Raw genomic sequence first — 144,179 nt, forward strand, 5'->3', positions numbered from 1 at the left:
GGTCATGAGATTTCCGCGTGTTTCTTTCATTTTCAGCAGTGTACGAAGGTTTTGGAACAAGGTTTTGTTTGATATGGGGTTTAATACGAGTACCAGATTGGCTTGAGTAGTTACTGTAATCAGGATAGTGCTGCGAGCATGTGAGTTATGTAGTACGTTATGTGATTATATCTGGGGTTATAGTTATGGCTTCATACAGCTTGTTCAAACTCATACAGTGAGTAAAAGTAAGATTCGTGTCTTGAAAAGAAATTCTGAAGGTTGGGAATTTAATTCCAAGGTTTATGGGCTAAGGTTAAATTAATAACTTTCAATTATGTTGTGTTGTCAGGCCTATATAGAATAGGGTGACGTGGGATCACCCCAGGTATGTGCGTGGTAAGATGGAATAGTAATGTGGTGGCTTGGAAACAACTCTTGGCACGTTCGAGGACGAACGTATGTTTAAGTGGGGGAGGATTAACGATCCGGCCGGTCATTTCGAGTATTACAGCCCCGTTCCCCTATTTACTGCTCGCTTTATGTTTTACCATTGTTGTATGACTTTCCGGGGTAATTAGTTCGGGTCCGGAAGGATTTCGGAGTGAAATGAGACACTTAGTCTCATAATTGAAAACTTAAGTTGGAAAAGTTGATCGGATATTGACTTATGTGTAAACGACCTCGGATTTGAATTCTGATGATTCTAATAGCTCCGTTGGATAATTTTGGACTTAGGAGTGTAGTTCGAACTGTGATTCGGAGGTCCGTGGTTGATTTTTTATTGAAATGACGAAAGTTGAATTTTTAAAAAGTTTGACCGGGGGGTTGACTTTTGATATCGGGGTCGAAATCCAATTCTGGAAATTGGAATAGGTCCATAATGTGAAATGTGACGTGTGTGCAAAATATGAGGTCAATCGGACGTAATTTGATAAGTTTCGGCATCGGTTGTGAAAGTTGAAGTTTCAAAGTTCATTGATTTTGAATTTAGGTGTGATTTGTCGTTTCAATATTATTAGTTGTGATTTGAGGCCTTGAGTAGGTCCGTATTATGTTATGGGAATTGTTGGTATATTTGGTTGAGGTCCCGCGGGCCTCGGGTGAGATTCGGACGAGGTTCGAATCAATTTCGTTACATATTGCATTGTTAAAGGCTGCTGGTTCTAGTGTTTCCGCAGCTACGGAAATGAGCTCGCAGGTGCGACAAAGGCGTCGCAGATGCGAGATGAGAGCTGAATGAGGAGGCCCCCAAAAGCAGAAGCCAGGGCGCATATGCAAGATTTTTCAGAAGTGATCAAGGCTGGCCAAGCTGTTCTCACAGAAGCGAGATTTTTCCCGCAGATGCGACCTCTTGTCCGCATGTGCGGATTGACTGGACAAAACCCTTTAAGTTTGAGGGTTCGCGATTTTTCACTATTTTCGGATTTTGGAGCACGGTTTAGGCGAATATTGGAGCAATTTTTATCATAAGAATTGGGGGTAAGTGTTTTAGACTTGGTTTTGATCTTATTCCATGAATCTACCTTCATTTTTGATGATTGGATTGTGAATTGTAAAGAAAAAATTGGGGGGTTTTGGCCTAAAGTTTCATAATATGAATTTCTGAGTTTTGGACATCGAATTGAAGTCGGATTTGAGTAAAACTAGCATGGTTGGACTCGTAATTGAATGGATAGTCGGATTTTGTGAGTTTTATTGGATTTCGAGGCGCGGGCCCGGCTGCGATTTTTTGCCGATTTTGGGTTTTGATTAAGGATTCGATCTTTATTATTTGAAATTGTTTCCTTGGTCTTTATTTGATGTATTTAAATTGCTTTTGGCTAGTTTTGAGCCGTTCGGAGGTCGCTACGCGCGTGATAGCATCTTTGGAGCACCGCTTGGCTTGCTCGGCATTGGTATTGGTTTGTTCGAGGTAAGTAACTCTTCTAATCTTGGAGTTGATGATATGAAACCCCAAAATACGTGTTATGTGATTTGTGTTGAGGTGACGCACATGCTAGGTGACAGGCGTGCACCATGTAAATTAGGACTTTATTGTTTCTATGGCACTGTATAGTGGTCCTACTTTATTAATGTCTGTATTTTCACCATGTGATAAAGTAATTGAGCTGTCAATCATACTAGATACCATGTTTAGGATTTATGACGATACTGCTAGGACCCATAGTGGTCGTTTCTTGCTGTTATTTCACTGATTTCATTGATATTTCGTACTCAGCCATATTCATGCATTCATATCATATCTCAGTCTCAGTTATTTATTGATACATCATATCATTATTGTCGGGTTAGTTTCATGACATTGTGAGCCCGTGAGTGAGACTGGAGAGATTGATGACTGTGGGATGCCGGGGCCTGTTTGTGAGGAGGTTGACACTATATCATGTGAGTTTTCCGTGTAGCATGTGAGTTGTCCGTGCGATTTCAGATGTTGATATTATAGCACGTGAGTTGTCCGTGTAGCACGTGAGTTATCCGTGCGATTCTTGATATTAATATTATGGCACGTGAGTTGTTCGTACGGATATAGCACTTAGGCTGAAAGGATCCCCTCTAGATTCTGCACATCCCCAGTGAGTGCAGTCGACTATAAATATGGATCGGGCTGTACGCCGCAACGGGTATTGTACAACGCTGAGTGATTGAGTGTGTTGAGCATAGTGAGAGAGAATGTGAGACAGTGAGATTGAGTACTCTGAGAGTGTGAGTACACGAGCTCATCATCGAGATGCATTGCATTTGACATGCATACTTGAGATACATGCATAGAGGTGTATTTCCTTCTGCTACCGAGTTTTGGGGACATTTATGATTTTACCTGTATCTTGACATGTAGGCATAGAGAAGTACTTTCCTCATGCTATCTGAAAATGAACCATCTTACTATTTGTTGAAAGGAGTTTTGGAAAAAAACCACAGTTTTCAAACTTACTCGTATTTTGGCTTTTTCGGTAAAAGATTTGGGTTTTCACTGAGATACTTGAAAAGAAATGCCTATTTTTTTTTCTGGAACTGTGAACGAACTGAGCCTTTTATTTTTTAGATACTCTTTTGTTATTGTATTATGCTGTTATGAACTGTTGTGGAATATTTGTGTCGGACCCGTCCTTTTTGTTAGCTCGTCACTACTTTCAACCTAAGGTTAGGTTTGTTACTTATTGAGTATATGGGATTGGTTGTACTCATACTACACTTCTGCACCTTGCGTACAAATGTTGGCTGCTGATATTGCTGTGTTCGATGGGAGCTGGATTTGAAGATGTACCTGCGTCCCGGTGGTAGCTGCCTCTTGTTCATGGTAGCCTTAGATCTATAAAACTATATATATATATACTTTTCAAATAGACAATGTATTTACTTCATTTCAGCTTTGTAAACTCTATTCTTAGAAGCTCATGGTTTGTACTATCAGTTCTTGAGTAATGTATCAGATTCAGATAATTTCTTTACTTAATTGCTTTATTGATTGTTATTGAAATTGGTTAGTGGTTAACTGGCTTACCTAACGGGTTGGATTAGGTGCCATCACGACTAGTTGGATTTCGGGTCGGGACAGGTTGAGTTCTATGCCAACTTTCAGTTTGATGACAAAGTGGTGAAGAGCTCTATGACAGACTTTGAGTTGAAGTTTGATGCTGAAGAACTTGGGCTGTTGCTGAACATCCCCTCCGTGAGATTTGAGAATTATTTGAAGAAAAAATGGCCAGCAATTAACAATAACGTGAGTAGAAGGAGAGTCCGGAACCAAAATGTGATTCTTTTGGATTCAAAGAACCAAAATCTGTGGAAAAATAAACTGGTGAACATAATATATATATATATAACACCCTTTTAAAAGGCATTATACCTTAACGACCGTTTGCCTATATATATATATATATAGGCATTTTATATATATATATATATATATATATATATATATATATATATATATATATATATAACGCCCTAACTTACCGCGCTATATATATTATGTGGGCCCACCAGTAATTCTTCTGGGCTTAACTGACATAACAATAATTCAATTGAGTATAACGCCCATTTTTAAGGCGCTATACCTCAAATAATTGTACCCCAGAACTGGTTTTTACCTTATTTAAAGAGGTTAAGGATTTTGTAAAAATTCATTCATAAATATTTTCAAGTCTTCTGAAATATTTCTTCGTTTAGAGGGACGGGTAAATTAAAAGTATCTTACTTAATAAGGTACTTGGTGCCCTTAATTTTCTCCCTAGTAATAGAGGGAATTATGGATGATTTTAAGCTCCATGTTAATAGCTCTGCATTACAACTAAATGCTTACTCATTTGGAGATAACAAGATGACCTCTACGCTTAAAATTAATCTCATTTTTTCTCCAGGTAGTCTTTTAGTACTGTTCATTATGCATCACGTTGAAAAGTCTAGGGTTTCAATATCATCAATCACTAACATAATTTGTTCTATTTTTCCAATCTTTGGACAACCATACGTACTACTACAAGAAGTGGTCATCCTTGAACTTGTTTTCTAGAACATTTTCATTTATGTAACTCATATTCTAGACATTGATATAATTGTATTAAAAAGTCAAATTCAATTGAAATTACAAGATAATCATTACGTTGTTTTCAAGAATGTGAGATGCTTGAGTCCGTGTCAAAAGGTGATCTTGTGCACGTAATATATATACACTTAGCGATTTACATCTAAATCTACATACCAAATTTAATGGATATCGAAAGCTACAGTAGGGAGCAGGGAAGAATGAATAAACATCGTAATTTTTTATTTAACAACTTCATAATATTCTTACTTGATTAATAATTTTCTGTAATCATAGGAGTATGTTTTTCTTCTTTAATTTGATAGTGTAAATAATGCATATAGTAACGACAACTTAATAACATATAGTATAAATCATACAGGAATGTTGCATGGAATGGCCAATTAGTTATTTTTTATTTATTTAATTGTATTATTTTTGTAGTATCAATTTTTGATTTTCTAGAAGCATGGAAAGCAAAGCTATTGGAAGGATGCAACAACAAACCAGATGGTTGGAACTAAGTGTGAGGTACTCGCACAAAGGACGAGGCATATGGGAGAAGTCTGAGTACCCCATGAGCTGCTAGTGCTTCGGCCTTTGGCCTACTATGGAGTTTCTTTTACCCTCTTATTAGTATGGTGTGCATTGGTGACAATGCACAATTTTAAGCGTGGGGTGAGGAGATTGTTTGGGTGTCTTTTTATGCTATTTTAGCTGTATTAGTTTAATTGAATAATACTTTTTTAGAAAAATAGAAAAAGATTGGACTTTTCCCGATGATGGATATCCTAGACAATTTTCTTGAGGGTTTAAAGTCTAACCAAAAACATAATTTTTTTTAAGAGAAAATAGAAAAATCCAAAAATATGTCTTTTTATTCTTTTAGGTAGTAATAATCCCTCGTGGTTTTTTTTGTGCCTCGATTCTTTTTCACGGAATGTAGTTGAACCGGGTAGTAGTCTTTTTTTTTTTAATCTTTAGAGTAGAGTAGGATTTAGGAAATAAAAGGATGGGAAGAATGAGATTTGCTAGGCGCATTTGACTAGTTTGATAGTAGCATATTTAAGCTCTAGCATGTGTATTACCTTCCCTATGGTTTGAAGTTGCTTATGATGCCTTGTTGAGTTAGATAGCATGTCTATTGACGCCTATGTTTCGTTTTTTTGGCTCGTGTTCATTTTGTGCTTGATGCTTAATATTTTGTGGCTCTGTGAATACTTGCAATTGTTTGAGAATCGGAATGGAACCGTCCTTAGTAAAACATGTGCCATGTGTGGTGAGATCTTCTTGTGTAGTCCATGTCATTGTAACTGAGTCTAGAACTTGCCCGGCATGTGAGTTGAAGCGAAATCCTAGGCGTGCTTGGTTTGAAAAATGATTTTAGGCTTTCTTTGAACTTTTTGAACTTAATGTCTACCACAAATAAAATCTATCCCTAGTAAATCCTTTTGAGCCTATAGACTTTTATTTGACACTCACATTATGAGCCTATACCCTTTTGTTCTTATTTGATATTATTTTGATCCTTTTACCTCTTAACACACTTTAATTATGAAATGAGCTCTAGAAGAAGTAAGGACTAAGTGTGGGATGACTTTTGAGTGGAACCAATGAAAGAAAGAAGGGTGCACTTATTTTTTAAAATAATACACCACTAACGAAAACTGAAAAAGGAAAATAATAGTCAAAAAAAGAGAAGAAAAGAAGAAAAAATATAGATGAATAAATTATTGTCTTGTTCTTGCTAGTGGGGTATAAAGTAAAATAGTGCTTAATGAAAGAGGAAATATTTTTGGGGTTATCTTGTCTGTGAAATTGAAGGGAATTGAGAAAGTTGCACTTAAAGTTAATTTTGTGATGTGTTAAAGTGTTAGGAGGGTTAGCCACTATTCTAAAAATATATCCTACCCGTCCTGTAACCCACATTACAACCATGAAAAAGTCCTAATTTATTTTAGATTGAGCAAGCCTACATTAGTGAAGGTTTACATAATGGGCAAGCCTATGGTACTTTGTGCATGCATGTGACGTCTTTGTGAGAGTAAGGAATTTCTTTGATATATGTGAGTCCTTAAAATATATTTGAGCATTTGATTCGAATGTATGGATTCAATTTACTCTCTTGTTCTTGTGGTGAGGGCACATGGTTTCGCAAGGGATAAGTAACGTTATTAGATGTCTCTATGATGTTAAGTGTTCAAGCTACGAATGCATTGTGATATTGAATCGGTTTATGAGGCTAGGTTTGTTATAAGCATGTTGTCTTATTGTTAAATAATTTTTTAAATTATGGCATAGAGTAAAGGTGTTATCTAGAGTTTTAATAGAACCTTTTGTAGGATAAATTCTTGTTATGTTTTTATATAATTGAGCCGTTGGATTTCACTACTTGTTCAACTACGTATTTATTATTGTTGATTGAATGGCCATCATTTAATTATGCCTATTTAGTGTGTATATTGATCGAGAGAGAGTAAGCATTAGGTAGTTGTTGAACAACATCACTCCTAACGTATGTGAGAGATCAATACAGATGGTTTAAAGGTGGGATTAGAGATAACAAAATCTTGGTGCGATCGTAGTGAGCAGTGAATTAGTGCCAGCTAGTGTAGTTCAAGAGAATACATCTAGTAAATTATGATAGTTGCTCGAGAGAGAATTATGACACCTGAAGTACTCACGATCGGTAGAGAATACTTAGGCGAAATTACAGAAGACGTAGCGAGAAGAATTCCGACAATTGGGGAAATCATAACTCTAGACCTTCTTAGGCTTGTCTCCAATTTCATCCTTGTTCGTTGACAATTTTACTGCTTTATAATATTTGTTAGTTAATTAGTAGAAATAAAAAATCAAATCTTTATTACTAGAAAATTATTTGGACTTGTGTTTCTTAGCAATATTGAGCAACTATAGCTAAGCCTTAATTGTAACGACCACTTAGTCCTTTTTATAAGGCATAGTTGGGCATGATTAGTAGTCCAATCTATTTTGTTGGAAAAGCCATAATAGCTGAAGCGTTGGCAATAAGAAAAGCAATTCAACTGGCGGTGAAGTATGGATGGAAGAATATACATATCTTGTTTGATTCCTTAACAATAGTTCAAATGCTTAATGGAAGCATAGGTCCTTCATGAGAGGTTAATACTATTTGCGAAGATATTTGAGCACTTCAGCAACATCTGATTGATGTATCCGTTAAGTATCTAAGTAGAGGTTTTAATACTTGTAGCCATAAGTTAGCGAAATTTTCTCTCTCTACTTAGTAAAGTCTCTTGGTATGACAACTTTCCTGTTTGGATTGGCAACGAGGCTTCATCTTGTTTCGTACCATTGACTGTTGGGTTTGATTAATATATACTTTGTTTCCCCAGAAAAAAGAAAAAAAAATCTTTCGTTGTTTTCGAGTGTGGGAGGGTGGGGGGTGGGTGGGGGGGGGGGGTTCTACTATCAGTTCAACGAATAGGACCTATTCATCTATATATGGACAAGAGTAAAAGAACAAAAGTCGGAAGAAAAAAAAATTAAGTTACTATATGAATCGACATGTAAAATTTTTGCATTACCAATGAATTTTATTTATCCCTTTTTCAGATTACCTGTTCCAGCTTATTTTAATTATCTGTAGTTTAAGTTAGTTTACTTTTCAAACCACCCAACCAGGTTATGTTCCTTATTCGGTGGGGGGTTTTGCAGGACCCCTACCTTGTTTATTGATAAAAATGAGGGGGACGTAAAACCAAAACCTCTAGAGGACACCAAGAGGACCGGATACATTATGATTACAGTATTGCATAAGACAATGCTATAACTAATATCAGGTCGGGGGAAGGGGAAGATTGTCTTCAAAGATTAGACCTCCCCTCGAGTGTTGTTTAAGGAGGATCATAGTGCTATCCTGAGTGCTTGCCCTTTTTGAATCTGAAGGAGGCCAACTATAATTTATCCATTCGCAGGGGCCTTCTTGAGTCCTCTGGTAAGTCCTCCTCTGTGAGAAAGATTCTCTCATTGCCCGATGTTATAGCCAACTTTGCAAGAGAGTTGGCTACCGCATTAGCTTCCCTATAACAATGTTTTATGTGGAAGCGTCTTTCAAGCATCTTCTTTTGCACCTCCTCCACAGCTCCTCGAAGCTTCCATGGTGGTTTAACCAGTCCTTGGATCATCTTCATAGCCACTTGTGAATCCATCTCTAGCGTGAGTTGTGGAGGTTGTTGTTGGTAGCACCAATTAATTTCATAGATAGCGGCATGCAGTTCACAAAGAGTGTTAGTTGAGAATTGCACTGATTTGGCAAAGGCCATAATCAAGTCCCCATTTCCCTTACTAACAATCCCCCCTATTCCTACTTGCCCGCTAGTGGCTACAAAACTTCCATCGGTGTTAATCTTCCATGTATCCCCTTGAGGCATTTTCCGGCACACCAGAACACTAGTTATCCTGGGTTTATAAGTTTTTGCTAAGTAACAGATATTTTGCCAGCTCCAGTTGTAGTCTACTCTGCTATAGTATTTAGAAATATTAACCTGCACATTAAAGAGAACATGATTAGCAATCCTAAATAATGTAGTGGACTTGTTACTTTATTTCTTCGCACATCGTGCTTTCCAGAGTTCCCACATGATGTAACAAGGGGTGATATTGAGTAATAATTTATGAAGTGCATTCTTTGGTATCGATTGCCACCAACAGTCCAAGACCCCTTTAATTGTAGTCCCTTCGTGCAGATGCCTAGAGGGCCCGCAAGATGATTCCAAACTTTGGAGGCCATGTAGTTAGTAGAGAAGACATGGTCCACTATTTCAGGATATGCATTTCTGCAGCATGTACAACTTGAAGTCGTTTGAATGCCGAACTTCAGAATAATGTCATCCAGAGGTAACTTCTTCATGAAAAGTTTCCACATGAAGAAGGAGACCTTGAAAGGGATACCTTTCCCCCAAATATGAGCAGCCATTGGATCCTTAGTTTGTTTTTCCTTAAGCTTGTCAAAGGCGGAAGAGCATGAGAAATTGCCAGTATTCTCCAGTATCCTTATACCCATGTCCGCATTTTCATTGTCACCAATTTCTATTTGTGGAATATCTTGAACTATCGTGTTAGATAGAAAGGTGCTGAGATTGGGGATATCCCACTGCCTGTCGAGAATATTGTCTTTAACCATGATACTCCCTGGTTTTATGGAGAGTTGTAACCTTTGAGCAATGGGGACTTGACTAGGCCAATTGTCCCACCAAAAGAAAATATTACCAGCATTTATTTCCCATTTGTTGTACTGCTCCACGCGAGGTTTGATTTGAAGTAAGCTTATCCATATATTGGAGTTGTTGGAAGCAATGACTTTAACCACCATATTGGTTCTCGGGCTATATTTATCTTTGATGAACTTAGACCACAAGTTGTCGATGGTTCTAAGTCTCCACCATCGCTTGGTTGTGATGGTATTGCAGATATCTTTGAGTCTTTTGAAACCTAGGCCCCCTTCCTCAGTTGGATAACACATTTTCCTCCATGAGCACCAGTGGTATTTACTCTTCCCCTCGTTCATTCCCCAGAAAAAGTTGGAGAAGTACTTCTCTATCTGTAATAGGATGGACATAGGAGGTTCCATGGCTGCGAAGAGATGAAGAGTCTGCGACTGGAGAATGTGCTTAATGATCGGAGCTTTGCCTTTAGCTGTGAGCATCTTGCTTTGCCAAGCATCTGCTTTAGAAACTACTTTAGTAGCCAGATCAGTAAAAAGATTGATCATTTTCCTGCCTGTGTAGATAGGACAGTCCAGGTAGGTGAAAGGAAAGTTAGATTGCTCATAGCCAGTCCATTTCTTAATCTTTCTGTTAATCCTTGGGTCGAGATCATGGTGTGTGACGAAACACCTTTTTTCCTTATTCACTTCCTGCCCAGAACCCTGTTGGTAGCTTTTAATCTTCTTCATTATTAGCATGATGGACTGTCTTCTGATGGAGGAGAATAAGACCACATCATCAGCATAACAGAAGTGATTGATTTGTGGACCATTAGCATTCATGTTGAAACCTTTGAAATTGTTGTTGGAATGGAGATGATTCGGAGACTTTGAGTCTTTTTCTCTGCCCAAGGACCATCTATCAGAGTATGCATTCTCTTAAGTTGCCTCCAGAGTCTTTTTCTTCTGCTAGCATTGGAATTTGCGTAAACAACAGTAAACCAAAAGTAGTTTGAATCACCAACTTGGTTAACCATGAAGGTCATTTGTTGTTTGTGTTGAGATATGAGGGTGCAGTTGAGAGTGTGATTCCAAAAACACCAAATTTTTCTATTGTTGTTTGCCATAGCATTGTTGAAACCAAGTTGTTCTCTAAATTCCTTAATCTGAGAAGGTGCCAGGAAACGGTCTTGTAATGCGATGAAGTTCACTTTGTGGAGTCTGACAAGTTTCAATAGTCTATTAAAAGCTCCTTTGGATCTCATACCCCTAATATTCCAAATGATGGCTTTAAACATTTGATTTAAGGGGTGGTGTAGTTTTATCTTGATGTTTAGTGTGTAGAAGACCTCCTTGACTGATATGCCCGGCTTGTCTTCCTTTCTTTTTCTTTTTCAGTTTTGTTCCCCTTGGGGATAGGCCCTGTTTAGCAGTTATGTTGTCTAGCTCCTCTGTAATAGGGTCTGGAGGTTCTGATAAAGCTGAAACTGCTCCATCTTGCTTACCAATATCCCCCTCTTCAGAAGATACATCTTTTACATTGTTGATTTCCACCAAAGTTCCCTGAGTGTCTGAAGAGTTTGTGTGTACCAGTTTGATAGGGATTTGAAACTTTGAACTTCTACAATCGATGCCGAAACCTATCAAATCACGTCCGATTGACCTTAGATTTTTCACACAAGTCATAATTGACATTACAAACCTACTCCAACTTCCGGAATCGGAATCCGACCCCGATATCAAAAAGTCCACTCCCCGTCAAACTTTCCCAAAAACCTTCAAATTCCCAGATTTAGCCAAATGACCCCAAAATGACCTACGGACCTCCAAATCCACTTCCGGACGCGCTCCTATGGCCAGAGTCATCATAAATACAACTGTAGGTTCATCTAATCTTACAAAGGTAAAAAGAGTTCGAGGTAGGAACAACGGCAAAGAAGTGGCATCACTTGAAGTCGGACAAAAGCTGAAAGTAACCTTTTACAATAATCGAACGATTGGAACAAATAGCAAACTATTTTCAAGGCACTTGGGCAGAATAGTTTGTGACCGCAATATGTGTCCGTCGGGAGTATCATCGTGGAATGCTATTAAGTAAGAAAAGTTGAATCACATATGGGCAGCTATTGAGGTAACAAATGTAGATAAGAGTATGCATGTGCATTTTGAGTCGCACATATAATTGTGCTATTTGCGCTGTGGCGAGGAAGACCAAAGGTGTAGTTAGGTGTGGTTGCAAACTTTTTATTCATATAGTGTACTTTTCTTATTAGAACCTGATCAATATTTTGCTGGTGTCTGGTGCTTAATATAGCGCTTAATTAATTAAGCTTCCCATATACATGCAGTCTGCAAAAAAACTATATCTGAATTTCATATGATATATATTACTGTTAAATTTTTCAAAAAAAACTGCATAGATGTTTTTGCCGATGACTGTATACAGATTTTTTAATTGTGATTTCAGTTTCTATCAATGGAGTACTTTTCTTTTCTTTTCTGAAATGCCTCCAACTCTGAATCAACAGCAACTAATTCTTGTCCAGCATTTGCAACATGTCCTACTACTGCTACTACTGCATGATTAGTAGTTGTTGCTCGATCAGCTCCAACACCTGATGCACCAGTAGAACCCTTTGTACCTCTAGGAGCTTTAGATGGTCCTCCACCCTTAGTTTTCTCAAGTTGCTGCCCCTCAAGATCCTTCTGCCCAACACCTGCTACAATAGCAATTGCAGCAGTAGGATTTTCTACTGTATCAACTGGAACACAACTATTTTTTCCAGTTTTTGTGACTTGTTCTACCACCGGTATTACTTGTGACTTACCCCCATTAGCTGCTCTTTTTAAAACTTTCTCCTGTAAATACATTACCATGTCGCTTTTGGCCAGCCTTGGCTACAACTAAGTCTCCTTTAACCTTGCCATTGACAGTAGAAATTTGCTGACCTTCACCACATTGTAATATTAACACCTGCTGCTGCCCAATGTTTCTGTCAAACAAGCTGCCCAGCTCTTTTTGCATTGAAATTTCCCAATTTTGATCTCCTTTTTGGTTTAAACTACCTAGGTATCTGCTTCCATCTATAAATACCAAAATAAAGGAATGGAGACCAACTTTGAGCATGGATAGAGTTGCTGGCAGATGTTACTTGTATTTCTTATTCAGCCAATGTTATTTATTTTTCTACACAATACTTGAAACTTCATTCAAAATTTAGACTGCTACACATTTCTGTTTTTTTAAACTCTTTACATTAAGTGATTGCAGGGCTCAACATTGTCATTATAGTTGCTTGCATATTAGTTAACAGTGCATTGTTTTTCCACACCAGAAAAGTTCTATGATATCGTGATTATATTTTAACAGTGCATTATTTTCTTGTGATGCATTAACTCAACCAATATTTTGATTATTGTAGGATAAATTTGAGAGTGTTGACATGAATGTTCATCGTGATCATATCTTGGGATGGATGAAAGAGTTATGGAACAAATGGAGAGGACACTTGCATGCAAAATATGTGAAGGATAAGCCAATCCAACAGGCTCTTTAGGAATATTCCAAAGGGAGTAGACAAGAAAGAATGGGAGTGATTAGTAAAGGAACATTTTTCTTCAGAAAGTTTTCAGGTATGCCTAACAATTTAATAGTCTGTTTCTCCAAAGCTGTAGTCTGATTCCCTTTCCTAGTACCAGATATCTTTTTTCCGCAATATATGGAATCAAACCTAAGTATACTATTTAATTTTATTACAATAATTATAATTAAGCTTATTGTTTCACAAAGGCGAGAAGCAACAGTGTCACGACCCAATTTCCCCTCCGTTGGGTATCGTGATGGCACCTAGTCTTAGGGACTAGATAAGCCTAACATTAATTGAAACAACAATATTATTTAAATAACATCTAACAATTTAAAATAGAAATCTCTTAAAATTTACAATTCCCAAAACCGGTAGTACAAGTCATAAGCTCTACAGAGTGTTTGCTAGAAAACTTCTAAATATAACTATCCATAAATAAGAATAAACAGTGTAAAACGAAAACTTGAAGGTGACTCTGAAGCCTGCGAACACAGCAGCAGGTTTACTTTGAGTCTCCACAGCAACGACCCGCACAGCTGCTAACGAACAAAAACCTAGATCTGCACAAAAATATGCAGAAGTGTAGAATGAGCACACCACATCGGTGCCCAGTAAGTATCAAGACTAACCTCGGTGGAGTAGTGACGAGGAACAGTCAATACACTCACTAGTCTAATAATTTGAACAAGTATAAGTATATGAACAGCAGAAATATGATATCTACATAAAGACTATGCAATATGGCTCACAATACAGTAATGGCAATAAAAAAGGAAACAACAAGTATCAGCGGAATACCATAAAAATAACACAGAAAAGTGAATGGAACACAACCTAAATTCGGAATCACAAATACAGCAAAGACAAGTAATAACTCAGCAACTACAACCGCTTTTACACTAGGTTTTAGTCATCAAACTCCACGAGGTACCGAACCTCGGACAAATCACAACTCACGGCCCAACTCACGGGTCTCAATACCTAAACCCTAACACTTGGCATCCTGTGCCGTCATTACACTTCATAACCGCACTGACGACTCACGTGCCAATATAGCCATTCTCACATAGAAGGCAAGTAAACAAGGTTGAGCATTTATGCTCAACAATATCAAGAAAACCTCTTATCCGATAAGAGTGCTTAATTACGTGTATGCTTGTGCAAGTGTCCTAACATAGTCCATACCAGCAAATAAGCATAAGGAAAAAGAACAGACAACACGCAGAATATTTCCTCACAACTTTCACAAGATAAAGCTATAGGTAAGTGTACCACTACACAAATATCAACAACAGAATGCCCCTAGGCCATCACAAATCAACACAAATCAATCCGTGACACAACCCACCTTGTCTCTCCATGTGTGCAATAGTAAAGTAAATGCCCGCCTTGTCTCGCCACACGTGCATAATAATATTCCCACCTTGTCTCGCCACATGCGCAACCCACACACACATATATATATATATATCCCGCCTTGTCACGCCGCAGGTGCAAATATCAATAGCAACAATAGCACGGCAGAAATCTCGTGCATCACAATAACCACAACCGCACGGCAGAAACCTCGTGCATCACCACAATAAGTACAACAACAACAATGATAATAATACAAGGATACGATAAATACGTCAACTCAGAAAAATCAGAACTCAAGGAAACGGAGGAACTAATTCACAAGGGGTAGCCACGATAGAGAACGCTAGTTATAATAAGAACAGCTCAACAAGAAAGGAAATATTATGTAACAATGGTCCACAATGTACAGTTCGATAACGAGGGAGCTAACACAGACGAATAATTCCAAATAAGGACAAGCCAACAAAAATATGGGATATCTAGCTTCTTTTAAGGTTGGGCCATTAAGAGAGAGATACAACAACTTCAATTAAGGATAAGCAGTATAAGGATAGGACAACACGGCAATAGAAGAGATAACAATTTCAGTTAAGGCACATATGAATCAAATGAACAACAAGAGTGGATCATGAGGCAATTAATTCCAATTAAAGCAGGTAGAAGTGAAACTGAAAATTAAGAAACGTAATCGTAACGAGAACAACTGCATATTCAATGAGTATAAGGACCTAAGAATCCCTAAAAGGCTAATTTTTCACAATTAAGTCCGGGCACGTACTCGTCACCTCGCGTACACGGACTACAATTAGCATAGAAGACTCAAATCCTAAGGGGTAGTTCCCCCACATGAAGTTAGGCAAGATACTTACCTCAAAGAAGACAGACCGATACTCAAAAAAGAACTTCTCGGATGAAATGACCTCCGGACGGCTCAAATCTAATCAAAATAACTTCAACGCACAAATAAAACCCATAAGAGACTATTCCGGATCATAAAGCCTCAATCTTTAACAAAATCTAAAAATTGGTCCAAAAGTCGACCCCCGAGCCCGCACCTCGGAACCCGACAAATTTCACAAAACCCGAACACCCATTCCGATATGAGTTCAATCATACTAAAATTATCAAATTCCGATACCAATTCATCTCTCAAATCATGATTTTTTTCATTTTGAATTTTTTTTTCAAAAACCTCATTTTTCCCCAACTCAAAGCACAAATTAAATGATAAAAATAAAGATAAAAATACGGAATATAATAAATTCTAGGTGAAGAACACTTACCCAATCGATTTGCTTGAAAAACCCACAAGGAATCGCTAAAAAACCAAGCTCTATAAGTCAAGATATGATCAAAATGGCCTAACCCTCGATTTGAAAATCTTATATTCTGCCCAGGTCTTTAAGCATCGCGAACGCGGAAGCACAATCGCGTTCGCGAAGAAGAAAAACAAAAGCTGCCCAGTTGTGCTTCGCGAATGCGACAACACGTTCGCGAACGCGGAGAGGAAAAATCTGATGGCCCAACGACTTCTCTTCGCGAACGCGTGAAGTGGTACGCGAACGCGAAGAAGAAATAGCCAACAGCCCCCAGCTCCCAATTTCTACTACGCGAACGTGAGGGAACAGATGCGAAGGCGAAGAAGGAGAAAGCAGACTTTTGCGATCGCGAATGTCAACGCGAAGAACAATGAATTCCTCCTCCATAATTACTCTTCGCGAACGTGAAGGAAGGGACACGAACGCGATTAAGGAAACCAGATGACAGAAAAGAACAGTTCAAAAATAGAAGGAAATGGACCGTAGCCCATCCGAAACACACCCGAGGCCCCCGGGACCCTGTCTAAACACACAAACAAGTTCCATAACCTAACACGGACTCGCTCGAGGTCTCAAATTACATCAAATAATGTCAAAAATACAAATCGCACCACGAATCGAACTTATGAACTTTCAAAACTTCCAACTTCAAAAACTCATACCGAAACCAATCAAACCAACCCGGAATGACGTCAAATTTTGCAGGCAAGTCCCAAATAACATAATGGAGCTATTACAACTCTCGGAATCACATTCCGACCCCGATATCATAAGGTCCACTTCTGGTCCAAATCTCCAAAAATTCGACTTTTGCCATTTCAAGCCTAAATGAGCTACCGACCTCCGAAACATAATCCGAACACGCCCCTAAGTCCAAAATCACCCAACGGAGCTAACGGAACTCCATTCCGGAGTCGTCTTCATACAGTTCTGATTACAGTCAAAATTCTAAGACTTAAGTTTCCGTTTTAGGGACTAAGTGTCCCAAATCACTCTGAATCATCCGGTAACTGAATTCAACCACGCACGCAAGTCAATACACATAATACGAATCCGCTCAGGGCCTTATGCCACCGAACGAGACTTAAATTCTCAAAACGACCGGTCGGGTCGTTACAAATAGGAATGCAGCAAACCGAGCTAAGTTGAAGATGCTGCATCATATTAGTAGTAAGACTATTCGAGAGATAATTTATCAAAAGTATTATTATTATAAAATCTCTATTTTTCTAACGGAAATATTTACGAGGTGTTTCTGGACATAGTTTCCTTAGATGTAAAGGGCGGAAAAGATGGCAATCCACCAGATTTGGCAACAAGTTTCTTTGAGACTCATAAGATAAATAACAAGCTTATTGAACCTGAAGCAATTGAAAAATATGTATGTTTGGTAAATTGAATATGTAAATTACTTGAAATTATTATTGGTTCAGATATAAAATATTTTTTCATATGTTTTGTAGGCTCAGATTGAATAAATAGTTCAATCGGATCCATCTCTACCTAGCATAGAGATAGTAGAAAAACGTTATGGACCTCAAACCCGTAGCCATGTATTTGACGTTGGGAATGGAGTAAAGGCGAAAGACTTGAAAGGTGGTACTTCTTCAAAGGCTGAATTATTGTTTGCGCTATGTTCAACTAGAGAGGAAAATAAATCTTTGAATGAGGAAAACAAATCCTTACAGGATCACTTTTCTACCTTAGAAGATGAGATGAAAGAAATGAGGAAAATAAAGGAATTCTTCGCTATTCAGCAATCACGTGTCTCTCATTCGACATCGTTCGTTTCAACTGAATGACCACTATTTTTGTCTAATGAACAAGTTAGTAACAATATACCCTACCTTTTAATTTTTTTTGTTGATTTTTATATAGTCATTTCTATCTTATTGCTACCTCTGTTGCATTCACGCTTTTATATTCCTTCAAATTAAACACTATGGGCAGACGAATCCTTGTCAGTTATACTGGAAGGTCCTTATGTTTTTATCTTCAAGTTATAATTCAAGTGTTTTTCGTTTCATCTTCATTCCCATCTTAGCTATAAGATTGCTATACAAAGCTCTTAGTTTGATAATACACTGATAACTCAGTGTTGTAGGTGGTCGAAAATACATTACAATATTTGTGTTTAATCTAATAAACCTTTCTGGTGTTCAACTAATTAAGCATCTTAATCTTTTAGCCAAATACATTCTTTCCTATCTGATAGAAGATAAAAAAGAAGATATCCTTAATTTTCCATCACTCTAAAAATGATGTATTCTTATTTGATCAACCAATTGGAGCTGCAAATGCGGACAATAATTCATCACCTCTTTTTTATAAATTAGAATATTCTCTGTAAACTTGAATGAAGGAAATCTAACAACTCTTTTCTTATGGGTGGTGTTTCATAATTGCCTTCTATCTTCATAAGTCTACACCCTTTGGCCCTTTAAGCAAGTACATCGTTACTTGGATGTTGTTTTTCTTTATAGTGAATTATTCGTCTTATCTGATTTCCCAGTTACCTTGTTGCTGCTGTTGGCTTGCAGAGCTTATGGAGTTAAAATATGTCACATGGGCTAATCCTGAATTTACTTCCTTTGTTTCTTAGGATGACCATAACTTTTAAGGGATCTTGGCATACTCTTTTGAATGGTAAATCCCGAGTTACCGTACCGGGATTTATCGAATCGAGGTTTGATTTATCGTTAGACAATTATATAAATTGTATTGTACCATTGTTGTTGACAAGGTTGAGGTGTTTGAACTGAGAATATGAGTTATCGGCAAAAACTCGTTGGAAAGAAGATTGAGGTTTGATTTCTGCATTTAGATAACAAAAATATTTCTTTTGTTGCTTTTTCCTACTCTCTTTTTGAACTTTCTGGAAGCTCTTTGTTATGAATATGGAAATGGCTACTGTGAGACAAGTATCTATAGTGAGCTTAACTGCCAGCTTCAAACTTTCCTTGTTCTATATTTAAAGATTCACTTTGATTCTCCGATTCTTCTTTCCCTTTTGCACATTGCTTTTTACTGTGCAATTTGAAATCCAAGTCTCCAGAACTTTTCTAATTAATTTTCTTATATTCCTGTAGCCTTGTTGATATTGTTGGATAACGCCTGATGAATTTAGACTGCTTTTGGGGTAAGCGGTTTAACTATTGCTAGTGTAAATTTACATATATATTGGACACGTTGGCCAACTTAGGTTCGTCCACGGAAATGAAAGGAGATGATTCTGGTGCAGTTGTTCAGCTGTTGCATTCAATCCTAGATGTGGATGTTTACCGTAAAGTTAACTCAACTAACCTAATTTTGAGTTGGAGAAACAAGTTTATAGAATATTTACGGCATGAAAAACTGCCTGATGATTCTAAAGCGTCCCGGGCATTACGAACAAATGTTGTCCGTTGTTGTCTTGCTGATGGACAATTATACCGAAGGTCTTTCCAGGGTTCGTTGGCTCGGTGTCTAGGACCATTAGAAGATGATTATGTGATGAGGGAAGTTGTGAAGAAGTTTGTGAAAATCACTCCGGTGCGGATTCATTGGTGCTCAAATTAACGAGGACTAGTTATTATTGACCCTGGATGGAGCAAGATGTAAAGGTGTTTGTACAAAAATGTGATAAGTGCCAACATCATGGTCAATTGGTGCATCAGCCGACGGAGCTCTTGCATTCAATGGTGTCACTATGGACATTCATGAAATGGGGGATGAATATAGTCGGTCATTTGCTTCAAGGGCCCAGGCAGGTAAAATTTCTTTTAGTTTTGAATGATTATTTCACTAAGTGGGTTGAAGCAAGTGCTTTCAAGAAGATTGGAGAATGAGAAGTGATTGATTTCATTTGGTCTCATATCATTTGCCGATTTGAAGTACCAAAATAAATTGCTTGTGACAATGGGCCACAATTTGTAGGTTCCAAGATTATAAAATTCCTAAAAGGATTGAATATCAAAAGGACCACGTCCTCCCCATACAACCAAGTGATAACGGTCAAGCGGAATCAACTAATAAGGTGATAATTCAGAGCCTCAAAAAGAAATTAGAGGGTGCGAAAGGCAGATGGCCAGAAGAGTTGTCAGGAGTATTGTAGGCGTATCGAACAACGGCAAAGTCGAGCACAAGAAAATGTTATTTTCCCTTGTGTACGTTACAGAAGCTTTGATTCCCGTGGAGATTGGTGAACTGACCATGAGGTATTCCCGAGAAAACAAGCAGGAAAATGACAAAGCAATGTTGATTAAGTTGGACTTACTTGAGGAGTACCAAAACTTAGCTTTTGTAAGAATGGTTGCACAAAAGCAAAGGATGGAAAGGTATTACAACCGCAGAGCAAATCTTTGCTATTTCAAAATCGGAGATTTGGTTTTATGAAAGGCAATGCTGGGAAGTTGGGACCAACCTGGAAAGGACCTTACCCGATTTCAGCTATAACTGGTAAAGGTTCATATCAACTGAAAAATCAAGATGGAGTAAAATTACCAAGCAACTGGAACGTGACTCACCTCAATAGGTATTACTATTGAAGATACTTGATGATACTGAAAGTATGCGCTGCATTCTTTTTTCTTTCGTCCAATTTTTATCCCAAACGGGTTTTTCTAGCAAGGTTTTTAATAAGGATGCAACGTAAAGCATACTCCGAAGAATATCGTCGATAGCAACAAGAATTCCAGTATGCATATTCTCATACTTTGCACTCGAACACTGGGGGAAGCTATTGTATAATATAGCACTAAAAATATGGGACTGCTAGAATGGGGAACTATCTCTTGAAGTTAAAAAGTTCAGTTACTATGAAAGACCTTAAATCAGGATCGGGGATTGTGCGACCAAGTCCGTAGAAATAAGTTGTACAAGTTATCCACATGTATTGGCAGCTTTATTTACTTAAGTGAATGTATAGTTTTTTTGGCTTATGTAAATGTACTTTTGAAATAAAAGGAATAAATAAGAGACCTTTTGTTTTTATCTTATTTCTTGTATAAATGATATGACTTGGTATTTTTTCATTTGAATGTTACTTAAAACTTCAAATGCAAGTGTCAGAATGAACAGGAGACGTTCCTTCAAGAGCATCATAAACATAAGGGCCCACTCTTATGAAATCCTCAAATTAATGGGTAAAATCGAAAGTATGAATGCATGGTACTAAAGTTAACCGTATGAGAAAAGTTTTCGAACTTTACCTATTGAAAAACAAAAAGATATCTTTTGCACAGAAGTTAAGTTAAAAGAGTATCTTTTATTTCGAAAAATCACGGGCCCACTAGAGACTCTAGGGTAATTACAAAAAAAAAACATTAGTCTGATTTATCAGCTGAGTCTGAAAAGTGAAAAGTCTATGTTGCATCTTTTGAAGATGAAGGTTGCTCAGCATCCAGTTCAGCATCATCATTCTTATCTTCTTCTGCAGTTTTCGAGGATTCAAAGTAAGTCCTCGAGGAGCTTGAAACAGTGGGCCAGGCAAGAATGTTCTCAAAGGCAGTTGTCTCCAAATTAAGGGCTTTAGCGATATAGTTATCTATATTTAAAATATTTTCTTTGGCATCCGCCAAAGTTTTTCTTCTCATATATGTGAGCACGTGATTTTTGCCCAACTAAAATTACTCCTACAAAGTTCAAAAATAGATTTTTCTAAATTATTTTAATTTTTATTGAATTCTTTAGGATTTTCTGGTTAATTTTATTTGCATTTAGTTGCATATTGAATATTTAAAATTATGAAAAAATATCAAAAATGTCTAAAATATTCATTGCATATAATCTTAGATTTAATTGCAATTAGGATTTAAAATCAAAAAAAAAAGAGAAAGAAAGAGAGAAGGGATTTTGGGCAAACAATGTCTAAGCCCAAAATTGCCCTCAAAACCCAACTCGCCCCAAGCCTAGTCCGTTTCAGCCCTCACTTAACCAAAAACGGCGTCGTTTTAGTAATGGCGATCTTAGCCGTTGATTTCATTTGATCGAACGGCCCAGAACCCCACACCACATCCCCATATAAGTGTCTGAATCCCCCCCCCCCCCCCCAAACCCCCAAACCTCTCACAAACCCCCAAATCTCACCTCTCGCATCCCTCTCCCACCACCCACCGTCTCTGCCGTCGGAAATTGCCCCACGACGGCGGCACCACACCAAACAGCCCCAAATCTTCACCCTACAATCCCCACACTTTCCTAATCCCAAATCCCTTACCAATTTACCCAAATAATCATCCAAACTCCCCGAATTCAAAATTTAAGAAGTCAAGAAAACCTAGTTTGCTGTTCTTTTTCGGTTCTTTCCAAATTCGAGCTTGTTTTTCGTTATTACCTGCCTCAATCGACTACCTTCCCTTTTTTTCTTCGTTCAAAACCTCAATGGCTCAGAGAAGTAGCCCCCTTAGCTTTGAGGTATCACTTGATTTTCGACTCTTCGGCCAAGCTATGGTCGTTATCATTACAGGCAGCCATTGTTTCTGTCTTTCGAGCATGAACCAGTGCTCGTATGACGATATTGACTCATGCTCGGATTATTTGAAGCTAGCAGTAATGTCGTTAATGGGTAATATTTTCTTCCGTTCTTTCATGGTCATTTGGCTTAATTATATGATTTACTGACAGACTGGTGTTTTGTTGTTTCACATGATATAGCTTAGTTTTAGGTTAATTATAGCATGTTTTAGCTTAGCTTCAATTGTACTTAGTTGATTTTGCTAAAATTATCATTTGAAATGCATGCTTAATGATGCATCAGTAATGGACTATTAGATCGCATAACAATTAATAATTTTCAAGAATTGGGGGACTAAAAGGTATACTAAAATCAAAGAATCTTAGGTGTTTGGTCAAGAAGTTTATATACGGGACTTAAGTGCAATAAAACAAAAGAACTAGGGATAGTTTCAGAATTAAAAGATGCTAAAAAAAGAAAAGGGGACATCTGTTAAAAGAAAATATCTGAAAAGGGACAGCTGTCCAATTTAGTTGTAAAAGATGCTTTTTTTCCCTAAAATTTAGGGACTGCATTCTGAGAATTATTTCCTTATCTTAGGAGCACATGACGGATTTTTCACTCTATAAAAAGGACCTCACTCACACATTTTCGAGGATCTGATATTCATACATAGGAAGACACACACAAAATTCACTCTTTATTTTTTATTTTTCTACTCTCATCCCATACTGATTTTGAGTAAGTTCTGGATTTCTGGGTTTGAGTTTGAAGCTTTTGTGTTGATTGGTTTTCTACTGCTATTCTTCCCAGTTATCAGAGATTTATTTTCTTCTTTTGCTTTGCCGCTTCAAGGTACTGATTTCAATCTCTGTTGATGTATCATTTATTTAAATGTCACAATGTCAAGGAATCTGCAATCATGGGTTACTTATGTGTTTGATAAATGCTCCTTGTAGCAATTAATCACTTATGTTTGAACTAATGCTCTTTTCTGTTTGAGTTTATGGATGAAGTTTATGTTAATCATGTTGAATTCGTATCTGAATTTATTAAATCTAATTTGAATGATTCTCATATCGTTGGTTGTTTTATTCCTGATAAACATTTTTACTAGTATGCCTTCTGTTAAGTGTTCAACTCGTCAGTTACTTGGCGATTAGCATCAAAATGAGTCAAACTCTATTGTGCCTTCTTGCAAGCTGATTAGAAACTGATTTAAAATCATGTGGGTATTTGTATTAAGAATTATGTTTTGCAGACTAGGTCGTAGCTCGAGCAGTTCTCTTCATTTAGAGAATCGCTATTTTTCAAAGTCTAAAGGATTTGTTGGAGAAGTTTGTGATAGTTCGACTTGAAATCGGAGCTTAGAATCAGAAGTTTGTAAACATGCAGCACTGTATTACTCATTAGTTTCAGTTTTGTTTTAATATGGAGTTTGTCACAAGTTGAGTTTCATGCTGATAAAAATATTTGAAATAGAAAACGGTGACTGATAGTGTAGCTAATATTCGAATAAGGTTTTGACGTAATGGGTTTATTATGTAAATCTGGGTCTACTTGCGTTAATGATAGAGACCCAATATGGCTATTTCTGATTTGTTTCCTTATTGAGTTTGAAATCCTGAAGTGTCGACAGATGCATGAGCCTTCTATATGAGATTGGAATCAATGTTTATTATGTTTAAGCATGGTGTTAGGCTAGATGAGTAATAACAATCATATGTGTCTAGACTTGGCTATCTTGAATTGCCTCACTTTGTTTTTTTTTTCTGGACCGTATGTTAAATTGGTCCATTTTGAAAAGCCTGCTGTAGAATCAAAGGCATCAGGTCTCAATTGTTGAGGGCTTAAATAGACCTGGTGGAGAATAGGTCTTATTGGGCCTATCATATTGTGGCTCATGTCTCGAAAAGCCATAAAGCAAAACTCCACACAGTATTTATAAATTGTTTATAGTCCAAACGTTGGTTGAAAACATATAGTCATTCAATTAGAATGTTTCTAGTGTAATCCTACACCCCTCTCATTAAGCTTAAACCCAACTGCCCTGTTAATCAATTTCATATGGTTAAGTTATTTTAAGCCATTTGATGTCACGCCAACAAGAGTGGTGCATGATTTGATAGCAGATGTTTGTTAGAATCTAAATGAAAGAGATCGTTGGTTTAATTATACCAAAGTTACAAATCTTCGTAGATTGCTTTAAGCGCGATTAATAAATTATTGTGGCCATGGGTACGGTTTCCGTGGCGTGGTCACGATACGTAAATCCCATTCGGGTATGCATTTTATGTGACTCGACCATAACTTCAAATAATAATAAAAATAAACATATCATAAATCATGGGTGCATTTCATGTGGCGCGGTTTGCAAAGTGTATTAAAAAGACAAGTGTACGACATCGTGACTTGTTCCAGAAATAATTTCATAGATAATTAAAAGCGGTTAAAACGTAAAAATGCACCATAGGCTTTAAATATGTTGCAAATCAAATAATTAGGCCAAATATTAATTGTTAAGCTACCGTGCTAAAACCACGGAACTCGGGAGTGCCTCACACCTTCTCCCGGGTTAACATAATTCCTTACCCGGTCTTCTGTGTTCGCGGACCATAAAAATTGAGTCAATTTCCTCGATTTGGGATTTTAAAATAAACCTGTGACTTGGGACACCATAAATTATTTCAAGTGACGACTCTGAATTAAATAAATAATCCCATTTCGATTAATGTCACTTAAATTGGAAAAACTCCTTATCCCCTCAGAAAAAAGGAGGTGTGACAGCTCTGACGACTCTGCTGGGGAACCAAACCCAGAATCTCTGGTTCAGGGTTCAGAATTCGAGTTTAGAATAACTGTTATACTTGGCTTTTGTCTATTATCTGATTTTTACGTGTTTGAACCTAATGTGCTAAATATCGCTTTTTACTGCTTTGATATTATGTGAACTGTATATAAACTGCTATGAAACCCCTTTTTCTCTCTAAGTCTTCTAAATCTCCTGGGGAGCGTGCGCTTCGTGTGGCTTCTTTTCTGTATTCCCGGTACACTCCCCCCCCCCTCGAGTAAGCCAGGTCTAGAATAATATACCCAGGATTTAAACTTAGAAAAACACAGCCTCATGCCGGATCCGTAGTAGGTACGTTTGCTTGCATAACGTGCATTTGACTTAGGGGACTCAACACAGGGGTTGGGTCCGTCTAGGACGGGTGTATCCAAAATTAAAGGACCATCCTGATGCATTCTTTACATGCTACTTGTGCATTAATTTTTTTGGCTTGTATGTTGACCGGCTTCTTGAGTAAGAAAAAAAATCATAAAAAAGAGAAAAACAAAGAGTGAGGTAGGATAGAAAAATGCCCGATTTTGATAATCCCGATATTCAAAAATATCTCGTTACTCTGTCAAAATTTCAAAAACACAGAGAGAATTATTTCAAAACAAATCATATTTTCCTGTGTATCAAAATTGACCGAACTACGCGGGTTTGATTCTCACCGGACGTGAGATACGTAGGCAACCCTCATCGGGTTCGGCCCCTTTTTGCAAAAATAACCAAAAATATGAAAATGCGTCATTTTGTCATAAATAAATTTAGGGGATGCCATTTTCTGTCCAAATGGCCAGAAACGTCCCGACGGGACGCCGGAAGGCTGTTTTGCAAGAATAGCCACCTATGGCTCTTTTTCTAATTTTGGCCACTTAGCAAGCACAGCTTTAAAATCTTCATTTCTGAAGAGCTGAAGGGTCGTATTTGCAAAGGTGGCTTTGAGTTGTTTGAGTATTATTTTGCAAAAATAATCTTTCTTTTGGGGTCAAATTAAAAAAAAAATCAAGAAATCACTTGTTTTTAACCAGTAGCCTTAAATAAAAATGTGCAGGATGAGCACTGTTGAAAATATACCTTTTCGAGTCGTAGACAAGATTCCACTAGGACTCCACATGTGGTGGAACGACCTAGGGGAGGTCGGCAAGCGTTCTGTGACAAAGGCTTTAGGTGGGCTCACTGGTCTTCTGGAGATTAAACCAAGGGTTGATATAATCGAAGCTTTGATACCGTTTTGGGACCCGACACACAATGTTTTCCACTTCTCTGATTTCGAGTTGACCTCTACACTAGAGGAGATAGCAGGTTATGATGGTTTAGAAGGGAAGCTAAGGCATCAATATCCAGTAGCACCAAGAACTGTAACCTCTCATAGATTTTTGGACCTTCTGAGTATTAGCCGACAAGTTAAAGATGAAAATTTGACCGGAGGATTCTGCACATTCCGTTTCTTATACAGCCGGTATGGGGACCCCCACGGATTTGAGGCTCCGGACACTGGTTTGAATCAACAAGGAAATAAAGACAAATGGGAAGCACGCAGGGGTTTGGCCTTTGTGGTGGCATTTTTAGGCACTTTAATATGCCCAAGGAGTGATAGACATATAGAATTGGGGCTCGCAGGAATGGCCGACTTTATGGTCAAAAAGGCCAATAGCACTATCATACCGATGATTATCGCAGAAATTTACCAAGATTTAACCGCTTGTCGAGCTGGGACAAAGTTGTTTTAGGGTTGCAACTTGCTTTTACAGATGTGGTTGGTAGAACATCTTTGCCATCGCCTAGGTTACATGAACTACGGTCTGACCGGACTTAATTGAATTGAAGAATATAAAAACCGGGAAAACGGTCATGAGTTGCCAGAAGGTACTGAGGCATGGTTCTCGTATTTGGGTTCTTTAAACGCAAATCGAATTGAGTGGACTTTCGGTTGGCTCCCGGTCAACGAAGTTATTTATATGTCCGCCGGAGTGTGCTTTCTTTTATTAATGGGTCTTCGGAGTATTCAGCCATATGTCCCGCATCGGGTCCTATGCCAATTTGGCAGATACCAAACAGTCCCTTATGACGAAGATTTGAATCCACAGGTTATTGAACTATGCCCAAAAGCCACATTCCCAGAAGAAAGGCTTCGCCAGATTTGGCATCAATGTAGGTTCCTGGAGCCACAGACTCAAGTACGGGATTTGTCCACGGGTTAAGTAGGATCCAACTATGCCACATGGTATGGTAAAAGAATTCGGGTCGATCAAGAACCAGAACAGCCCGCCAAAAGGCCCCATGTCCAACAATTCACCGATGGAGCGCGAGAGCAATGGATTTGGTTAGCTAAAGAAAAGGAATACCGGACTACTATAAGCAAACTAGAAGAACAAATTGAAAAAATCAAATTTGATAGTAGTTTGCAGGCAGCTGAAGATGAAGGGGAAAATAGGAGGTTGGCTAGGGAAAATGAAGCCCTTCGAGCCCAAATCCATAGAATGAAAATAGTCACCGAGACACCGGTAAGAAGTGAGAGAGATGAGAAAATTATAACCAATCTAAGGTGGAAAGTGCATGATTATGGTTTTGACTTGACAAAGGCCGAAAGAGACTTGTTAAATACTCAAGAAAAGTTGGCCAAAAGTGCGGAAGATCAGGCTAGATTAGCCCACCAGTTGAAGCAGAAATATGACAAAGAAATAGCAATTTTACAAAAAAAGTTGGCTGCCCTGGAGAATGAAATGGTCAAGCAAACAAAGGATTTCAAGGCAGAAAGAGAGCATTGCTACGCATTGATTTACCAACTACAAGAAAGCATGCAACAGTTACAAGACCAAAACAACACAGATACATAAGTGTTGGAGGCTCGGGCCCAGCAGATTGGATGTTTGCTTCAAGAAAAGGGTGTCATCAGAATGAGGATTAAAGAGATAGCTGATTATGTTGTAATTAAATGCCATGAATATGAAGACATGGCCATGTCTATGTTTTTTGCTTCTGTGATGACATTCGTTCGCCAGGTGATGGTTGACCTAGACCACCTTTAATAACATATTGACTATAGGCCCATGCGGAGACCGGCTGATGTCCCGCAAGCCCCCGGAGTACCGGTGGAGGCTCTTATGTATTTTTGATTTTTCAGTTTTTAAGTTTTGTTCGTCTTTGTCAAGGCTGTTTATTGCTTTATTTCGAGTCTTTAGATTTTCCTTTGTAGTCATCACTACTTTTAAGTCCTTGTAATAGAAAATCCAAAAAGATGTCTTTCATTAATGAAGTATTAAAAACCCAAAAAAAAAAAATCTTTTCATTCATTTCGCATTTATATCCCTGAACTACGTAATGATCTGATTCATGCGGCGTCATGATACGTAGGTAATCCCCATAGGATTCGATCACAGTCTTAAAAGAGCGAAATGAGAGAATGAGAATTAAAAAGGTAAAACACAGCAAAAGGAGAGAGGAAAAGAAAATCAGGATTTGAAATTTGAGAAAGGAGTTGGGATGAAACACATAAGCCGTCGCAAAGCATTTAGAAACATTTAACTGCTCAGATGCATTGCATCCCCAATATGCGATTCCCTATCTGTCAAATGCTTCAAAACTGACCAAGTTATTGTATGTGCATTAAGACAGGTTTTGTTTAGGTGGTTAGTTTGTTGGCATCCTGGCAAGTCACCCCTATAACACCAGATCAAAGCGCAAGGCAGTCATGACTAGAAAAGAATCGGACACGGGTGATGTTGACCCGCCGAGGGAGATTGTAGAATCGGAGTCTGAATTGAAAGAGGAGGTCCACAAGATGAAGCATCAAATGGCAGAAATGTATCAAGCCTGGATCAGGGGGCATCCTCCACCTTTATTCCCCGCTAACTACACAGAAAATCCCGCTTTCATCCCACCACTGGCACAAGCCCAGGATCCCACTACCGTTGATCTTTCCCCTCAGCATGCACCAGGTTTTATCCCTTACCACCACTACCCCGGCACCTCATCCCAAACTTTCCATGCCCCACCAGCCAAAACAACTGCATACCCTGCTCTGACATCTGCTCCTCTTTTTGTAGCCCCTCCGCGAGCTACCCTCCACCGATCTTCTAGTGAACCTGCATTCCAAGCTCTAGATACCCAATATTATGCTCCAAAACTAACTTTCAAAGTCACGGATCCTTATTCCTACACCCCTCACTTTGAACCTCCTGTTGAAACTGAGAAACCATCCCGGAACGTGGAGCAGGATGAGATATTCAGAAAAGTGAAGAGTTTAGAGCAATCTTTGAAGAACATGCAAGTGATAGGAAGCCAAGTAAGTGTTGCTTACAAGGATTTATGCTTATTCCCTGATGTCCAATTGCCCGCTGGGTTCAAGGTGCCCAAGTTTGACCTATACGATGGACATAGAGATCCCGTGGCCCATTTGAGAGGCTTTTGCAGCAAGATGAGAGGCGCCGATGGGAAAGACGAATTATTAATGGCGTATTTCAGTCAGAGTCTGAGTGGGGCGGCTTTGGAATGGTACACCCGCCAAGACGCTAGCAGGTGGTACACATGGGACGACTTGGCTCACGCCTTTGCTTGGCACTTTTACTACAATATAGACATTGTCCGGATCGCCTATCTTTGACCAAGGTAGAAAAGAAGCCCAATGAGAGCTTTAGGGAATATGGTTTCAGATGGAGAGAACAAGCTGCACAGGTCAATCCTCCAATGGAAGAAGATGAGATGGTAGAGTACTTTCTTCAAGCCCTAGAGCCTACTTACTTTGGCCATTTGATCTAAGCCATAGGTAAGTCCTTCAACGATGTGGTAAAGATGGGAGGAATGGTGGAAGAGGGACTCAAGTCAAGCAAGATCATGAGCTACTCCGCCATAAAATCAACCACACAGGCAATTCAAAGTGGTACCGGAAGCCTGTTAGGCAAAAAGAAGAAAGATGATGTCGCTATGTTTGTCTCTAAATCACGGCGTGGCCCTAGGGGTTCGCCTCACCAGTACATCCAACCTCGACCCCAACCTCAAGCCTACACCCAAGCTCCACATAATCCATCCCAACATTATTTCCCACCACAAGACCCTCAATATTCAGTCAGATCACCCTAATACCATGTTCACCACGCACAGTCATATGCGTAACCCCCTCCTTACTTGCAATGGCGTGCTCCAACTCCACAAAATCCTTATCCACCCCCATAACCATACCGAAACCCTACTAGTCCAAGCTTTCGACCAAGGAGTGGAAAGAAACCTTCACCCCTCTTGGAGAGTCATATACTAGTTTGTTTCAAAGGTTAAGGCAGTTGGATGTTTTGAGGCCAATTGAGTCAAAGATACCAAATCTACCCCCAAGGAATCTTGGTTATTCCCTTAGATGTGCATATTGTTCTGATGCCCTAGGGCACGACACAGAGAAGTGTTGGAATTTGAAGAGGGCAATCCAAAAGCTTATTGATACAAATCAAATTGTGGTCCAGAGCCCGGAGGCGCCAAACATCAACCAAAATCCTTTGTCGGCCCATGTAGAGACACATATGATTGAGATAGTTCATAAGGATGGGGAGCCCAAAAATTCTTCAAAGTCTATCATGATGATCCGTGCTAGCGAAAGTAATTCAGTTAAAGCTCTAGATTCGGCAAAAGCAATGGCCTTGACAGTTGAAGGGATGACGGAGAAGCTAAGCACGCTCAACGTGAAGCCATCTGTATTGGTTGTGAAAGGGCCTCCGATTGATGTTGGAGCGAACCAGGAAAAGCAAAAAGTGGTTGTGCCAGGATTCCCGGACAAGCCTGTCATAATTGTGGAGGGGGCTCGTATTACCGCCGTTATTATTAAGTCAGTGACCCAGTTACTAATAGTTGACACAAAGGTCGTCCCGTGGAATTACAAACAGGTGATAGTGACATATAAAGGGAAAGAAGTAGAGGAAGAAGTCAATGAAACCGGAGGACTGACTCGTTTTGGGAGATGTTTTACCCCAGAGAAACTGAGGAAAGCCAAGCCATTCAAGGATGGCCACATCCCAATAAAGAAGCTGGTCACTGAAGAAGAGGCTGAAGAGTTCCTGAAAAAGATGAAAATGCAAGACTATTCCATTATAGGACAGTTAAGGAAAACACCAGCTCAGATCTTTATTTTGTCTTTGCTGATACATTCAGATGAACACCGCAAACCCGTGATAAAGATTTTGAATGAGGCCCATGTTCCTGATAAGATCACGGTGAACCATTTGGAGAAGATTGCTAATAATATTTTCGAAGTAAACGGGATCACTTTCTCAGATGATGAACTTCCTATGGAGGGTACATAGCACAACTGAGCTCTTTATCTCACAGTGAAGTGCGAGGATTCTGCTATCTCAAGGGTACTGGTTGATAACGGTTCTAGTGCAAATATTTGCCCTCTGTCCACTTTGCAAAAGTTGAAGATCGGCACTGAAAGGATCCACATGAATAATGTATATGTTCGAGGCTTTCATGGAGGAGGGAAAAATTTTGTCGGTGATATAATGCTCGAATTGTCAATAGGGCTAGTTGAGTTCACTATGGAGTTCCAAGTGCTAGATGTGTCTGTCTCCTACAACTTGTTGTTGGGCAGGCTCGGGATACATGCTGCCAAGGCAATCCCGTCTTCTCTGCATCAAATGGTAAAGTTCGAATGGGACAGGCAGGAAATAGTTGTGCACGGTGATGAGAACTTATCTGCTTACAATGACACAACTATTCCATTTATTGAAGCTGAAGATGATAAAGGGCCTTGGGTCTACCAAACTTTCAAAACAGTGTCTGTCGAGAAGATTCCTGAGGGAGAATGCATTCCAGGTCCGAAGCTACCCTCCACGTCCGTCATGGTAGCAAATGATATGTTGAAGAATGGTTTTGTGCCGGGCAAAGGTCTGGGTTCATCTCTACAGGGTATTGCGCATCCGGTGTGTCTACGTGAAAGTTTCGGTACATTTGGTTTGGGATTCAGACTCACAGGGAAGGACGTGAAAAGGGCTAAAATTTTGAAAAGAAAGGCATGGTCACTTCCTAAGCCTGTTCCACACATCTCCAAGTCTTTTGTCAAGCCAGGGGGTCGCAAAAAGCCCAATATCAGCGATCCCAAAACCTATAGTCGACTTTGATGAAGAGTTGATCAAGAGGTTCCAGAGTCTATTTGATGAGGTTAATATGGTAGAAATCGGGGAAGGTTCCAGTAATGCCGATGTGCAGTTTGTTGGGCCAAATATAAAGCTTAGCAATTGGAAAGCTACTCTTCTCCCCACCCGGAAGGAGTTTTGTTAGTCTGCTTTGTTTTCCTTTATGTCATCTGGGTTATTCCAGGGTTGTAATCCAGATTTTTATTTTTGCTTATTTTGATGTACAAACCCTTCTATCCTTTTATTTTCAATGAAATACAATTTCTCGTTTTCCATTATTCCTGATAGCGTTTCATTTTTGTTTTTTATTTTTTTTCTGTATAGTTCTTTTTATGCTGGTTTCAATGACATGACATGCATGAGGAATTTTCAGCCAAATCTTAAAAGCCAATCTAATTATGAAATAACAATCCAAGAAGTAGAGTGTGATGATAAAACAGAATATAATGAAGAAGTAGCATTTGAGGAAATCAGTATAGAACTAAAATACTTTGAAGGAAAACCCAAGCCTAATTTGAATGAAACTTAAGAAATCAATTTAGGAGATCAAGATAATGTTAGGTAAACCAAGATAAGTGTGCTTTTGGGACCACAAATCAAGGAAGAAATAATCAAAGCACTGTTTGAATATAAAGATGTTTTTGCATGGTCGTATGACGACATGCCGATTTTGAGCACTGATTTTGTAGTTCAGAAATTGCCAACTGATCCAACATTCCCTCCGGTCAAGCAAAAGTTAAGAAAGTTCAAGATTGACATGAGTGTGAAAATCAAAGAAGAAATCACAAAGCACTTTGATGCAAAGGTCATTCGGGTCACTCGATATCCCACTTAGTTAGCTAATATTGTGCCAGTACCAAAGAAGGACGGTAAGACCAAGGTATATGTTGATTATCATGATCTCAACAAGGCAAGTCCAAAGGATAACTTTCCATTATCGAACATCCACATTCTAATTGATAATTGTGCCAAGCATGAGATCGGGTCTTTTATGGACTGCTACGCGGGATATCACCAGATCCTGATGGATGAGGAAGATGCAGAAAAGATAGCGTTCATCATGCCATGGGGGACATATTGCTACCGGGTAATGCCATTTGGTTTGAAGAATGCTGGGGCAACTTACATGAGGGCAATGACTACCATATTTCATGACATGATACACAAGGAGATTGAGGTTTATGTAGATGACATGATCATAAAGTCAAAGAAGCAGACCGACCATGTCGGGGATTTGAGAAAGTTTTTCCAAAGGCTCTTCAGTCCTGGATAATTCTTTTGGTTGCGTACTGGGTCAACACGACATCACAGGCAAGAAAGAGCAAGCCATTTATTAGCTCAGCAAAAAGTTCACTCCTTATGAGGTTAAGTATACTCTTCTTGAAAGGACATGTTGCGCCCTGACTTGGGTACCACAAAAGTTGAAGCATTATCTGTCGTCCTACACTACTTACCTCATTTTTCGCATAGATGCTCTAAAGTATATCTTTTAGAAGCCTATGCCCACAAGAAGACTTGCAAAGTGGCAAATTTTACTCACAAAATTTGACATCATCTATGTGACCCGGACCGCGATGAAAGCCCAAGCCTTGGCCGATCACTTGGCCGAGAATCCGGTGGATGAAGAGTATGAACCATTGAAGACATATTTTCCTAATGAAGAGGTAATGTGTGTTGACGAGGTTGACCATGAGGAAAAGCCAGGTTGGAAACTCTTCTTTGATGGAGTTGCTAACATGAAAGGCGTCGGAATAGGGGCTGCCCTCATTTCTGAAATAGGGCATCACTACACTGTAACAGCCCAGCTTCGATTTAAATGCACTAACAACATGGCCGAGTAAGAAGCATGCATTCTGGGTTTGAGGTTAGCTGTAGATATGGGAGTCCAGGAGATACTAGTTCTGGGAGACTCGGATTTGCTAGTTTACCAGATTCAGGGAGAATGGGAGACCCGGGATTTGAAGCTTATACCGTATCGACAATGTCTACATGATCTTTGTCAACGATTCAGGTCAGTAGAATTTAGGCATATCCCCAGGATTCATAATAAGATTGTCGACGCCTTGGCTACTTTGGCGTCAATGTTACACCATCCGGATAAGGCTTACGTCGACCCTCTGCATATTCGAGTCCGTGATCAGAATGCCTATTGCAATGTGATTGAAGAGGAACTTGATGGTGAGCCTTGGTTCCATGATGTCAAGGAGTACATCAAGTCGGGGATATATCTGGTACATGCCACAGGTGATCAAAAGAGAACCATTCGACGTCTGGCTAGAGGATTTTTCTTAAGTGGGGGAATCTTATACAAGAGGACTCCAGATCTAGGACTACTAAGGTGCATAGGTGCTAAACAAGCTTCGACTATCATGGTCGGAGTGCATTCAGGAGTTTGCGGACCGCATATGAGTGGGTATGTCTTGGCAAAGAAGATTCTTCGAGCAGCTTATTATTGGCTCACCATGGAACGAGATTGCATCAGCTTTGTTCACAAATGTCATCAATGCCAGGTGCACGGTGATTTGATTCATTCCCTGCCATCTGAGTTGCACACAATATCTGTACCTTGGCCCTTTGTTGCTTGGGGCATGGATGTCATTGGGCCAATTGAACCGGCAGTATCAAATGGGCATAGGTTTATTTTGGTGGCCATTGATTACTTCACCAAGTGGGTCGAAGCTGTAACTTTCAAGTCTGTGACCAAAAAGGCGGTGGTACATTTTGTTCATTCAAATATCATTTTCCGGTTTAGAATTCCCAAGGTAATCATCACAGACAATGTTGCTAACCTCAATAGTCATTTGATGAAAGAGGTATGTCAACAGTTCAAGATTATGCATCAAAACTCCACTCCGTATCGTCCTAAGGCAAACGGAACTGTTGAGGCTGCTAACAATAACGTAAAGAAGATACTTCGTAAGATGGTGCAAGGTTCTAGGCAATGGCATGAAAAGTTACCTTTTGCTTTACTGGGTTATCGCACTATTGTTTGCACTTCAGTAGGTGCAACTCCTTATTTGCTGGTATATGGAACTGAGGCAGTTTTACCTACGGAAGCTGAGATCCCATCCCTCCGGATCATTGCTGAAGCTGAAATTGATGATGATGAATGGGTCAAAACTCGGCTAGAGCAGTTGAGTTTGATTGATGAAAAAAGATTGGCAGCAGTATGTCATGGTCAATTGTATCAGAAAAGAATGGCAAGAGCATACCACAAGAAGGTGCGTCCCCGAAAATTTGAAGTGGGCCAGTTGGTATTGAAACGCATCCTTCCACATCAGGCTGAAGCTAAAGGCAAGTTTGCCCCAAACTGGCAGGGGCCGTTCATTATGACAAAGGTGTTGCCCAACGGTGCTTTGTATTTAACAGACATAGAAGGTAAATATGTGGATATGGCTATCAATTCTGATGCAGTCAAGAGATATTATATATTATTTCTTTGCTTATCTTCAATCGCATTTTGTACTAGGCATGTTCAAAGTTGGAATGATGAAGGCATTTTATTCTGCTACCCCAAACACTTTTATGATTTGTTACCCCTTTTTGAGCCTTATTTATTTTCTTTCATACCCCTCTTTTGGAATCATAAGTAGAGTTAGAAATAGAAAAGAAAAAGAAAAGACAAAAAAAGGAAAAAAAGAAATAGAAGGGAAAAGCAAAAGAAAGAAAAGAGAAAATAAAGGAGAAAATGAAAAAGGAAAGCAAAGTAACAAAAATAAAACAACTTTAACTAGTTTGAACTATGTTCAACCTGATTCCTTTTAAGGATACGTAGGCAACCTTACGCGGTTCGGTCCCATCAAAATAAAAATCCAAAATTTCCCAGATTCGAAGAAACTGGGGCAGAAGTTTTAGTTTTGCAAAGGATCTGATTCCAAAAGTTATAAATTTGAACCCCTTTCATTTTTAAATTATTTTGAGCCTTCATGCCACCTTTTCTTTCTAACCTTGTCCAAAAGCCTACATTACAGTCCAAAGAAAGACCTTCCGATCAATCTTTGAGAATGCCAAGTCAAGTAAGATAGAGGTGTCAGGGGAAGCATTTTAATCATGGACACGAGGAAAATGGATAAAATGAGAGAGTTTTATCACTGAAAACCCTCACGGGCACCATAAGGCGATTGTGAGTTGAGAAAAATTTAAAATGAGAGAGTCTTATTGGTGAAAACCCTCGTGGACACCGTAAGGCGATGGTAAGTTGAGAGATGAACAAATGAGAGAGGTTTGCTGGTGAAAACCCTTCGGGGCACCACGAGCCTAATGAGGTTCGTGATTTTACAGAGGAATTGGATTATGGAAATCCTAATTTTGAGGTATGGAGACGTGGCATGAGCTGAAATATGATTGGTTGGATGGATTAGGCTGATCAATTCGAAATGCATGCCATGATCATTGGAGCCAGCTGCTTCACTCAGATAAGTCTCTTCTCCACTCTTCTCCAAATAGTCATCTTTGTTCAAAATTTTCGTCTTTATTCCTAATTCACGAAGTCACTTCGCTTCGTTTCTTTTGGGCCTATTCTTCTAAGTCTCTGTCAAGTGAGTCTTTGTTAAGCAAGCAAGAAAGGACTTCAAAGCCTATTACCAGCTTCTAATTGCATAAGGCAAAGTTCGGCCAAAGCACATCACAACTAACATGATTTAGAATGAGCAATAAGGTGATAACTGAAGTTCAGGTGACAGGGTGATTCGTAAATTCAAGGAAATGCAGAGGTTCAACAATTGTCTGAATAAAGAGGCCATATAACAAGTTGAGTGAAAGGGATTCAGATTCAGAGGGTTTCTGTGGTCGAGGTTGGATCAAAACGTCAAACAATTCTTTGTTAGCCAAAGCAGCTAATCAGAATGAAGCGTGGTAGCGGCAGAAGCAGATACCTTCAACAAGGATGCCACAAACTAACCACCACATTTTTAAACTGACGAAATTTTCTTTGAGTGAAACAAGGGCAAGAAATTCTGCTTGCTGTTTAGGGATACTCCATGAGGAAAGCATGTTCCAGATAAGTTCAGTTTTAGATTTTCAGGACCCTCCTGGATAATAGGATTTAATTTCAAGTTTTCAGGACCCTCCTGGATAATGGGATCTATTTTTAAATTTTCAGGACCCTCCTAGATAATGGGATTCAACTAACACTCAAGAATGTTCCTGGCATAAACTGGGGCAGAAAATTTTCTCTGTTTTGTCTGTGTTGTCATGATTGCAGGCGCTGACCTGGAGAATGAGGGAACTTATTTCAAGTTTTAAGTCAGCATCAGGCGCCCACCTGGAAAACGAGGGAATTTATTTTAAGTTTTAAGTCATCAGGCGCCCACCTGGAAAACGAGGGAATTCATTTCCTGTTTTGAGTCATCAGGCGCCCACCTGGAGAACGAGGGAATTTATTTAAAGTTTTAAGCCGAGTGTCAGGCGCCTACCTGGAGAACGAGGGAATTCATTTCAAGTTTTAAGTCAACATCAGGCGCCCACCTGAATAACGAGGGAACTTATTTCAAGTTTTAAGTCAGTATCAGGCGCCCACCTGGAAAACGAGGGAATTTATTTCAAGTTTTAAGTCATCAGGCGCCCACCTGAAAAATGAGGGAATTCATTTCCTATTTTGAGTCATCATGCGCCCACCTAGAGAATACGGGAATTTATTTAAAGTTTTAAGCCATCATCAGGCACCCACCTGGAGAGCGAGGAAATTCATTTTAAGTTTTAAGTCAACATCATGCGCCCACTTGAAGAACGAGGGAATTCATTTCAAATTTTAAGTCAGCATCAGGCGCCCACCTGGAGAATGAGGGAATTCATTTCAAGTTTAAGTCATCAGGCACCCACCTGGAGAACGAGGGAATTCATTTCAAGTTAAATCAGCATTAGACGCCTACCTGGAGAACGAGGGAATTCATTTCAAGTTTTAAGTCATCAAGCGCCCACCTGGAGAATGAGGGAATATATTTCAAAGTTTCAAGGCATTAGCAGGCGCCCACCTGGAGAATGAGGGAATTTATTTCAAGTTTCAAGTTATTGGAAGGCACCCACCTGGAGAATGAGGGAATTCATTTCAGGTTTCAAGGCATTAGCAGGCGCTCACCTAGAGAATGAGGAAATTTATTTCAAGTTTCAAGTCATTGGCAGGCACCCACCTGGAGAACGGGGGAATTCATTTCAAGTTTAAGTCATCAGGCACCCACCTGGAGAACGAGAAAATTCATTTCAAGTTAAATCAGCATCAGCCGCCCATATGGAGAACGAGGGTATTCATTTCAAGTTTTAAGTCATCGGGCGCCTACCTGGAGAATGAGGGAATTCATTCCAAGTTTTAAGTCATCAGGCGCCCACCTGGAGAATGAGGGAATTTATTTCAAGTTTCAAGGGTAGGCACCCACCTGGAGAACGAGGGAATTCATTTCAAGTTTCAAGTCATTAGCAGACGCCCACCTGGAGAATGAGGGAATTTATTTCAAGTTTCAAGTCATTGGCAGGCACCCACCTGGAGAACGAGGGAATTCATTTCAAGTTTAAATCATCAAGCACCCACCTGGAGAGCGAGGGAATTTATTTCAAGTTAAATCAGCATCAGGCGCCCACCTGAAGAACGAGGGAATTCATTTTAAGTTAAATCAATAACAGGCGCCCACCTGGAAAATGAAGGAATTCATTTCAAGTTTTAAGTCAACATTAGGTACCCACCTGGAAAACGAGGGAATTCATTTCAAGTTTTAAGTCAGCATGCGCCCACCTGGAGAATGGGGGAATTCATTTCAAGTTTTAAGTTAACATCAGGCACCCACCTGGAAAACGAAGGAATTCATTTCAAGTTTTAAGTCAGCAGGCGCACCTGGAGAATGAGGGAATTTATTTCAAAGTTTTAAGTCAGCATGCACCCACATAGAGAATGAGGGAATTTATTTCAAGTTTTAAGTCAGCAGGCGCCCACCTGGAGGATGAGGGAATTCATTTTCAAGTTTTAAGTCAGCATCAGGCACCCACCTGGAAAACGAGGGAATTTATTTCAAGTTCAAGTTAGAGGTAACAGAAGCTCGCCTCAAGAATGCGAGTCGTTAGTTCGAGATGCACAACAGAATTGTAGAAGATTCAAGATCAAGTTCCCGAAGACCTATAAATAGGAATCTTGTAACTCATAGCTGATAGACTTGCTTAGTTTCTTTTCTTTTTGATTTTGGTGTAATAAGGAGTTCAGCAAGTAGTGGCAGCAGCAACAGCAGTAAAATCACAGCTTCTCGGTAGGCCCAGCTACCGAAACTTCCAGAACTACACTGACCTGATTCCTTTATAGCCAAGGATATATAGGCGACCTCCGAAGCAAGGTTCGGTCAAACTTTTTCAAAACGCTTCCCATGGAGTATCCAAACGGGCAAAAATTGCTCATATTTGCTCACTTTATCTTTGCCCGAAAACTCTTCGTGTTTCCGAGCAAAGAGGGGCAGCTGTGAGTACGTGATTTTTGCCCGACTAAAAATACTCCTACAAAGTTCAAAAATAGATTTTTCTAAATTATTTTAATTTTTATAGAATTTTTTAGGATTTTCTGGTTAATTTATTTTGTATTTAGTTGCATATTTAATATTTAAAATTATGAAAAAATATCAAAAATGTCTAAAATATTCATTGCATATAATCTTAGATTTAATTGCAATTAGGATTTAAAATCAAAAAAAAAAGAGAAAGAAAGAGAGAAGGGATTTTGTTTGGTTCCGGATTTGGGCCAAACAGTGTCTAAGCCCAAAATTCCACTCAAAACCTAACTTGCCCCAAGCCCAGTCCGTTCCAACCCTCACTTAACCAAAAACGACGTCGTTTTAGTAACGGCGATCTTAGCCGTTGATTTCCTTTGGTCGAATAGCCCAGAACCCCACACCACATCCCCATATGTGTCTGAATCCCCCCCCTCCCCCTCCAATCCCCAAATCTCTCACAGACCCTCTTTTTCTCACCTCTCTCATCCCTCTCTCACCACCCACTGTCTTCGCCGCCAGAAATCGCCCCACGGCAGCGGCACCACACCAAACAGCCCCAAATCTTTACCCTATAATCCCCCACACTTCTCTAATCCCAAATCCCTTGCCAATTTCCCTAAATAATCATCCAAACTCCCCGAATTCCAAATCTAAGAAGTCAAGAAAACCTAGTTTGTTGTTCTTTTTCGGTTCTTTCCAAATTCGAGCTTGTTTTTCATTATTACCTGCCTCAATCGACTACCTTCCTTTTTTCTTCGTTCAAAACCTCAATGGCTCAGAGCAGTAGCCCCCTTAGCTTTGAGGTATCGCTTGGTTTTCGACTCTTCGGCTAAGCTATGGTCGTTATCATTACAGGCAACCATTATTTCTGTCTTTCGAGCATGAACCAGTGCTCGTGTGACGATATCGACCCATGCTCGGATTGTTTGAAGCTAGCAGTGATGTCGTTAATGGGTAATATTTCCTTCTGTTCTTTCATGGTCATTTGGCTTAATTGTATGATTTACTGACAGACTGGTGTTTTGTTGTTTTACATGATATAGCTTAGATTTAGGTTTAGCTTAGATTCAATTGTACTTAGATGATTTTGCTAAAACTATTATTTGAAATGTTTGCTTAATGATGCATCAGTAATGGACTATTAGGTCGCATAACAATTAGTAATTTGCAAGAATTGGGGGACTAAAAGGTATACTAAAATATAAGAATCTTAGGTGTTTGGTCAAGAAGTTTATATAAAGGACTTAAGTGCAATAAAATAAAAGAACTAGGGATAGTTTTAGAATTAAAAGATGCTAAAAACAGAAAAGGGGACAGCTGTTAAAAGAAAATATCTGAAAAGGGACAGCTGTCCAATTCAGTTGTAAAAGATGCTTTTTCCCTGAAATTTAGGGACTGCATTCTGAGAATTATTCCCTTATCCTTAGGAGCACATGACAGATTTTTCACTCTATAAAAAGGACCTCACTCACACATTTTTGAGGATCTGATATTCATACACAGGAAGATACACGCAGAATTCACTCTTTATTTTCCATTTTTCTACTCTCATCCCATACTGATTTTGAGTAAGTTCTGGATTTCTGGTTTGAGTTTGAAGCTTTTGTGTTGATTGGTTTTCTGCTGCTGTTCTCTTACTGTTGTTTCTTCCCAGTTATCAGAGATTTATTTTCTTCTTTTGCTTTGCCGCTTCAAGGTACTGATTTCAATCTCTGATGATGTATCAGTTATTTAAATGTCACAATGTCAAGGAATCTACAATCATGGGTTACTTATGTGTTTGATAAATGCTCCTTATAGCAATTAATCACTTATGTTTGAACTAATGCTCTTTTCTGTTTGAGTTTATGGATGAAGTTTGTGTTAATCATGTTGAATTCGTATCTGAATTTATTAGATCTAATTTGAATGATTCTCATATCGTTGGTTGTTTTACTCCTGATAAACATTTTTACTAGTATGCCTTCTGTTAAGTGTTCAACTCGTCAGTTACTTGGCGATTAGCATCAAAGTGAGTCAAACTCTATTGTGCCTTCTTGCAAGCTGATTAGAAACTGATTTAAAATCATGTGGGTATTTGTATTAAGAATTGTTTTTGCAGACTAGGTTGTAGCTCGAGCAGTTCTCTTCATTTAGAGAATCGCTATTTTTCAAGGTCTAAAGGATTTGTTGGAGAAGTTTGTGATAGTTCGACTTGAAATCATAGCTTAAAATCAGAAGTTTGTAAACATGAAGCACTATATTACTCATTAGTTTCAGTTTTGTTTTAATATGGAGTTTGTCACAAGTTAAGTTTCATGCTGGTAAAAATATTTGAAATAGAAAACGGTGACTGATAGTGTAGCTGATTTTCGAATAAGGTTTTGACGTAATGGGTTTATTATGTAAATATGGGTCTACTTGCGTTAATGATAGAGACCCAATATGGCTATTTCTGATTTGTTTCCTTATTGAGTTTGAAATCCTGAAGTGTCGACAGATGCATAAGCCTTCTATATGATATTGGAATCAATGTTTATTATGTTTAAGCATGGTGTTAGGCTAGATGAGTAATAACAATCATATGTGTCTAGACTTGGCTATCTTGAATTGCCTCACTTTGTTTTTTTTTCTGGACTGTATGTTAAATTGGTCCATTTTGAAAAGCCTGCTGTAGAATCAAAGGCATCAGGTCTCAATTGTTGAGGGCTTAAAGAGACCTGGTGGAGAATAGGTCTTATTGGGCCTATCATATTGTGGCTCATGTCTCGAAAAGCCATAAAGCAAAACTCCACACAGTATTTGTAAATTGTTTATAGTCCAAACGTTGGTTGAAAACATATAGTCATTCAATTAGAATTTTTCTAGTGTAATCCTGCACCCCTCTCATTAAGCTTAAACCCAATTGCCTTGTTAATCAATTTCATATGATTAAATTATTTTAAGCCATTTGTTGTCACGCCAACAAGAGTGGTGCATGATTTGATAGCACATGTTTGTTAGAATCTAAATGAAAGAGATCGTTGGTTTAATTAGACCAAAGTTACAAATCTTCATAGATTGCTTTAGGCGCAATTAATAAATCATTGTGTCCATGGGTACGGTTCTCGTGGCGTGATCACGAAACGTAAATCTCATTCGGGTGTGCATTTCATGTGATCCGACCATAATTCTGAATAATAATAAAAATAAACATGTCGTAAATTGGGGGTGTATTTCATGTGGCGCGGTTTGCAACGTGTATCAAAACGACAAGTGTACGACATCGTGACTTTTTCCAGAAATAATTTTATAAATAATTAAAAGCGGTTAAAACGTAAAAATGCACCATAGGCTTTAAATATGTAGCAAATCAGATAATTAGGCCAAATATTAATTGTTAAGCGACCGTGCTAAAACTACGGAACTCGAGAGTGCCTCACACCTTCTCCCTGGTTAACATAATTTCTTACCTAGTCTTCTGTGTTCGCGGACCATAAAAATAGAGTCAATTTTCTCGATTTGGGATTTTAAAATAAACCGGTGACTTGGGACATTATAAATTATTCCAAGTGGCGACTCTAAATTAAATAAATAATTCCATTTTGATTAATGTCACTTAAATTGGAAAAACTCCATATCCCCTCGGGAAAAAGGAGGTGTGACAATATGAAAAACTACATGTGTTTACTCAAGCAAGAAAGAATCTTCTTTATCTCGGAGTTTAGCTTGGAATCTTTGGATATTCGACTACAACCGGTCATTATCAACCTCAAAGATGTCATAAGTCCGAGAAATGTCAGTATTGGTCCTCGCATGTTCGCGATTTTGCTCCATGGACCTTTTGAGCCTTTCCTCCATTCTTGCTCTCTTCTCCCCGACCGCAGTAACTTTCTCGATTTTGGAACGTAAGTTTTCTTCCAGCTAGTTGATCTTTTCTATGGAAGCAGACTCGTGTTAGCCTGCCAAAATCAGATCATCCTGTAGCTCAGCCTACTTGGCCTTCAACTCAGCAAGTTCAACATGCAACTGAGTGGCCTCCTGGCTATGGGCCCTTTTTTCTTGCTCTGTTTGCTCCAACCAGGGCTTCGAGTTCGCCCATATGAGCAAACCTTGCATCTAAATCCAAAAGGCATTCGATAAGTTGATCCCGTTCAAAAACGATTTGATCTTGTTCAGTAGCAAGTGCCTCTTTATCTTGGATCAACCTCTGTAATCCCTCGGAGGCAATGAGGTTAAACTTATAAAGTCGAAGATTAGAGTTGCCAAAGGTGTAGGTTCGCAAGCAAAAAGGAAAAAACCGATGAGATGGTACCTGAGCAGGTGCATGTTGTTTTGATTAAACATTTCACGGAGAGACCGTCCATTTTTCTCCGGGAGAGACAACAACAAACCTCTCCATCAAATCACGACCGTTGTTGTCAATCCCGGTGACGATGGCATGGTGACCACGTTTGCTAAGTTTGATCACGCCTCCATAAAAAATCTTAGGGGTATAGAGGTTGATCATATAAGCAAGAGTAAGAGTTTTCTGAGCCCGGGAATACAGGAATCGAAGGCAAGACACCATGTGACATATTACCAGTCCTACTTGAGCCAGACAAACACGGTAGTTTCGGCAAAACTCCAAGATTATTGGATCTTTTTCCTTTCCAAGTCTTGAAGTGAAAGGGTACATGTGAACGTACATGTACCCTGGTTTACTGAATGTAATATATTTGTTGATGGATTCTTAATGACTATCTCTTGTGTTATGTAATATACCTCTATATGAAATTTATCTACTAAATGCACCTATTGTTTGTTACCACAATTGCCTTTGCTTCAATTAAATTTTCAATGGCTTTCTTTAATGTCCAACAATTTTCGGTACTATGACCTTGGGTGATAGAGTGATACTCACATCTTGCATTGGAGTCAAAACCTTTTGAATTTGGATTCACATAACACGGCATGATAGGTTCAATCAACTTCAACTGCATCAACTTTCGATATAGGCTTGTATACGATTCCCTAATTGGGGTGAACTCTTTCTTTGGCTCCTGTTCTCTTACATATTCCTGTCAGGAACGAGGATTATATGGTGCCTGAAAATTTAGCCGGAGTTGACGGGAACCTTGTGGAATCGGTGCCCGCCATTGCTGGTGATTGGGAGGCCTAGCATAAGCCTGAGCATTAAACACCGTGTATTGTTGTGGCGGAACTGAGTACCGGGGACCCTGAGGTGGATAGTAATGTTGAGGAGAATTGGATTGTCCTTGTTGGAATTGCACATACAATGTATCGTACTTTGGCTATTTTTTTATAACTAAATATCTGTTGAATGATACTTTGGCTATTTTTTATAACTAAATATTTGTTGAATGAAATGTAAAACTCTATTTTGAAGCACTCATATTAAACCTTACTTCTAAGGACAATATATAAGTTATAATAAATAAGAGATTGCTTAATTTGTAGAGAATTTCTTTCATATACCCAATACTTGGCCATATTTTCCTTCTTTCTTCTTTAGACCGACCATATTGTCGAACACATAAAGAACATGGATGATTTCTTTCGCCTTTGCATATTAATAAGAGTAGCTACCTGATATTCAACAAACTGTGCAGAAACTAATGCTGGCAAAAATTCCAACGAAACAGTTCGTAGGGACTGACGAAATTCTAAAAATTAAATAAAAGAAACTACCGAGATAATTATAAAACAACAGTAAAAAAAATCATAGAGACATCATCAAAAGGCAATGAAGATACCATTGAGTGCATTTGAATTCAGAGGTCGTTTTCCTGAGTCAAAGTTACTGGAGCATCAAGGGCACATACTAAAGACATCCACCTGCAAAAGTGATAGAAATCTAATATGAACAAATCATATTCAGCAAGTCAAAGGCTAAAACCCCAAATTTTTATCTTCAAGTTCCAATAGAATACCAAGACCCTCTTTCAAGATAATCCATTACAATTTGCAACGTAAATATTCTTAACAAAAGCTATGAACATCAACAAAGAAAGAAAAAAGACTCAACTTTAAGAGAAGAACTACCCAAATCTATATATAAAATTATAAATATAGAATAGATAGATGGATACTATGATCCAAAAAATATTGGGTGATATGGAAGTATGAAAAACAGAAGTAGAAAAGTAAAATGGCTTTTGAAAGAACTCTTCCATGTAAAGGGATCCGTAACCGAAGTTACAAGAAGAAGGAAAGGTCAAAACGTATATGAATTAATAAAGACGTTTCAGTTTATTTTTTTAAGGAGCAGATAAATGGAATAAATCTGGTAACAAAAGCCATTTATAATTAGAAAAAGGCAAAAAAAAGGAAAAAAAATTAATAAATTTTTTGACTAAAGAGAAGTGTCAAGTCACCTTACATATTCCCTCTTTTATTTACTATATAAATATATAGATATATAGATTGATCCCTGAGGTGCTGACCAATTAGGGGAGCCAATGAAGCCAGACTAGGCAACCTACTCTTATTGATCATCTCCCTCCCCACTCCCATTTAGATTTACCTCACCCCAAATAAATACACATTTGAATTTTTTCTTACAAAACTATGGCTTTAGTTAGTAGTTTATTTATTAGTTGTAGATAATCGAACACTTTATTCCTTGTTTTGCTTACTCTAGTAGCTTTTTTATCGCTAGTGAAATTTTCCGCGCTTCGTGCGGTTATAAGAAATATCACTAAATTAAAAAAAAAATGACATATAGTGGATGAGAGAGATAATTTTTTAAAATTAATAAGGACATAAAAGATAATTCTACATATTGATAAATCATATACTTAGCATTTTAATTAGAATTAGATTTTAGGTAACTGCATTTTTTCCTGATTTTCTTTTTAAAAGGAAATAAAAGAGAAAGGATTTTTAAGAAAAAAATTTCACTTACATATATTATAATTAATGAGGAGGAAGTAACAATTATATGTTAGAGGCATGTAAATAGATAATTTTTTCATTAGATAGTAAAACATCGGCTTTGCTAAAATTTCTCCTATTTGAAATATGAAATAAAATTAAAGAAACTAATAACGAAAAAAAACAAAACAAAACAAAAGAAATATGTGGAAATTGCGGCGTATTCTTTTTTCTATTCCTTCTCGTTATGCCCTTTTTAGCCTTCATCTTTGTCTTTTCTTTTCTATTCATTAGTTTTCCTCTCATATTCTCCATTCCAAGGAGAACATAGTACTTCACTTCAGAATATTTGCTCAATTATTTGTATCCTATCAGCTAAAAAAAAAGTTGTCTTACAAATAATAAGCAATTCAAAGAAGAAAATCAAAACATAACTTTCAAAAAGAAAGATAATTATCACAATACTTCAAAAAGAATCAAAAGTTACAAAGTAAACCAAATACTTTATTTTATTTTGTCGTACATATAATACATGATTCAATCATACGAATAAAATGAAAGACAATTTACTACTTACTTTATAAAAATCACAAGTAGAATAGAAAATAATTTCTATTTTTCAAGAAACAAACATGTCGATGGCTCAGCAAAGAAGAACCTGCCCCTGCTCTGTGACTTTTAGCTCTAACACTTTTTACTGACTAAAAGAAATAAAAAGTGTTGCCAAAATATCCAATGAAGGGCGTATTTGAATGTTTAAAATTTATCCCTTTTACACAATGGGTTGTTATTGGTTAGTAGTTAGCAGACTTCCAATAAAGTTTAACTCATAAGTAATTAATTTGCGTCTAAACGAAAATATAAACTTACGACAAATAAAAGTTCATAGAAAATAAAGCGAAAGAGAGCACACAAGAAAGTAAATAGAGAATAAAAAGATATAACTTGAGACCTTAATCTTAAGAAAATAGAAGAAAATAGAAATGCAAAATCAGTGTATAATTTTTTGAGTTCTTGTCAACACCCCCTCCCGCAATATCGATCATTATTCAAGAGCCTTCTTCCTCAAACCAAACTAAAACATAAATCGAATGCTGCAGTAAATATGACAACATTACTATTTCAGGTAAAGAATAGAAAGGGTAGTCTTAGATAGGGGTCTCATGAAACAAAGTTATGAATTTATATAGGAAAAAATAGATGAATACCATAAGGTATTTTAATTTTTAAATTACATATTTGGGAGTTATGGATATCATTAAGAGTAGAAGTTAAGGTAGTATGATTATGAAAATGAAATTTTAAATTTTAAAGTAAATAAAGGACAACAAAAATAAATGAAAATGATATTCAAGTGCTAAATGTACGTGAGTTTTGTTCTAGAAAACTTCTGCATGGGTTCTTTATTACTCATTTACTCCATTGTGTTAAATAGATTAAATGAGAGAAATGAAGGGGAAGATTAAAAAAATGAGATAAATTATCATAAACTTACACATTAAATATTTGGAGGTTATGAATATGAAAGGAATTGGAGTTATTGAGACTATTAAAAGTATAGGTTACGAAGATAAAGAGTTGTGAGCTATAAAAATAATTTTTTTTATTTTTATTATAAAATAAATTGAAAGAATGAAGAAAAATCCCCAAAAAAGGAGAAAAAAGAAAAATATATTTTTTGGCCTAAGAGAGGTGCCACCTCACTTTCTTATTGCCCACTTATCTCTCTCTCTCTCTCTCTCTCTCTCTCTATATATATATATATATATATATATATATATATATATATATATATATATATATATAGATTGTTTTAATTTGGTTTTGACGTGGTTTAGTTCTTCTTTTTTGTTTTCTTAATTTTGAATTGAGAATTTTTATGAAAGTTTAAGCATTTTTTGCTTGATACTAGTTGTGTCTGTTAATATTTTTGAACTGTATTTATATTTTTGTGTAACGACCCAACCGGTCATTTTATTTTCTAGAATCATGTTCCCCTAAATAAGATTTCTTGTATGTGCTTTACTGTTATATGACTTGCGGGGATGGTTAGTTCGAGATTTGGAAGGGTTCGGGTTGGAATCGGAACACTTGGTTCCTTGGTTAGGCTTTATAAGGCTAAGTTTGACTTTGGTCAATATTTAGAGTAAACGACCTCGGAACCAAGATTTTACAGTTCCAATAGGTTCGTATGATGATTTTGGACTTAGGCGTATATTCGGATCAGGTTTTGGATGACTCGTGAGCGTTTCAGTGCTTAATATTTGAAGTTGGCATATTGAAGGTTTTAAGGTTCTTTAAATTTGGTTTGAAGTAGGATTTAGTGTTATCGAGGTCCAATTGGGATTCTGAGCCTAGAAATAGTTCTGTATGGTGATTTAAGACTTGCACGCAAAATTTGGAGTCATTCCGAGTAGTTTAAGTATGATTCGGCGCGTTCGGAATAAGTTGGAAGAACTTGAAGTTCATAAGTTGATTCTGTTGGTTTTGGCATATGATTCTTAGTTTTGGTATTGTTCTTAGCGTTCCAGGGTTCGAGCAAGTCCGTCTCATAATTTCAAATTTGTTGGTATGTTTGGGCGGGGCCACGGATGCCATTCAGACGATACGCGAAAGTCATTTGGCTTTGGTTGAATAGCTGAAGTACCCAGCTTCTGGTGCAATCGCACCTGCGGAGGGCCAGCCACAGGTGCGAGCTCGCAGAAGCGAGCCAGAAGCCGCAGATACGTCCCAGCGTAGGCAGCCTAGAAACCGCAGATGCGGTCAAGGCGACACAGATGCACGACCGCATAAGAGGTCAAGGAACCGCAGAAGCATGGGCGTGCGCAGGTGCGGCTCATCTGCCGTAGGAGCGGCAGCGCAGAAGCGAGCCCTCATTCCGCAAATGCGAATTTAGGACGGCTAAGGGAGGACCGCATCTGTGATGAATTTTTCACAGATGCGGCCAAGGAACCGCAGAAGCGAAAAATCTGCTAGGCAGAACCTTCATTTAAGTCGGAACTTAAATATTTTGGGATCATTTATTGTATTCCTTGGGAAACTTTTGGAGCTCTTAGCGAGGGGTTTTCACTAGCTATTTGAAGGTAAGTAATTTCTATCCAATGTGAGTTAAATACATAGATTATAGGTAGATTTTAATATGTATATTTATGGAAATCATGGGTTTAGATGAAAAACCTAGATTTTTATAAAAATGAGATTTAACCATGAAAATGGTTGTGGGTTTGAGTGAAAATTATATATTTGAGTTCGTGACATTATGGGTAACATTTATCTTCGAATATTTTCGGAATCCGGGCACGTGAGCCCGTGGTGAATTTAGGAATCTTTCAATTTGGATTGGGTAATTACTCTAATAGTTAAATTATGAACTTTTGAACATGTATTGATTAAATTATATAACATTTGACTAGTTCCGAGTCGTTTGGCACTGATTTAAGGCTTTAGAACGAATTTGAGAATCGGAAATGAGCTTAAGAACGAGGTAAGTCTCTTGCCTAACCTTGTAAGAGGGAACTCATCCCCTTAGGTGTATTTCATTGTAAATTATTTGTGTGGGGATCTACACACGCACTAGGTGGCGAGAGCCCATGCGTAGCTATATTACATGTGATGTCCAGGTAGTCTTAGGTTTACATCATGCCTTATTTGGACTGTTATGTGGTTATGCTTGTTAATTTTCTTACATGGAACCGAGATTAAGGATTTTTATATTTAAAATCCCCAATTTGGATTTCTTATGTTTGGGAAGAATTGAACAATTTTATAATAACTTTGAGAAATCTATGTTCACTCGCGTGGCAAGTATTTTTGCGAGTGAGTCAAATTCCTCTACTCTCATGAGAGTGGGCCGTTCGCCTTGACAAGTTAATAGATGCATCTATGGTTCATGTCGTTCGACCATCGGCAGTGCACACAGTATATTTCTGGATCGGGCCATACGACCTCGGCATAAATCGTGCATGATAATACTCGGAGCCTAATTTTCATATTAATTTATGGCTTGGGCGGTTATAATTATTTAAATGACAGGAATCGACTCAAAATTTATTATTAGTGAAAGAATTATTATTCACTACTTGTTGTTGAGTTGTATTAATTGTTTACATAACCCATGCTTATTTATAATTCCTGCATTTTATTGTTAGCACATAGTAAGTGTCGATGTTGACCCCTCGTCACTACTTCTTCGAGGTTAGACTAGATACTTACTGGGTACATGTTGTTTATGTACTCACGCTACACTTCTGCACTAACTGTGTAGGTTCTGAGGTAGGTGCATCTGGTATTTACCCCAGCGCACACCCCTGATACTCCGAGGCTGAGCGGTGAGCTGCCTTCCGAGCCGTTCTGCAACATCTGAAGTCTTCCTTTAGTGTTTTGCTTTCTGTCTACTTTATTTCGGACAATAGCTTAGTGTTTTATATATTCTACTAGTAGCTCATACACTTGTGACATCAGGTCTTGGCACACACACTAATAGACTTTATGGTTTTGGTATTATTACTATTGTTATGATTGCACTTAGCTGCTTTCGTCTTATTTATTTAAATTTATTGTTTTGTAACCTTTTAATGAATGGAATTTAATTACTTGAAAACTTATTAAAAGGAGTAATCATGTGGTTAGTTCACTGTTGGCTTGCCTAGCGACGGAGCTGGGTGCCATCACGGCCTATAGGAGAATTGGGTCGTAATAACATGGTATCAGAGTACTAGGTTCATGTATGTCTCACAAGTTATTAGCAGGCCTAATTGAGTCTTGCGGATCGGTGCAGAGACGTCTGTACTTATCTTCGAGAGGCTATAGGGTGTTAGGAAACTACTCTTTCTTCATCTCCTATTGTGAAGTTGGTGTGGTGCTAAATAACTTTCTCTTATTCTCTCACAAATGGTGAGAACGCGCGCAGCAGATGTACCCGATCATGGAGGAGTTCCTCCCTCTTTTGCTAGAGGCCGAGGCAGAGGCCGAGGGAGGGCTCCAGCTCATAGTAGAGGATGAGGAAGTCCTAGAGTTACTCCAATTATGCGACCAGTGGATCCAGTAGAGGATCCTATTATTGAGGAGCAGGGCGAGGTGCCTGCAGCAGAGCCAGCCCCGGTGGATTTCATGTTCGCACCGGGATTCCAGGAGGTCACGGGTCGTATGCTGCGGTTCATGGATTCTATGACTCAGGCTGGTTTATTTCCAGCAGACCCAACCACATCTTAGGCAGGAGGGGGAGCATAGACCCCTACCGCTCAGGCTCCAGGGTATGTAGTTGTTGAGTATTAGACCCCGGGTGCACTACCCGTGGGCGGAGCTCAGCCAGTTGCAGTAGCTATACCTGAGCCCAGACTAGCTACGGCCGGCGATCCGCAGAGGCTATTGGACAGATGGACCATGCTATAACCTCTTGTCTTCGGAGGTGAGCAACATGAGGACCCCCAAGACTTAATTGATCGGTGCAGGAACAGACTGCACAACATGAGGATATTGGAGTTCCATGGCGTGGATTTTACTACTTTCCAGCTGGAGGGCAGGGCCCGTAGGTGGTGGCAGTCATATATTCTCGGCAGACTAGTAGGCTCTCCTCCCATGACTTGGGATCAATTCGCACGCCTCTTCTTGGACAGATATATTCCACACTCTCATAGGGAAGAGTTACAATTTCAGTTCGAGCAGCTCAAGCAAGGCCAGATGTCGGTGACCGACTATGAGGCGAGATTCTCTGAGTTGTCTTGCCATGAACTTATGATACTTCCGACCGATGCAGAGAAAGTGCAGAGGTTTGTTGGAGGTTTTCACTCTTCTAGCCAAGACACTATGGCCCAAGAGGTCGAGATGGGGACTTATTATGAGCTAGTTATGGAGATAGCTCGGAGGATCGAGGGTGTTCGTCAGCGGATCCGAGAGCAAGCGACGAGGGATAAGCGATTTTGATATTCCGGAGAGTTCAGTGGAGCTCCGGCTGGGGGCAGTGGTCAGTTTAGCAGGCCCACATATCCAGCACCGCCGCCTCCTCGGGGTGCCCCAGTGCGGCCCTATTTTAGCACCATGCCAGAAAGTTCCTACCGGCCACCAGCTATTCAGGGTTCCTCTAGTGGGTGTTCAGGCCATCAGGGTCAGACTTTCGGTCAGAAGTCCGCCGTTCCGAGAGGTTGTTAAGAGTGCGGGGATCCTGGCGACATGAAGAGGTTTTGTCCCAGACTTCGGGGCAAGGAGGTACAGAAGAGTCATCAGCCTATGATTACAGCACCAGTTGTCGCACCAGTCATCCGGTCACCCAAAGACGGAGGGCGGGTGGGTAGGGGTCATCCTAGAGGTGGAGGTTAGACATGTGGAGGCAAGGTGGCGCTCCAGCTAGATTCTATGCTTTTCCGGCCAGACCAGATGCAGTGGCCTCAGATGCCGTGATCACAGGTATTATTTCTGTCTGCGGTAGGGATGCTTCGGTACTATTTGATCCAGGGTATACATATTCGTATGTTTCATCTCTGTTTGCTCATTTCATAGGTGTTACTCGTGAGTCCTTGGGTACTACTATTTATGTGTCCACATCAGTGGGCGATTCTGTTGTTGTGGATCGGATCTACCAGTCCTACATTGTTACTTTTTGTGGTTATGAGGCCTGAGCGGATCTTCTGTTGCTCGATATGACCGATTTTGAGGTTATCCTAGGCATGGATTGGTTGTCTCCATATCACGCCATCCTTGATTGTCATGCCAAGACTATTACCTTGGCGATGCCAGAGTTGCCTAGATTGGAGTGGAAGGGTTCGTTTGTCAGTACATCTAGTCGGCTTATCTCCTTTTTGAAGGCTCGACACATGATCGAGAAGGGGTGTTTGGCTTATCTAGCTTATGTTCGGGATACTACTACAGAGACTCCGGCGATTGATTTAGTGCTCGTGGTCCGGGAGTTCTCCGATGTCTTTCCTTCTGATCTTCCAAGCATGCCACCAGATCATGATATTGATTTCTATATTGATTTGGCACCAGGTACCCAGCCTATATCTATTCCACCGTACCGCATGGCTCCGAACGAGTTGAAGGAATAAAAGGAACAGCTTGAAAATTTGCTAGCAAAGGGGTTCGTCAGACCGAAAGTGTCGCCTTGGGGTGCATCAGTGTTATTTGTGATGAAGAAAGATGGTACTAGCGGATGTGCATTGATTACTGCCAGTTGAACAAAGTTACCATTAAGAACAAGTACCTATTGTCATGTATTGATGATTTGTTTGACCAGTTGCAGGGTGCTAAGGTGTTCTCTAAGATCGACTTGAGATCGGGGTACCATCAGTTGAAGATTCGGGATTCAAATGTTCCGAAGATGGCTTTTTGGACTAAATATGGCCATTATGAGTTCCTAGTGATGTCCTTTGATTTGACTAACGCCCCGGTGGCGTTTATGGATTTGATGAACCGGGTGTTCAAGCCATATATTGATTGGTTTGTCATTGTCTTCATTGATGATATTTTGATCTACTCGCGTAGCATGGAGGAGCGCGAGCAGCATTTGAGAGTGGTGCTTCAGACCTTGCGGGAACAGAAGCTATATGCTAAGTTCTCCAAGTGTAAGTTCTGGTTAGATTCTGTGGAATTCTTGGGACATGTCCTATCAGGCGAGGGTATTAAGGTTGTTCCCAAGAAGATCGAGGTAGTTCAGAGTTGGCCTCGTCCTACCACAGCGACCGAGATCAGGAGCTTCTTGGGGTTAACAGGTTATTATCGCCAGTTTGTGGAGGGATTCTCATCTATTGTAGCACCTTTGACTAGATTGAACCTGAAGGGTGCTCCGTTCTGATGGTCCGATGATTGTGAGGCGAGCTTTTAGAAGCTCAAGACCGCCTTGACTTCAGCACCGGTGTTAGTGCTGCCTTCCAGTTTGGGGATGTATACTATTTATTACGACGCTTCACGCGTTGGCTTGGGTTGTGTATTGATGCAGGAGAGTCGAGTTATTGCATATGCTTCACGTCAGCTGAAGCCACACGAGAAGAATTACCCTGTACATGATTTGGAGTTGGACGCGATTGTTCATGCTCTTAAGATCTTGAGGAATTATCTTTATGGGGTGTCCTGTGAGGTTTACACCGATCATCACAACTTGCATCATTTGTTCAAGCAGAAGGATCTCAATTTGAGGCAGCGCAGGTGGCTTAAGTTACTAAAAGATTATGATATTACCATCCTTTATCATCCGGGCAAGGCTAATGTAGTTGCGGATGCCTTGAGCAGAAAGGCGGAGAGTATGGGTAGTTTAGCATTCATTTCAACAGAGGATAGGCCACTAGCCTTGGACATTCAGTCCTTGGCTAACAGACTTGTGAGGCTGGATATTTTAGAGCCCAACCGAGTTCTCGCATGCATTGTCACCTAGTCATCACTATTCGAGCAAATCAAGGCTCGCCCATTTGATGATCCACACCTGTTGGTTCTCAGAGAGATGGTACTGCAGGGTGGTGCCAAGGATGTTACTATCGGGTAGGATGGTGTTCTGCGACTCAAGGGTCGCCTATGTGTTCCTAACATTGATGGCTTGAGGGAGAAGATCCTAGAGGAGGCACACAGTTCTCGATATTCTATTCATCTAGGTGCTACGAAGATGTATTGCGACCTGAGGCAGCATTATTGGTGGCGGTGGATGAAGAAGAACATAGTTGAGCATGTAGCGAGGTGCCTAAATTGCCAGCAGGCCAAGTATGAGCATCAGAGGCCAGGTGGCCTACTCCAGTAGATGACTATACCTGATTGGAAATGGGAGTGCATCATTATGAACTTCGTAGTTGGGTTGCCGCAGACATGGCAGAAATTTGATGCAGTTTGGGTCATTGTCGATAGGTTGACCAAGTCGGCACACTTCATTCCGGTTGTCACCACGTATTCTTCACAGAGGTTGGCTCAGATTTACATTCAGGAGATTGTTCGGTTGCACGGTGTGCCTGTCTCCATTATATCAAATAGAGGCCCTCAGTTTACTTCGCATTTCTGGAGGGCAGTACATAGTGAGTTGGGGACCCGGGTAGAGCTCAGCATAGCCTTTCATCCGCAGACCGACGGGCAGTCAGAGCGGACAGTTCAGATCTTGGAGAATATGATCAGAGCATGTGTGATTGACTTCGGAGGGCAGTGGGATCGATTCTTGCCTTTGGCTAAGTTTGCTTACAACAACAATTATCAGTCCGGCATCAAGATGGCTCCATTTGAGGCTTTATATGGTTGGTGATGCCGTTCGCCCATCGGATGGTTTGAGCCCGGCGAGGCTAAGTTATATGGTACTGATTTGGTAAAGGATGCCTTGGAAAAGGTAAAGTTGATTCAGGAGCGACTTCGCACAACACAGTCCAGGAAAAAGAGTTACGCGGATCAGAAGGCGCATGATTTATTATTTATGGTGGGTGAAAAATTTCTCCTGAAGGTCTCGTCGATGAAGGGAACCATGAGGTTCGGTAAGAAGGGCAAGTTGAGCCCAAGGTTTATAGGCTCATTTGAGGTGTTGAGGAGAGTTGGGGAGGTTGTTTATGAGCTTGCTTTGCCTCCCAGTCTATCGGGAGTTCATCCAGTTTTTCACGTGTCTATGCTCCGGAAGTATCATGCCTACATGTAGCATGTGTTAGACTTTAGCACGATTCAGTTAGATGAGAGCCTAGGATATGAGGAGGAGCTAGTTGCCATTGTTGATAGACAGGTTCGCCAGTTGAGGTCCAAGAAGATTTCTGCGGTAAAAGTTCAGTGGAGGGGCCAGCCAGTCGAGGAGGCGACTTGGGAGGCCAAGGAGGACATGCGGAGCAGATATCCACACTTATTCAGCACTCCAAGTATGATTCTAGACCCGTTCGAGGACGAACGTATGTTTAAGACGTCGAGAATGTAACGACACAACCAGTCGTTTTGCTTTCTAGATCCCCATTCCCCCTAAATAAGACTCCCCGTAGTGATTTTACTATTTTATGACTTGCGAGGATGGTTAGTCCGAGATTTGGACGGGTCCGAGTTGGAATCGGAACACTTGGTTCCATGGTTTGGCTTTAAAAGGCTAAGTTTGACTTTGCTCAATATTTCGAGTAAACGACCTCGGAACCGGGATTTGATGGTTCTGATAGGTTCATATGATAATTTTGGACTTAGGCGTATATTCGAATCAGGTTTTGAATGACCCGGGAGCATTTCGGTGCATAATATTTGAAGTTGGCACATTGAAGGTTTTAAAGTTATTTAAATTTGGTTTGAAGTAGGATTTGGTGTTATCGAGGTCCAATTGGGGTTCCGATCCTCGGAATAGTTCCGTATGGTGATTTAACACTTGCACGCAAAATTTGGAGTTATTCCGAGTAGTTTAAGTATGATTCGGCGCGTTCGGAGTAAGTCAGAAGAACTTGAAGTTCATAAGTTGATTCTATTGGTTTTTGGCATATGATTCTTAGTTTTGGTGTTGCTCTTAGCGTTCTGAGGGTTCAATCAAGTCCGTCTCATGATTTCAAACTTGTTGGTATGTTTGGGCGGGGCCTCGGGGGCCCCGGATGCCATTCAGACGATGCGCGGAAGTCATTTGGCCTTGGTTGAATAGCTGAAGCACCTAGCTTCTGGTGCAATTGCACCTGAGGAGAGCCAGCCACAGGTGCGAGCTCGCAGAAGCGAGCCAGCAGCCACAAATGCGTCCCAGCATAGGCAGCCCATAAACCGCAGATGCGGACAAGGCAACCGCAAATGTGCGACCGCAGAAGCGTGGGCGTGCGTAGGTGCGGCTCATCTGCCGCAGGAGCGGCAGCGCAGAAGCGAGCCCTCATTCCGCAAATGCAGATTTAGGCCGGCTAAGGGAGGACTGCATCTGCGATGCATTTTCTGCAGATGCGGCCAAGGAACTACAGAAGCGAAAAACCTGTTGGGCAGAACCTTCATTTAAGTCGGGACTTAAACATTTTGGGCTCATTTATTGCATTCCTTGGGCGATATTTGGAGCTCTTAGCGAGGGGTTTTCGCTAGCTATTTGGAGGTAAGTAATTTCTATCCAATGTGAGTTAAATACATAGATTATGGGTAGATCTTAACATGTAAAGTTGTTAAAATCATGGGTTTAGATGAAAAATCAAGGTTTTTATAAAAATGTTATTTAACCACGAAAATGGTTGTGGGTTTGAGTGAAAATTATATATTTGAGTTCGTGAGGTTATGGGTAACATTTATCTTTGAAAAGTTTTGGAATCCGGGCACGTGGGCCCAGGGGTGAATTTAGGGATCTTTCAATTTGGGTTGGGTAATTACTCTAATAGTTAAATTATGAACTTTTGAATATGTATTGACTAAATTATATAACATTTGACTAGTTCCGAGTCGTTCGGCACCAAGTTGAGGTTTTAGAACGAATTTGAGGATCGAAAGTGAGCTTGAGCACGAGAAAAGTCTCTTGCCTAACCTTGTAACAGGGAACTCATCCCATTAGGTGTATTTTGTTGTAAATTATTTATGTGGGGAGCTACGCATGCACTAGGTGACGAGAGCCCGTACGTAGCTATATTACATGTGATGTCAGGGTAGTCTTAGGTTTACACCATGCCTTGTTTGTATTGTTATGTGGTTATGCTTGTTAATTTTCTTACATGGAACCGAGATTAAGGATTTTTAGATTTAAAATCCCCAGTTTGGATTTCTTATGTTTGGGAAGAATTGAACAAATTTATAATAACTTTGAGAAATTTATGTTCACTCGCGTCGCAAGTATTTTCGCTAGCGAGGTAAATTCCTCTACTCTCATGGGAGCCGGTCATTCACCTCGGTAGGTTAATAGATGTATATATGGTTCGTATCGTTCGACCCTCGGCAGTGCACATAATTTATTTCTGGATCGGGTTGTACAGCCTCGGCATAAATCGTGCATGATAATACTCGGAGCCTAATTATACTTGATATTAATTTATGGCTTGAGCGGTTATAATTATTTAAATGACAGGAATCGACTTGAAATTTATTATTAGTGAAAGAATTATTATTCACTACTTGTTGCTGAGTTGTATTAATTGTTTACATAACCCATGCTTATTTATAATTCCTGCATTTTATTGTTAGCCCATAGTAAGTGTCGATGTCGACCCCTCGTCACTACTTCTTTGAGGTTAGACTTGATACTTACTGGGTACATGTTGTTTATATACTCACACTACACTTCTGCACTAACCGTGCAGGTTCTGAGGCAGGTGCATTTGGTAGTTACCCTGGCGCACACCCCTGATACTCTGAGGTTGAGCGGTGAGCTGCCTTCCGAGCCGTTCTGAAGCACCCGAAGTCTTCTTTTTGTGTTTGTCTTTATGTCTACTTTATTTCGGACAATAGCTTAGTATTTTGTATATTCTACTACTAGCTCATACACTGGTGACACCAGGTCTTGGCACACACAGTAGTAGATTTTATGGTTTTGGGATTATTACTATTGTTCTGATTGCACTTAGCTACTTTCGTCTTATTTATTTAAATTTGTTGTTTCGTAACCTTTTGATGAATGGAATTTAATTACTTGGAAACTTTTTAAAAGGAGTAATCATGTGGTTAGTTCACTGTTGACCTGCCTAACGGCGGAGTTGGGCGCCATCACAACCTATAGGAGAATTGGGTCGTAACATTTTGCTTCAACTTTTTTATTCTTGATTTCTTTATTTCAATCATTTACTTCTAGTTCATGGACTTTAATGCATTGTGAGTAGATATATTTGATGATTACTTTTTTGAAATTATTGTTTTACTTAATTTAAGGTAAATGGGGGAGGGGAAGTGGTGATACATAAGAGGAGGTTCAATTAGTTGTGAAGTATTACTTTTTTATTTTAATATGCATAAATTAAGGTTCAAAAAAGATCTCTTAGTGAAAATGGTTAATATTAGCCAAATTATTTTATTAGGGAAAAAGTAAATATTTCGCAAACTTGAAGGACAATTTTGGACCTTTTTCATATTTATTTTTTATTTTTTAATAGCCCCGTTAGTAAAGAAAAAGGGAAAAAGTGAACCTTTCGCAAATCACAGGGACAAATATGTGCCAGTTTCATAACGACAGATAGTGTAGGGCCAATTTTGGCTTTTTTATGATAACCAGTATCTATGAACGTGCGTTGCACGTTAATAATGACACATGATGGTTTAACCATTTAAATCATCTGAAAGCCGAGAAATTTATTACATTAGCATAATATGTGAATTCAAAATATTAGGACATCAGCACAACTTGCACAAATGATCAATTTAGTCATGTTAGTTAGATAATTACGAATTATAATTTAAAAATATTTAATTTGATAGTATCTTACCGAATACTTCTTTGTAGATGAATGTTTTGTATATGATTCCTTCTAATGCTTTGGTTGCTCTGCCATAACCAGAACTCTTGTTGTCGATATTGATACTCCTCTTAAAAGTGCAACATATAATTGTTCGTGTAAGAAAATATATTGCGATAAATATAGTCCAATATTTAGGATGTTTATCTCTGTGCTTTATTTATTATAATTGCAAAACATAAACATACCGAAAAGTATTTTCACACAAATTTAAAAGGATATTCTTTAGTTTCGAAAGACGAAAGATAAATTCGGGGATAAAAATATACTTAGAAGCACATTGACTAGTATCATAATTTTTGCATGTATCACGTTATTGTCAAAACTTCTATATACCATCTATGTGCTATTACATAAACTATTATCTAAGTTTTTCAGTAGCATGACGTGCATAGTTTTCTTCAAAATCAATCTATATGCAATAGAAGATCAATGTTAACTTAGTCTATTACATATATGGTGACACTGACATACATAAGAAAAAATAAACTTGACAACAAACATGTGTGGTAGAAGGCCATTTGGTATTAAAGTATTTAAGTATTCTTCTTAGTAGTAATTGTTGGGATCATATTCCTCTGAGTCAAAAATTGAAAAATATCTTATTTTTACCATAAAATTTCGCAATCAACCTTTTATTTAGTTGATCAACATATTTATTCTGCTAGCTAAGATGGATTTTTAATTTCTATCATGCAATTTGCATAATTTGCGTTTTAATCTATTAAATGCACTACTATTACAATTGGGATTGATAACCAAGTGTTATGGAAGAACCAAATCATCTTTATTAGATGCTCTTTTTCGTTTCTGACACGAAGCAAGAAGTTACTGAATACTGGATATGTTCTTACTTTATATTTCTTGTGAGTTGAATCTTTTTTATTTGAGACTACAAGTATAATTGTGGCAAGCTAGTTTTTACATTATCTGCATTCGTCGATTTTGTAACTATTGATAGTACTTGACAGAAATCATCTTCTAAGTCATTAGTTTTTCACCAAATGGTTCACTGGTATTCAATATATCTCCAGGGGCAATTGTTTCGATCATTTAACACTTGGCCATAAGCGCTTCATCCCATATTATCAAGTTTGCTTTCCTTATGAATTTAGCACTGTTGCTCTGCTTTGATATATTTATGGTGGTTATTTTAGTTGTTTGAAGAGACATATCAAATCTAAAGAGAGTGGCCTCATAATAAAATCATTGCCGGTATACCATTTTTTATTATTGCTAACAATATCATGCCTCTTGATTTGACATTTACAAGTAATGCATGACATGAAAATATTATTTCGATTCCGCTAGAGGCATCTACAAAGGATAACCCCGCTATAAGAGTTGACTCTTTATAATATAGTCTTGAAAGCTTGTTCGTATTAAGGATTTAGCTTTGATTGTGCTTCAACATACACTTGTGTGGCTGTTTGATTCGTAATACTATAAGGGCAAAAGTCCAAATATGCCCTTGTACTATAGGAAATTGAGCACATTTGCCCTTCGTTAATACTTTAGCTCAAATATGCCCTTACCGTTACATAGTTGGTCCATATATGCCCTTAGAGTTACACGGTTGGCCCATATATGCCCTTTTCGAAACGGAATACATCCAAACTAATTAGCTCTTTCGTTAATTGTATTAAAGTGTATTACAAACAATATTTCCTTTGTATTAGTACCTTTTTTTTCTTTATCTTTCTCTTTTCTTTCATCTTTTTTCTTTTCTTCTCTTTTTTTTCCTTTTTCTTTCTCCCTTATCTGTTTCCTCCATTACTGATGTCTTCTCCATTTTCGTCACCAATTTCACTTGACAAAACTCATGAATTCCAATTACTAAGAAAATTCTCCCATAAGGTAATCAAGTTCCAATTTCACTGACTCTCTAAATAAATAAAATTAAATTATTCCAAAAATTATGGTTTAAACTTTAAAATAATATTAAAAAATCTCAACCTTTAACAATACCCAAAAGACCAAAATATTTAAATTGTTTCCTGGAAGATAATTTAATGATTAAAAGCCTAGAGTTCAAGTTGTAGTGTTATAAATTTGAGTTGTTAGTCTTTTTTCAGCGGGACATTTTCTATTTTTTTTAATTAACTATGTAAATTAGGGGTGTACATGGAACGGGTTGGTTCGATTTATATCAAAATCAAACCAAACCAATTATATCGGTTTGGATTGTTCAGTTTTGTTGGATTTTCAGATTTTTTGTTATATAAATATTATTTCAATCTTACTTTGTTAAATTTTTTAGAACTAAATATATGTTCGGTAAAAATTAAAAAATTAAAAAATATATGATCTATAAAAATATTCTTATGGGAGAATTTTCTTAGTAATTGGAATTTATGAGTTTTGTCAAGTGAAATTGGTGATGAAAATGGAGAAGACATCAGTAATGGAGGAAATCGAATAAGGGAGAAAGAAAAAGGAAAATAAAAAAGAGAAGAAAATAAAAAAGAAGAAAGAAAAGAGAAAGATAAAGAAAAAAAGTACTAATAAAAAGAAAATAATATTTGTAATACACTTTAATACAATTAACGAAAGAGTTAATTAATTTGGGTGGATTCCGTTTCGAAAAGGGCATATATGGGTCAACTGTGTAACTCTAAGGGCATATATGGACCAACTATGTGACGGTAAGGGCATATTTGAGCTAAAGTATTAATGAAGGGAAAATGTGATCAATATCGTATAGTATAAGGGCATATTTGGACCTTTTCCGATACTATAATAATATCTTTTACTTTGTGTTCTAATTTTTTTAATCTCTAACACTCTTTTTATGGAATAAATTTATGTACCCTAAGATTTTTCTTAACTTGAAAAATAATTTCACTCATATGATAAATTTAAAAAATAATTGAATTGGATTCTCTTGCTAAATAATTAATTGAAAGACTTAATATTGGTCTTAACACAAAAAATAATTTATTTTATGCTGATCCATATTCTTAATATTAGTTCATCTCTTGTTTTGAATATTTAATCTTAATTATAATTTTATCCACCATAAATTTCCTTTTCAAATAGTAAAATGATTGATTTGACATTCCAATTTTAGATCTTTATGTTTGCAGAATCATTAGTGGTATTGACTCTTACCAACCATTTTTCTTTCTATTTCTCACACATTTATATTTTTAAATATTTTCTTAGTTGTTGTTTAATAATTGGGTATATTTTTCAATATTACACAAAAAATTAATTAAAAAATATATTATTTGAGTAGGAAAACAGTTCAAATATAATATAAAAATATATTTATAATGACCCGGCCGGTCGTTTTGAGAGTAATAGCCCTGATTCCCTATTTACTATTTCCCCCATATCTTTTTCTGCTTATATGACTTGTCGGGAGGTTTTGTTTTTGGTTTTGGAGCGTTTTAGGACACTTAGTCCCTAAAACGGAAGCTTAAGTCTTATGATTTTTGACCGTAGTCGGAATTGTGTAAAGCCGACTCCGGAATGGAGTTCCGTCGGTTTCATTATTTCCGTTGGGTGATTTTGGACTTAGGAGCGTATCCGGACTGTGAATTTAAGGTCTGTAGCTGATTTAGGCTTGAATTGGCGAAAGTCGAATGTTTGGCGATTTTGACCGGTAGTGGACGTTTTTGATATCGGGGTCGCATTCCGATTCCGGAAGTTGGAGTAGGTCTGTAATGTTGAATACGACTTGTGTGCAAAATTTGGGGTCAATCGGACGTGGTTTGATAGGTTTCGGCATCGGTTGTGGAAATTTGAAGTTTCAAGTTCATTAAGTTTGAATTGGAGGGTGATTCGTGATTTTAGCGTTGTTTGATGTGATTTGAGGGCTCGACTAAGTTCGTATGGAGATTTAGGACTGGTTGGTATGTTTGGTTGAGGTCCCGGGGGCCTCGGGTGTGTTTCGGATGCCTAGCGGATCGATTTTTGGACTTAGGAGGTTGCTGAAGTTTTCTGGTGTCTGAGTTCTGGTTTCCTTATACACGATCGCGTGGGGTGATCCGCGATCGCGTAAGCTAGCTGGGCGAGAGGATGGAATTGTTCTTCGCATTCGCAGATAGGGGCATGCGAACGCGTAGTGAAGTGAGGTGGTGCTTCGCGAACGCAGAGACAAGGTCGCGTTCGCGTAGGGCTAAGTGGACCAAAGCTGGGCCATGCGCTTTGCTAATCGCGAACGCGTGAGGACGTTCACGATCGCATGAGTCTGAGAGCCAAAGCATCGCGTTCGCGTAGAGTTAATTTCTAGGGCAGCAAAGTTGTTCTTCGTGATAGCGAGGCTATTTCCGCGATCGCGATTAAGGAATCACTGGGCAGACTTATATCTTTTCGAAAAATGGAGGTTTTGCCATTTTATCAAAACTTGGGTTGGGGGCTCGGATTTGAATAAGATTTTGAGGGAGTTTCAGAGATATCGATTGGGTAATGATTCTATACTCCATTTTGGTTATATTCTACTAATCTATCATTTATTTCCTCTTTAATTTCGGATTTTTGGGGTTGAAATTGGAAAAAATTGGAAGAAACTTCTTCAACAAAGATTTCGAGTTTAGAAAGGGGATTTGTGGTCGGATTTCAGTAATTTTTATATGGTTGGACTCGTGAGTGAATGGGTGTTCATATTTTGTGACTTTTACCCGATTCCAAGACGTGGGCCCGAGTCGACGTTTTAGGGCGAATTTCAAAATTTTTGTTAAAAGTATTGATTTCATTAATTAGATGAGTTTATTATGGTTATATTTATGATATGTAATTGTTGTTGGCTAGATTTGGGCCATTCGGAGCCGGATATTCATGGGAAAGGCATTGTGACCGATTGATTGAGCTTGGTTCGAGGTAAGTGGCTTTCCTAACCTTGTGTGGGAGGAAACTCCCCTTCGGATTTGGTACTGTTTTGATGTGTGGGCGTCATGTACGTGAGGTGACGAGTACGTACACGGGCTATTTGTTGTAAAACTCCATTCTTCACTAGGTAATAACATGTTTCTCCTAATTTGAGCTACACTAGCATATGTAACTATCATGTTTAGTTTATGATAGCATGCCTATGTGTCTTAACTGCCTATCCGGACTCTGTGCAGCAGTTTTAGTGAAATTTTCTATTTTTCCTTGACTTGAACTTAGTCTCAATTGTTGGTTTTCTTGCTGTAACTATTATTTTCGTTGGTTGAGCTGCATATTTACTTTGGGACTACGGAACTGTATTCTGGGAGATCCCCATATACTGCATATTTACTTTGGGACTAAGGAATGGTATTCCGGGAGATCCCCCTGTACTGCATATTTACTTTGGTACTACAGAACGGTATTCCGGGAGATCCCCATGTACTGCACATTTACGTTTGGGACTACGAGACGGTATCTCGGGAGAACCCCTGTTGTATTTCTATGTATTGCGTTGTTACCTTCTATGAATTCTTTCTTGTTAAATTTCAGTCTTTATTTTACTGCGATATTTCATTCTTGCCTCGCTTTATTATTATTTATACCAGTAGGGTCTTGACCTGACCTCGTCACTACTCGACCGAGGTTAGGTTTGGCACTTACTAGGTACCAATTGTGGTGTACTCATGCTACTCTCTGCACATGCTTTTCGTGTGCAGATCCATGTGCTCCTTATTAGCCGCATTATCAGTGAGTCGGGACAGCTTTGGAGACTTCAAGGTATATCTTCCGCGTCCGCAGACCTCTGAGTCCCCTTCTACTCTTTCCCATGTCCATTATCTTCTATATTTTCCTTTTATTAGACTCTGATGTATAGAAACACTAGACTTTACTTCTGTAGTTTGTGATTCACGATGTTTTGGGTTTTAGGATTACTGTGTATTTTTGAATAGTTGGTTATTGTACATGTCAGGCGGCATGGTACCCAGTTATATTGTTACCGCTACAGTTAGTTGTTAAATTTATGTTTTCATTTTATTATTCCGCAAATGCTAGGCTTACATGGTCGTAGATACTAGGTGTCATCACGGCGTCATATGGAGAGGAAATTGGGTCGTGACAAGTTGGTATCAGAGCTCTAGGTTCATAGGGTCGTGAGTCACAAGCCGGTTTATTAGAGTCTCACGGATCGGTACGGAGATGCTTGTACTTATCTTCAGGACGCTATGGAACTGTTAGGAAAAATTATGCTTCTTTAACTCCTTGTCGTGCGAAATTTGTTGGCATCAAAAATTCTAAACTTCTGTAATTCATTCTTTCTCACAGATGGTGAGGACCCGTACTGGAGGATTTGATGACCAGACACCCGCGCCCTCTGCTAGAGCCGCCAGAGGCTGGGGCCGGGGTGGAGGACGACTATGAGGTGCAGTTAGAGCACCTGTGCGAGCTGCGACAGAGGAGCCCCTAGTAGCTCCAGCTGGAGGGCAAGCACCGAAGGTTCCTATTGCTGCACCAGCCCTCCAGGAGACTCTAGCCCAGTTTCTGAGCATGTTCAGCACCTTAGCTCAGGCTGGATTGATTCCACTTCCTCCTGCCACATCTCAGGCCGGGGGAGGAGCACAGACTCCCGTCGCCGGTACTCTAGAGCAGCGGGTTCAGGTCGACCAGGTTCCAGAGATTGTACCAATGCAGTCGGTAGCTCCAGCTCAGCTCGAGGTTAGGGCAGTAGCTTCTGAGGTAGAGCAGCTCAGACTTTAGAGGTACAAGAAGTACCACCCACCTACCTTTAGTGAATTGGCTACAGATGATGCTCAGGGTTTTCTGGAGAAGTGTCATCGTATTCTCCGTACTATGGGAGCAACAGAGACGAGTGGGGTTTCTTTCACTACATTCCAGCTTAGAGGAGTAGCCTATCAGTGGTGGCGTGCTTATGAGTTGAGTAGTCCGGCTAAGGCAGTTTCACTTACATGGACTCAGTTCTCGGACATGTTTTTGAGAGAGTATGTCCCTCAGAGCCTCAGGGACTCATGGCACATGGAGTTTGAGCAGCTGCACCAGGGTGCTATGACTGTGTCAGAGTATGTAGTTTGCTTCAGTGATTTTGCCCTACATGCACCAGCCTTGGTTAACACAGTTCGAGAGAGGGTTCGACGGTTTATTGAGGGACTCCACCCCAGTATTCAGATTAGTATGGCCAGGGAGTTGGAGATAGATATTTCTTATCATCAAGTTGTGAGTATTGCCAGGAGATTGGAGGGCATTGTTGCCCGGGATAGAGAGGAGAGGGAGGCCAAGAGGTCTCGAGAGACTGGTTCTTATTCTGGTGCTCATGCCCCAGCAGCTCGCCATGTTAGGGGTTATGTGAGATGCCCCGTCTATTCAGCTCTTCTAGCTGCCAGCGGTGTTCCAGCCCCTTCTAGGCCCCAGGAACCTTATTATGCACCGCCAGTATCTAGTGTGCCTCTTGTACGGGGTGTTCCTAGCGGCCAGTCCAGCAGATCTGGCCCGAGCCAGCCACAGCAGCCACGCCCTCCCAGATCTTGTTTTGAGTGTGGCGGCACTCTCCATATGGTGAGGGATTGCCCCAGATTTAGGAGGGGTGCACCTCCACAGACTTCTCAAGCACAGCATGCTCTACCGAGTCCTCAAGTTATGATTACAGCACCAATTGCCACCCCACCTGCTCAGCCAGCTCGAGGTGGAGGTCGGGGGGTTAGAGGTCACCCTAGAGGGGGAGGCCAGGCCAGATATTATGCCCTTCCTGCTCCTACAGAGGCAGTCACTTCTGATTCTGTCATTATAGGTATTGTTCTAGTTTGTCATAGAGATGCGTCGGTATTATTTGACCCAGGCTCTACATATTTCTATATGTCCTCTTATTTTGCCCCGTATTTGGTATATCTCGGCATTCTTTGAGTTCCCATATTTATGTGTCTACTCCTGTGGGAGATTCTCTTGTTGTGGGTCAAGTGTATCGGTCGTGTTTGATTGCTCTTAGTGGTTTTGAGACCAGAGCCAGTTTATTATTGCTCAACATGGTGGACTTTGATATTATTGTGGGCATGGACTGGTTGTCGCCCCATTATGCTATTCTTGATTATCACGCTAAGACAGTGACGCTGGCTATGCCAGGATTACCGCGATTAGAGTGGAGAGGTACCTTAGAGTATACTCCCAGCAGAGTTATTTCATTTCTTAAAGCTCAATGAATAGTTGAGAAGGGGTGTGACGTGTATCTAGCTTATGTGAAAGATGTCAGTATTGATACCCCTACAGTTGAGTCAGTTTCAGTAGTGAGGGGCTTTCCGGATGTGTTTCCAACTGATCTTCGGGGCATGCCGCCCGACAGAGATATTGATTTTGGCATTGATTTGTTGTCGGGCACTCAGCCCATCTCTATTCCTCCATATCGTATGGCTCCTCCTGAATTGAAGGAGTTGAAGGAGTAGTTACAGGAGTTGCTTGATAAGGGCTTCATTCGGCCCAGTATGTCACCTTGGGGTGCTCCGGTCTTGTTTGTAAAGAATAAGGATGGTTCTATGTGTATGTGTATTGATTATCGCCAGCTGAACAAAGTTACAGTGAAGAACATGTATCCATTGTCTCTTACTGATGACTTATTTGATCAGTTACAGGGTGCCAAAGTATTCTCCAAGATTTACTTACGTTCAGACTATCATCAGTTAAAGATTCGGGAGCCAGATATCCCGAAGACTGCTTTCAGGACCCGATATGGTCACTATGAGTTTTTTGTCATGTCTTTCGAGCAGACCAATGCCCCAGAAGCCTTTATGCATTTGATGCACAGTGTGTTCCGTCCCTATCTTGACTCCTTCGTTATTGTGTTCATTGATGACATCCTAGTGTATTCCCGGACTCGGGAGGATCATTAGCAGCACCTGAGGACTGTGCTTCAGACCTTGAGAGAAAAGAAGTTATATGCAAAAAAATTTAAGTGTGAGTTTTGGCTAGACTCAGTGGCATTCTTGGGCCATGTAGTATCGAGTGATGGGATCAAGGTGGAAGCAGTGCAGAGTTGTCCTAGACTGTCATCGACTACGGAGATCTGTAGTTTTCTTGGGTTGGCGGGGTATTACCGTCGCTTTGTTTAGGGATTCTCATCTATTGCAGCACCTATGACCAGGCTTACCCAGAAGGGTGCTCTGTTCAGGTGGACAGAGGAGTGTGAGGAGATCTTTCAGAAGCTTAAGACAACTTTGACTATAGCCTCAGTTTTGGTATTGCCTACAGGCTCGGGGTCTTACACTGTATATTATGATGCATCGCGGATTGGTCTTGGCGTTGTGTTGATGCAGGACGGTAGGGTGATTGCCTACGCGTCTAGAAACCTGAAGGTGCATGAGAAGAACTATCATGTCCACGACCTTGAGTTAGCAGCTATTGTTCATGCCCTGAAGATTTGACGCCACTATTTGTACGGAGTCCCTTGTGAGATTTACACCGATCATCAGAGTTTGCAATATATGTTCAAGCAACAGGATCTTAATTTGCGTCAGCGGAGGTGGTTGGAGCTACTTAAGGATTATGATATCACCATTTTGTACCAATCGAGGAAGGCCAATGTGGTGGCCGATGCTTTGAGTCGCCGGGCGGAGAGTTTGGGGAGTTTAGCATATCTTCCAGTAGTAGAGAGACCCTTAGCATTGGATGTTCAGGCCTTAGCCAGCCAGTTTTTGAGATTGGATATTGTTTAGCCGAGTCGAGTGTTGGCTTGTGTGGTCTCTCGGTCTTCTCTTTATGATCGCATCAGGGAGCGTTAGTATGATGACCCCCACCTGCTTGTCCTTAAAGACACGGTTCAACACGGTGATGCTAAGGAGGTCACTATTGGGGATGATGGCGTATTAAGGATGCAGGGCAGGCTATGTGTGCCTAATGTAGATGGTTTGCGTGAGTTGATTCTTCCGGAGGCTCATAGCTCGCGGTACTCTATTCATCCGGGTGCCACGAAGATGTATCAGGACTTGAGGCAGCATTACTGGTGGAGGAGGATGAAGAAGGACATAGTGGAGTATGTGGCTCGGTGCCTAAATTGACAGCAGGTGAAGTATGAGCATCAGCGGCCGGGTGGGTTGCTTCAGAAGTTAGATATTCCGGAGTGGAAATGGGAGCGGATCACTATGGATTTTGTTGTTGGACTCCCACGGACTCAGCGGAGGTTTGATGCAGTTTGGGTGATTCTGGATAGGCTGACCAAGTCAGCTCATTTTATTCTTGTGATGACTACTTATTCTTCCGAGCAGCTGGCTCGAATTTACATCCGCGAGATCGTTAGGCTTTATGGCGTACCAGTATCTATCATCTCTGACCGGGGTATGTAGTTTACATCATGGTTCTGGAGGGCTGTACAGCAGGAGTTGGGTACTCGGGTTGAGTTGAGCATAACATTTCACCCTCAGACGGACGGACAGTCCGAGCACACTATTCAGATACTGGAGGATATGCTCCGCGCTTGTGTGATAGATTTTGGGGGTGCTTGGGACCAGTTCTTGCCACTTGCGGAGTTTGCTTACAACAATAGTTATCAGTCCAACATTCAGATGGCACCGTATAAGGCTCTGTATGGTAGGTGGTATCGGTCTCCAGTGGAATGGTTTGAGTCGGGCGAGGCTAGATTATTGGGTACAGACTTGGTTCAGGATGCCTTGGAGAAGGTTACGGTGATTCAAGATCCACTACGTACAGCCCAGTCCAAACAGAAGAGTTATGCGGATCAGAAGGTTCGCGAGGTTGCATTCATGGTTGGAGAGTGGGTCTTGCTCCGGGTTTCGCCCATGAAGGGCGTTTTGAGGTTTGGAAAGAAGGGCAAGCTGAGCCCAAGATTCATTGGTCCTTTTGAGGTGTTGAGGCGTGTTAGGGAGGTTTCTTATGATCTTTCCTTACCTCCCAGCCTAGCAGGAGTGCATCCGGTATTTCATGTTTCGATCCTCCGGAAGTATCATGGCGATCTGTCTCATGTGTTGGATTTCAGCTCAGTCCAATTGGACATGGATCTATCTTATGTTGAGGAGCCAGTGGCTATTTTAGACAGGCAGGTCAGAAAGTTAAGGTCAAATAACATTGCTTCCGTGAAGGTTCAATGGAGGGGACAACCGGTCGAGGAAGCGACTTGGGAGACCGAGTAGGATATGCACAGCTATTATCCTCATCTTTTTCACCACTTCAAGTATGTCTCTATACTTGTTCGAGGACGAACGACTGTTTTAAGAGGGGGAGGATGTAACGACTCGACCGGTCGTTTTGAGAATAATAGTCCTGATTCCCTATTTACTGCTTCCCCGTATCTTTTTCTGCTTATGTGACTTCTCGGGAGGTTTTGTTTTTGGTTTCAGGGCGTTTTGGAACACTTAGTCCTTAAAATGGAAGCTTAACTCTTAGGATTTTGACCATAGTCGGAACTGTGTGAAGCCGACTCTAGAATGGAGTTCTGTCGGTTCCATTAGCTCCATTGGGTGATTTTGGACTTAGGAGCGTATCCAGACTGTGAATTTGAGGTCGGTAGCTGATTTAGGCTTGAATTGGCGAAAGTCGAATGTTTGGCGATTTTGACCCGTAGTGGACTTTTTTGATATCGGGGTCATATTCCGAATCCGGAAGTTGGAGTAGGTCCATAATGTTGAATATGACTTGTATGCAAAATTTGGGGTCAATCGGACGTGGTTTGATAGGTTTCGGCAACGGTTGTGGAAATTTGAAGTTTCAAGTTCATTAAGTTTGAATTGGAGGGTGATTTGTGATTGTAGCATTGTTTGATGTGATTTGAGGGCTCGACTAAGTTTGTATGGTGATTTAGGACTGGTTGGTATGTTTGGTTGAGGTCCCAGGGGCCTCGAGTGTGTTTCGGATGCCCAGGGGATCGATTTTTGGACTTAGGAGGTTGCTGAAGTTTTCTGGTGTCTGAGTTCTGGTTTCCTTATACGCGATCGCATGGGATGATCCGCGATCATGTAAGCTAGCTAGGGCGAGAGGATGGAATTTTTTTTCGCGTTCGTGGACAGGGGCATGCGAACGCGTAGTGAAGTGAGGTGGTCCTTCACGAACGTAGAGACAAGGTCGCGTTCGCATAGGGTTAAGTAGACCAAAGCTAGGCCACGCACTTTGCTCATCGCAAATGCGTGAGGACATTCACGATCGCGTGAGTCTGAGAGCTAGAGCATCGCGTTCGTGTGGTGTTTTACGCATTCGTGTAGAGTTAATTTCTGACGCAGCAAAGTTGTTCTTCACGATCGCGATCGCGAGGCTATTTCCGCGATCGCGATTAGGGAATCACTAGGCAGACTTATATCTTTTCCAAAAACGGGGGTTTTGCCATTTTATCAAAACTTGGGTTGGGAGCTCGGATTTGAACGAGATTTTGAGGGCGTTTCAGATATATCGATTGGATAATAATTCTACACTCCATTTTGGTTATATTCCACTAATCTATCATTTATTTCCTCTTTAATTTTGGATTTTTGTGGTTGAAATTGGGAAACATTGGAAGAAACTTCTTTAACAAAGATTTTGAGTTTTGAAAGGGGATTTGTTGTCGGACTTGAGTAATTTTTATATGGTTGGACTCGTGAGTGAATGGGTATTCAACTTTTGTGACTTTTACCCGATTCTGAGACGTGGGCCCGAGTCGACATTTTAGGGCGAATTTCGAAATTTTTGTTAAAGTATTGATTTCATTAATTAGATGAGTTTATTATGGTTGTATTTATGATATGTAATTGCTTTTGGCTAGATTTGGGCCATTCGGAGCCGGATATTCGTGAGAAAGGTATTGTGACCGATTGATTGAGCTTGGTTCGAGGTAAGTGGCTTACCTAACCTTGTGTGGGGAAACTTCCCTTAGGATTTGGTACTGTTTTGATATGTGAGCGTCGTGTACATGAGGTGACGAATATGTACACTGGCTATTTGTTGTAAAACGTTGTTCTTCACTAGGTAATAACATGTTTCTCCTTATTTGAGCTACACTAGCTTATGTAACTATCCTGTTTAGTTTAGGATATCTTGCCTATGTGTCTTAACTGCATATCTGAACTCTGTGCAGCATATTTTAGTGAAATTTCCTATTTTTTCTTGACTTGAACTTAGTCTCAATTGTAGGTTTTCTTGCTGTAACTGTTATTTCTGTTGGTTGAGCTGCATATTTACTTTGGGACTACGGAACGGTATTCCGGGAGATCCCCCTGTACTGCATATTTACTTTGGGACTACGAAACGGTATTTCGGGAGATCCCCCTGTACTGCATATTTACTTTGGGACTATGGAACAGTATTCCGGGAGATCCCCCTGTATTGCATATTTACTTTGGGACTACGGAACGGTATTTTGGGAGATCTCCCTGTACTGCACATTTACGTTTGGGACTACGAGACGGTATCTTGGGAGATCCCATGTTGTATTTCTATGTACTGCGCTGTTATCTTCTATGAATTCTTTTTTGTTAAATTTCAGTCTTTATTTTACTGCGATATTTCATTCTTTCCTTGCCCTATTATTATTTATACTAGTAAGGTCCTGACCTGACTTCGTCACTACTCGATCGAGGTTAGGCTTGACACTTACTTGGTACCGATCGTGGTGTACTCATGCTACTCTCTACACATGTTTTTCGTGTGCAGATCCAGGTGCTCCTTATTAGCCGCACTATCAGTGAGTCGGGACAGCTTTGGAGACTTCAAGGTATATCTGCCACATTCGTAGACCTCGGAGTCCCCTTCTACTCTTTCCCATGTCCATTATCTTCTGTATTTTCCTTTTGTTAGACTCTGATGTATAGAGACACTAGACTTTCCTTCTATAGTGTGTGATTCACGATGTTTCGGGTTTTGGGATTACTGTGTATTTTTGAATAGTTGGTTATTGTACATGCTAGGCGGCATGGTACCCAGTTATGTTGTTACTGCTACAGTTAGTTGTTAAATTTATATTTTCATTTTATTATTTCGCAAATGTTAGGCTTACCTAGTCATAGAGATTAGGTGCCGTCACGACGTCATACTGAGGGAAAATTGGGTCGTGACAATATTATGGGGATAAGTTTTCTCAATTTCAATGCTTTATGCAGCCCATTTAATACTACTTTTACTTTCTCTTAGTATTGGATATTATAGAGTGGTAATGTACTGTCAATATGGAGGATTCTTATGAAATTGACTTTATTAAACCTTTTTACATATTTTTAATAAGAATTTAATAGACTACATGTATTAATTTTAAAATATTAAATATTAAAAAATTAACATAGAAGGTCTTGTAGTCCAAAAAATATGTTATTTTAGTTATGTTCTTTCCCTGTGAGTTCTTCTATTTAATATTTTAGGACTATTTTGGTATATCAATATTGTATTCGTGCTTTTATAATAATATAGGCTCTCCTTTTTCTAAATGAATTTGGACAATATAATACATTCTCAAATTAAATTAGTAATAGCACATTATAATACGTTTTCAATTTAAATTAGTAATAGAAAATTTTAAGAAGTATATCCTAAAAGTAATAGGATTACATGACTACACATATGTCTGTATCCCAAAGTAATTATACTAATAGAAAACCTAACGTGTTCCTAAATATATTAGGTTTACATGCTAATATGTAGTATTATATGTCTATGCCCGAAATTAATTATACTAATAGTATTCCTAAAGGTAATTGATAAGTGAAAATTTTAACTACTTATTAGCACCTTTTTACTTTCGTTTTAGTCCGAAAGCATTTAATTGTATTCCCGAAAACTGATAAAATATGCTTAATTGCAGGAGTAATTGGAAAATAAGCCACTAAGATGAAATCCAACTCAAGAAGAAGTGATCTGAACTCAAGGACAAAACCAGGCACAAAAGCTCAAAGTGCGGACCGCAGATTTTCATCTGCGGCCACAGATTGCGAAGGAAAGTTTATCATAGTCAAAATGCAAAGTGCGGTCCGCACATAAAATGTGCAGCCGCAGAAGTTAAGCAAGATCAGAAGTACAGAGAGTTCTCATTCCAAGCTAAAAGGAAGTGCGGACCGCACAATTATGGTGCGGCCGCGAAGTCAGCTACGCGGTCGCATTCAGAAATGTGTAGTCCGTAGAAGAGGCATATGCAGCCGCACTCAGAAATGTGCGGTCCACAGAAGAACCCTGTGCAGCCGCACCTAGAAAAGTACGGACCGCAGAATATGAGAGATGCGGCCGCGGTTCAGAATTGTGCGGTCGCAGATTTAAATCCTATCAAGACTGAAGAAGAGTGCGGACCGCACATGGTATTTTGCGGCCGCAGAACCTCCGAGAAGGGCAATTTTATCCGAAAATTCCAGCACTGTATAAATAGAACAGTTTCACTTTTTAGGTCAACTTATGTACCTTTTGACATCAGCAGCCGTTTACTTTGCTTCTTTTGATTATTTTTGCCATTTTGATCTTTTTGAATAATAGTTTTATCATTTCAATCTTTAATATGGGTTTGATTATCACTTCTTCTTCTTCATCTCCTAATTTAAGCATGAGTAGCTAGATTTTACTAGGGTTGTGACCCAACCCTAGGGTGTGAACTTAATGGGTGTTTGATTTATTGTTTGTTTATGGTTGGGTGTTGATTATCTAGCCTAGTTCTTGCTTTTATTTGAAGATTTAATGGTTGCAAACATTATCTCATGCCTAATTGACTTGGTCTCTACTTGAGAAAGAGAGACTTAGTCTAGGAAAACTTGGCTAGCAAGAAATTGGGTCAATCGAGAGATTGATAAACCTAATTAAAGGGTTGAACCTAGAGATAGTACAACCCGACTTGAGCTTATTATCAACTGCTTTTTCAATTCCCATTTGGACTTGAGAAAGCCAAATTGGGCAAAATTACTCTCTGACCGAGAAGTATTGAGTGGATACTTGAGTGTTGATAGTTATAATATACCCCGACTAAGAAAATAAGCTTTAAGGCTTACAACCCATTAAGGGAACACCTAGGTGAAGGACATAGCCCTAGGCCTTTTTACCATTTGGAAAACAAACAACTATAATTTGCTAGTTTTAATTCTTAGTTGTCATTCTTAGTTTAAAATAGATTTAAAAACAAACCAACTTTTGCGGAAGTGTAATCTGAGATAATTCAAGCTCATTCACTCGAATATATACTCCTAAGTCCCATTCATAGCTCCCTGTAGAAAATCGACCCCGACTCCTTGTTGGGTACTATTATTGCTCCGACCATTTCACAACCCCAAATAGAGGTATGGCTTGGACGAGATTAATTTTTGGCGCCGTTGTCGGGGAGATAATAACGGATTTAGCTATATATTTGGTTTTGTGTGAGAATTGTCTCATTTTCCTTCCTTGTTACTAACGTGTGAGTATTGTAGGTGCATTGATGGCAAACAACGAGTTCGGAAACATAATCGTGGGTGATGTGGAAGTTGATGATGATGCAATGGATGAGGTCCCTCTTGAACCTTAATCCAATAGACGAGGCCGACCGCCTCAAGACAATGTGCCCGTTGCACCCCCACCTCCACCACGAGCGGCTCCATACCGGGTGTTGCCGAATGAAGGGTATGCAAGTGTTATAGTCCACCCCGTATTAGGGCGAGCAACTTTCAAATAACAATGTGATGCTCACTTTGCTCGAGCAACAAGGGTTCTTCACCGGTGCACCGTGTCAAAATGCATATAAACATTTGAAGGGGTTCGGTGATACGTGTTGGGGAAGCAAACAAACAAATGTCTCTGAGGATGATTTGAGGCTAAGGCTTTTTCCCTTCTCTCTACGGGAGAAAGCTTTAGATGGTCGGAACGTTTGCCAAATCATTCCATTCGTACGTGGTATGAACTTGCGGAGAAATTTATTTCAAAGTACTTCTCTCCCGGGCAGATGGCTATTCTTCGGGATGAAATTCTAGCATTCAAGCAAGAGCCTAATGAACTACTACACGAGATATGGGAAAGATATAGGACAATGGTGAAAAAGTTCCCCAACAATGATATGACGAAAAATATGATTCAACAAACTTTCTATCGGGGGATCAATACCACCAACCAATGTGTAGTGAATCAACTTGCCGGTGGGAACTTCATGACTACGCCTTATACGGAGGCATGTGAGGTTTTGGATGAAATGGCTGATACTTCATCGGCGTGGAAATCTAGAGTCAATGTCCCACAAGGTGATCCAAATGGGATTCTTCTTCATAAAGAGTTACATGACCATGGGCAAGAAATAGCCGAGTTGACAACCACCATGAACCAATTGGCAAAGGCTCAACTTCAACAAGTGCAAAACCTGAGGCAAGTCAATGCTATGGAGGGAGTCAATATGATGGTAAACAAAAAAAGACCAAGAAGTCCACAAGTGCAACAAAGAATGGACAATTTTGTGCAAGATGGTAGTGGGTTTGATCAAGGCGATTCTTACAATGATCAAGATGAAGAGGTCCAATATGTGAACAACTTTCAAGGGCAAAGAAACAACCACCAAGTCCCTAGTCAACAACAATGGAGACCTTCGAATAATCAAGGCAATTGGAATTCTAGCAATCAAGGCAATTGGAATAGTGGAAACAATCAAGGCAATTGGAGTGGAAGCAATAACCAAGGGAATTGGAAAAACAATAATAATCAGGGAAATTGGGGAGGCAACAACCAAGGCGGGTGAAACTACAACCAAGGAAATCGGGGGTCGGGTTTTCAAAGTCCCCCGATGTAGCAACAACCGAGAAACCCACCTCCTTATCCTTCTCGTGGTCCTAATTCCTCCAATAATGAAATGGGTCGTATTGAGAACATGTCTAGGAAAATGATGGAGAAGAATGTCGATTCCGATGCCTAACTTGCTTCACACAACACATCAATCCGTAACTTACAAGTGCAAATGGGTCAAATCTCTTAAGCTTTAAATTCTCGTCCTAAAGGGGCACTACCAAGTGATACGGTAGTAAACCCGAAGGGTGGGAACACTACGGGGCATGCCATGGCCGTTACTACTAGAAGTGCAAAAGGTGGGAATGCACCTACCTCAATCCAAAGGCAACTTGTGGATGATGAGCAAGTGGTAGAAGAAGAGGAGATCCCGAACAATGTGGTGTAAGCAAATGATGAAGCACAGATCGATATTGATGACACGCTGGAAGAGACTCAAGAGGATGTGAACCCATCTAGGGATCATGTGATTGACATACCGGAAATGGTAGTACAAAAATCTAAGGCACCATTGCCTAAGCCACCTCCTCCCTATTCCCAAAGGCTTGCCAAGAAAAATGGTGAGAATCAATTCGAGAAGTTCATTGATATGATGAAGAGTCTCTCTATAAATGTGTCATTAGTTGAAGCTTTGGAGCAAATACCCGGATATGCTAAGTTTATGAAAGACTTGGTGACAAAGAATAGATCGGTGAATTTTGAAACTATCAAAGTCACTCACCAAGTGAGTACAATTGTGCATTCGATGGCTCCAAAGTTGGAATATCTCGGTGCTTTCACAATTACTTATACCATTGGAAGTGCCAAATTTGCAAAAGCTCTATGTGACCTTGGGCGAGTATCAACTTGATGCCCTATTCGGTTTTCAAAACATTGGGAATTAGGCAACCAAGACCCACATCTATGAGATTACAAATGGCTGACCGTACAATGAAGAGACCGTTGGGGGTGATTGATAATGTATTGGTTCGGGTTGACAAGTTCATTCTCCCAGCAAATTTTGTGATTCTTGATTATGAAGTGGACTATGAGGTTCCGATTATTCTTGATAGACCTTTCCTTGCTACAGGAAAGGCTCTTATTGATGTGAAAGCCGGTGAACTCACTTTCCGGGTGGGTGATAAAAAGGCGATGTTCCACGTGTGCAAATCTATGAGGCAACCGAGTAGCAATGAAGTGTGTTCGTTCGTGGACTTGGTGACCAATGTGATTATTGATGATACAAGTGCCACGATTAATATGGGTGGCATGTTGGAGGCCGTTTTGCTAAATTTTGATGATGAGGAAATGGATGGCTTCATGGAATGTGTAAATTCTTTGCAAGGGATGGGGTCACACAATTATGCACATCGAAAACTTTTCGTGGATCTCGAAAATAGAAAAACTCCTCCTACAAAGACTTCAATTGAAGAGCCTCCTATCTTGGAGTTGAATCAATTGCCTCCACATCTCAGGTATGAATTCCTTGGCACTTGTACTACTTTACCGGTTATTCTTTCCTCTTGTTTGACTAACGTGCAGGTTGACTCTATATTGGCGGTGCTCCGCAAAAGGAAGAAAGCTATTGGGTGGACTTTGGCGGATATTCGGGGAATAAGCCCCGCATTTTGCATGCACAAGATTAATTTGGAAGAAGATGTCAAACCCTCTATTGAACATCAAAGAAGACTCAATGAAGCAATGCAATAGGTGGTCAAAAAGGAGATCATAAATTGGTTGGATGTCGGGGTTGTCTACCCCATTTCTGACAGTTCGTGAACTTCTCCGGTGCAATCATAACTGTAGTCACCAATGATAAGAACGAGTTGAATCCAAAAAGAACGGTGACCGGGTGGAGAGTGTGTATGTACTATCTTAAGCTAAACAAAGTCAGTTGACTCTACATTGGCGGTGCTCCGCAAAAGGAAGAAAGCTATTGGGTGGACTTTGGCGGATATTCGGGGAATAAGCCCCGCATTTTGCATGCACAAGATTAATTTGGAAGAAGATGTCAAACCCTCCATTGAACATCAAAGAAGACTCAATGAAGCAATGCAATAGGTGGTCAAAAAGGAGATCATAAAGTGGTTGGATGTCAGGGTTGTCTACCCCATTTCTGACAGTTCGTGGACTTCTCCGGTGCAATCATAACTGTAGTCACCAATGATAAGAACGAGTTGATTCCAAAAAGAACGGTGACCGGGTGGAGAGTGTGTATGTACTATCTTAAGCTAAACAAAGTCACAAGAAAACACCATTTCCCATTACCCTTTATTGACCAAATGCTTGATAGGTTGGCCGGCCGGGCATACTATTGCTTTCTAGATAGATATTCATGCTACAATCAAATCCTTATTGCCCAGGGAGATCAAGAGAAAACAACCTTCACTTGTCCCTATGGCACTTTCGCTTTCAAGCGGATGCCATTTGGCTTATGCAATGCACCGGTAACTTTTCAACGGTGTATGATGGCGATCTTTACGGATATGGTAGAGGACTACCTTGAAGTCTTCATGGATTAATTTTTGAGAGTCAAGGATTCCTTTGATGATTGCTTGGCAAATTTGGATAAGGTTTTTGGCAAGGTGTGAAGAAACGAACTTGGTGGTGAATTGGGAGAAATGCCATTTCATGGTCAAGGAGGGTATTGTCCTTGGCCATAAAATTTCAAAGAAGGGAAAGAGGTCGACAAGGCAAAAATAGAGGTGATTTCTAAACTTCCACCTCCAAAATCCGTGAAGGGCGTGAGAAGTTTCTTGGGTCACGCGGGGTTCTACCGGCATTTCATAAAGGATTTTTCCAAGGTGGTGAACCCCTTGTGCAAGCTTTTAGAGAAAGATGCTAAATTTCACTTCAACTATGATTGCATGTCCTGAATTGGAGCATTCTTTTTGAGCTCATGTGTGATGCTAGTGATGTGGCGGTTGGAGCAGTTTTGGGGCAACATATCAACAAGATCTTTCATCATGTCTACTATGCTAGTAAGACAATGAATGATTCCCAAGTCAATTACACTGTGACCGAAAAAGAGCTCCTTGCCATTGTGTTTGCTATTAGGAAGTTCCACCCGTACTTGATGGGATTGTCCATACGGATCATGCGGCAATTCGTTACCTCATGAGCAAGAAAGATTCCAAAGCCCAGTTGATGAGATGGGTGCTTTTGTTGTAAGAGTTTGACATAGACGTCCAAGACCAAAAAGGAAGTGAACCAAGTGGCGGACCACTTGTCTCGTTTGGAGGAGGAGGGGAGGCCGCATGATGGCCTTGAAATCAATGACTCCTTCCCTGATGAGCAACTCTTAGCCATTTCAATGAAAGAGGTGCCATGGTTCGCGGATCTAGAAAATGTTCTTGTGAGTGGTATCATCCCGGATGAGTTCTCTTCAAACTAAAGGAAAAATCTCAAACGGGATTGTCAAGGCTATTATTGGGATGAACCGTACCTTTTCCGAATTCGTACGGATGGAGTAATTAGAAGATGTGTACCAGAGGAGGAACAATGTGAAATTCTTGGGACTTGTCATTCTTCGCCATATGGTGGTCACCATGGTGGAGCAATAACAGCGGCCAAAGTGTTAAGTTGCAGTTTCTATTGGCCCACTCTTTACAAGGATGCAGGTGATCTCGTCAAGCATTGTGATGAATGTCAAAGGGTCGGTGAAATCTCAAAGAAAAATGAAATTCCCCTCACTACCATTTTGGAGATTGATATTTTCGATGTGTGGGGTATTGAGTTCATGGGTCCCTTTATGAGTTCTTGTGGAAATACCTACATCTTGGTAGTTGTTGATTATGTGTCAAAATGGGTTGAGACCATTGCTCTACCCAACAATGAAGCAAGAAGTGTGGTGGCATTTTTGAAGAAGAACATTTTCACAAGGTTTGGTACTCCGCGGGCTATCATAAGCGATGGGGGGTCACATTTTTGTAACAAAGCTTTTGACACCTTGCTTAGCAAGTATGGTGTCACTCATAAAGTTACGACTCCCTATCACCCTCAAGCAAACGGTCAAGTGGAAGTCTCAAACCGGGAGATAAATAGTATTTTGTCCAAAACAGTGAATGCTAATCGGACGGATTGGTCAAAGAAGCTTGATAATGCACTATGGGCTTATCGGATTTCTTTCAAAACTCCTATAGGGATGTCTCCATACCGGTTGGTGTTTGAAAAAACTTTTCATCTTTTGGTGGAACTTGAGCACAAGGCCATGTGGGCTTTAAAGAAGTTAAATCTTGATTGGGATGCAGCTTCCACCTTGCGGGTTGCACATTTGAATGAATTAAATGAATTCTGGTACCATGCATATGCAAGTTCATCCTTGTACAAAGAAAAAATGAAGTATCTTCATGACAAATACATCCGAAACAGGGAATTCAAGGTGGATGATCTTGTTTTGTTGTTCAACTCACAATTGAAGATGTTTCCCGAAAAGTTGAAATCCAAATGGAGTGGTCCCTTTGAAATTGTGGGTGTGACATATTTTGTTGCATTGAACTTGAAGAACAAAAATGATGAGGTATTCTGAGTCAATGGTCACCGGGTGAAGCATTATTTGGGACAAGCTGATGATGGCCACGTGGTGGCAGTGATTCATTTGAAGTGATGGTAATCTGCGTCATGCCGCGACGTTAAATCAGACGCTTCTTGGGAGGCAACCCATGTTTCTTTTTCTTGTTCTTTTTCTTCTTCTTTAGATAGGTCTTCTTTTGTGCTAACTGGTTTTGAAGTGTGTTGCATAAATAATTGTGCTTTACAGGGACTGTGCTCAGAAAAATTGACTAAGCATGGAAAAAGTACGGACCCCACATGTATTATGCGGATCCTACAATTTTGAACGCTATAGCAGAAAGGGATCTGTGGCTGCACAATTCTTGTGCGGACCGCACAATTTGAGATGAAAAATTGCACACTCTCTGAAGTTTGTTTGTCAGAGAAATGGCCATTGTGCGGCCGCACATGGAAATCTGCAGTCCGCACCAAAATCTGCGGTCACACAAGGAATTCTGCGGACCGCAGATCAACAAAGGGTAAATGCACATCAGGTAAATGAGTGCAGACCGCAGAAGGAATTATGCGGCCGCACTAGTCTCTTGAACCTTTAGCCAACCCGTTAAGTATAAATAGTAGCCTTCACTTTACTGTTACAACTTTACACTCTCGGAGAATTAAAACAAAGGCAAAAAATATTGCACTCAACTGAAGCACTCATTCGCCTCCTAAATCATCATCTTTGATCACTCCTTAACACCACTTCATCACTGGTATGTTCAAATCATCCTTAGAATTTTTCAATTTTCTTAATTTAGTTGATAATTTGTTTAGTTATTTCCAATTTTCAAATTCATAACCATGTGGATTGTAATTTGTGTTGGTTAAACTCCTAGTTGCTATATGGGGGATGGGTATTTGGTTGATATAGTTTAATTGCTACTACCATGTCCAAATTGTGCGTAAGAGTGGAAACCCTAGAATCTGCCCGATAAACTTTTGAATTGTGCGGTCCGCAGATCAGTAGGCCAGGGCATTTGGTGGAGAATGATTGTGCGGACATCACTTTAAATTGTGTTGTCCGCAGAAATTCAACCGCGATCGCAGAAAAGTGTGTGTGGTCGTAGGTCAAGCAATTCTCTGTCTTCAGAGAGTTGTCATTTTTTAAGTTTCAATGTGCGGCCTCACCCAAAATTGTGCGGACCGCAGAATCATCATTGCGGCTGCACTCAAACAATATGTGGTCCGTACTTCCCTAACCTGCAACATGTTTTGTTCTGCAAATTTTCTACTTACCTGCACTTGAACTAGAACTAACTCTTACTATTGTTTTGTGCAGAATATGGTTAGATCACGTTGTCGTGGTGATACATCAAAGGGAAGGGGTAAACCTTCCAGAGGCAGAGGTAAAAGCACTTTACCCTCGCCCTCCAAAAAGAAATCAGTAAGAAAACCACAGCAAGCCGAGGTAGGCAGTCGGAGCCCTCCGAATCAAGTCCATACGCCCCTTCTAAGGAAGCATCATAGGGCAATTCAGTGCAAGAGCAGCTTGCTATGCAATCATAGCCACAGCATCCTCAGGACAGATACCAACTGAGAAATGAGCCTACCTCTTCTGAGAGTACTTCTGAAGGGTCGGAAGGGAATGGTCAGGCTTTGAAGACTTCATATACACATGCCCCCAACGCACCAGCTACTACAGTGGATGTGGATGATATCCCGGATGACGGCCGAGGAGGCGATACCAGAGTTGCCGGCCTTGAGAGGTTAAAGAAGAAAGAAATCTAGGAAGATAGGTTCGTCAGTCTAACTGCATTCAATAGGTTCCGAGAGTGGTGGCCGCCGAGATTGCTCACTCTTGAGTGGAAGGGATCGGAGGGCGACTTAGTGCAAGTTCATATGCCCTGTCTAGGAGGACTCAGTGCAAGTTCATATGCCCCATCCAGGGAAGCATCGTAGGGCGACTCGGTGCAAAGGCAGCCTGTTGTGCAATCACAGCCACAGCTTCCCCAGGACAGATACCGACTGAGAAATGATCCTACCTCTTCTGAGAGTACTTCTGAGGGGTCAGAATGGAACAATCAGGCTTCAGAGCCTTCATCTACACATGCTCCCGACACACCAGCTACTACAGTGGAGGTGGATGAGATCCCAGATGATGATCGGGGGGTGATACCAGAGTTGCAGGCTTGGAGAGGTCAAAGAAGATGGAAGTTTGGGAAGATAGGTTTGTGAGCCTGACTGCATTCAACAAGTTCCGGGAGTGGTGGCCGCAGAGATCGCTCACTCTTGTGCAGCAGTTTATGTTAAAAGATCTGGATAGGTACAACCCAAATGTGTTAAGACAATTTCGGGAAAGAAAAGGGTGGACATGGCCCACTCAAAGTGTAGTGGATGCCAAAGAGCACTTGGTCCGAGAATTTTATGCTAATGTGGCACACATCAAGAAGGGGCCAAAGTGACAAAAGTGAGGAACTTGAAAGTGAGGTTTGACCAAACCACCCTGAACACATATCTAAGGTTGGAGGATGTGGAGCCAGTGCAATAGTTGGAAAAGTTGGCTATGGACGATGCAGCTCACCCATGGCTAGCTGAGCTTCTAGCAGCTCTGATACCACCACCACCATGGATCACAGCAGGGATTCCAATTCAGCAGAACACCCTAATTTTGAGGAAAAGGGATGGCACACGTTTGTGTGTAGCAGAATAGACCCATGCCAGAATGAAACAAATCTACCAATCCCGCGAGCAATGCTAGTCGCCTCGATCATGGCCCGGTACCCAATCAATGTGGGTGTCGTGATGTCGGTCAACATGTCCTTGGTTTCCAGGCAAGGTGACACCTCCTACCCGTATCCCAACACTATCACTGAGTACCTCACAGATGCGGGGGTGGAATAAAGGGATTTTGACACCAAGGTGAGGGCGAAGCAGCCTTTCTCGTGGTATTCGTTGATGGATGGTGCAAACCCAAAGAAGAAGGGTCAGCCCTCTACTACTGCATGCCAGTATGATGAGCCTGCCAGGGTAGCTGCTAGGACAATTGACATGCCATCTACTTCAGCAGATCCTTCTGATAGTGCAGCAGCTATGCCTCCACCTCTTTCTTCATGTCCTTCAGCATCAGTGCCTTCCACATCGGTTTTGAAGTCGGTGCCCATGCCCGCTCATCTACTATCTGCACTGCGAGTCTCCCAAACACTGGCGAGCCTCAACAACTAGATGCAGACAGCCACTACAAAGCTGACTAACATATCCAGTGCTATTGGAGCACAGTCATCTATCTCAGGACCCCAGATTCCTTCGACAGAGGAGTACGCATTGAAGAATATCTTGGAGAACCAGACCACCATCATGAACACCCTGGTAGCACATGGCACAGTGATTGAGGAGCTCGGGAAGAAGGTAAAGAAAATGAAGAAATCCCAGGCGTCCAAGAAATCAGTTGACAGACTGATGATAGAGGTGACTAAGATAGCAGCAACTGGTGACCTTCTATTTGATATGCTAATAGGGACAGACCCAGCAGCACCCAGAAAAGTACGGACCGCAGAATATGAGAGATGCGGCCGCGGTTCAGAATTATGCGGCCGCAGATTTAAATCCTATCAAGACTGAAGCAGAGTGTGGACCGCACATGGTATTTTGCGGCCGCAGAATCTCCGAGAAGGGCATTTTGTCCGAAAATTCCAGCACTGTATAAATAGAATAGTTTCACTTTTTTAAGTCAACTTATGTACCTTTTGACATCAACAGTCGTTTACTTCGCTTCTTTTGATTATTTTTGCCATTTTGATCTTTTTGAATAATAGTTTTATCATTTCAATCTTTAATGTGGGTTTGATTATCACTTCTTCTTCTTCATCTCCTAATTTAAGTATGAGTAGCTAGATTTCACTAGGGTTGTAACCCAACCCTAGGGTGTGAACTTAATGGGTGTTTGATTTATTGCTTGTTTATGGTTGGGTGTTGATTATCTAGCCTAGTTCTTGCTTTTATTTGAAGATTTAATGGTTGCAAACATTATCTCATGCCTAATTGACTTGGTCTCTACTTGAGAAAGAGAGACTTAGTCTAGGAAAACTTGGCTAGCAAGAAATTGGGTCAATCGAGAGATTGATAAACCCAATTAAAGGGTTGAACCTAGAGATAGTACACCCGACTTGAGCTTATTATCAACTGCTTTGTTCAATACCCATTTGGACTTGAGAAAGCCAAATTGGAAAAAATCACTCTCTGACCGAGAGGTATTGAGTGGGTACTTGAGTGTTTATAGCTATAATACACCTCGACCAAGAAAACAAGCTTTAAGGCTTACAACCCATTAAGCGAACACTTAGGTGAAGGACATAGCCCTAGGCCTTTTTACCATTTGAAAAACAAACAACTATAATTTGCTAGTTTAAATTCTTAGTTATCATTCTTAGTTAAAACTATATTTAAAAACAAACCAACTTTTGCGGAAGTGTAATCCGAGATAATTCAAGCCCATTCACTCGAATATATACTCCTAAGACCCATTCATAGCTCCCTGTGGAAAATTGACCCCGACTCCTTTATGGGTACTATTATTGCTCCGACCGTTTCACAACCCCAAATAGAGGTGTGGCTTGGACGAGATTAGTAATTATGTAGGATTCCTAACATGTAGTATTATATCCTTATAAATGTCTAGAATTTCGGTTATGTCCTTTTATTATGAGTTATTATGCTTAATATTATAAGGTTTTTTTGTAAACCGAAATTATATTCATGCTTTTATAATAATATAGATATAGATATAGACTCTCATTTTTCTAAATGGATTTGGACAATATAATACATTCTCAAATTAAATTAGTAATAAGACATTATAATACGTTTTCAAATTAAATTGGCAATAGAAATTTTTAAGAAGTATATCCTAAAAGTAATAGGATTACATGACTAAAGATATTTACTTGTTCAATTTTATATGAATTAGACAGCCTAAAAGTAATTATACTAATAGGATTCCTAAAGATAATCATGTAAGATTCCTAATGTGTAGTATTATGTCCTAAAACTAATAGGATTATAAGGCTAATATCTAGAATTCCAGATATGTCCTTTTATTATGAGTTATTATGCTTAATATTATAAGGTTATTTTTGTAAACCGGCATTGTATTCATACTTTTATAATAATATAGATATATATATAGATAGATAGATAGATAGATAGATAGATAGATAATATTACTATGTGAAGTTAAAGACTTTATGCCTTGTAAGAATACTATATATGCTATAAATGACTAGTACGATAAAAAAAGGCGAAGCTACTCTTTTTCGTGCGTGTGTGTATATTTGTATAAATTTTATTTAAAAAAACTTTAAGGACTCATATTAAATCTTCATTTTAAGACACTAACTTTATTAAGCCTTCTTTGTTAATACCCACAAATTGTTAGTTACCTAATTTTTGATAACTAGTTTTAGGATACGCGTGTTACGCGTGTACGTATATTAATAAGAATAATATTTTTAAAAATAATATAATAATATTCAAAATCTATTTTTGATTTGTAAAATAAAAGTTAACGAAAAATGAAGTTCCTAAATTTCCGTCATATGTCAAATATTGGGTCAATGCATGCTTAGCTTTCTTGTGCTAAAGCTAGTCTTCAAAAAGTTTTATCGGCACACTTGGATTACAAAACACTCCCAACAAAAACAAAAGCATCAGCTCCTAAGGACACACACACATACACCCCCTACCCTCTATCAGAAGAAACATAAACAACAACAACACAAACAACCTCATCACCCATATCTGTAACTCAGACCCGCACCAAAGAACTAGGAATCCAGTTATATACCAAAACATCACCACAAAGATTCTACCATCCAGTAATCCAAATCACCTTCAATCCTTCCAAAATCCAAAACACCACCACCATACCAACACCTCTTTAGGGACCACTAAACACAAGTGTCATACCTCTTTATTCCCGAGGGATAGGGAGTTTTTCTAATTTAAGTAACATTATTCGAAATGAGATTATTTATTTGATTAGAGTCGCCACTTGGAATATTTGTTATGGTGTCCTAAGTCACCGATTTATTTTAAAATCCCAAATCGAGGAAATTGACTCTTATTTATGGTCTGCGAACACAGAAGATCGGTTAAGGAATTCTGTTAACTCGGGAGAATGTGTTAGGCATTCCCGGGTTCTGTGGTTTTAGCACGGTCACTTCAATCATACCTAGATTAATTGTTAATTACGTGTTTAAGAACCTATGTGCGTTTTCTCTTTTACCGCTTTTAAATTATGGCGTTATGGATTTATCTTTAAAACGGATCACGTGTGCGTGAATCCATTTTATTTGAGGCGCTAAAATCATGTCACGCATATGTGTACGCGATTAATCACGCTTTATTATACTTAAGGACTATTTGGCCAAAGTCGTGTGAACGCGTACCTTGATTTATTTTGGAAATCATAATTATGTCACGCGAACGTGTACACAATCACAATAGTAAATTAAAAACCCGCCTAAGTATTCTATGAATGTTTCATGAGTTGAGTATTTTCCTAAGATTTTAGATTATTGGGAAAGTCCAAGAATTATGAAATTGTTGATTAAAATGTATTAAATTAGTTATGGAAAGGCGGGCTAGCTTATTCAATTATTTAAGGAAAATGGCTAGAATTATTATACTGGGTCGGATGAAGTTGAGCTTTTTGAGGCCCAAATTCTTCTCTTTCATTATAGTCCAAAACTAAACTATCATATGTCAACCAATCCCAACTAATTGCCAAATCTTTACGCCCCAAGACACATTTACAAACAAATCACATGGCCTAATTTATTAACTAATTAACCAAATATAAACTCTAAAGTTTAATCAGCAAAAAAATCAAAACTACTCATGGCAAATCAGGATATGAACCAATGAAAATTCTTCAACAAATACCACAAGAAAACACATAAACAGAGATTCATGAACAAGCATAATGAAAAGATCGACCAAAAATATAAATCGAAAAAGGCAAGAACGGATCTCAATCAGCCGCAATTTTTATTTAAAATGGGAGCTCTCAAATCCAAGTACAATGAAGAGATTCGACTTAATACTTCTGCTAGAGATCTGAACCAAGATCGGAGGCTTCTAAAGGCGATATCGCCGGAACCTCGAATCGGCGAACTCGAACATCACCTCACTTTAACGATGGTTTCGAAACTGATTTTAAAGTTCTTTTCGAGATATTTCGCAGCTGGCATTGATGCTCCTTTTTTACTGGATTTTTTGAAAAAAAGAGGAAGAAAGAATGACACGAGTAGAAATTCTCTTAGCGTAGAAGAAGAAAAATAATTTCTCTCAATTCCCTCCTCTCTCTTTTTTCTCTCTCTTTTATCCTCCCCTTTTCTCTCATTTTCACTTCTATTTATAGAAATTCCCCACTTTCTATTACTTTTATTTTTTTTATTTTCCACTTTTTTTACTTTTCTTTTTTTTTTTTTCACTTATTTTACTTTTCTTTTTTTAATCTCCAGTTATTTTACTTTTCTTTTTTTTAATTTCCACTTATTTTACTTTCTTTTTTTTTAATTTCCACTTTCATTTACTTTTTAAAAAAAAAATTCACCTACCTTTACTTTTATTTTTTAATTCCAACTTTCTTTTACTTTTTATTTTTTAAATTTCCACATTCTTTTACTTTTATTTTTTTAATTTTCCACTTTATTTTACTTTTTTATTAAAAAAATTTCACCTACTTTTACTTTTACTTTTTATTTCCATAATTTTAATTTTCCTATTATTTTATTCCAATCCAAAAATTTAAAAAATAATATCTATTTATTTTGGTTTTTTAATTTATTTTATTTTAAAATAAAGATAAAAACAATAATACTAATAGTAATAATTGACCATTTAAAATTATTTTAAATTTTTAGCCTATATAAAAAAAAGTCTAACAAAGCTAAAAAATATATATTAAATTTCTAAAAATATTTACATAGTAGAAGGTAATAAAAATTCAAATATAGTCAAAAATTAGGTGCTCACAGTTGTCGTCCCTCTTTGCTTGGAAACATGAAGAGTTTTCAGGCAAAGACTAGGTGAACCATGTGATTAATGTTTGACCAAACCGTTATTCAACAGAAAAAGAAATAAAAGATAGGGTACAACCGAGTCCTGGTTTTGGAGAGCCTACATATCCCGGGTTATAGGAGAATCATGTCACGTGTAAATCAAGGAGAATTGTGGAATAATGAGTTGAGGAGTCGAGTGAGGTTCCGTTGAGGCTCTGGTCCGCGGTCCTGCTATTATATAAAGAAATTAAACAAGCCTATCAGCTATGAGTTACAAGATTTCTATCTATGAGTCTTCTGAAGCTTGATCTTGAGTCTTGACTGGTTCTTGATGCAGACTCTGATCTAAACATTGATGCTCGCTAGTTGTAGGTTCTAGTTCATTGTTCTATAGCTTCTTCTAATCAAAACGGGACTCCAATGCTCGAGGCTTCAGTCATGTCTTGAGCATTCCACATCTTTTCAACTACTTTTGCATTTTGGATTCACCTATTTTTCTTTTCTTTTATTCTGAATGGAGACTTCTTCTTTTGGCCATCTCGAACCATGTGCCTCGAGGTAAAACCTACTCAGACACCAAAACAAACAAACGAACGAAATGTTTCTGCCCTAGTTTGCACTAGGAAAATTTCGTGAGTTATTGTAACAAAATTCTAAACTACTTATTTATTGAAAGCAATAAAAGTTCGGGAATGGTGTACCCCGAAAAAAATAGAGACTAGGGAATGGAGAACCTATGTATAAAATAAAAGAAACTAGGGAGTGGAGACCCTATATTGGAAAAGCGACTAGGGATTGGTGTACCCTGATACTGGTAAGGAAATGTAACCAGGGGTTGATACCCTGTATTACGGAAAACGAATGTAATCAGAGGTTGGTACCCTCTATTACTGAAAATAATGTAGTCATGGGATAGCATCCTGTATTACTGAAAGGAAATGTAACAAGGGGATGTCACCATGTATTATGGAAAAGAAATGTAACCAGGGGTTGGTGCCTTATATTACTGAAATGAAAATGAATCCCCTAGGCGAAAAGATTCTACCTGGGTTAAACTGCGAAAAGCGAGCCTGGGCGAAGAGTACTTCTACCAGGAATATGAGTTTGATCCCCCTAGGCGAAAAGTTTCTACCTGGGTTAAGCTAGGTAAAACAACCTGAGCGAAGAGTACTTCTAGCCGGAACTATGAGCTGGATCCCCCTAGGCGAAAAGGTTCTACCTGGGTTAAGCTATATAAAACAACCTGAGCGAAGAGTACTTCTACCCGGAACTATGAGTTGGATCCCCCTAGGCGAAAAGGTTCTACCTGGGTTAAGCTACGAAAAATAACCTGAGCAAAGAGTAATTCTACCCGGAACTATGAGCTGGATCCCCCTAGGAGAAAAGGTTCTACCTAGGTTGAGCTATAAAAAACAGCCTGGGCGAAGAGTACTTCTACCCAGAACTATGAGCTGGATCCCCTAGGTGAAAAGGTTCTACCTGGGTTAATCTATGTAAAACAACCTGAGCGAAGAGTACTTCTACCCATAACTACGAGCTGGATACCCCTAGGCGAAAAGGTTCTACTTGGGTTAAGCTACGAAAATGAGAGGTATGAGCAGTAGTGATGCATGATAAAAATAAAGGAAACTGGAGATTTTGAGGAAACTTACCTTTGGTGACATTCGTCCTTTAGGAATCGCCATTCTGTACTGCTTTGTTCCTACTGTAAACAAAGAAAAATTATGAGTGTTCAAAGTGGTGGTCAGTTTGTGCCTTGATGCCCTTTCCGAGGATGGGTGCCTTTTCAAAGTATCTGTTCGCTTCAAACGAGAGCCCTATAATCGGTCTTACCATCCTTTATTTGCCTTTATTTTGACACGAAGTTATACTAAAAGGGATTCAAAGAAAAACAACAATGGAATGGAGAATGAGTTTAAACAAGAGGCGTCATTTTCAGGGAACAGAAATTAAAGAAGAACTTATCTAGGAGTACATGCGGACTTTAATGAACATGACATGCCTTTTGGAATGGATGCCTGATCTGTGTAAACCGTCCGACTCTTAGCAATTCATCATAACTTTTCCCTCGAAACCGAGAAACCTTGCCCAGGACTGTGTCGATGCCAATGGATGTGAAGATCCTTTTTTCGATCAGTAGTGCTTTTTGCGGGTTTTTACCAACTGACCTCCCTCATTTCTCTTCCCACTATCGCCTTATAGTGCCTTTTGCATGTTTTCACTAACAATACTCTCTCATTTTTATTTTCTCTGCTCGCTATCGCCCTACGGTACCCGTGAGGGTTTTCACCAATAAGACTCTCTTATTTTATTTCTCTCATTTGGTTGTGTCAGATCCAAGTAACTGTATCCTCCAATTCATGAACATTCTCGTTGATTGATCGGAAGGACTTGAAAAGGATTTGAGTAAAAAGGATTTGGATTGAATTACAACTTTGGAACTTTTCAGGCGAAACCATCGCTGAACCAATTGTAACATCGGCCCCAGTTTCCATTTTTTTTTTTTTTTTTGGGAATGTGAATTTTTATTTTGGTGTGACTGAACCCTAGAGAGAGGTTGCCTACGTATCCTTTCAGAATCAAGTCGAATGTAGCTCAATGAACTTTGTTTTCTATATTTTTCTTTTGCTTTTTCTTCTGTTTTGTTTTCTTTTCTCTTTATTTTTCCTTTCCTTTTTCCTCTTATTTTTTTTCATTTCATTTTATTTTTGTCTTTTTTATTTTTCATTCAATTTTTTTTAATAACTTCCAGGTTCCAAAGAGGGTAATAAAAAAAAGATCCAGCTCAAAAGATTTGCAAAGGGTTAAATATTTAGATAGTGAGAAAGAAAGCATTCTTCATCCCAACCGGAGAACATTAATGTTATATAGAGGATCAATCATATTACCTTTTGACTGCACTTGTATTGACAGTTGTTTCAGGGATATTTTCTTCTATGTTTCCTAGGTACAACGCTCACTTTTGGCAGTACTCTTGTTACAATATATGGACCTGTCCATTCTGAAGCCAATTTCCCTTAGTTGTTCCGATTCTTTGTTTTATTTCCTTAAGCCTATCTTCATTGCATTCTGACTCTTGAATCATTATTTCAAAGTCTGACAGCATTTTAGGATCTGGGCATGAAGTCCGCAAGCATGTCATGTCATTAAAATTTGCATTAACAGAACTGAAAAGAGAATAATAAAAGTGACAAGATTAAGAAAAGAGACATACCTGGACAACAAAATATTAATTTCATTTGATTTTTTATTTTATTTTTTTGATTTTTTTCTTTTGAATTTTAAAGATAGAAGGGTTTACATTGGAAAGTAAGACAATAAAGTAAAACATCCGGATCACACCCTAAGATAATTCGAACACAGAAAGGATAACAAAACTAGCTACCGAGACTCCGGTCTGATGGGAGACTTTCAGGCTTGGCGATCGTTTTTTTGTGGCTTTTCTTCTGTCTCGGCAATGGCTGCAATGGCCTTTAGTGCCGGATCAAATTCCCCATCTTCGAGGATCATTCTGACTACTGGCCAATTGGTGTGAGTAGGCAGAGGATTGTTCATCATATTAGGGGCCTCTTCATCCCTAAGCACTATTGCCTTGACCTCGATGAGGTCTTCCACTGCTCTCTTAAGAGTCCAACAGTCTTCTGTATCATGTCCCACTGCTCCAGAATGGTATTCACATCTAGCATTAGCCCGGTGCAAGGAGGACTCAGAGTTTGGCCGGTTCGGGGCTACTGGCTGCAGTAGACCTATCCTGACTAGCTTTTGGAACAAGCTCGAGTATGATTCACCAACATGGGTGAACTGATTCCTTCTGGGGAGACTCTTTTTTTTTTCTTTTTCTTTTTTTTTTAATTTTTTTTTTTCATATCTTGATTTCTTTTTCTTTCTCTTTTTGTTATTTTTTGCTCTTTCTTTTTCTCTGTTATTATTTTTTTTGTCACTCTTTTCTTTCTTTTTCACTCAAATTTTTTATGGCTATGATCGAATCCGATGGGGATTGCCTACGTATTATGATGTCGCATGAATCAGATCATTACGTAGTTCAGGAAGATCAGGAATAGACTGACCCATTTTTCTTTTTTTTTCTTTATTTTATATAAAGAGTTTTAAATAATTTGTTTTTGAGTTTTTTTTATTTTTATGGAATTTTGATTTTTTTTTTTTAAAAAAGAAGGAATTCTAAAGAAGGAAGAAAATATTTTGGATTTTGATTTGAAACTTTTTTTTAAAATGAAAGACTTCGGAAAAGAAGGAAAATATTTTTGGATTTAATTTTTTTTTTATAGATTTTCTAAGAAAAGAATTCTAAAGAGGGAATCAAGGAAAGGGAAAATATTTTTGAATTTTTGTTTTTTGAAAATTGGGGCCGGAACCGTTGAAGTTTGCCTACGTATCTCACATCCGGTGAGAATCAGACCCGCATAGTTCTGTCCATTTTGACAGAATAGGGAAAATATAACACTTGAAAATTTTGGCTCAATTTGAAATGCTTTCTCTTTTGTTTTTCAAAATTTGGGCAGAGTTTCGGGGTTTTTCAAATACCGTAATTTTTGGAAACCGGATGATTTTTCTCTCTCCTACCTCTCACTCCTGCTTTTCTCAATTTTCTGTTCTTATTCTAGAAGCAGGTCAATATGCAAACCAGATCAAACAAAATGGACAAGTAGCACGTAGGATGTATTAGGATGGTCTTTTATTTTGGGTACACCTATCCTAGACGGACCCAACCCCTGTGTTAAGTCCCCAAAGTCAAATGCACGTGATGCAAATAAACATTCCTACTAGGGATCCGGCATGAGGCTATGTTATTCTAGGTTTAAATCCTCGGGGTGTGTCTTAGACCTGGCTTACCCAAGCGGACAGCTCGAGCCGAGGTGGGGGCAACGTACCGGGAGCACGAAAGTCTACCCAGCCTAGTTACTAATCCAGCCTCGTGCTATTTGGTATGACCTCTAACAGAAAAGTGGGCCACGCACACATGTGCGCCATAAATTCAGAAGACTCAGAAGGGAGGTGTAAGAAGGCAGTTTATACAGTTCAAATAATATCAAAGCGGTAAATGAGCAGCAATTAGCACATTATGCCCACAAACACAGTAATATCAGCAATCAAGAAAGCCTAGTATATATCACATTACAAGCTCGAATTCTGAACCCTGAACCAGAGATTCTGGGTTCTTGTCCTCGGCAGAGTCGCCAGAGCTGTCACACCTCCTTTCTCCCGAGGAATAGGGAGTTTTTCTAATTTAAGTAATATTATTCGAAATGGGATTATTTATTTGATTAGAGTCGCCTCTTGGAATATTTATTATAGTGTCCCAAGTCACCGATTTATTTTAAAATCCCAAATTGAGGAAATTGACTCTTATTTATGGTCTGCAAACATATAAGACCGGGTAAGGAATTCTGTTAACTCGGGAGAATGTGTTAGGCATTTCCGGATTTCGTGGTTTTAGCACGGTCGCTTCAATCATATCTGGCTTAATTGTTAATTACGTGTTTAAGAACCTATGTGCGTTTTCTCTTTTACCGCTTTTAAATTATGGCGTTATGGATTTATCTTTGAAACGGATCATGTGTGCATGAATCCATTTTATTTGAGGCGCTAAAATCATGTCACGCATATGTGTACGCGATTAATCACGCTTTATTATACTTAAGGATCATTTGGCCAAAGTCGTGTGAACGCGTACCTTGATTTATTTTGGAAATCATAATTATGTCACGCGAACGTGTACACAATCACAATAGTAAATTAAAAACCCGCCTAAGTATTCTATGAATGTTTCATGAGTTGAGTATTTTCCTAAGATTTTAGATTATTGGGAAAGTCCAAGAATTATGAAATTGTTGATTAAAATGTATTAAATTAGTTATGAAAAGGCGGGCTAGCTTATTCAATTATTTAAGGAAAATGGCTAGAATTATTATACTGGGTCGGATGAAGTTGAGCTTTTTGAGGCCCAAATTCTTCTCTTTAATTATAGTCCAAAACTAAACTATCATATGTCAACCAATCCCAACTAATTGCCAAATCTTCACGCCCCAAGACACATTTAAAAACAAATCACATGGCCTAATTTATTAAATAATTAACCAAATATAAACTCTAAAGTTTAATCAGCAAAACAATCAAAACTACTCATGGCAAATCAGGATATGAACCAATGAAAATTCTTCAACAAATACCACAAGCAAACACATAAACAGAGATTCATGAACAAACATAATGAAAAGATCGACCAAAAAATATAAATCGAAAGAGGCAAGAACGGACCTCAATCAACAGCAATTTTATTTAAAATGGGAGCTCTCAAATCCAAGTACAATGAAGAGATTCGACTTAATACTTCTGCTAGAGATCTGAACCAAGATCGGAGGCTTCTAAAGGCGATATCGCCGGAACCTTGAACCGGCGAACTCGAACATCACCTCACTTTAACGATGGTTTCAGAACTGATTTTGAAGTACTTTTCGAGCTATTTCGCAGTTGGTTTTGTTGTTCCTTTTTTGCTGGATTTTTCGAAAAAAAGAGGAAGAAAGAATGACACGAGTAGAAATTCTCTTAGCGTAGAAGAAGAAAAAAACATTCTCTCAATTCCTTCCTCTTTGTTTTCTCTCTCTTTTCTCCTCCCCTATTCTCTCATTTTTCACTTCTATTTATAGGAAAAAAATTCAGAATTCTTCAGATGTTTTTTTTTAAATTATTTTATTATTTAAAAAAAAAACATTCCCCGCTTTCTTTTACTTTTTTTTTCGCTTTTTTTACTTTACTTTTTTTTATTTTCCACTTTTTTTACTTTTCTTTTTTTAATTTCCACTTTTTTTACTTTTCTTTTTCTTAATTTTCACTTATTTTACTTTCTTTTTTTTTTAATTTTCACTTTCTTTTACTTTTTTTAAAAAAAATTTCACTTACATTTACTTTTATTTTTTAATTCCAAATTTCTTTTACTTTTCATTTTTAAAATTTTCACATTCTTTTACTTTTATTTTTTTAATTTTCCACTTTCTTTTACTTTTTTATTAAATAATTTCCACCTACTTTTACTTTTACTTTTTAATTCCATACTTTTAATTTTTCTATTATTTTATTCCCATCCGAAAATTTAAAAAAATATTTAATTTTTTTGGTTTTTAATTTATTTTATTTTAAAATAAAGATTAAAAAAAATAATACTAATAGTAATAATTGACCTTTTTAAATTATTTTTAATTTTTACCCTATATAAAAAAAACGTCTAACAAAGCTAAAAAAATATATATTAAATTTTTAAAACTATTTACATAGTAGAAGGTGATAAAAATTCAAATATAATAAAAAATTAGGTGCTCACAACAAGAACATGGATATCCACCCATATGACAAGAATGTCCATTTCTTCTCTAACCATGGTTTCTCTTTTGTAGGTACCTACAATTTAAAACAATTGACATACCTTCAATGTGTGGTATTAGTACTTATAGTGCTCATCCTATTGAGGGTGTATCAATTGACTAAAGCTAGTAGCATCTACAAGGTTAAGCATAATCACCAACACCAGCTTCCTGTAATCCATCCTAACAGCTGGTACCTCCAGAACAAATATACCCCCAGAAACCACAAGAACCTGGGCACATATATCACTCAGTGTTCAAAGAATAGCAACTCACAAGACTTGCAGCTCACTGATGTCAATGCATGCAATTCATTAATGATGAACACTAACCAACCCAAGCACCTTTATTTCTAACCTGTTTGTTGCATTTTGCAGGTACAAGAGACATATTCAATTTATTGATGCACTTGAAAAGGGTGGTATTAGCATCTCAGATGCTCAATCTCTTGCAAATGTACCAATCACCTTGGATCTGTCACAAGGATTCTGCAAATTTGTCACAACAGACAAACTCTTCTGGCAGGATCCTTCAGAGAACCCTCAGGTTTTTCAACCAACCTACACAGATTTCTACAACCAAGACCTCAGCACCTAACCATCAACATCCAACACCTTATTCTTCAACTCATCAACAGACATTTCCTGCTCAAATGGGTACTTTCAGTCACCAGCACCAACCTGCTTCCCCCGCAGACACTCAGCAAGACACACCTAGGGGCCAAAACCTAGCTATCCCGTAATTCCCTATCAATTCACAGGAGCAGAAGTTTACAGGATGTAGCAACTCACTCAGCCCCAAGTCATCACTTAAACATGCCTGCTCCAAAGTTTCCTGGATGAAAGAAGCAGGAATTCGCTCACTTTCTTCTGTCGAAATTATTATTCAGCAGCAGCAGTTCTGCCCAGTTACATGGGTCATTTTGATAGCTATCTTTAACTTGGCTTCCTTTGGCATCAATGTCAAAGCCAAGTTAAAGATAATTAATAGCACACTCGACTGTTTTTTGCCATACTCCATAGGAGAAATCTACATTTACTCTAGTTGTAGATCTTGTTGTATATGGAATATGACCTTCCTACTCATCTGTTTAGTTGACTTAGGATCACTTGTGCATTTTTGTATAGTTGACCTAGACTCACTGTCACGACCCGAAATTTTCCACCGACGGGACCGTGATGGCGCCTAACATTTCACTTGCCAGGCAAGCCAACGTTAGAGAATCATTAAACCAATTCCTTATTTCCATTCAGTAAATAACAATAATTAACTAAGATGAAATATATTAAGTGCACAATATCATAAAATTGTATTAATTACTACCACCCGAATCTGGAGTCATAATTCACGAGCATTCTAGAATTTGCTACAAGTAATAGTCAGAAAGAAATACAACTATCTGAATAAAATAAACAGTAGAACAGAAAAGATAGACGGGGACTTCAAGGTCTGTGAACGCCGACAGATCTACCTTAAGTCTCCGGACAGTGGACCAATAGCAAAATCTCGATCAACCTGAGCCGGTATAAAAATCTGCACAGAAAGTGCAGAGTGCAGTATCAGTACAACTGACCCCATGTACTGGTAAGTGTCGAGCCTAACCTTGACGAAGTAGTAACGAGGCTAAGGCAAGGCACCTACAAATCAACCTGTATAATTTAACAGTGTATATGCAAATAACAGAAATGAAGAACTAAAAAGGAAATGTCGGGAGAGGAACATACTGAGGGGAATACAAGATAAAGAACTACAACAGAATGATCACCGGAGCAGTCAATATACCATGAATCAACAGGAATAGTGAATACAGTAAGGAAAAATGCACGGCATCACCCTGCGTGCTTTTACTCTCAATCTCGCCATAAAATTAATAGAAACAGCACGGCATCACCCTCCGTGCATTAACTCTCATATCATGGAACGACATCACCCTTCGTGTATTAACACTCACAATATGGCACGGCATCACCCTTCGTGCATTAACACTCACAATATGGCACGACATCACCCTTAGTGCATTAACACTTACAATATGGCACAGCATCACCCTTCGTGCATTAACACTCACAATATGGCACGGCATCACCCTTCGTGCATTAACACTCTTCCTTACCATAATGCAATGCATAAATAACAACAGGGAGATAGAATAACAAGTACAAACCTTACTTCAATATTTGGTTCCATAATATCAATCTCAACTTTGAAATAAAAACTCAATTATCACCAGAAAATCCGTAAACATGATAAGAACGATAAATTGAACAACACTAGTATAACACGTAGCAATTTGGCATAAGAATGAGACAATATAAGAAAAATAGAGAACCATGGAAACAGGTAAATTGGCGGCACATAAGTACTCGTCACCTCACATATACACCGCTCACATGAATTTCACTTAGCAATTAATCTAAGGTTCCTAATTCCCTCAAGTCAGGGTTAGACACAATATTTACCTCGCTCCGAAGGCCACTTAATTCTCAATCACAGCTTTTCCTTTGGAATTCACCTCCAAACCACTCGTATCTATTCAAAAATGACTCAATAATATCAAATATTGCTAAAGGAATCAATTATATTGCATAAATTAAATTTTCCAAATTTTCCTCCAAAAAGTTAAAAAATCGACCCCGGGTCCGCTTGGTCAAAACCCGAGGTTCGGACCAAAATCCTTTTACCCATTCACCCCCGAGCCCGAATATGTAATTAATTTTGGAATCCGACCTCAAATTGGGGTCTAAATCCTCAAATTTTTGAAATCCCTAGTTTCTACCCTAACCCCTAATTCTACCATGAAACTCTAGATTTTAGGTTGATAATTCAAGAAATGTAATGGGTAATTGAAAAAATAATGGTTTAGAATCACTTACCAACACTTTGGGGGAAGAAAGAGACTCTTGAAAATCGCCTCTACTCGTTTGGTTCTTGAAAACTGTTGAAGAAATGGCTTAAACCCGTGTTTGGAGTCTGTTTTAAGTCACCCGTTTCTCACCAAAATTGTCAGACATGTCTTAAATATCATAATGAACCTGTACCGGGCTCTGGAACCAAAATACGGACCCGGTACTACCAATGCCAAACATCAATCAATTCTTAAAACACAATTAATTTTCAGACTTTTAATTTTCATCAAAATTCATAACTTGAGCTAGGGACCTCCGAATTCGATTTCGGGCATACGCCCAGGTCTCATAATTCGATACGGACCCACCGAGACCGTCAAAACATGGATTCGGGCCCGTTTACCAAAAATGTTGATCGAAGTCAACTAAAATCAACTTTTAAGGCAAAAATTCTTATTTTTATTAGTTTTCAACATAAAAGCTTTCCAAAAACCTGCTCGGACTGCGCACGCAAACCGAGGAGGGTAAAATGAGATTTTTAAGGCTTAAGAGCGCAGATTCGAGTTCTAAAACATAATATGACCTTTTGGATCATCATAATCTCCAGCTCTAAAATAACCGTTCGTCCTCGAACGGACATAGAAAAGTATCTGGGCTGGTGAAAAGGTGGGGATATCTACTCCGTATATCAGACTCGGACTCCCAAGTAGCTGCCTCAATAGGCTAACCTCTCCATTACACTCGAACTGACGGGTAACTCTTTGATCTCAACTGGCGAACTTGTCGGGCTAGAATTGCCACTGGCTCCTCCTCGTAAGTCAATTCCTTGTCCAACTGGACAGAGCTGAAATCTAACACATGGGACGGATCGCCGTGATACTTTCAAAGCATGGACACATGGAATACCGGATGAGCAACTACTAAACTAGGTGGTAACGCAAGCCTGTAAGCCACATTTCCCACTCTATCCAGAATCTCAAAAGGTCCGATATACATAGGGCTAAACTTGACCATCTTTCCGAACCTCATTACACCCTTCATGGGTGATACCTGAAGTAACACTCTCTCTCCGGCCATGAATGCAACATCACGAACTCTACGGTCGGCATAACTCTTCTGCCTGGACTGAGCTGTGCGAAGTCGATCCTAAATAATCTTGACCTTATCCAAGGCATCATGTACTAAGTCTGAGCCCAACAATCGAGCCTCTCCCGGCTCGAACCACCCAACTGGCGACCGACACCGCCTACCATATAATACCTTATAGGGAGCCATCTGAATGCTCGATTGGTAGTTGTTGTTCTAGACAAACTTTGCAAGGGGCAAGAACTGATCCCACAATCCTCCGAAGTCTATAACACAAGCGCAGAGCATATCCTCCAAGATTTGAATAGTACGCTCAGACTGCCCGTCTGTCTGATGATGGAATGATGTGCTCAACTCAACCCACTTACCTAACTCACGTTGTACTACCCTCCAAAAGGATGAGGTGAACTGTGTACCTCGATCAAAAATGAGAGACACGGGCACACCGTAAAGATGGACAATCTCACGAATATAAATCTCTGCTAACCGCACCGGGGAATAGGTAACTGCCACAGGAATGAAGTGCACTGACTTAGTCATCCTATCCATAATAACCCATATGGCATTGAACTTCCTCTGAGTTCGTGGGAGTCCAACAACAAAGTCCATAGTGATACGCTCCCACTTCCACTCAGGAATCTCCATCTGCTGAAGCAAACCACCGGGTCTCTGATGCTCATATTTTACCTGCTGACAATTTAGGCACCGAGCTACGTAAGAAACTATATCTTTCTTCATCCTCCTCCACCAATAATGCTGCCGCAGGTACTGGTACATCTTGGCAGCGCCCGGGTGAATAGAATACCAAGAACTGTGAGCCTCCAAAAGAATCAACTCCCGAAGCCCATCCACAGTAGGCACACAAATACGACATTGCATCCTCAAAACTCTATCATCTCCAACAGTAACCTACTTGGCACCACCGTGCCGCACTGTGTCTCTAAGGACAAGTAAATGAGGATCGTCATCCTGCCGATCTCTGATGCGCTCAAACAAAGAAGACCGAGTAACTGTACAAGCTAGAACACGGCTGGGCTCAGAAACATCTAACCTCACGAACTGGTTGGCCAAGGCCTGAACATCCAATGCAAGCGGTCTCTCACCAACTAGAATATATGCAAGGCTACCCATACTGACTGACTTTCTACTCAAAGCATCGGCCACCACATTGGCCTTCCCGGGATGATACAATATGGTGATATCATAGTCTTTCAATAGCTCCAACCACCTCTTCTGCCTCAAATTGAGTTCCTTCTTCTTGAACAAATACTGCAAGCTCTGATGATCAGTGAATACCTCACATGGCACGCCGTAAAGATAGTGCCTCCAAATCTTCAGCGCGTGAACAATAGCTGCCAGCTCTAGATCATGAATAGGGTAATTCTTCTCGTGAACCTTCAGCTGCCGTGAAGCATATACAATAACCTTGCTACCCTGCATCAATACCGCACCCAGACCAATACGAGATGCATCACAATATACTATATAAGATCCTGAACCTGTGGGTAACATCAATACCGGTGCCGTGGTCAAAGCAGTCTTGAGCTTCTGAAAGCTCGCTTCACACTCGTCTGACCACCTGAACAGGGCACCCTTCTGGGTCAATCTGGTCAACGGGGCTGCTATGGATGAAAACCCCTCCACAAATTGACGGTAATAGCCCGCCAAACCTAGGAAACTACGGATATATGTTGATGATGTGGGTCTAGGCCAGTTATGGACTACCTCAATCTTCTTAGGATCCACCTGAATATCCTCTGTTAATACAACATGACCCAAGAAAGCAACTGAACTCAACCAAAACTCGCATTTTGAGAACTTAGCATATAACTGGCTGTCTTTCAGAGTCTGAAGAACGATACAAAGGTGCTTCTCATGCTCCTCTCGACTGTGGGAGTAGATCAAGACATCATCAATAAACACAACCACAAAGAAATCCAAGTAGGGTTTGAACACCCGGTTCATCAAATCCATGAATGTTGCTGGGGCATTTGTCAGCCCAAATGACATCACTAGAAACTCATAATGCCCATACTGAGTCCGAAAAGCTGTCTTAGGAACATCGGATACCCTAATCCTCAACTGATGGTAGCCAGATCTCAAATCAATATTTGAAAACACCTTGGCACCCTGAAGCTGATCAAATAAATCATCAATCCTCAGCAATGGATACTTGTTCTTGACGGTGACTTTGTTCAACTGCCGATAATCTATACACATCCTCATCGATCCATCTTTCTTCTTCACAAACAACACTGGTGCACCCTAGGGCGAGACACTAGGTCTAATGAAGCCCTTATCAAGCAAATCTTGCAACTGCTCCTTCAATTCTTTCAACTCTGGCGGGGCCATGCGATATGGCGAAATGGAAATAGGCTGAGTGCCCGAAGCCAAATCAATGCAGAAATCAATATCCCTGTCGGGTGGCATCCCCGGTAGGTCTGCAGGAAACACCTCTGGAAACTCACGAATAACCGGCACCGAATCTATGGAAGGAACCTCCGCACTAGAATCACGGACATAAGCCAAATAAGCTAGACACCCCTTCTCGACCACATGCCGAGACTTCACATAAGAGATAACCCTGCTGGCAGAATGGCCAAGATTCCCTCTCCACTCTAATCGAGGCAACCCCTACAAGGCTAAGGTCACCGTCTTGGCGTGACAATCTAATATATCATGATAAGGTGACAGCCAATCCATATCCAGTATGACATCAAAATCAACCATGTCAAGAAGTAGAATATCTACACGAGTCTCAAGACTCCTAATGGTGATCACACACGAATGATAAACACAATCTACAATAATAGCATCTCCCACTGGTGTAGACACATACACAGGATCACTCAAAGAATCACGGGGCATAACCAAATAGGAAGCAAAATAGGATGACACATAAGAGTAAGTAGATCCCGGATCAAATAGGACTGAAGCATCTCTACTGCAAACTGAAACAGTACCTGTGATAACAGCGTCAGATGACTCAGCCTCAGGCTTGGCCGGGAAAGCATAACACCGGGGCTGGACCCCACCACCCTGAACTACGTCCCTGGGACGGCCTCTAATTGGCTGGTCTCTACCTCTAACGGCCTGACCTCCACCTCTAACAGTCTGGCCTTTACTTCTGGCTGCCTGACCCATGCCTCTGGTTGGCTGAGCAGGTGGTGCAACAACTGGTGCCGGAACCATGGCACGGGAACTGTGTTGTTGTGAGCTGCCTGTTGCCCAAGGGAAAAATCTAGCAATATGCCTCGTATCACCACAAGTATAACATAACCTCGGTTTCTGTGACTGTTGACCCTGAAACTGACCCTGTCGACCTGAAAAACTACCCTGATAACTCTGGAGTGGAGGTGCACTAATAGGAGCTGGTGGTGCATTGTAGGCTAGCTGGTCGGAATAATGTATCTGAGGGCCACGACCACCTGAGGCACCGTGGGATGCCTGGAGCGCTGAATGAAATGGCCTGGGAGGATGGCCTCTACCAAAAGTACTCATGCCTCTAGATGAGGCACCGCTGAACTCACTGGAATAACGAGGCCTCTTGTCAGACCCCTGACCTCCCTGAGTAAGAACCATTTTGACTGGTCTGGCGACATTAGCAGCCACCTGAAAAGAAATCTCACTCCCGGTCTCCTTAGCCATCTGCAATCTGATAGGCTGAGCAAGTCCATCAATAAACCTCCTCACCATATCTCTCTCTCGGTGGGAAGCATAAGAATAGCATGACGGGCCAAATCCACAAAACGGGTCTCATACTGAGTAACAGTCATACTGCCCTGCTGGAGACGCTCAAACTGACGACGACGCTCCTCTCTCAATATGATAAGCAGAAACTTCTCTATGAAGAGCTGAGAGAACTGGTCCCAAGTAAGAGCAGGAGACCCATCTGGTCTGGTCAACAAGTAATCTCTCCACCATTTCTTGGCAGAAACACTCATCTGAAATGCAGAAAAATCGACCCTATTGGTCTCCACTATACCCATATTTCGTAGAACCACGTGACAGCTGTCAAGATACTTACGGGGGTCCTCTGAAGGAGCACCACTGAAGTGAATAGGAAAGATCTTGGTAAACCTGTCCAATCTCCATAAAGCCTCAGAAGACATAGCTGGCCCATCTCCGACCTGTGCCGTAATAACCGGCTGAACTACTCCGACTGGCTGAGCTGCTGGAGCCTAATACTGGGGAGCTATCTGCTCTGGAGCGGGAGTGGTGGGAGTCTGGGCTCCTCCTCCAGCCTGAGAGACTGCTGGTGCCATGGGAATTGTGCCATTCTGGGACACACTCTCCATAAGGCCCACCAAACGGATCAAAGCGTCCTGAAGTACTGGGGTAGAAATGAACCCCTCCGGAACCTGAGTTGGTCCGGCAGGAACAATCTGGGCTGGAACCTCCTCGTCAAGCTCTATCTGAGCTCCATTGCTGGGGCTGTTGCTCGTGCTCTAGGCTGCGCCCTGCCCCTGCCTCAGTCTCTGGAACGACCTCGGCCTCGACCTCTGCCCCGCGTAGGAGCTGCCACTGGAGGCTCTGGTTGCTGCTCAGCTGAGGAAGCGGTACGTGTTCTCGCCATCTGCGAGAGAATAAGAGTAGAAGAGTTCAATCAGCATTGAGAAAGCAAAATCGCACAACAGAGAAGAAAAGAAGTGAAACTTGTTCCTAAACTTCATAGCCTCTGGAAGATAAGCACATACATCTCCGTACCGATCCTCCAGACTCTACTAAGCTTGCTCGTGAATCGTGAGACCTAGGCAACCTAGTGCTCTAATACCAACTGTCACGACCCGAAATTTTCCACCAACGGGACCGTGATGGCGCCTAACATTTCACTTGCCAGGCAAGCCAATGTTAGAGAATCATTAAACCAATTCCTTATTTTCATTCAGTAAATAACAATAATTAACTAAGATAAAATATAATAAGTGCGAAATATCATAAAACTGTATTAATTACTAACACCCGGATCTGGAGTCACAATTCACGAGCATTCTAGAATTTGCTACAAGTAATAGTCAGAAAGAAATACAGCTGTTTGAATGAAAGAAACAGTAGAACAGAAAAAAAGACGGGGACTTTAAGGTCTGTGAACGCCGACAGATCTACCTTTAGTCTCCGGACAGCAGACCAATAGCAAAATCTCGATCAACCCGAGCCGGTATCAAAATTTGCACAGAAAGTGCAGAGTGCAGTATCAGTACAACCGACCCCATGTACTGGTAAGTGTCGAGCCTAACCTTGACGAAGTAGTGACGAGGCTAAGGCAAGGCACCTACAAATCAACCTGTACAATTTAACAATGTATATGCAAATAACAGAAATGAAGAACTAAACAGGAAATGTCGGGAGTGGAACATACTGAGGGGAATACAAGATAAAGAACTATAACAGAATGATCACCGGAGCAATCAATATACCATGAATTAACAGGAATAGTGAATACAGTAAGGATAAATGCACGGCATCACCCTTCGTGCTTTTACTCTCAATCTCACCATAAAATTAATAGAAATGGCACGGCATCGCCCTTCGTGCATTAACTCTTATATCATGGCACAGTATCACCCTTCGTGCATTAACACTCACAATATGGCACAGCATCACCCTTCGTGCATTAACACTCACAATATGGCACGACATCACCCTTCGTGCATTAACACTCTCCCATATGGTACGACATCACCCTTCGTGCATTAACACTCACAATATGGTACGGCATCACCCTTCGTGCATTAACACTCTCCCTTACCATAATGCAATGCATAAATAACAACATGAAGATACAATAACAAGTACAAAACTTACTTCAACATTTGGTTCCATAATATCAATCTCAACTTTGAAATAAAAACTCAATTATCACCAGAAAATCCGTAAACATGATAAGAACGATAAATTGAACAACACTAGTATAACACGTAGCAATTTGGCATAGGAATGAGACAATATAAAAAAAACAGAGAAACATGGAAAACAGGTAAATTGGCGGTGCATAAGTACTCGTCACCTCACATATATGCCGCTCACATGAATTTCACTTAGCAAATAATCTAAGGTTCCTAATTCCCTCAAGTCAGGGTTAGATACAACACTTACCTCGCTCCAAAGGCCACTTACTTCTCAATCACAGCTTTTCCTTTGGAATTCACCTCTAAACCACTCGTATCTATTCAAAAATGACTCAATAATATCAAATATTTCTAAAGGAATCAATTACATTGCATAAATTAAGTTTCCCAAATTTTCCTCCAAAAAGTCAAAAAATCGACCCCGGGGCCTGCTTGGTCAAAACCCGAGGTTCGGACCAAAATTCTTTTACCCATTCACCCCCGAGCCCGAATATGTAATTAGTTTTGGAATCCGACCTCAAATTGGGGTCTAAATACTCAAATTTTTGAAATCCCTAGTTTCTACCCTAACCCCTAATTCTACCATGAAACTCTAGATTTTAGGTTGATAATTCAAGAAATGTAATGGGTAATTGAAAGAAAATAGTTTAGAATCACTTACCAACACTTTGGGGAACAAAATGGCTCTTGAAAATTTCCTCTACCCGTTTGGTTCTTGAAAACTGTTGAAGAAATGGCTTAAGTGTGTTTTAAGTCACTGGAGAGGCCTTCATCGCATTCGCGAGAGGCTTGTCGCGATCGCGATGCACAGCGGCCTACGGCCTTCGCGTTCGCATAAGGCAGCTCCCCCCAAGCCTTCGCGTTCACGACCCTGTGGACGCGTTCGTGTAGAAGAACATGACCCCCTCCCCAGGTCCCTTAAACTATCGCGTTCACGAGAGACAGATCGCGTTCGCGAAGGGTACCACCCCCAACGCTTTGCGTTCACGACCAGTCCTTCGTATTCGCGAAGAAGAAATTTCCCCTGCCCCCATTTTACCTTTTGCGTTCGTGACACTACCTATGCGAACGCGAAGAAAGGCACACCAGAACAACTGCAGCAGCAAAAATCTCAGATTTTCTAAGTGCAAATCACCTCGTAGCCTATCAGAAACTCACCCGAGCCCTCGGGGCTCCAAACCAAACATGCACACAAGTCTAAAAATATCATACGGACCTGCTCGCATGATCAAATCGCCAAAATAACATCCAGAACTCCGAATTTAGCACCACATCGAATGAAATTCTCAAGAACACTTTAAAATTACTATTTTCTCAACCAAAGGTTCGAATCACGTCAAATCAACTCCGTTTCTCACCAAATTTCTCATACATGTCTTAAATATCATAATGAACATGTACCGAGCTCCAGAACCAAAATACGTACCCGGTACTAACAATGCCAAACATCAATCAATTCTTAAAACACAATTAATTTTCAGACTTTTAATTTTCATCAAAATTCATAACTTGAGCTAGGGACCTCCGAATTTGATTTCAGGCATACGCCCAGGTCCCATAATTTGATAAGGACCCACCAAAACCGTCAAAACACGGATCTGGGCCTGTTTACCAAAAATGTTGACCGAAGTCAACTAAAATCAACTTTTAAGGCAAAAATTCTTATTTTCATTAGTTTTCAACATAAAAGCTTCCCGGAAACCTGCCCATACTGCGCATGCAAATCGAGGAGGGTAAAAATGAGATAGGCTTAAGAGCACAGATTCGAGTTCTAAAATATAAGATGACATTTTGGATCATCACAGTCACTTCATGTAACAACCCGACTGGTCATTTTGCTGTCCAGAATCCCGTCCCCCTAAATAAGATTCCACGTATGTGCTTTTACTATTTTATAACTTGCGGGAAAGGTTAGTTTGGGATTTGGAAGGGTTCGAGTTGAAATAGGAACACTTGGTTTCTTAAGGTTAGCAAAAGGGCTAAGTTTGACTTTGGTCAATATTTTGAGTAAACAACCTCGGAATAGGGATTTGACGGTTTTAATAGATTTGTATGGTGATTTCGAACTTGGGCGTATATTCGGATCGAGTTTTGGATGACCCGAGGGTGTTTCGGCGCTTAATATTGATAGTTTGCACCTTGAAGGTTTAAACGTTCTTTAAATTTGGTTTGAAATAGGATTTGGTGTTATCGAGGTCCAATTGGGATTCCGAGATCGGAAATAGTTTTGTATGGTGATTTAATACTTGCACACAAATTTTGGTGTCATTCTGAATAGTTTAAGTATGTTTCGGCGTGTTAGGAGTAAGTTGGAAGAACTTGAAGTTCATAAGTTGAATCAATTTGGTTTGGGGTGTGATTCTTAGTTTTGATGTTATTTTTCACATTTTGAGAGCTCAAACGATTCCATTTTATGATTCCGGACTTGTTGGTATGTTTGGACGGGACCTCGGGGGGCCCGGATGCCATTTGGGCGATGCGCTAATTGAGTTAAGACTGAAAAAAGGGATGCTTGTGCACCAGTTCTGGTGTGCCCGCACTTGCGAGCGTTTGGCCGTAGGTACGAGCCCGCAGATGCGCCATTTTGGCCACAAAAGTGGCTTGGAGCCTTGGCCAATGGCCCGCATAAGCGAAGGGGTGCGCGTAGAAGCGACCCCGCTTCTGTGATGAGAAGCCGCAGAAGCGAGACCGCAAAAACAGAAATATGTGTGCAGATGCGGCCAGCGCCGGTCCTGTGAAGTTTCGCATAAGCGGTATCGCAAATGCGGCCCACTGACCGTAGATGCGAAAATTGCAGCAGGCAGAACCTTCATTTAAGTCGGGACTTAAGCATTTTGAGCTTATTTATTTCATTCCTTGGGCAATTTTTGGAGCTATTAGAGAGGGGTTTTCACCTAACACTTTGAGGTAAGTAATTTCTACACAATGTGAGTTAACTACATAGATTATGGGTAGATTTAACATATAAAATTTGTGAAATCATGAGTTTAGATGAAAAACCTAGGTTTTGATAAAAATGAGATTTAGCCACGAAAATGGTTATGGAATGGAGTGAAAATTACATATTTGAGTTTGTGAGGTTATGGGTAACAACATTCTTCGAATATTTCTGGAATTCGGGCATGTGAGCCCGGGGGCGAATTTTTAGAATCTTCCAATTTGGATTGGAAAATTATTCTAATAGTTAAATTATGAACTTTGGAACATATATTGATTTATTTATACAACATTTGACTAGTTTCGAATTCTTCGGCACCGAGTTGAGGCTTTAGAGCGAACTTAAGATCGGAAAACGAGCTTTGAGACGAGGTAAGTATCTTGCCTAACCTTGTAAGAGGGAACTCTTCCCCTTAGGTGTATCTTTGTTGTGAATTATATGTGTGGGGATCTACGTATGTACTAGGTGACGAGAGTCCGTACATAGCTATAGTTTATGTGATGTCCGGGGTAGTCTTAGGCTTACACCATGCTTTGTTGCACTCTTATGTTGATTATGCACATTAACTGCTTTGAAATGAGCTGAGATTAAGGATTCTAATATTTAAAGTCTCTAGTTTGGGTTTCTTATGTTTGGAAAGAATTTAAGGGTTTTATAATAACTCTGATAATTCTATGTTCACTCGCGTCGCAAATATTTCCGCGAGCGAGGTAAATTTTCTCTACTCTCATGGGAGCGGGCCTTTCACCTCAGCAAGTTAATAGATGCATCAGTGTCGTTCGACCCCCGGCAGTGCACAATATATTTCTGGATCGGGTCGTACGACCTCGGCATAAATCGTGCGTGACAAATACTCGGAGCCTAACTTTTACTTGATATTAATTTATGACTTGAGTGGTTATTATTATTTAAATGATAGGAATTGATTCGAAATTATTGTTAGTGAAGGAAATCATTAATCACCGCTTGTTACCGTGTGGTATTAATTGCTTACATAATCCATGCCTATTTATGATTTCAGCATTTTATTTATAGTCTAAAGTAAGTGTCGATGTCGACCCCTCGTCACTACATCTTCGAGGTTAGACTTGATACTTACTGGATACATGTTATTTATGTACCCACGCTACACTTCTGTACTAACCGTGCAGGATCTGAGGCAGGTGCATCTGGTGGACATACCGGTGCACACCCCCATTACCTGGAGGCCTAGTGGTGAGTTGCATCTTGAGTCGTTCTGCATCCCTAGAGCCTTTTCTTTTATACTTATTTTCTGTCTATGTTATTTTAGACAGTAGCTAGAGTTTTGTATATTCTACTAGTGCTCATACACATGTGACACCAGATCTTGGCATATACTCTAGTAGACTTTATGGTTTTGGGTATTTGCATATTTATGCTGGCATTCAGACGCTTTCATTTTTATAATTTGACTCTCTATTTCTCAAATTTTTGAACAAATGGGATTTAATTACTAGGAAATTATTTAAAAGAAGAAATCACGTGGTAAATTCATCATAGGCTTGCCTTGCGGCAACGTTAGGCGCCATCACGGCCTATAGGAGGAATTGGGTCGTGACAACATGGTATCAGAGCACTAGGTTCATGTAGGTCTCACAAGATATGAGCAGACCTAATAGAGTCATGCGGATCGATACGGAGACGTCCGTACTTATCTTCGAGAGGCTATAGGGTGTTAGGAAACTACTATTTCTTCATCTCATATCGTGCAATTGATTTGATACTAAGTATCTTTCTCTTATTCTCTCACAGATGGTGAGAACGCGTGCAACAGATGTTCCAGACCCTGGAGGAGCTACTCCCCATGTTGCTAGAGGCCGAAGCAGAGGCTGAGGGAGGGCTCCAGCCCGTGGTAGGGGACGAGGACGTCTCAGAGTGGTCCTAGCTATGCCACTAGTGGATCCAATAGAGGATCCTATTATTGAGTAGCAGGGCGAGGTGCTTGCAGCAAAGCCAGCCTGGTGTATTTCATGTCCGCACTGGGATTTCAGGAGGTCATGGGCCGTATGCTGTGGTTCATGGGTTCTATGACTCAGGTTGCTTTATTCCCAGCAGACCCAACCACATCTCATGCGGGAGGGGGAGCACAGACCCCTATCGCTCAGGCTCCAGGGCACGCAACTGCCGTATATCAGACCCCGGGTGCACTACCCGTGGGCGAGGATTAGCTAGTTACAGCAGCTATACCGGAGCCCATACCAGCTGCGACCGGCGATCCGCATAGGCTATTGGACAGATGGACTAGGCTACAACCTCCTGTCTTTGGGGGTGAGCGACACGAGGATCTCTAGGACTTTACTGATCGGTGCAGGGACAAACGGCACAACATGAGGATATTGGAGTCCCATGGGGTGGATTTTACTACCTTCCAACTGGAGGGCAGTGCCCATAGGTGGTTGCAGTGATATCTTCTTGGCAGACCAGCGAGTTCTCCTCCCATGACTTGGGATCAGTTTACACGCCTCTTCTTGGACAGATATATCCCACCCTCTCAGAGGTAAGAGTTGTGATTTCAGTTCGAGCAGCTCTAGCAGGGCTAGATGTAAGTGACCGACTGTGAGGCGAGATTCTCTGAGTTGTCTTACCATGCACTTATGATACTTCCGATTGATGCAGAGAGAGTGCGGAGGTTTGTTGCAGGGTTACACTCTGCTAGCCAGGCCACTATGGCCCGAGAGGTTGAGATGGGGAATTCTTATGAGCTAGTTGTAGAGATAGCTCTGAGGATCGAGGGTGCATGTCAGCATGGTCGAGAGCAGGCTACGAGGGATAAGTAGTTTCGGTATTCTGGGGAGTTCTGTGGTGCCTTGGCTGGGGGCTGGGGGCTGGGGGCAATTCGTGAGGGGTCAGTCTAGCAGGCCCACATATCCAGCACCACTGCCTCCTCTGGGTGCTCCAGTGCGGCCCTACTTCAGCGCCATGCTATAGAGTTCTTACCGGCCTCCAGCTATTCAGGGTTCCTCCAGCAGGTATTCAGGCCATCAGGGTCAGACTTCAGGTCAGCAGTCCTCCGTTCCGAGGGGTTGTTCCGAGTGTGGGGATCCTGGCCACATGAAGAGGTTTTGTCCCAGACTTCGGGGCAAGGCAGTACAACAGGGTCACCAGCCCATGATTTCAACACCAGACATCGCACCAGCCGTCCGGTCGCCTAGAGGCGGAGGGCAGGTGGGTAGGGGTCATCCTAGAGGTGGAGGTCAGGCAGGTGGAGGCCAGGCAGGTGGCGCTCTAGCTAGATTCTATGCTTTTCCGGCCAGACCAGATGCAGTGGCCTCAGATGCCGTGATCACATGTATTATTTTTGTCTGGGGTAGGGATGCTTCAGTATTATTTGATTCAGGGTCTACATATTCATATGTATCATCTCTGTTTGCTCAATTCTTGGGTGTTTCCCATGAGTCCCTTGGTGTTCCTGTTTATGTGTCCATTCTTGTGGGCAATTCTATTATTGTGGATCGGATCTATCGGTCATGTGTTGTTATATTCTGTGGTTATGAGATTAGAAAGAATCTTCTGTTGCTTGATATGACCGACTTTGAGGTCATCCTAGTCATGAATTGGTTGTCTCCATATCACGCCATCCTTGATTGCCATGCCAAGACTGTTACCTTAGCGATGCCAGACTTGTCTAGATTAGAGTGGAAGGGCTCGTCCGTTAGTACATCTAGACGAGTTATCTCTTTTCTGAAGGCTCGACACATGGTCGAGAAGGGTTGTTTGGCTTATTTGGCCTATGTTCGGTATACTACTACAAAGACTTCGGCTATTGATTCAGTGCCCGTAGTTCGGGAGTTCACCGATGTGTTTCCTTCTAATCTTCCAGGTATGTCAGCTAATCGTGATATTGATTTTTGTATTGATTTGACTTTGGGTACCCAGCCTATATCTACCCCATCGTACCGTATGGCTCTGAAGGAGTTGAATGAACAGCTTGAGGAGTTGCTAGCAAAGGGGTTTGTCAGACCGAGTGTATCGTTGTGGGGTGCACCGGTGTTATTTGTGAAGAAGAAAGATGGGACTATACGGATGTGCATTGATTACCGCCAGTTGAGCAAAGTGACCATTAAGAACAAGTACCCAGACTAGATATGGCCATTATGAGTTTCTAGTAATATCCTTTGGTTTGACTAACGCCCCAATGACGCTCACAGATTTGATGAACAGGGTGTTCAGGCCATATATTGATTTGTTTGTCATTGTCTTCATTGGTGACATTTTGATCAACTCGCACATCATGGAGAAGCACAAGCGGCATTTGAGAGTGGTGCTTCATACCTTGCGGGAACATAAGCTATATGCTAAGTTCTCCAAGTATGAGTTTTGACTAAATTCTGTAGCATTCTTGGGACATATTGTATCAGGCGAAGGCATCAAGGTTGATCCCAAGAAGATTGAGGCAGTTCAGAGTTGGCCTCATCCTACCACAACGACTGAGATTAGGAGCTTCCTGGGGTTAGTGGTTTATTATTGTCGGTTTGTGGAGGGCTTCTCATCTATTGCAGCACCTTTGACTAGATTGACCCATAAGGGTGCTCCGTTTTGATGGCCCGATGATTGTGAGGCGAGCTTTTAGAAGCTTAAGACCGCATTGACTTCAACATCGGTGTTAGTGTTGCTTTCTAGTTCGGGAATGTATACTGTGTATTGCGACGCTTCACGCATTGGTTTGGGTTGTATATTGATGCAGGAGGGGCGAGTTATTGCATATGCTTCACGTCAGTTGAAGCCCCATGAGAAGAATTACCATGTACACGATTTGGAGTTGGCCGCGATTGTTCATGCTCTTAAGATCTGGAGGCATTATCTTTATGGGGTATCCTGTGAGGTTTACACTGATCATCACAGCTTACAGCATTTGTTCAAGCAAAGGGATCTCAATTAGAGTCAGCGCAGGTGGCTTGAGTTACTAAAGTACTATGATATTACCATTCTTTACCATCCAGGCAAGGCGAGTGTAGTTGTGTATGCCTTGATCAGAAAGGCGGAGAGTATGGGTAGCTTGACATTCATTTCAGTAGAGAAGAAACCATTAGCTTTGGACATTCAATCCTTGGCTAACAAACTTGTGAGGTTGGATATTTCAGAGCCCAGCCGAGTTCTTGCATGTGTCGTTGCCCAGTCTTCGCTATTCGAGTAGATCAAGGCTCGCTAGTTTGATGACTCGCACTTGTTGGTTATCAGAGAGACGGTACTACAGGGTGGTGCCAGGGAGGTTACTATCGGCGAGGATGGTGTTCTACGACTACAGGGTGATCTATGTATTCCTAATGTTGATGGGCTAAGGGAAAGGATTCTAGAGGAGGTACACAGTTCTCGGTATTCTATTCATCGAGGTACTACAAAGATGTATCACGACCTGAGGCAGCATTATTGGTGGCGTCGGATGAAGAAGGACATTGCTGAGTATGTCGCGAGGTGTCTAAATTTCCAGCAGGTTAAGTATGAGCACCAGAGGCCAGGTGACCTACTCCAGCAGATGAATATACCTGAGTGTAAATGGGAGCACATTACTATGGACTTTGTAGTTGGGTTGCCGCGGACCTTGAGGAAGTTTGATGCAGTTTGGGTCATTGTCGACAGGTTGACCAAGTCGGCACACTTCATTCCGGTTGTGACCACGTATACTTCAGAGAGGTTGGCCCAGATTTATATTCAAGAGATAGTTCGGTTGCATGGTGTGCCTACTTCCATCATATCAGATAGAGGCCCTCAGTTTACTTCGCATTTCTAGAGAGCAGTACAGAGTGAGTTGGGGACCCGGGTAGAGCTCAGCACGACCTTTCATCCGCAGACTGACGGGTAGTCAGAGTGGACATTTCAGATCTTGGAGGACATGCTCAAAGCATGCGTGATTGACTTTGGAGGGTAGTGTGATCGATTCTTGACTTTGGTTGAGTTTACTTACAACAACAGTTATCAATCCAGCATCGAGATGGCTCAATTTGAGGCTTTATATGGTCGGCGATGTCGTTCACCCATCGGATGGTTTGAGCCCAGTGAGGCTAAGCTATATGGTACTGATTTGGTGAAGGATGCCTTGGAAAAGGTAAAGTTGATTCAGGAGCGACCCCGCTCAGCACAGTCTAGACAGAAGAGTTACGCGGATCAGAAGGCGTGTGACTTATCATTTATGGTGGGCGAGAAGGTTCTCTTGAAAGTCTCGCTGATGAAGGGGATCATGAGGTTTGGGAAGAAGGGCGAGTTGAGCCCAAGGTTTATAGGCCCATTTGAGGCGTTGAGACGAGTTAGGGAGGTTGCTTACGAGCTTGCTTTGCCTCCCAGTCTATCAGGGGTTCATCCGATTTTCCACGTGTCTATGCTCCAGATGTATCATGCTGACAAGTCGCATGTGTTAGACTTCAGCACGGTCCAGCTAGATGAGAGCCTGGGTTACGAGGAGGAGCTAGTTGCCATTGTTGACAGGCAGGTTCAGCAATTGAGGTCCAAGAAGATTTCCACGGTAAAAGTTCAGTGGAGAGGCCAACCAGTTAAAAAGGCGACTTGGGAGGCCGAAGAGGACATGCAGAGCATATATCCACACTTATTCAGCACTACATGTATGATTCTAGACCCGTTCGAGGACTAACATTTGTTTAAGAGGTGGAGAATGTAACGACTCGACTGGTCGTTTTGCTTTCTAGAACTTCGTCCCCCTAAATAAGACTCCCTGTATGTGCTTTTACTATTTTATAACTTGCGGGGAAGGTTAGTTCGGGATTTGGAAGGGTTCAGGTTAAAATCGGAACACTTGGTTCCTTAAGGTGAGCAAAAAAGGATAAGTTTGACTTTGGTCAACATTTTGAGTAAACGACCTCGGAACTGGGATTTGACAGTTCCAATAGGTTCGTATGGTAATTTCGGACTTGGGCGTATGTTCGGATCCGGTTTTGGATGACCCGGGAGTATTTCGGCGCTTAATATTAATAGTTTGCACCTTGAATGTTTTAAAGTTCTTTAAATTTGGTTTGAATTAGGATTTAGTGTTATCGAGGTCCAATTGGGATTCTGAGATCGAGAATAGTTCCGTATGGTGATTTAAGACTTGCACGCAAAAATTGGTATCATTCCGAATAGTTTAAGTATGTTTCAGCGCGTTTGGAGTAAGTTGGAAGAACTTGAAGTTCATAAGTTGATTCAATTTGGTTTGGGGTGTGATTCTTAGTGGGCGTTTGGACATAAGAATTGTAAAATTCTAAAAAAGGGTGAAAAACTTTTTCAAGTGAAAATGGTATTTGAAATTTAGAGTTGTGTTTGGATATGAATATAATTTTGGATTATTTTTGAAGTTTTGTGAGTGAAAATTTTAAAAAACAGCTTTTTGGAGTTTTTCAAATTTTTGAAAATTTTCAAAATGCATCTTCAGTGAAAATTGAAAATTTTATGAACAAACGCCGATTTCGGAAAAAAGTAAAAACATTTTGGAAAAAAGGAAATATTTTCTTATGTCCAAACGGGCTCTTAGTTTTGATGTTATTTTTCCCGTTCCGAGAGCGCGAGCGAGTCCGTTTTATGATTCCAGACTTGTTGGTATATTTGGACGGGGCCTCGGGGGCCCCGGATGCCATTCGGGCAATGCACGGATTGAGTTAAAACTCAAAAGGGTTGCTTGTGCACCAGTTCTGGTGTGCCCGCACCTGCGACCTTTTGGCCGCAGGTGCGAGCCTGCAGATGCACCATTTTGGCCGCAGAAGCGGCTTGGAGCCTTGGCCAGTGGTCTACAGAAGCGACCCCGCTTCTGTGATGAGAAGCCGCAGAAGCGAGACCGCAAAAACGGAAACACGTCTGCAGATGCGGCCGGCGCTGGTCCTGTGAAGTTCCGCAGAATCGGGCTTGGTGCCGCAGAAGCGGTACCGCAAATGCGGCCCACTGACCGGAGATGCGAAAATCGTAGAAGGCAGAACCTTCATTTAAGTCGGGACTTAAGCATTTTGAGCTCATTTATTTCATTCCTTGGGCGATTTTTGGAGTTCTTAGAGAGGGATTTTCACCTAACACTTTGAGGTAAGTAATTTCTGCACAATGTGAGTTAAATACATAGATTATGGGTAGATTTAACATGTAAAATTAGTGAAATCATGAGTTTAGATGAAAAACCTAGGTTTTGATAAAAATGGTATTTAGCCACGAAAATGATTATGGAATGGAGTAAAAATTACATATTTGAGTTCGTGAGGTTATGGGTAACAACTTTCTTTGAAAATTTCCGGAATCCGGGTATGTGAGCCCGAGGGAGAATTTTAAGAATCTTCCAATTTGGGTTGGGAAATTATTCTAATAGTTAAATTATGAACTTTGGAACATATATTGATTTATTTATACAATATTTGACTAGTTCCGGATTCTTCGGCACCGAGTTGAGGCTTTAGAGCGAACTTAAGACCGAAAAGCGAGCTTTGAGACGAAGTAAGTCTCTTGCCTAACCTTGTAAGAGGGAACTCTTCTCCTTATGTGTATCTTTGTTGTGAATTATATGTGTGGGGAGCTACGTACGCACTAGGTAACGAGAGTCCGTGCGTAGCTATAGTCTATGTGATGTCCGGGTAGTCTTAGGCATACACCATGCTTTGTTGCACTGTTATGTTGGTTATGCACATTAACTGCTTTGAAATGAGCTGAAATTAAGGATTTTAATATTTAAAGTCTCTAGTTTGGGTTTCTTATGTTTGGAAAGAATTGAAGGATTTTATAATAACTCTGATAATTCTATGTTCACTCGCGTCGCAAGTATTTCCGCGAGCAAGGTAAATTTCCTTTACTCTCATGGGAGCGGGCCGTTCGCCTCGGCAGGTTAATAGATGCATCTATGGTTCGTATCGTTCGACCCTGAGCAGTGCACAGTATATTTCTGAATCGGGCCATACGACCTCACCATAAATCGCGCGTGACAAATACTCGGAGCCTAACTTTTACTTGATATTAATTTATGGTTTGAGCGGTTATTATTATTTAAATGATAGGAATTGATTCGAAATTATTGTTAGTGAAGGAAATCATTAATCACCGCCTGTTACTGTGTGGTATTAATTGCTTACATAATCCATGCCTATTTATGATTTCCGCATTTTATTTATAGTCTAAAGTAAGTGTCGATGTCGACCCCTCGTCACTACATCTTCGAGGTTACACTTGATACTTACTGGGTACATGTTGTTTATGTACTCACGCTACACTTCTGCACTAACCGTGCAGGATCTGAGGCAGGTGCATCTGGTGGACATACCGGTGCACACCCCCGTTACCCGAAGGCCTAGTGGTGAGTTGCATCTTGAGTCGTTCTGCAGCCCTAGAGCCTTTTATTTTATACTTATTTTCTATCTATGTTATTTCAGACAGTAGTTAGAGTTTTGTATATTCTACTAGTGCTCATACACATACGACACCAGATCTTGGCACACACTTTAGTAGACTTTATGGTTTTGAGGTATTTGCATATTTATGCTGGCATTCAGACGCTTTCAGTTTTATTATTTGACTCTCTATTTCTCAATTTTCTGAACAAATGGGATTTAATTACTTGGAAATTGTTTAAAAGAAGAAATCACATGATAAATTCATTGTAGGCTTGCCTAGCGGCGATGTTAGGTGCCATCACGACCTATAGGAGGAATTGGATCGTGACACTTCACATTGTTTTTGTATACACAATTGTCTATCACCTAAGAATAAGCAATTGGTACATCATCATAGGTCTAACTCATCAAATTTCAGGATTCACTTGGTCACCATGTTTAGGGGACCAAGTATCCCTCCATCATTTTTTTTTGAAGATAAGGTTTATGTACCCTCCTTTGTTGTATTTTACTTTATATGTATATGAAAATCAATCCTAGGCGTATCGCATAGTGGAATTTGTCTTAAAAAAAAGTTCTCTGATGAGCACCCTCTTTTACAAACTTCCGCTTGAATTTTTTTTTTTTTTAAAAGCAGAAAGAAAAGTAGAGTCTCTTAAATAATCACTCGATTAAAATCTTTTTAACTTTTATCCTTTTAAATAAAACTTTGCATGTTTCAAAATTCTTGGTTATCGGAAGGAAAATGAAACAATAAAATATATATCACTAATTATTAGAAAAATAATTAAAATAATTTTGTTGTCCAGTGTGAGCTCTATTTTAAAAGGGAAAAGACGAACAACATTTACTAATATTTACCGTGCTTTTAATATGCATATTGCGCGTTTACCCCATCTCAATAAGTATAAAGTTTAACAACTGACATGAGTATTATATTAAAAATTGTGCTTGAGCTACTAAATAAAAGTTAAAAAGTATAAATTTTAAAAATGATGATTGTTGATCCTATTAATTAGATAACTCAATAACGAAATAACATTGTCCCGTAGAACTCCTCAATCATCTAATTCGATATATTCAATTTAAAATTTATTTTAATTTTGTAATTTCACTATTTCAAGTGCACAAGTTCTTATGCTTCCTTAATTTTAAGTTTTAACAAGAATATACATGACCTTTTGAAGATTTAATTTTTTTTTTTATTCTATTGGAAAGGGATAATCGTGTCTCGAGAGTATTAAATCATATGCAGCGGGAATGTTGTCCCAGGGTCCGGTCACAAGAGTCTGACGCCACTCCGTCAAGAGATGCTAGCACACTCTGTATCAATCACACCATTATCTAACGTTTTATGATGTCAATCCACGAGAAAAAACAAGAATCAATTTAGAACTTCCAGCCTTCTCCCCAAAAATGTGTATGCAATCTTAGGCAAATAGCCACTATATATATATATATATATATATATATATATATATATATATATTATGTGGCTTAACACACATTAAAAAACACATTTAATTAAACAATATGCACTGCTTTAAAACATGTATTTATAAATCTGAAAAAGTAATTTTACAAGTAAATCAAAAATTAAGTGGTATGAAGTACGTATCAATTTATTCAAATTGAATTTTATACCTTAAAGAGATTCATTTTCCAAAGTGGAGTCTTCAGCTGCATTTCACAATAAAGTATATAATCTTAGTTAATTTCAAAGTTCTAATATTTGGCAAGAAATTTATTATAAATACAATCGTATTCAATTTTAAATGAGGTGAAATTTAATGGCCAAAATATAAATTAATATAAAGATTTTAAATATTAGAAAAAAAATGAAAAAATAATTTTTTTCAATATGACATGTAATGGGAATGTTTTTGTTTATCTTTCACGAAAACCAACCTTTGGTTATTATTTCTCAATAGTAGTATCGCTTTATTTCTTAAGACAAAATAGAAAAAGAAAACAAAACACAGGGTATTGCTACCAAGAAGAAGAAAAAGAAAACAAATGGTATTGTTTGGTTTCCCTTAAAATATTCGAAAATCTTTCAAACTGGCCTTGAAGTTTTCGATTGCATTGACATTTCCTTGCTAATCGTATCCTTATAATACTAATATATATACTATATTAAAAGCACTAAGGCTCTTAACAAAATGTTCGTTCGTCTTTTTTACCCTTTTAAAATAATGTTCACACTAGACAAAATAGTCATTTAATTAGTTTCCTAATATTTAGCATTTTGAAGTCAAATAAAACTTTATTTATTAAAGTTTTCCTTAATTGAATGACCCTACAAAAAATCTAATATTTAGGATATCAAAATCAATTACATTTAACATATACAATATTATAATACTAAAATATAAATGTGTACGTGTTATATTTCCTAAGAGGATGTACATATAATTAATGGAAGGAAACGGCCAAACTTATAATAGAATAGCCCGACCATAATTTGAAAACTAACAAAGGCAGCAAAATTTTTATATTAAAATAGCTAGATAATTAAGCTCTTAATTAATTGATTAAAAAAATCAATTTAATTATTTTTCAACTTCATCATATTATTTTTCAAATTTACAAATAACTTTTGAAAGAAAAATTGACAATTGTTCTTCAGGTTCAAATAATCTAATTTAAGAGGAGATAAAGAGATATATCAATACGATCTTATCAATTTAATATGGATATGCACTATTTAAAAGTTATATATTCATTACTATAGAGTACATGCGCAAAGCGTGTACCCTTTTGCGCACCCTATGACTAGTCTTTTTAAAGTTCGATAAAATTACGAAGTATTTGATAAATTAAATATAATTAATTTTACAGCCCTAAATATTAAAAAAAGTAATATGAAAGGAATTATAATTATATTACATAGAGGTAGAATATATGCAATGAAAATTGTAAAATTTTATTGGAATGAAGAATGCTGAAAAGTAATAAAAAAAAGCACTTTGTACCATATATTTTCAAAAATCTTTCAATACCGTCGTCTTGGTCTTTCAGTATTTGTGAACAAATAACGCAATGTTGTTAAAAATATAATCTTCTTTTTTGTTAGGTTTCAGCTGGACAGGGCTGGCCCAAACTTGGATTTATCCAGCACTTTTCTTCGTTTGTTCGTTCTCAGAGGAAGCAGGACCCGCAAAACTGAATACTGAGAAGCCCAGATAGATGCAGTTGAAGAAAAACCCCAACATCAATCAATTATAATAAAATGAAGAGAGAGTAAACAAATTACTACTATTCATATTCAGTCGGGGTTGAATCTCAAGAAGTAGAATGGCGTTTCAGGGATTCAGGCAGAATACAGGTCCCATTGGCCCTCCGAAAGCGGAAACCCCTTTTGGGAATTTTCCCCGTACTCCTTCACCTCCTCCTCCTACTTTCCCCCCATCTCCCAGGTATTCTCTTCTTCTTTGCATTTTCATATCAGCTGCTTCATAAACTTGCAGTTGTAGGGTTCAAACAGAGTCAGTTCAAATTTCCCAGTGTTTTGGACATATTCAGAAATTGGAAATATTTTTCCTGGAAAATTATGATTTCTTCAAGTATGTTTTATATTTTTAGAATTAGTAATGCCTGACTACCCTTTTGGAGGTAGCGCTTACTTTTAATTGATTGAGAAGAAACCTAGAAGTTAGGATGTTTAGAGACGATGACACCAAGTTCTTCATTGAATATCACGATTTTAAATTGGTTCAGGGAATTTGAAGCTCCGGAAAGGATACATCCGCAACCCTTGCCTTTTGTTGGACGCCATCCTGTAGCAGCTCCATCTCGTCCTTTTGCTGGAGCACAGAGGTAATAAACCTTGAAAAGTCTTTTTTTTGTTTATATTTGCCTTTGTCAGTAACATAGGTGTGTGTGCAAGCAATTATTTATTTGAGTGGTAGAGGATGTTCTTAACATTGGTAGGCCACAACCCAAGAAGATTTGAGAGAATATATCTCAGGCTGAAACCATATTTTGCACCCTTGGTTCATTTCTAATATAATTTGTTTGCTTGCTATGAAAAAAAAAGGAAGTGTCATTTTTCGTTTTCCGTAGTACTTGAAAATGACCTTATAAGCAGTTAAGCACCTTCCACCCAAACAACGTTCTTTTCATCGCAAGTTATCAATAAGTAAATGTTTTAAGGCATCGATCCTACCTGTAAATTAGTCTAATTGGCGTTAGTGGCGAAACAGCCAATCATGTTTAAACATTAAGCATTCTCGGCCAGTTTTTTTCTCAGTGCTGTAAGAAGTGCAGATTTTAACACCTTGATAATTAAAACGAGTGATAGTTAACTACTCTTTGGACAAATAACCATTAAATAGTTTCTTGGACAATCTGCCGATAACTTATTTTTTTCTTGATTCACAACTCATCCAGGTGATTTTTGCAATAGCGAATTGAAATGCTTAATTCGTGAAAATTTTAGGATCAGGCGTCATGTATTTTTGGAGATTATATCTACACGTTAAGGCTAACTTAATTTGTCAACTTTTCCTGTAGGCGTAGTGAGACTCTTCCTAAATGGAGTTATGGGCAAAAATACATCTACCATGATTATGATGCCCAAGCCCACCAACTATCTCCCGAAGTAGTGCCACCTGTAGCTTCAATGTTTTCTGAGAATGCCCTCTCTGCCAGAGGTGCCCAAGTTCAAGATTTTCGAAGAACTGGGCCACATCCTTCATTGCCTTCTGATGCAGAGATTCTGGGAGCCTCAATGAGGGGAAGGTATATTTTTATTTCCTTCTATTTTGCCGAAAATACTGTTCTGTCTTATTTGAAACATTCCGTTTGATTCTAGATGTAATTTCTCTTGTGTAAGGGCTGTCCTAAGAAACTCAATAAGCATTTTGCTGCAGAATATACTGTCTTGTTTGTTAATGGTTACAGTGCGGGAATTGTTAACTTTTTCATTTAAAATGCACTATGAGCTTTCTAATTCTCCCTACTTTTTTTGGTAGTCGTTCAGATTTGATATTCAGTGATCAGGGCCACTTTGTTACCCAGCAAAATCAATCACCTCCATCATTCCAAAATAAGAGTCAATTGGTTCCCCACAGTACAAGGTCACCTCCGTTGGCTTATCAGAACAATGTACACGTAGATGGCCAAAGTCCTCTTGGTGAAGCTCAGTGGTTAGTTTGGCCTCAATGACTTCTTTCTCTCTCTCACATGGTGCTTTTTAATTGAATATTGTCTCAATTAACTAGCATATGCATATAGCTGTATATTTTTGTTTTACTTTCGGTATAAACATGCTGTGGTAGAAGACTTAGAATCCGTAGTTGATATCATTGGGGTATTGCAACTATACACGTAATGTACTACCCTAATGCCATCTTGACTTTCTAGTATACACGTAATGTACTACCCTAATGCCATTTCCTATACAACATCTTGGCTTTTGTTATAGTCCGCTTTGGCTCAGTCTAAAGGATTGACAAATAGGAGTGTCACCGGTAAAAAGAAATGGAGGTTTGTGCGGCACCCAAGGCTGTGACCTAGTGGTCAATGAAGTGGATTAAGAACTATGTGGTCTTAGGTTCAAATCCCAGCGGAGGCAAAAGCACTAGGTGATTTTTCATCTGTTCAAGCCTTGGTGGACAGAGTTACCGGTACCTGTGCTGGTAGGAGGTAGCAAGTCCCCCATGGAATTAATCGAGGTGCACGCAAGCTGGCCCCAACACAACAATTATTAAAAAAAAAAGAAATGGAGGTCTGGGTGGTGTCTGAACTATAACCTGATCAAAGCGGTCTTGTCAAGGGATTGGTTATGAGAAGATGCAGTAGATTATCCATTTTTATCTTGAGATCATCCTCTAAGCTGAGGGAAGTATCTCTGATCATGGTTTCTTTCAGTTGTTGCAGAGTTGTTCTTTTTTCAAGTTTTGAGATAGAATTGGTACACAATAGTTTAGAAGAGAGGATATGATCATTTTATTAGCTTCACTATGTCATATTTGAAAGAGAAAGTCGAAGGGATTACTTCCTGACAGGAAAAGTGCAAAAACTTTGTAGTTTCATTGGTACTAGAAGGGACCAGAGGCCAAATTAATCGACAATATTTTATATTCTTCATTAAAAAGCTGTTGGTATCTCCATGTTTACCTCTTTGGACCTCTTTACACTTACGGCGTTTAATAATGACAAAAGGGAAAACTTGGTAAAAGAGGTATGCGATAGAACCTTAACAAAGAAAATACAGTTATTTACAAAGAACCAGTATCTATACACGTCGGATTACCATGCGTCGCTGAAAAATGTACCAAAAAGGAAAAAGGAAGTTTGATATGGGCAGTTCTCTGTCCCTTCAAGAGTTTTTTACTTCAATATCGACCACATTATCTCTGTTCCAAATTTCCTGCTGAACAACAATTCCTTTCAATAATTGGGCATAATACATTCAACCCAAACATGTTCCAGACAGCAGTCAGCATTTGATTAGCATCTTGCTGGAGCAGTAACAAAATATTGACGTCCTTTCCTGGACCTTTTCTCATAAGCACCATCCATTGGATTTCACCTTCTCAAAATATCTGCAGTCGGATATGCATCCATGCTGCCGTTTGAACCAAAAAAAGATACTAGGTTGCTTGCCTCTAAAACGTGCTATGCATATGTAAATCTTTTATTTTTAATCGACTAATTTCTTATTGTAGATACCTTGAAGAAATAAAGAAATCTGGTTTGTCTTGCGGTCTTTGGAAAAAATCTTCTTTTGGTAGTCTTTGAAGTAAACTATCTGATGACTGAACTGATGGTTGTGGACCAGCTTAGTTCTCTTTGAGATGTGCATGCTTTTTGTTTGTTGGACAATCTTGTTCTAATGAACATCTGAGAAGCATAAAAGAACTCTTGCATGAAGAAATTTATTTGTTATATTTTATTCATGATCTGTTACGTCTCTCACTGAACTCTTGTAGGATCATGCATACTCTGGTTTTGTTCTTCCACATCAAATTTTCATTATTTTATTCTTGGCCGATGCTCTGTAACTCTGAACAAGCTTATAAAGTCAGTGCATGCAGTTCCATATTTTGCAATTTTGGCGAGAAATATTTGTATGATGGTACGGCTGGTTGCAGTGGATTCTGATGATTGGGTTTTCTATCAGATAAGTGTACAGAAAGATACTTAATTGAAGTTCTTGAATGCACTTTTTGGCTATTCTTTTTCTTCTAATCCTCAATTGGCTGATTACACGTGTCATTTGGTCCTCATGAAGTCCTGCTAGTTGTTATACCCGTTAAATCCTTTTTCCTCTTTCAATGTTTTTATTGAGGATTTCTCATGCTTCGGTATGCTTGTAGTGATATTATGTTTAGAACTTCTACTAAGTAAAGCTACATTTTTTGTCCCAAAAATTATGTTCTTATCATTCAGGACCATCCTCTTTCTCAGTTTACCACTTGTAACTGACTTGCCAGTAGGCAGTTCTTCTGATTGAAGGTTCTAACTCTCTTTTACTGTGGATTTGTCATGAAGGCCTTCTCTGCCCCCTCATATGCTGGGCAACTCATCCCAGTCGTTCCAAAACTTTCCAATCCGATTACCTCAACAAAAGATGTCCTCGATTCCAACAAATTATGATCCTGGAAGAAAGATTGCAGTGAAGCATACTGACCAAGTCTCAAAAAGAACAAGGTCCCCGCCTCTTTCATCTCCTAATGGCGCTTCTTTTGAAAACTCAGCTTTTGGTCTACGTGAATCCAAAAGGTACAACAGAAAAATCCTTGCTGCTAATTCTGTGTATTTTTACTTTGACAAGCACAGAGAATGTCAATGAAAAGGCTTGCTTGAAAGGTGCAAGATGTCACGTGTTTTTCTTATCCAAACTAAGTTTTTTCCTTGTCAGAACTATTTTTATAGTTACCTGTGTTGTAAATTTTCTTTCTTATGCCTAGCAATTATCATGGGAGCCTGCAAAATGCTGCAAATTTTCTTTTTTTCAGTCAAGCAATTATTGGGGGAGCCTTCTGCTGGTAGACCTTGTTGATTCCAACAAAAACAAGAATATGGAAGAAAGGCGAATACCCTAGATTCTTGCATAAATATGGAACATAAACAAAATAAACTCGCTAGAATGTTGTGATCAGAGCATCCTGATAGCCTGCTTGATAGTTGGCTCAATTCATATCTGAAATTCAAACTGAACCATTTCAGATGGTGATCTGATAATAATTTATACTCGAGATATTGAAGTTCTTTCTTGTTGTTGGAAAAAATTCTGTGTTTCCCTCAGTGTATCTTGGCTGGATCAATATCTCAATGACTTCTAGTTTAAAAGGCAACTGAAGAAGACTTTGATGAGAAGCATACGAAATTGTGTTTTTGACAACATTTTATATACATCTGCCATAAGTTGTTATAGTACAGCACGGAATTGAGAGTACTGCAATAAAGAAAAAAAGGATATATACATTTGAATTTTGAAGGAAAAAAGTAGTTTGGATGAATTCGCCATTGATTTCCTGCTCTCCGTTAATTGTTTATTCAGGCCTTCCACCTCTCCTTCCAAAATGAGGTCAGACGGCCCCCCTGACTCTCTAGCTCCTCAAAAGTCTTCACTGTCTGGAAATGGTGTCAATGTTGAAGTTGATCTGAGTAAGCCAATGAACTTTCCAGTTCCCAAAAGAACCAAGTTTCCTTCCGTACCTTCATCTGGTCAAGTTCATCAAGGTGACTCCAATCATGTAGATGATGATATTCAACGGTAAGAAACTATACAGATTTACAGCTCATCCTTGCTAAGTTTATTATTTTGTAAATCCTTTTCTTATTGACAGAGAAACTGAGGCCAAGGCAAAGCGCTTAGCTCGTTTCAAGGATGACCTAGGCCACAGTGTGCGAGATGATTCTAGTATTCATCAGAAGGGTCCCTCGAAGAGACAATATCAATCTGTTATGGACGAACGAAAATTTGCTGCAGAAGTTAGTGTAGATTCAACTGATGATTTCTCAAATGGCAATCTGTTATCTGATTATCATGGCTCAGATTCTTCGGGTGTCATAATTGGGTCATGTCCTGATATGTGTCCAGGTATGTTGTCCAACTATTCATCATGTCGTACTTGTTGAAAGTTCTGCAGCTGCCATGATGAGTTAACCTGTCCATTTATGTCAATGGCTCGTGTGATCATGTCATGTTAAAGGATTCAGTTTTCCCCATCCAATCTCTCCTATATGTTCCCCTTCTCTGGATTTAGTTATAGGTGAGAATGATATCACATGCAGAGTAACATGGATTCTTTTCCAGCTCTTATAATTGCCTGCTGTTTGCCTTCGCTGCAGTGGCAGACCCAGGATTTTGCTCGAGGGTCAATTAGAGACTGTAACATTAGTGTGACTGATAGATGACAACAAGGACTAACGTATACATAAGTGAATTTTATATGCTCACTTCTTTTTTCTTTTTTCATAATGACCCTGGAAAAATGTCGTTTTGAGGTGGTGTTCCTTTTCTAAGAAAAAAATATTCAATAAATAAATATATATATATATATATATATATATATATATATATATATATATATATATTATTTATATATATTTTTTGATAAAGTAATAAAATTTCATTAATGAAGAGCCTAAATGCCCGTATACAAGAAGTATACCAAAATAGAGAACCTCACAACAAAATATGGTTCTCTACAAAAGACACCCGATCTTCTATTCTTAAAGGAATCTCATGGGTGCACCAAAACATAATAAGAGAAAAGAGGCTACTCCTGAAATGAACAAATCCCTTCTCTATCCCATCAAAAGCTCTCCTATTTCGCTCTCTCCAAATGATCCATATGAGTGCAAGTAGAGCGACATCCCATGCCATGCGTCTTCTTCTCATCCCTGTGAATTTCCAGTTGAACATTACTTCTTTAATCGTGCCTGGCATCACCCACTAAACTCCAAACCACTCCAACACCTCTCCCCACAAGCGAGATGCAACCTGACAATGTAAGAGAAGGTGATCTATATCTTCTCCCAAACACTTACACATGAAACACCAACTGAAACATGTAACTCTCCTCTTTCTCAGGTTCTCAGTCGTTAGAATCACCCCCTCGTATCTAGCCATGCAGAAAACACACCTTTCTCGGTAATCTAGGGATCCACACCAAACAATAAGGAAAAACTACTTCCTCTTCATCCAGCAGTGCTCCATAATAGGACTTAATAGAAAAACACCCCTATTCCCTTCCCCCCCATCTCCAACCATCTTGGCTACTCTGTGAACTATTCTGCTTGTGGAGCAACTCCATCAATCCCTGGATTTTTACGAACTCCCAGTCTTGCAAGTTCCTTCTAAACCTCAAATTCCATTGTATTTCTCCACCTTGTATCCTCCATATACTTTGAACCGACATCTTCTTTTGACATGAAATTCTGTACATGTTAGGAAAAGTGATACTCAAAGTGTCATCTCCACACCATTTATGTCCCCAAAAGCTTAGTTTACTACCATCACCAACCCTAAATGATACATTCCCAAAAAACTCTTCCCACCCTTTTAAGATATTCCTCCATACCCCGCAACCATAAGCGAGTGTATTCTTAGTCCTCCATCCCCCTTCCGTCACCCCATATTTTTCCGCAATCACCTCCCTCCAAAGAGCATTCACCTCTACTCCAAATCTCCATAGCCATTTCCCAAGTAGTGCTTTATTAAACACCCTTAGATCTCTAATCCCAAGCCCACCCCCGTACTTTGGTGTGGTGATGGTCTCCCAATTAACCAGATGAAACTTTCTTTCTCCACTTGTAGAGTCCCATAAAAAGTTCCTCTGAATCTTTTCCAACTTCCTTGTAACAGAGACCGGAGCATGTAGCATAAACATGAAATACGTGGGAATGCTCGATAAAGTACTCCTTCTTAATACTTCCTTCCCCCTTTGGATATATATATATATATATATATAATTATTTTTTATTTTTTATTGTGTGCGTGTGTGTTAACCAGTCATAAGCCGACAAATTTTCCTTTAAAGTTTTCAATTTTATATATATATATATATATTATTTTTTATTTTTTATTGTGTGCGTGTGTTAACCAGTCATAAGCCGACAAATTTTCCTTTAAAGTCTTCAATTAAAATTTTCCGTTTTTCGTAACTGCCTCTCTACCTCCACAATGTAGGGGTAAGGTGTGCGTACACACTACCCTCCCCAGACCCCACCTATGAGATACACTGGGTATGTTGTCAGCCTCCATCTTCAATTTTTCTGTTCATGTCGTCCTTCCTCTTCATGGAATAAATCAAAAAGAATTGCATAAGTTATGGCAGCAAATGATAATTTCCACCACTGACTGCTGCAGTTAAGCTAGACCAGCAATGGGAAGGTTATGTGAGGGATTTTACGGATTCATAGGGAAAGATAAGTAGTTGCAATTGAAAAAAGAAAAGATGTTGTCAACCAAAAAAGAGGAAAAAAGAAGAAGAAAAGAAAGTAGTTTCAACTGCTTTAGTCCGTTAAGTGATGACTAGAGAAAAGAGATAAGTGGGCAGGGATGGCAGTGCGCCGGGGGGGGGGTTGGTTGGGGCTTAACCCACAAAGATTTCAACCCGCTCCGTCCTGCCCCACATAGCAATTGTTTCTGTTTCACTCCCCTGCAATTTTTTTTTCATTCTCTTATATATTTGCTAAATATATCACTTGACAGCCCAATACAATTCAATTCTAATCCACTGTTTAATATTCCATATTTTTACTAACAACCAAAATCTTATACTAAATACATAATTTAATATTAACTTTTAACAAAGCTAACATAACTGATTCTAATACTCCCTCCGTTTCAATTTATGTGAACCTATTTCCTTTTTAGTCCGTGCCAAAAAGAATGACCTCTTTCCTTATTTGGAAACAATTTACCTTTATACAATGATTTATAGCCACACAAAATATATGTGCCTCATTTTACACCACAAGTTCAAAAGTCTTCTCTTTTTTCTTAAACTCCGTGCCCAGTCAAATGGGTTCACATAAATTGAAACGGAGGGAGTATTACCTTAAAGTGCAGCAAACACAGATGTTCAGAGCTAAATTCACCCATTGCATTGACAAATTCTTTTTATGATGTGGAGTGATTATATTTGAATGTTTAACTTGTATGCATTATTGCTAGATGTAAGGTTTAAATTAGCACTGAAATCATTTCGTAAAAGAAGAGTTGCTATTATTAATAACGAATTTGAGCAATCTAAATTCTGAAAGTTGAAGAGAAGCAGATTGTTAATTTTTAACAGTTAGAAACTGGAGTTGTTCTCTAAAGCGAGTCATCTAAAGAAGATGATTTTCAAAAGAGAGTAGCCGTTTCTCATTGCCCAACTGAAAAAATGTTGTAGTTCAGTTCGACGATCACATTGAAACTGACAACTTCACTATTTAAAATCTTACCATTCATTAAAAATTAATCATTCTAGTTTATTGTCATTTTAATACATAGTCAGAATATCAATGCCTAATCCATTTTGGAAAGGTTGATTTGAGTAAATCTAATTCTTAGCTGGAGGAAACCCGCAACCGGCCCCCACATCAGATATTTAAAAAAATGTTTGAACCTGCCGTGCATAAGGTAAACACCCCCCCTCCTTGCGGCCCTGTTTGCCATCCGTATAAGTGGGCTCAGTTCTTGAGGTAACTAGTTTGGCGGAGGGTAACCTGATTTCTGAGGACGTATATCGAAGAGCCAAAGTATGAAATGAGAACTGACAATGAAGATTTTCATTAAATTTGGAAAGATAAAATTTTCCGTGCATGTTCCAGGAAAATCCTTACTGTCTCTTCTGTTTCTCTGAAGCAGATTTAGCTTCGGTTCTTGTGTCAACTCAAGAGTGAAGTTTGGTTTGTTCAGGTTCTAAATTCCTCACTGGAAGTCAAATTCGTTCCTGAATTATTTTTGGTTGCAGAATCAGAAAGAGCAGAACGAGAAAGGAAAGGTGATCTTGACCAATATGAACGTTTGGATGGAGACAGAAAGCAAACGAGTAAATTGCTTGCTGTCAAGAAGGTCTTTGCTGGAAACTCTTGAGTATTATTTTCTTTTATGATAAAAGAAAAGTTAAAAGTTCATGAGAGCATGAGAAACAAGAATTGATGAACATTGCCATATGATTCTTTTCAGTACACCAGGACAGCTGAGAGGGAAGCTGTGCTCATACGTCCAATGCCAATCCTACAGAAGACTATGGATTATCTTTTGAATTTGCTGGATCAGCCTTATGATGACAGCTTCCTTGGCTTGTATAACTTCTTATGGGACAGGATGCGGGCAATCCGTATGGATTTGAGGATGCAACATATTTTCAACCATGAAGCTATTAATATGCTGGAGCAAATGGCATGTAGATTTTTGCATTATTTAACTGAAGTTTGTTAATGCGTAAATCAACTAAAGTTTGTTAATGATTGATATTTTTGACCATGTTTATAGTTATATTGCTTTCAAGCATCTTTGGCTTATCATTATCTATTTTTCTGGGAAGCCTTTTCTTAAAGAAACTTGTATCACCTTTTCAGAGGCTTTTATATGTGAACCATCTATAACTTATCCTGATGTTGAGATGTACACCACGATACTGATGGATTAATCTTAGAAGCTATTCATCCTTTTTTTTTCCGTGTCATAATCTAGTCATATTTTGGTAAGCGTAAGTTAGTCATATTTTTCAGAGCATACAACAACAACAATCCCAGTTTAATCCCACAAATAGAGTCTGGGGATATTTTTCAGAGCATAAGATCTCATATTGCTTTAGGTGGACGGGGGGATGGACAAAACTTGGCGTCTGTCTAATATCAAAGGTCAATTTGGTTTAGAATTAATTAATGCATTATACTCCACAACCAATGCAAGTGCTCTATTATTGTAATCAGATATTATGGTTATGTAGTTTACCATATAACATTGTTTTTTATTGACTCAACCAGTATGGATATTTTAATACTTAATGATCTTTATTTACAGATAGGTTAGCTTGGTTGGGTTGAGTATAAAGTGGCTAGCTGTCTTGTTTTAGGTGAGATTAAGCAGAAAACTAGCTACAGAAGAAAAATTCTACTGCATGGAACCATATCATGGGTGTTGGAACAGTTCTTGTTTTTTCAAAGGGCAAAATATCCTTAGTTGCTTGTTTCTCTCTGCTGGTGCTTGTTGGAGGATGTTAATTTCTTGTTTTCCTGGATATGCATTGCTTTAATCCAATTATCATCTTAGTTTAAATTCCCATGTCAAAGCACCTAATTTTTCTTCTTGATTTCAGTAATGTTACTCAGTTTTATATAGATTCTAATTTGTATTGCCTATTGTTTTGGTTTCAGATAAGGCTTCATATAATCGCCATGCATGAATTATGTGAATACACGAGAGGAGAGGGTTTTTCTGAGGGATTTGATGCACATCTCAATATTGAACAGATGAACAAAACATCAGTTGAATTATTTCAATTGTATGATGACCACCAGAAGAGAGGAATAAATGTGGCAAGTGAGAAAGAATTTAGAGGTTATTATGCACTTTTAAAGCTTGATAAACATCCAGGATATAAAGTAAGTCAACTATCAATAAGCATGATTACCTTTTCTGTTTCCAAGTGTTTTCCTTTTGTTTAAAGTATGAGTTCTGTACTAGGTTGAACCTGCAGAGCTTTCGCTTGATTTAGCAAAGATGACACCAGATATGCGTCAAACACCAGAAGTTCTCTTTGCTCGTGATGTGGCAAGGTTGTTTCATCATTGCATCATTAGGAGACCTTATACACTAAATCACCTGAGAATGTTTCTCTTTCATAATTTCAGGGCCTGCAGGACATGCAACTTTGTTGCTTTCTTTCGGCTTGCAAGGAGAGCTAGCTATCTTCAAGCTTGCTTAATGCATGCTCATTTCTCAAAGGTATAACAGACACCTTCCTTAGTCTTTTAATTTCAGTAGTGATTTACTGACTTTACCGATCCTTCTATCCAAGTGCATATTGTCATTCGATAATTCAACCAATCAACTACGTCTCAGTTCATGAGTTGGGGTCTCAGTTATATGAATCCTCTATATTCATTCCACTCTATTGGGAACCATGTCATTCGAATTGAATATTGCCTTTATTTACAAATAATTCATTTGTTCTTTTGGCATAGAAAGCACTACTATAATTGACTTAAGGAAATAGAGAACTTGAAGTGTTTTCCTTTGCTTGACTGATTTTGTGCTCATGTATGTCTGGCTTTGCTTTCCGTCAAAGGTTATGGATGCAAACTTCTAAATACTTTACTTGTTCATAGATCTGCATTCTGTTCAAGCGTTTCATTTCTTTTGGTGTTTTTCCCAGTTACGAACCCAGGCTCTAGCTTCGTTACACTCTGGCCTGCAGAATAGCCAAGGAATCCCTGTTGCCCAAGTTGCCAAATGGCTTGGGATGGAGGTAATTTCTTAATATTTTTGCTGGCTGTGTTCTTACATACTCCGTCTTGTTGCATTTTATGTGACGTTTGATTGGGAATCGAGTTTAAGGAAGAAAGAAAGACTTTTGGAACTTGTGATATAAAACAAGCTGTAGACATTTGTGTGGCTATGAATCATCTCCTTAATGGTAAATGAGAATTTTAAAGTTAAATTGTTTCTTAATATAGAACAGACTAAAAAAGGAAAGTGTACCACGTAAAATGGGACAGAGGGAGTAACAGTTTTTTTAGTGGAGTAACTTCTTCTGTTACTGGATATCTATCAGGAAGAGGACATAGAAGGCCTTCTTGAGTATTATGGATTCTCAATAAAGGAGTATGAAGAACCATATATGGTGAAGGAAGGTCCATTTGTGGAAGTTGACAATGACTATCCTGTCAAGTGCTCAAAACTTGTCAATGAGAAAAAATCAAGAACAATAGTCGAAGATGTTTCGGCTCCACATGTTGAATCAGTGTGGGAAAAAGAAACAGAACCCGTGTTAGATAAGGATCATCATAAAAAACCTACAGCTGTTCAATTTCTCGAGCCTTATAGTTCTTCACTGGCCATCGAGGAGGACATGCCTGATTATGAAGCTGTTTCATCTCCAAAAGATGAGATAAAGACAATTCCAATTACTAGAACAGAATCTCATCAGAAGAATGAAAGTTCGCAGGCTCCTCCTAATTATTCGGTGTCAAGTCTGCCGGCTCCTCCTAGTCCTTTGGTATTCTTTCCTCATATTTTCCCTGAGACTCAGCAGCAAGCTATAGTCGGGAGAGCAGGAACACCTGAAGTGCAGCTGCAAACTAGAGTTGGGAGTTCAGGGAAACCCAAAAGTAGTGAAGTTGCACAATTTGCTGCAAAAGGCATGACCGTTCAATTTGCACTTGCCAGAGATGAGCAGGAGAAGTCGCCAGTTTTTCCAACTCATTCTCTTGTTGGAGACACAGAATTGCACCACGTGTCAGATGAAGAGAATGTAGATGAACTGGTGGTCACCAGCGAGCAAGCTGAAACTAATGAAGCAGCAGCTAGTTATTATGACAAAGAAGTTGCTGAGGCAAAACTTAAACTGATTATCAGGTGCAGCTTGTTCTTCATGGACCTGATATCTGCTGCATTTACCCTTGTTACTCTGCTAACATGTCGATTTACAGGATATGGAAGCGGCGTTCTTCAAAGAAAAGGGAGATGCGGGAGCAGAAACAGTTAGCATCTAAAGCTGCTCTGAGATCGCTCTCTCTTGGAGTGCCAATGTGGCCCAATAGAATTGTAAGTACTTTGGCCGCTTAAGTTTCTGCATCTGTGCTTTCTCATGATAGTCTTGGTGCAGCCTCAGTTTCCAGTAATAAAAACTCATCTATTTTCTATATACTGCATAGTAGTAAACAATTTAACTAAATCATCATGCTTTTTTATCTCTTTTTTTTTAATAACCAAGAAATCCCAAGAGCCTGCTCGCACAATTCAAAACTCAGTGGATTATGGGCCTGCTCTTACCACTAGACCAATGCCCGGGGGGTGGGGGTGGGGGTGGCGGCAATTAAATCGTGATACTAGTGCAGCCACTTTCTTTTTTCTTTTTTGGTTGAAGTTAAGTCTGAGTAGGTCTTGTGTACATATGAAGGTTGAAAAAATTGATGGATAAATATATACCATTCACCATTACTATATTATGATGTGTCTTAATTAGTGTCCCAATTTATGGGACACTTTGACTTTTGGAGATCAAATTTATAAATTACCATGCTCTTTTTATATATTATATTTTGTTAAAGGTTAAATTTGATAATTTTGATTAGTTTGAATATGACAATCTAATTTTGTAGATAAATTTTTGAAGTTTCATTTTGATAATTTTTATTTATTAACATTGATTTTGACTAGCAATTGATAAGTCCCCAAAGGGTCTGTCACATAAAATGGAAAGGATGGATGTTTGTTAATGGAGAATAGTGGGTGATCCATCCCTTGTTTGCTTTTATAGGTGACTCAGTAATTAACTATTACCTATTTAATCGATTTTAGGAAATAGGTATTGGAGATGCTGAAATTGCAGGTAGTGCTGGTTCATCTTGTTCTCTCACTTTATTTATCTATATAGTGGTGAAATTGAAATTTGGCTCAAGAGAACAGGAAAATAAAAAAGTGAATTTGATGGGTCTGGTCTTTCAGGATGCATTAGTGTCCACTGGCCAAAACTTGATTTTCGTCCTTTTTTTCCTATCTAAAAGTATTTGGACTCTCCTTTAGAATGACAAATATTCTTCCTCTTTCAGTTCGTACCAGTATCATCTGGATTACATACTCCAATAATACAGAATTTAAAGGGTGTATGGTGGATTAACTAGTCCAAAAGATATAGGACCCGGAATTTGATGCATCTATCTGGGTTCATCAGAACATTATTAGACTTAGCAAGGAATTTGGAGTCAACTTTCAAGGCTGTGAAAGAGAAGCTTTGGAGCTCTTTTCAAAAATCGACAACAAAAGGCAAGAGAACAAAGGGAAATTAGAATTACAGGTGATGGATACTCCAAAGACAAAAGGCGTCAATTTCTTAAATTGGAGAACATGAATGAATTATGAAATTTAAAAGATTGAGCATATCTAGACACATTCTCTCTACACGTGTGCTCCTTTCTTGGCTGACTTAACTTGGGAATATCAGCCGCCTCCCTTGTGCTTCCAAAGTCAAACGGTTCGTCTTCCACTTCTCTCTGGCAACCATCCGACAGACTCCGATGAATTCTTTCCACCCACACTGTGGATTCAACCCACACCGGTACAATGAAAGCTAAATCATCCACCAAAAGCTTCACTGTTGCTGGAATGTTGACCCCTGTATAGCGTATGCAGATTCTGGCCCATAGCATATGAGATCTTGCTCTGGTATTTTCACCTAGTTCTAAGAAACCTCCCAGTCTATCACCAATCTCCTTGAAAACATTAGCAGACCATAAGTGCGTTGGAAAAACCAATAATTTAACCCATACATGATTCGGACACCAATTTTTCTGGTGGCAGGTACTGATCGGCGACCACCACTCCAGATGAAGTATTCGATTTTTGAAATTCCAGCATCCCATTTTTATTCTTCTGGCCTCTACTCTGGATGGAAACTCAAGTAGAAAGAACACCCCATTCAACTCTTTGATTTAACACCAGCCGGAATTTTCCACGTAAATTCTGCCCATTTCTGTGCCTCCCTTCTACTCGGTATCACTGTTGTAATGTTCCGAAATAGCCAACTAGGCACCTCTGCAAATACTCAATCCTGGTAAAAGTTGCTTATGTAGCTCATGTCATTTTCGAGTGAGTCAGTATTATTCTGCTACCTCTATATTTTGGAAGTCTGATGGTTCCAAATATTTTAGCTCCTTCCACAGAACATAAAACTAGCTTCTTGCTGCATAGGCTCTTATTACAGGATCATCTTATCTTGTTGAAAATCTTTTCTAGGTTTCTTCATATGTAAGATCTATCACTTCATGGTTTAGAGAACTATCAGATTTATCCTTTTTGAGGGCAGAAATTAAAATACGGAACAGGTCTTGCGAGTTGCGACACAGTTAGCTTAGCATCAATAAGCTCTCTGTTACTTTAATCCTGCTCATATGTTTTTAGTATTCAATCTGTAAAATGAATATTAGATTATCCTGCATTGAATTTGTTTGGAGGGTCATAACATTATAACCCAACCAGAATGCTTATTGCCTTATTTCCTCTATATAAATATCCCTAAAAATTTCCAACCATTTGGGTGTAATCCCCCCCACCCCACCCACCCCACCCCACCCCCTTTTATACCTTATGTTGTGCAAAAAAGCATATTAGTTATGAATTGCTTGAAAAATGCAGAGTATTACCGTAAAGTAGGCCAAGGGTAGTTATTGGAATAAATTGAATCCCAACCAAATGCCATAGACGAGAGACGTCATCAACATCTATTCCTCACCAAACTTTCAAGCAAATCTCCTGATCCCAGGGTAGAGGCCTCTCTCTCACAAGGCACAAATACACACGTAAAAAGATAAAATCAACAGAATGCCACCCGAACAGAATTGCTTAACTGTTATTCATTTATTAGATGCTTTCACAAAAGCATGTAGTTTATCAGGTTATTTGGCGAGGTTGACATATAAGTTTCAAGATAAACTCAAATAATTTTGTACTTCATTGCATCTTTCTTTGATTCTGATCTTGGATCTTTGTTGTAAATCCCAAGACATCTGCACAATGTCAACTTTTTACTATACTGTGAATTTTTTATTTCTTTACTCCTGATCCATGGGGAGCCAAAGAGAGGAAAGGGAACAGAGTTTTCTTCCTCCACCCTGGAGATGTTCCATTCAGATGTGCAAATAAGCATTCTACACAAGAATGTTGCCATCTCGCATACAAGTTTTCATATCTTGTGTCACTTTAAAGTGCGTTATATACATTGTCCTTGAGCAATTTTATGGCCAGTTTAATTTCACTGATATTTTCTACTGTTTCTCCTCTTTTTAGCAACATAGCACATCCATCGAGTTCGACATTGATTGTGCTGTCTCAAAATGGTACCAAACTCAGGAAAGATCATGGTCAAGGCTGAATGTTTCAGATGTAGTTTCCACCACACTCCATGAACAAAATCCAGCTGCCAAATGCCTTTGCTGGAAAGTAATTATATGTTGTCAGGATAGTATAAACAATCGAAACCGAGAAAATGGTCTGGAGAAGTTGAATGCTAAGTCATGGTTGCTTTCCAAGCTCATGCCTGCCAGAGACAATGAAGATGATTTGCTGATCACATCTCCGGGCCTCTCTGTTTGGAGAAATTGGCTTCTTGACCAATCAGTCGAGGACCTTATTTGTTGTTTATCAGTTATCAAGTATGCTAATTTTGAGAATCTGAATGAGACAGTAGCAGGTGCAAGCGCTGTTCTCTTCCTGTTGTCAGAAGGCATCCCATGGGATCTTCAGAAAAATCAGCTTCATAAGCTGTTAATGGAAGTACCTTCTGGTTCTCATTTGCCCCTTTTGATCTTAAGTGACATGTGCAAGGAAAATGCAGATCCTTCCACTATAGTAAAAGAACTGGAGCTACATGAAGTCCGTGAATCAAGACTTCATTCCTTTAGTGTTGTTTTCCTGAAAAACCAGCAGATGGAACAGTTGAATGGGTTTTTCAGTGATGAGCAATTAAGAGGAGGACTAAAGTGGTTAGCAAGTGAATCACCACCACAACCAGTTCTCCAGTGTGTAAAAGCCCGAGAACTGGTTCTCTACTACTTGAACTCTTTGCTTGGGGTTCTTGGTGAAATGAATGCTAATGATGTGGATCCAAACCACTGTATTTCAGCCTTTAATGAGTCCTTGGATCAGTCAATGAGGGAAATCGCTGCTGCAGCTCATGCAAATCCTACCTGTTGGCCCTGTCCTGAAATAGGTTTGCTGGAGGAATCTAGCCTTGAGTACAAAGCTGTGAGCCAACACTTGCCAAGGCTGGGGTGGAGCTTAGCTCCAAGAATTGAACCAGTTGTCTGTGCAATATCTGACTGCAAACTTCCATCTTTTCTAGACGATATATCTTGGTTACATAGGGGTTCCGACGTGGATATCGCCATCGAACACCAGATATTACAACTTCAAAGTTGTCTAATGAAGTACTTCACAGAGATTAGCAGGTTGATGGAACTTCCACTTGCAACAAAAGAGGCAGTTGTTATGCTGCAGAAGTTTGTGCAGCTTCAACTCCAGAACTTCCGCTACTACATTGTACCAAACTGGGTTATGATTTTCCGACGGGCATTCTTTTGGCAGTTGATGAAGTTAGCCAGAGACGCATCTTTTTCAGTGTATACCCTGATACAGGATGATTTTTCTACTTTAACGGTTGGAGCGGTGGAACTTGAAGACTCTAGACAATCACATTACCATTTGTCACATCCATCTCTTGATGAAATGGTTGAAGTTGGACGGATGCCTCTTCCCAGATGTGCAATGCTTAGTGGACAGGGAAGAGCTTTCCAACCCCGTCCAGGGATGGCTTCAATTAGTGAAGAAATTCCTACAACTACTGGCACAGGCGAGGAAATGGAGTATGGTAAGGATGTTCGACGTGATGATGAATTTATAAAAACCAGTTATAATACAATGACAGATATGGAATCACTGCTGGCCACTAAGAAAATAAAAGAAGCTGACATACTAAGCGAATTACTTGAGAGGTGTAACATTAAGCAGAACATGAATGATAAAAATTTGTCAATATATTTCTAGTCAATTACCTTTTCCTTCACCCCCTGAAAATCTGTTGTATGTGTATTATACACGCAACTATGTATATGAAGGGTGTAGCTTTTTGTATTATTGGAAGAGGCATGGAATTTTGCTCAGGGTTAATTTTTAAAACGTGAAGGAGTCTTTAGAGCTGAAAAATTTATGCATCTTCCCCTACTTTTATGTATTCTTGCTAATTCGAAGGAAGTCTTCACATCTCGAAATTTACCTTTTATGGCGAATGTTTTCTTTTTGTTCATAGTCACTACTATTAGCAAATTATTGATGGTGTATTATCCACTAAAAAGAAAAGAGTTTAACCCAAGGCAACTATGATAGAAAAGATTGAAGGTTTTCTTGGCGTGTCCATGAGACTTGAACTGGGATTGACAAACTTAAGAAACGTTGTTCGTTAATCCTTTTACTATATGTGGGACAGGATTATATTTCATAAGCTCCTTATTAATCTCTAACACTTTTCCTTGGTTAACTGACATATTTTGGTTCATTATGAGCTCGGTATGTACTATGCGCAAAAGGTTTTTCCGAAGATGTTAGGTACGTAGGGATTCAAATCTGCTTCTGTCCATAAATCAAAGCTTCCCATCAGGAATATTTTTCTAAACAAATTAACCAACCAGTAAAATTTTCATACATTTAGGTGTGCTTTGTATAAAGGAAAATATCTTTTGGAAATGTTTTCGTTTTTTTCATGTTTGGTTGGTATAGATGTTGTAGAAAATATTTTCTCATGAACTCATTTTTCTCAAATTGGAGAAAAGTATTTTTCAAAACTTTTTTTCAACTTTCCCCACCCTCATCAGCCCCCACCCCACCCCCAAACCCAAATCCACCCACCTCCACACCCCACACACTACCCCAACACACCAAAGACCAACACATGAAGCATCATAATAGACCGTATATAACCCCGATCCTGAAGGAAATACCAAAATTGAAGCTGTAGTCAAAGCAGTCTTGAGCTTCTGAAAGCCCTCTTCACACTCGTTAGACCATTTGAATGGAGCACCCTTCTGAGTCAGCTTGGTCATTGGAGTTGCGATACACGAGAATCCCTTCACAAAGCGACGGTAGTAACCAGCCAGACCCAGAAAACTCCTGATCTCCGTGGTTGTAGAAGGTCTGAGCCAACTCTGAAACGCTTCAATCTTCTTTGGATCCACCTTGATCTATAACTAGACAATACGTGGCCCAAGAATGCCACTGAATCCAACCAGAACTCACACTAAGAGAACTTAGCATACGACTTCTTCTCCCTCAGAACCTGAAGCATCATCCTCAAATGATGCTCGTTCTCCTCCCTACTACGGGAGTATACCAAGATATCATCAATAAAAATAATGACAAAGAATCCAAATAAGGCTGGAACAACAATATTTATCAAATGTATGAAAGCTGCTGGAGCATTAGTCAAACTAACATCACCAAGAACTTATAATGCCCATAACGGGTCCTGAAAGTCGTCTTAGGAATGTCCAAAGCCCTGATCTTCAACTGATGGTACCTCGATCTCAAGTCAATCTTTGAGAACACCTTAGTACTTCGAAGCTGATAAAAAAAGTCATAAATGCACGACAGTGGATACTTATTCTTAGGGATAACCTTGTTCAATTGCCTATAATCAATACACATTCTCATGAAACCGTCCTTATTCTTCACAAATAATAATGGCGCACCCAAAGGAGAAACACTCGGCCTGATGAACCCCTTATCTAGTAATTCTCGCAACTGTTCCTTCAATTCTTTCAACTATGCTGGAGCCATATGATACGGTAGAATAGATATGGGTTGATTGCCCGGTACCAAATTAATACCAAAGTCAATATCCCTATAGGGTGGCATACCCGGTAGGTCTACTGGAAATACATTTGAAAACTCCCTCACCACGGGGACTGAATCAACCGTAGAAGTATCATCACTAACATCTCTAACAAAGTATAAGTACGCCAAACATCCTTTCTCAACCATCCGTTGAGCCTTCAGAAAGGAAACCACCCTACTAGTAATGTGACCAAGCGAACCTCTCCATTCCGACCCTGGCAATCCCGGCATAGCCTACATTACAACCTTAGCGTGACAATCAAGAATATCATGGTATGATGATAGCCAATCCATACCCAAAATCACATCAAATTCCACCATATTAAGCAATAAAAGATCAATCCTAGTCTCATAGTCCCCAATAGTAACCACACAAGAATGGTAGACACGATACACCACAATAAAATCTCCAACATGTGTAGACACATAAATTGGAGTACCCAAAGAATCACGAGACATATCCAAATACGATGCAAAGTAGGATGACACATACGAATAAGTAGAACCCGAATCGAGTAATACTGAAGCATCTCTATAACAGACCTAAACAATACTTATAATGGCTGTATCTGATATGACTGCCTCAGTCCTACCAAGGAAAGCATACCAATGGGCCTCACCACCCTCTAGGACGACCTCTACTCGCCTGTCCCCCACCTCTAGATGGTTGTGTAAGTGGTGTAGCACATGGATCGGAAATCATAGCCTGGGTACCCTGCTGAGGCACACTCATCCAAAGCCTAGGACAATCTCTCTGCATGTGCTCCACATCACCACACTCATAACAAGCTCTCTGTAGACGTGGCTGCTGGAACTGAATCTGCCCCGGACGTCTGTAATAACCATTGTGAGAACTCCGTGTGGGAGGTGCACTGAAAGATAACTGTTCAGTCCGTGTGCTCTGAAATCTATGGCTAGCTGGAGCACCATATGAAACCTGAAGTGCTGACTGAACTTGTCGACTGAAATGACCCCTATCCTATTGGCTCTTTCCCCCAGAGTAAGCACCACTACATCCTCCAAAACCATGAGGCTTCTCAATCTCCCTATCTTTCCTTTCCTGCCTGTGGATACGCTCTAGCCTCCTAGAAATCTCCACAACCCGATAAAAAGTAGTCTTAGTATCCATCTCTCATGTCATCCCGAACCTAAGACTGTAGGTAAGTCTCTCAACAAATT

General features: G+C 39.6%; 2 protein-coding genes and 1 long non-coding RNA gene across 4 annotated transcripts; all 3 read left to right on the forward strand.

The window, feature by feature from the left end:
• The first annotated feature begins 8,264 nt into the window (after window positions 1-8,264).
• LOC104120795 (uncharacterized) lies at window positions 8,265-17,478 on the forward strand. Its single transcript, XR_011408704.1, has 3 exons — window positions 8,265-8,486; window positions 13,118-13,328; window positions 17,430-17,478. It is a non-coding gene; the product is annotated as an uncharacterized lncRNA (long non-coding RNA).
• Window positions 17,479-34,218: 16,740 nt separating this feature from the next.
• Window positions 34,219-78,354, forward strand: LOC138894277 (uncharacterized). Its single transcript, XM_070178961.1, has 5 exons — window positions 34,219-35,154; window positions 35,251-35,508; window positions 35,623-35,719; window positions 76,172-76,248; window positions 77,911-78,354. Exons 1-5 carry the CDS (start codon window positions 34,219-34,221, stop codon window positions 78,352-78,354), a joined length of 1,812 nt encoding a protein of 603 aa, XP_070035062.1.
• Window positions 78,355-122,522: 44,168 nt separating this feature from the next.
• On the forward strand, window positions 122,523-141,274 carry LOC104107410 (SAC3 family protein B). Of its 2 annotated transcripts, XM_009616207.4 has the most exons (16): window positions 122,523-122,856; window positions 123,158-123,256; window positions 123,953-124,180; window positions 124,414-124,587; window positions 126,938-127,168; window positions 127,950-128,165; window positions 128,239-128,492; window positions 132,361-132,461; window positions 132,576-132,791; window positions 133,772-133,999; window positions 134,082-134,173; window positions 134,249-134,342; window positions 134,773-134,865; window positions 135,172-135,974; window positions 136,049-136,163; window positions 139,404-141,274. In XM_009616207.4, exons 1-16 carry the CDS (start codon window positions 122,735-122,737, stop codon window positions 141,156-141,158), a joined length of 4,821 nt encoding a protein of 1,606 aa, XP_009614502.1. In that variant the 5' UTR covers window positions 122,523-122,734; the 3' UTR covers window positions 141,159-141,274. The 2 variants fall into 2 exon arrangements, with proteins under 2 accessions (XP_009614502.1, XP_070033617.1); XM_070177516.1 differs by lacking the exons at window positions 122,523-122,856; window positions 123,158-123,256 and having other exon boundaries at window positions 124,043-124,180; window positions 124,422-124,587.
• Window positions 141,275-144,179: the final 2,905 nt, after the last annotated feature.

This window comes from Nicotiana tomentosiformis, chromosome 6 (assembly GCF_000390325.3).
Source record: "Nicotiana tomentosiformis chromosome 6, ASM39032v3, whole genome shotgun sequence".
In the NCBI taxonomy this organism is placed as follows: domain Eukaryota; kingdom Viridiplantae; phylum Streptophyta; class Magnoliopsida; order Solanales; family Solanaceae; genus Nicotiana; species Nicotiana tomentosiformis.

Excerpts from the sequence above, each read along its gene's own strand:
- LOC104107410 (XM_009616207.4), top strand. The coding sequence starts at position 122,735 with ATGGCGTTTCAGGGATTCAGGCAGAATACAGGTCCCATTGGCCCTCCG. Across the intron at positions 124,181-124,413 it reads GGAGCCTCAATGAGGGGAAG|TCGTTCAGATTTGATATTCA; the intron begins GTATATTTTTAT and ends TTTTTTTGGTAG. Across the intron at positions 135,975-136,048 it reads AAACTTAAACTGATTATCAG|GATATGGAAGCGGCGTTCTT; the intron begins GTGCAGCTTGTT and ends GTCGATTTACAG.
- LOC138894277 (XM_070178961.1), top strand. The coding sequence starts at position 34,219 with ATGGGAGTCCAGGAGATACTAGTTCTGGGAGACTCGGATTTGCTAGTT. Across the intron at positions 35,155-35,250 it reads ATAGTCATTTGATGAAAGAG|ATACTTCGTAAGATGGTGCA; the intron begins GTATGTCAACAG and ends AACGTAAAGAAG. Across the intron at positions 76,249-77,910 it reads ATGATGATGCAATGGATGAG|ATCGATATTGATGACACGCT; the intron begins GTCCCTCTTGAA and ends GATGAAGCACAG.